At 45.5% G+C, this 144,179-nt stretch overlaps 2 protein-coding genes across 15 annotated transcripts; one reads left to right on the top strand and one right to left on the bottom strand.

Annotated features, from left to right (window-relative positions):
- Positions 1-24,314: 24,314 nt before the first annotated feature.
- Positions 24,315-89,776, top strand: CLSTN1 (calsyntenin 1). Of its 4 annotated transcripts, XM_050931406.1 has the most exons (19): positions 24,316-24,663; positions 45,808-45,930; positions 54,941-54,970; positions 56,127-56,322; positions 60,739-60,947; positions 62,115-62,264; positions 62,369-62,554; positions 65,339-65,587; positions 67,840-67,961; positions 69,068-69,230; positions 71,251-71,301; positions 72,691-72,848; positions 74,117-74,265; positions 75,625-75,851; positions 76,306-76,476; positions 76,670-76,815; positions 84,700-84,835; positions 85,859-86,043; positions 87,315-89,776. In XM_050931406.1, exons 1-19 carry the CDS (start codon positions 24,573-24,575, stop codon positions 87,501-87,503), a joined length of 2,931 nt encoding a protein of 976 aa, XP_050787363.1. In that variant the 5' UTR covers positions 24,316-24,572; the 3' UTR covers positions 87,504-89,776. The 4 variants fall into 4 exon arrangements, with proteins under 4 accessions (XP_050787365.1, XP_050787363.1, XP_050787364.1 ...); XM_050931408.1 differs by lacking the exon at positions 71,251-71,301 and having other exon boundaries at positions 24,315-24,663; XM_050931407.1 differs by lacking the exon at positions 54,941-54,970 and having other exon boundaries at positions 24,317-24,663.
- A 135-nt stretch (positions 89,777-89,911) lies between these two features.
- Positions 89,912-142,945, bottom strand: PIK3CD (phosphatidylinositol-4,5-bisphosphate 3-kinase catalytic subunit delta). 11 transcript variants are annotated; one of them, XM_050931397.1, is made up of 25 exons: positions 142,812-142,945; positions 135,702-135,817; positions 134,644-134,774; positions 126,548-126,711; positions 124,247-124,475; positions 123,583-123,890; positions 122,531-122,710; positions 121,577-121,726; positions 114,153-114,242; positions 111,736-111,957; positions 107,706-107,802; positions 107,088-107,218; positions 105,566-105,625; positions 105,065-105,232; positions 104,369-104,490; positions 104,064-104,207; positions 102,823-102,922; positions 100,014-100,192; positions 99,681-99,790; positions 98,902-98,980; positions 97,644-97,811; positions 96,660-96,810; positions 93,985-94,130; positions 92,603-92,735; positions 91,016-92,245 (listed from the first exon to the last, which is right to left on the bottom strand). In XM_050931397.1, exons 4-25 carry the CDS (start codon positions 126,686-126,688, stop codon positions 92,108-92,110), a joined length of 3,246 nt encoding a protein of 1,081 aa, XP_050787354.1. In that variant the 5' UTR covers positions 126,689-126,711; positions 134,644-134,774; positions 135,702-135,817; positions 142,812-142,945; the 3' UTR covers positions 91,016-92,107. The 11 variants fall into 11 exon arrangements, 10 of the variants coding, with proteins under 10 accessions (XP_050787354.1, XP_050787352.1, XP_050787350.1 ...); XM_050931395.1 differs by lacking the exon at positions 142,812-142,945 and adding an exon at positions 135,920-136,006; XR_007770760.1 differs by lacking the exons at positions 134,644-134,774; positions 135,702-135,817 and adding an exon at positions 89,912-89,976 and having other exon boundaries at positions 91,902-92,245.
- Positions 142,946-144,179: the final 1,234 nt, after the last annotated feature.

Here is a 144,179-nt window from a genome sequence, read left to right as displayed (position 1 = left end):
TCATCTGGGAGGACCCAGTCAGCTGGGCTCTATGTATATGCAGGAATCCCCTCAGATGGGTACAGTTGTAGGACTGAAGCTGACCTGTACACAGTCATCTTCAGCAACTACCCAACATTCTGCACAGTGATGGGGATGGTTTGGCTGAGGAATCTGGGACAAAATGTGGAGTGCTATTTAATGTTCAACCAAAGCAGACAGGACCTTGGTTCTTATGGAGCTCTGAGCTGAGTGACCCCAAGTATTACCCTGCATAGGTCTAATTTATCTGCTGCTGGAGGACAAAGGGCTGACTTAATCCTGTCGGGATTCAAATCTGTGCTTTCAGTGGGTCAACCTGGAACTTGACACTTAAGCCATTAAGCCATCACATCTGGCTGAGATGCAAACTCAACAATCCTCCTGAAAATGTACATGGTTTATGTGATTGAATTATTTTACATGCCCTTTGCATTACATCAATTAAATGCACAGTGCATTGGGTCAAATTAGGTTTTGATGTAACTGCTGCTCACTGGAATTATACCAGGACTGATTACATCCCTGTAATTGAAACTGCTCACGTATAGGCAGCAAAACAACTCTCCTTCCTGGACAGTTCCAATCACCTAGCATAAAAAAGCCAATGGTGAGCAAATACATGTCTAAAAACAATATCTTCGAAAGGTATGCTCTGAAGAAAACTCAGGAAGGTAAGGGAGACAGAAACGTATTCTCTGAATCTGGGCTTGCTGACCTGATAAACACTTTTGTCCATTGCACCATCTGGTTTTTGCGTCTTCCAGTTGCTGCAGAGGGGAATAGTTATATTTCAGTTTCCTGTAAGCAATTAGCTCTGACAGGCCCCTTGTCTTTGTCTTTCACAAACCACCCTCCATGCTGACCTTTCTTCCAGTCTCCCCCGAGAAGAAGACTGGCAGCATATGTTTTGGCAATAGGCAGGCCAGGACCAGTTCTGTGTCCTGTGGTTCTGCTATACATGCTTCTTTCCTGCTTTATTAGATTCAGTCTGCTAATATTACTTGCAGGAATGGAAGGGAGCCAGTTTTTTCCCATTTAAACTGACTGGTGATGTAGTAGCAGTTGTGCAGTTCATCAGCTAATGTGGAAGAAGAAAATACTATCCCTTTCAGAGGCTAATGCCCAGAAGCCCTGTCTTGTTTCACAAGCTGTTGTTTGAAGATTCAAATTGTGGTGGTATTGAAATAGTTATCCTAAAAGTTGTGGAAAGGAGTAGCACTGAGGATAAAGCATGAGTTGAACCAACTGTGCACCTGGAACCACAATAGGTGTGGATCAACTGACACCAACATAGCTCCTTCTCCTTGTATTTACTTCACATCAGCAGCAATCTGAGCTATCCCTGCTACTGATGCTCAGGGCACCAAGTCGGTCAGACCTCAATGAAGGTCCCTGCTCAAATGCTGTCAGGTCCAGCTGCGCATCCTTCCTGGATAAAAAACTGGGCTCCAAAGCTGGTCTTCAGCACTGGTCTAAAGATCAAAATCCTGATTCAGCTGACTGACTTTAAGCGTTGCACTTTTTAAAGAAAATATCCAAATATGCTGCAGAAAAAACACAAACCAAAATGTGGTTCTTTACATCAGTGTTTCTCCACCTTTTTGATACCAGGGACCGGCTTGCTGTTCAGGAGATCTCTGAGACTCCCCGAACTGATGAATGAGAAACACTGCTTTAAATCATCTGTTCAGGCTGCAGAATATGCACCTTCAGTTAGTTTTTTCTTTCATAATTTATAAATATGAGCTCATCATGGAAGCCTCTGGGAATAGTTACATAGTGAGAGATAAAAGCATACATCAAAAACAATCTATGGTCTACTGCGGGCAGTGCTGCTTAACAGGCTCCTTATTGTTACCCACTCCACCATGACTTTAAAAAACAATTTCCACCAAACCTAACTCACTTTCAGGCTAATACAGAAGTGAACAGATGAGCCATGTGCCCTTATTACAAAGGTAGAGGTGCTTCTCTATCTTCTTGCAAAATATTCTTGGTTTAATATCCTTGCACGTAGAGCACTGTATATTTAAAAAAAAAAAGCAGGCTGTAAACATCTCAGTGTGTTTGAAAATTAATCGCTGTCAGTTTAAGATCTATGTGGTCATTTAACAGCAGTCTCTAGGGTCATCCAATCAGGCTGCCAGTTTAATCAAAATAATAATTCTTCTTCGAGTGATTGCTCACATCCATTCCAGTTAGGTGTGCGCGCCGCGCGTGCACGTTCGTCGGAAACTTTTTACCCTAGCAACTCCAGTGGGCCGGCAGGTCGCCCCCTGGAGTGGCGCCGCCATGGCGCCCAATATATATCCCTGCCGGCCCACCCGCTCCTCAGTTCCTTCTTACCGCCGTGTCGGTCGTTGGAACTGTGGAGCGCGGCATAGCTGTCCTCCACGTCCCTAGCTCTCCTTGTTCTCTATCGTTATCTCTATCGTTATCTCTATTGTAGTTGTTAGTTAGATTGTTAAGTAGATAGTAGTAGTTAACTGATAAGTAGCTGTAAATAGTTTTTCGCCGGGGGCTTAGCCCTTCCCGGCACCCGGCACCGGGCTCATGCCTGGTTCGCCGGGCTTCAAGCAGTGTGCGGCCTGCAAGAAGCCTATGCCCACGAGCGACCCCCACGACGCGTGCCTGAAGTGCCTGGGGGAATCGCATAGATCCGACAAGTGCCGCATCTGCAAGGCTTTTAAGCCAAGGACTAAGAAGGAGAGGGATCAAAGGCTCCGGACTCTCCTCCTGGAGGCGGCACTTGACCCGGCGGCTTCGCAGGCCGTGATGTCGGCGCCGGCACCGGATCGCACCGGCACCGAGAAGACTCCCCGGCACCGACCTTCTCCGGCACCGGGGACAGAGCCTAGGCCGTCGAAGTCCACTACTCCGGCCAGGCACACCCGAGTGGAGCGCCCGGCCTCAGTATCGGCCGCGGCGCCGCCGGCACCGTCGACTCCGGGCCCGGCGGGTCCGTCGAGTCCGGTGCCGCCAAGCTCCCCCATGACATCTGGGGTTGAGATAGTGGTGCCATCTACACCAGAGGCCTTCGCCTCGGCACGGGACCTCATAGCCCTGACCGAGCCCACGCAGCTACCACCCCCGGTACCTCCGGTGCGGGTTGTGTCCAGAGGCAAGCCTATGATGTCGGCACCGTCCCGGGACTCTCGTTCTCGCTCCAGGTCCCGACGTCAAGGTCGCTCCAGATCCCGCCGCCGCTCGCAGTCCCGGCACCGCTCCCCTCAGCGGTACCGGTCGCACTCGCGGCACCGGTCGACACCGAGACGATCGCGGTCGGACTCCAGCCGCCGTTACCGGCACCGCGAGTCCAGGAGCCGATCCAGACGTTCGCCGCACCGGTCGACCTCCCGGCGCCGAGCTGGTGGCAGGTCCCGGTCCCGGTCGACCTCCCGGTACCGAACCGGTGGCAGGTCCCGATCCCGGCACCGAAGCGACGCCCGGTACCGATCCAGATCCCGGCACCGTGGCAGAACTCGGTCCCGCTCCCGGCACCGTTACGACTCCCGGCACCGGTCCCCGGCACCGAGACGATCGCCCGTGCCGGCCCGCGCGGACCGTTACCATCCAGGGTCCGCTCCGCCATGGCCCTCGAGGCAGCCGTCGGTGTCTTCGCTGGCGGACAGTGGCTACGCGCTGGGCACCGACCGGCAGGCGGCGCTGTTCAGCGAGCCTCCACAGCAGGACGCAGCCCCACAGCAATGGGGTTTCTGGACACCCTGGGCGTATCATCAGGCCCAGGGCCCCCAACAGCTCCCTGCTAGACCGCCGACTGCAGAGCGCAGGGCACCTGAGGCCTCGTTGTCTCGCCCCCCTCCCTCCCCGGATGGGGAGGAAGGATCCAAGCAACAGGACCCCACGTTGGCTCCTGAGGCAGAGGCGAGGGCCGAGGGAGACCCCCCTTTGGACACCCTCTTGCCAGGGGTCTCCTCATCTTCTTCCCCTGACGAAGCGGTGGCTGGGACCTCCTCCAACAGCCCCCCCCCGCTGGACCTCAGGGCGCACCAGGACCTCCTCCGGCGAGTAGCCCAAAACCTGAGTCTACAAGCCGAGGAGGTCTCGGAGGTGGAGGACCCTATTGTCACCATCCTCTCCGCAGACGCTCCCACCAGGGTCGCCCTGCCGTTCATACGGACCATCCAGGCCAACGCCAACACCATCTGGCAGTCTCCGGCCTCCATTCCTCCCACGGCGAAGGGCGTCGAGAGGAAGTACATGGCTCCTTCTAAGGGCTACGAGTACCTCCACGTACACCCGACTCCGTGTTCCCTGGTGGTCCAATCTGTCAATGATAAGGAGCGTCATGGCCAGGAGGCTCCAGCCCCCAAATCCAGGGAGGCTAGGCGGATGGACCTCCTCGGCCGTAAGGTGTACTCGGCGGGAGCGCTGCAACTCAGGGTCTCCAACCAACAGGCCCTGTTAAGTAGATATGCCTTTAACTCCTGGGTGGCAGCAGACAAATTCAAGGAGCTGTTGCCACAAGACGCTCGTCAGGAGTTTGCGGCCATCTTAGAGGAAGGCAAGAGGGTCGCACGCACGTCCTTGCAAGCCTCTCTGGACGCTGCGGATTCGGCTGCCCGTACCCTCGCGTCGGGTGTAACGATGCGTCGCCTCTCCTGGCTGCAGGTTTCCGGCCTTCCGCCGGAGCTCCAGCACACAATACAGGACCTTCCTTTTGAAGGCCAAGGGCTGTTTTCGGATAAGACAGACCCTAGACTAAAGAATCTAAAAGACAACCGCGTCATCATGAGGTCACTGGGGATGCACACTCCAGTGACGCAGCGCAGACCCTTCCGGCCGCAGCAACAGCAACAACAGCGAAGGCCGTATCTCCAGTTCCGCCAGCGGCAGGACCTTAACAGGCGCCGCGGCAGGAACGGAAGGCGCAGGCATTCGGGGAACCAGGGGGGCCAAAACCAAGGCTCCTCTAAGCCCCCGCCTGGTCCCAAGCCTTCATTTTGAAGGTGCGCCCGAGGGCGCAGTAACAGTTTCCCCATTGGATCCTTTCCCCCCGTTTTCCAACCGCCTTTCTTTTTTCCTCCCGGCCTGGTCCCTCATAACATCAGACCGCTGGGTTTTACGCACGGTGCAGTCGGGATACCGCCTGCAGTTTGTTTCATTTCCTCCTCCCCGCCCCCCTTCCTCGTCCCTCTTCAGGGACCCCTCTCACGAGCAATTCCTTCGGCAGGAGGTGCAGACGCTCCTCCGCAAAGGGGCTATAGAGGCGGTACCGGAGAACGAGAAAGGCAAGGGGTTTTATTCCCGCTACTTTCTGATCCCCAAGGCCAAGGGAGGCCTCAGGCCCATCCTCGACCTGCGAGAGCTCAACAAGTACCTGGTGAAGTTGAAGTTCCGCATGGTTTCCTTGGGGACCATTATCCCATCCCTGGATCCGGGAGACTGGTACGCCGCCCTCGACATGCAGGACGCGTATTTCCACATTGCTATCTGGCCACCCCACAGACGTTTCCTTCGCTTCCTTGTGGGGTCTCTGCATTACCAATTTGCAGTCCTCCCATTTGGTTTGTCCACGGCCCCGAGAGTGTTTACCAAATGCATGGCAGTTGTTGTGGCGCAGCTTCGGCGCAGTCGGATCCACGTGTTCCCGTATCTAGACGATTGGTTGATTCGGGGCACGTCGGAACAACAAGTCTGCAACCATGTCCGTGTGATCACCGACATGTTCGCCACCCTGGGCCTCTTGGTGAACACAGACAAGTCCACCCTGGCCCCCACACAAAGGGTGGAATTCATCGGGGCCGTCCTGGACGCCACTGTGGGCAGGGCCTTGCTGCCATTGCAGCGGTTCCAGGCCTTGTCGGCAATCGTGCAACGACTACAGACAGCCCCCCTGACGTCAGTGAGGACGTGTCTAACCCTGTTAGGCCACATGGCGGCCTGTACTTTCGTGACCAATTACGCTCGGCTCCGCATGAGGCCGCTCCAGTTGTGGCTCATCAGTCATTACAGGCCGACAAGACAGCCACTAGATATGTTAATCACGATCCCCCAGAGGGTCTTAGATTCTCTCGGTTGGTGGCTGGACCAGTCAGTATTGTGTGCGGGTCTCCCCTTCCACCCATCTCAGCCCTCGGTGTCCCTAACAACAGATGCCTCCGATCTCGGCTGGGGGGCCCACGCAGGGACCCTGAGGACGCAGGGCCTGTGGTCCCAGGAGGAGGTGGGGCTACACATCAACATGCGGGAGTTGAGAGCGGTCCGTCTTGCTTGTCAAACGTTCTGTCATCAGCTCCAGGGTCGTTGTGTCGCGGTGTTCACCGACAACACGACGACCATGTATTATATCAACAAGCAGGGCGGCACCAGATCCTCCTCCCTGTGCCACGAGGCGATACGACTCTGGGACTTTTGTGTAGCCCACTCCATTCACCTCATGGCTTCCTTCCTCCCCGGGGTACGGAACACGCTGGCGGATCGATTGAGCAGATCCTTCCTGTCACACGAGTGGTCCCTTCGCCCGGACGTCGCCCTCTCCATCTTCCGGAGGTGGGGTTATCCCCGGGTGGACCTCTTCGCGGCCAAGGGGAACAGGAAGTGCCAAGCGTTCTGCTCCTTTCAGGGCAGGGAACCCGGGTCGATAGCGGATGCCTTCCTCATCCAGTGGTCGACCCACCTGTACTATGCATTTCCCCCATTCCCGTTGGTCCACAGGGTCCTTCTGAAGGTGCGCAGGGACAGGGCTCATGTGATCATGGTAGCCCCGGCGTGGCCCAGACAGCACTGGTACCCCATGCTGCTGGACCTGGCCATAGCCGACCCAGTTCCCCTGCCCCTTCATCCGGACCTGATTACCCAGGAGCACGGGACCCTCTGTCACCCGGACCCGCAGTCGCTGCACCTAGCGGCATGGCTCCTGCGTGGCTGACTGGCTCTGAGCTGCGCTGTTCCACGCCGGTGAGGGAGGTGCTCTTGGGCAGCAGAAAGCCGTCTACAAGGGCGACATATTTGGCCAAATGGAAGCGATTCTCCTATTGGTGCGTAGAGAGAAATCTCCGCCCTATGGAAGTTTCAGTAGCCAACATCTTAGACTACATTTGGTCCCTCAAAGGGCAAGGTCTGGCCATATCGTCGTTACGAGTCCACCTAGCGGCTATCTCCACCTTTCACCCGGGTGCGGATGGTCACTCTGTTTTTTCCCACCCGACGGTGTCTAGATTCCTTAAGGGGCTGGAACGTTTATACCCTAACGTCCGTCCCCCTGCTCCAACCTGGGATCTTAACCTGGTGTTGTCCCGACTCATGGGGCCCCCCTTTGAGCCGTTAGCTACTTGCTCCCTGCTTTACCTCTCTTGGAAGACGGCCTTTCTAGTAGCTATCACCTCAGCTAGACGGGTGTCGGAACTCCGGGCTCTTGTGGTAGACCCCCCATATACGGTCTTCCACAAGGACAAGGTGCAGCTGAGACCACACCCTGCTTTTCTCCCCAAGGTGGTCTCAGCCTTCCACGTCAACCAAGAGATATTCCTCCCGGTTTTTTTCCCGAAACCTCACTCCTCAGGCAGGGAGCAGCAGCTCCACTCGCTTGATGTCCGTAGGGCTCTCGCGTTCTACGTGGAGAGGACCAAGCCCTTCCGCAAATCCCCCCAGCTTTTCGTGGCAGTAGCGGACCGCATGAAAGGGCTTCCTATCTCCTCCCAGAGGCTATCCTCTTGGGTAACGTCCTGCATCAGGACCTGCTATGACTTGGCCCACGTCCCTACGGGCCGTGTGACTGCGCATTCTACCAGGGCGCAGGCGTCGTCGCTGGCTTTCCTCGCCCGTGTGCCCATCCAGGAGATCTGTCGGGCAGCGACCTGGTCATCGGTCCACACCTTTGCTTCCCACTACGCCCTGGTCCAGCAGTCTAGAGAGGATGCGGCCTTCGGATCGGCTGTGCTCCATGCCGCGACTTCTCACTCCGACCCCACCGCCTAGGTATGGCTTGGGATTCACCTAACTGGAATGGATGTGAGCAATCACTCGAAGAAGAAAAGACGGTTACTCACCTTTGTAACTGTTGTTCTTCGAGATGTGTTGCTCACATCCATTCCACACCCGCCCTCCTTCCCCACTGTCGGAGTCGCCGGCAAGAAGGAACTGAGGAGCGGGTGGGCCGGCAGGGATATATATTGGGCGCCATGGCGGCGCCACTCCAGGGGGCGACCTGCCGGCCCACTGGAGTTGCTAGGGTAAAAAGTTTCCGACGAACGTGCACGCGCGGCGCGCACACCTAACTGGAATGGATGTGAGCAACACATCTCGAAGAACAACAGTTACAAAGGTGAGTAACCGTCTTTACTCTGAATTCCTAGAGACTCTTTCATCCTAGGATCTTAAAAGTGCTTTACAAGCGTTAGTTAATGACATCTCACAACATCCCTGTGGGATAGGCAAGTGGCATTATGTGGAGAGGATAAGTGAGGCATGGTGAGATGAAGTGACTTGACTAAGGTTACAGAGTGAATCAATGGAGGTGCCAGGAATAGAACACAGGAGCCCCTGCTCTAACCACTAGATACCACTACTTTTCCTTTATGCAGTCATAGACTGTGAGCTGTGGGGGACAGAAATTATGAAATTTTAAGCCCTGTTTGGGACTCCTTGGCATTACTGACAGACAGTATAATATAAGGTCGATATCTTTTCTATCCCTTTATCATAGCTAGCCATGGTCTGATAGAGTCAATGATTCAAATTAAAAAATATTCCAGATGGGGTTTTCTGGAAAAGGCAACGCACGCTCTTTCTTCATATTGATAGTTACCTGCTTGAGTTTCATTTCTCTTCTTCCTGAGGGGACTCATGGGTACTGCAATGCAATCAGCAAAACAAGAAGTCCCCAGTAAGGGATTGGAAATGCTCCTGGTTAAAGGCTATCTGCCAGTGTAAACGGTCCTGTCTCTTTACTGGCAAAGTCTATGCCACATCCTGTAAAATGCTGTGGCCACTGGGGAGGTGTGGTGACCTACACCTTGCAGGACTGGCCTTCTACTTCCACTACTCAAAAGCATCACAGCAGGACCCAGAGGATGTCTGGCATTTTTCTTGTTTGTTAGTTTTTTAATAATCTTGGAGTTTAGTGAGACTTTTTACTTTAATGCCGGTTGGTGCTAATGGTACAGCAGATGTGAAGTCACTAGTGCTTTCCCTCCTTTCTCCCTTGCTTTCTTGATTTTTATCTTCTGATGTAATTTCCTTTCCATAGATTCTCCACCCTTCTGTTCCCTGTTTCCCTTTTTTTTGATTTAAAAGCCATGGGGAAATGTTGCCCTTGGTCATCAGAGCTGTGTTGGGTTGTGGGGAGTGGCTAAGCCGAGGCTTCCTGAGTCCTTTTGCTTGTGCTCCTTAATGCTGAGCTCCTTACTATTGCTCAAAAAATCAACTTCTCTTCTGACTGTTTTCCCCTAAAAGGACCAGCATGTGCTCCTGCCAGTGCCTGCTTCTGGATGACAGAAGTTGTATCTAAGGGGGCTGGAGACGTGGCTTTGCCCCCATATCAGCTGGTCACCTACCCTCATGGGACCATACAGCGCCCCCTCGTGCATTCGTTACTACTCGATTTAGTACTTGATGCAGTACCAGGTTCCTATCCTGCCCTGTTTCTGCAGGGATGTGCTAAAGGGAGAAGCAATGGCCTAAATCCTCTTCCACCCACCCCAAACACATCCAGGTAAAGCACCTATGACAGGTGCTAATTGCAGGTCACCATCTCTCTTCCCCATCTTGAACTATCTTTACCTTGCATAGCAGGTGAAATCTGATAGTGTCACAGTATAAGGTGGTCACATGGTTGTAGGCATTTGGTTAAAAAAAAGAGAGCTCACTTCAGGAAAGAAAAGCAGAAGGTACCTTTGAGGCACACATTATACCAAGTTATCTACTTCACCTGCTGAAAGAAAGCTAAATACAATGTGACATTCTATTCTTTATATACCACTCTCCTTGCTGTGGTATCTGAGCACCTTCCAGCAATACAGTAAGTGACATGACTCATGGAATCTAGTATTTGCTGTGCGTCCTTTCACTACACAAAGCAGAAAAGAGAGTGAGGCTTTGTCTACGCTGGCACTTTTGTCGTTTAAAACTCTTGTTGCTAGGGGGTGTGAAAGAATGCTCCCCTGAATGACAAAAGTTTTAATGATGAAACGTGCCAGTGTGGACAGTGCTTCATTGGCAGAAGCCACACTCCTGGTGACAAAGCTACTGCCCCTCGTTGGAGGTGGTTGTATTTTGTCGGTGGGAGAGCTCTCTCCCGCAGACAAGGAGTGGCTACACTGTGCACCTTACAACGGCGTGGCTGCAGCGACTCGGCTGTGCCGTTGTAAGGTATGCAGCGTAGCCATAGCCTTACAGGGCTGGAATGAAGACTTGTGCACATGGTGAGCTCCCAGGCCTGGAATTTAAATTACTGCAGAGCTGTTCATCACTGTGTCTAGATAAAACACCAACAAGCTCCAAGACCTGTTTGTTTTGTGATAATCTACCCTGGTATAAACAACCCTTGTTGGTTCTTAGGTACGCTCCTGCAAGGTGACCAGCATCCTTGTTTCTCACTAACTGATGGGAGTTGGGAGCTCTTGATGCTTGGCAGGAGTGAGTCCTTAAATAGCTGCAGCATTCTTGGTATGGCCATGTGTGGCAGAACCAGCACAGTTCCCCTCCTCTAGCCACTGATCAAAATGCCAGACACACGGACAGAGGCTTATAATTTGGTTTCACATTAGAAGTCTGCTAGATAGACTGCAACCCAATGGGAGAGAGCCACCAGCTTTTATTATTGCTGAAGAAAATTTGTGGCACTTCTCAGTTATAGCTCTAACTCAGGGCTCTGTTGATTTCGTTGATTTCATTATTTTTATTATATAAATAATAAATCATGAGCCTTCTTATAGCTACTGAAAACAGCTTGTCTGAGTAAAATGCAAGTCTTCATGGTCTACTGAAGAGGGCGGGGGAGAGCATAATTGTGTTAATTACCAGAATACCAGACATGTAATTAATATGCCACAGGAACAAAGAGCAAATGCACTAATAGCGCATAATTGGACTTAAACTACACCCTTCGTAGAAGGGAACTCTCATGTTTAGGTTCCTTTTTGAATTAGTAATAAAGAATAAATTGACATCCATTTTCTTGAGCCTAAAAAGGAAGAACCTTGTTGCGGGGCAGGGCAGTGATATGGAGAATGCCTTTACATTCCAGCATGGCTCTTGGGGAGGGAGTTCTCATGCCATGGCTCTCCTCTCCCTGCTCCCATCCCCACCCCTGCACCCACGCAGGCAGACAGGCACAAAATGGAAAGTCTGTTGCACATAGATACTTTGTACCATGACAGTGAAGAATAAAAAGCATCAGCAGGTTGTATGATTTCAACAGTGATCCTGTGCTTTTCAGCTCTCTAGCGCCTACACCCACTGATCTCCAGAACTTTATTAGCTCTAATTAATTAAGCTTCACATCATACCCATGATACAGAGAAGTACTATCATCCTAATTTTAAGAAATAGGGAAGTTATGGCACAGAGAGAGTTTAAGGGCTCAGTCTTGTGCCCGTTGACCTCAGTGGGAACAGGCTCTAAGTCCCGCACTTCGAAGAGCTTCCAGTGACTTTGAATGATGGCTTCATACTTCATAGGGAATCTAGTTTAATTGTCACAGTGTAACATTCTGGGTTCCATTCCTGCCTTCCGTACAGATTTTCAGTGTGACCCTGGGCAAGTCACTTAACTTCTCTGTGCTGGTATCCCCAATATGTAAAACAGCAATAATATTAATTGTCTCTCTTACTCATTTATAATGCCCCTAAGAGCCATAATAGGTGTCTCTCTACTTCTGAAGGGTGTTGGGAGAAGGTTAATTCCATAATTATTGTAAAATGCCTGGAGGCTTTAGGATAAGAGGTGCTAATGAACTATAAAATATTATGATTATGTTGTGGAATATTCAGTCCACCCCTTTGTAAGGAAGGGGGCTTGTATTTCACCTTTGTTGTTTTCATGTTTCTGTTTGCATATTTTGGTATATGTTGGTATAACTGGGAAGGGAAATAAACAAGGCAGAAGAGGTTTGCAGGTGCTGCTAGCTTTTTGTGGAGAATGCTGGTTGTTTTTCTGTACTTTCCTTTCCCTGCCTTACTGAATTTTCCTCCTTTTTATTTTCTGATAAGTCAGTAGTTCAATGGCTTATTGAGAATTCTCTGAACGCTCTCAGAAATGTCAGGGGAGAAGATTTTCATCTTCAGATTGCCAAGGCCTTCATTTGCATCCCCTAAATCAATCCTCAGAGATGATCAAAGAGCACGCTGCAAAGTTTCAAATGGAGGGGGGGAAACAATCCTCTTCTTATTCCCTCCCCCAACATGTACAATCAAGATCCAAGGCTAAAAAAGAGTCTGTAAAAATTATCATCCAAAGGATCTGAAGACATTTTAATTTTCACAGCATCTTTTTGTTCACACAGTGCTGGAACAATGTGAATCATAGAAAGCAGGGAGGAAGACCTGTAAGTCATCTAGTCCATTTTCCACTTTAGCCAGTGTAGGGCTGCTCTCTACAATATAGTTTCTAGTGCTTTGTTGTTGGGTCCTGTTTTAAATGTCCCAAGAGATGGAGCTTCCACCGTTCCTTCGGGAGACTGTTGCACAGTTTTACAGATCTCAAACCATTGTCTGGAAACGATTCCTGTTGTTCACCCCACTTTTTGTTTTCTTACTTTCATCCCTGTTTATCTGCTCCTATTCTCATCCCCACCCACTATGGTGAAGTGGTTTCAGTCCTATTAAATACTGGAAGTCAATTTTAAATAAAATAATATCCTGGAGCATCTCCTGCAGATTTATCCAGTGGAAAAAAGAATAATGATGAGATGGGAATGGGCCAGCTCTTGAGAAGCAACAGACTGCAACTCCCACAACATTATGCAGCCATCTGTGAGACATGAACTGTGTTAACTTCCCAACAGATTCCCTCCACACTGGGATGCCTCCTCTCAAATGTAGCTCAAGAAGAGATATGGGTAAATGAGTTTCTGGTAGTGCGATTCCAATGGAATCTCACTGTCCAAGAGCCAGAGGGGATGGAGCCTGGAGCTTCTGTGGAGGCACATGGTTAGTTTTGTGCATCATCAAATCCTCCAAGATTCACCTGGATTTCATGGGGGAACCTGTGGGGTTTGAGCACCAAACCCTTTCCTCTACCACATGCTCTCAAATCCCCTACCCATGATGGAAGAATTCAAAGGAAGCTCAGTGAAGGAAGTTTCCTCCCTTCCCTGCATTTTCCTGCCAGAGGGATTAGTCATTGTCATTGTCATTAATTTACCATTAACAGCATAAACTTTACCTAGGGCCAGATTTAAACAATATGGAACCATTAGAAAGAGCACTGAGTGCGTAATAGAGATGGGAATAAGCCCTAGATCCAAACACCTCAAAGAATTCAGATCAGAGCCTCGCCTTCCCACCCTAGGGTTAGGGTTCCTATAGGTACGGGTCCCTGCCCTAGGGTTAGGGCATCTATGAGTAGGGGACTCGAGGTTAGGGTTAGGGTTTCTGTGGGTAAGGGTCCCTGCCCAAGGGTTAGGGCATCTATGAGTAGGGGACTCGAGGTTAGGGTTAGGGTTCCTATGGGTAGGGGTCCCTGCCCTAGGGTTCAGGTTCCCATAAGTAGGGCACGTGGTGCTAGGGTTAGGGTTCCTATGGGTAGTGGTCCCTGCCCTAGGGTTTGGGTTCCAATGGGTAGGGATCCCCGCCCTAGGGTTAGGGTTCCTCTGGATAGGTGTAACAAGGTGAGCATATTCCGCACTAGATAAGAAAGGGTTAACCCCACACTATGGCTGGCGGAAGTCTCATCCCTCAGACCATGCTGTGTGTGCTCCAACTGCTGCCTCAGTATAAAAGGGAGCAGCCCAGTTCATTCTAGTCTGACCATTGAGAAAGGAGGACACTTGGTGGAGGCACCAGTCCAGGAACTGCTTCAGTACCTGACTGCGGGAACCAGCGATCCCAAGGACCAGACTGGAGACTTGTTGCCTAGGGGTGGCCAACTGGAGTCAGAATACTGGGGAGCTACCTGCACTGAGAAACTCAGAGATCCCGACGGAGTATGGACCCTGGCTTCAGGAAACATGGTAGGAAGTGGCCCAGAGAGGTAATGTGACTGGTATCTTCCACCCGAGGAAGGTTGGTGTGTTGCTATAGCATCCCTGTTGACTGGGTAGTGACAACACTTGCCACTGACAGGGCCTTGGGCTGGGACCCAGTGGAGCAGGGAGGGCTTGGGTCCCCCTGCCCTAGCTGTCATCCCCCGGGTGGCAGACCCTGACTCCAGCCATTAGGCCCTGAAGCCCTGATCCTGAAGGCAGCCATATTGACTCTGGCCCTTAGGCTGTACTGACTTGCATCCAAGGACAGTCTGATAGACTGTAACCGCGGTGCCCCCTCACCCACGACCCACCCCAAAAGGGAAAGGGGTGTGTGCACACACCATGACAATAGGTAACTTGGGGCTTGGGTAAGGGTCCCTGCCCTAGGGTTAGGGTTCTTGTGGATAGGGGATTTGGAGCTAGAGTTAGGGGTGCTATGGGTAGGCCCCTCACTCGAGGGTTAGGGGACTGGTTGGTAGGGTTAGCGGTACTATGGGTAGAGAACTTGGGGCTCAAATTAGGATTCCTATGTGTAGGGGACATGGGGCAAGGGTTAGGGTTCTTATGCATAGGGGATGTGGGGCTGGGGTTAAGGTTCCTGTGGGTAAGGGACTTGGGGCTGGGCTATTATGGTTTGGGGTCTCCACCCTTAGGTTAGGGTTCCTGTGATTAGGGGATTTGGGGTGAGGGCTAGGGTTCCTATGAGTAGGAGATTTGTTGCTAAGGTTAGGGTTTCTATGGGTAGGAATCCCCACCCTAGAGTTAAGGGTCCTATGTGTAGGGGAATTGGGGCTAGGGTTAGGATAGCTATGGATAGGGCCCCCAACCTAGGGGAAGGTGACTTGGGGCTAGGGTAGGGGTAAGGTAGGATACCTATGGGTAGGGGAATTGCAATAGGGTTACGGTTCCTATGAGTAGGGGTTACACACCAGGTTTAGGGTTCCTATGGGTAGGTCTCCCTGCCTAGGGTTAGGGTTCCTCTGAATAGGTGATTTGGGGTTGGGGTTAGGGTTCTTATGGATATATTACATTGTTGTAGGGTTAGGAATCCCACTCTAGGGTTAGAGTTCCTATGGGTAGGGGACCTGTGGCTAGGGTTAGGATTCCAATTAGTATTAGAGGACTTGGGGCTAGGGTTAGGGTTCCCATGGGTAGGTCTCTGTGCCGTAAGCACCAACTCCATGGATTCTCCAGAGTGCCAGCACCCATTGAAAAAAATAGGTGGTGCTCAGCACCAAAAAGCCACCAGTTGGTGGCAGGAGTACACATAGAGCACACAGTGACTCCGGAAGGCACCCATCAGCAGAAACAAAAGTCAGTGCCTGTGCCCTGGTCCCTTTTTCTATAAGGGTCTCAGCGTAACCCCTGTAACTGAACACCACTTTGTTCTCTGAACATGTTCAAAACTGGTTCTGGCTTTGTGGATCAGGCTCATCCCTATTATAGACTGAGTTTGCTGGTCAAGAACCCTGTCTCTCCATGCATGATACACACCTCTCCTTGAAGTAAGAAGCAGCGAAGGGCATTAATTTTTACTCCTAGCCTTATCTTTTCGTTTCTGGCTGCTCAGCTCCATTCTGACAAGTGCAAGAAATATGTGTGCTCCTAGATCCTTGTAAACTGAGCATTAGTCATGCTGTGTGTTTCAAGGACACCAGTCCACTAGTTTTTCAGCTTTAACAGAAAACAGGTTCTGCCAAGAGGCCTTTGTCCCATTTTATCGGTTACTAGTAAAAACAAAATTGCATATTTATGGCGATGAAGAGGCAGGCCAAGGTGTCTGAGGAAGACTGGTGGGAAAGACTACGGAGCCTACATTAGTTCTGTATGGAGTTCCTATGAAAATAATAGCATCTTGAATTTGTATAAAGAATAGAGGGATCTCTTGCTCCATCAATTAAAGTCATAAAGCACACCAGCTGTTTAACAGCAAACAGTACTACCCAAGTTTTGGACAGGAACCAATTTCAATTTCACCCTGAAATTGCACGGTGAATTTAGGTTGGCAGAATGCAAGGCATTTGGTTAGGATTCCATCTTTAACAATCTTAGGAAAGTGCCCAGGGATCTTTGATGATTATGAAGGATTAGGACCTTATTTTTATGTCTCGTCCAAAACTGGCATTTCCAACACCACAACACTCTATCAGTGTTCTGGGATGTAGCGTCCCCAGTGCAGGAAAACACTTAAAAATGTTCTTAACTTTATACTTAAAATGTAATTGACTTTACTAACTCAGGGCCTTAATCAACCCTGACTGTGATGGAAGAATTTTAGTTACTGAGATACTGCAGCACTTACCTGTTCCTTGGAAATCTCTCAGCTCCATTCTGACCCAGCCCAACCTAGACTAATTAATGAGGGGTGGTCTACACTATGAGGGATCAATCTAAGTTAGGCAACTTCAGCTATGTGAATAACATAGCTGAAGTCAACGTACTTAAATCTACTTACAGCGGTGTCTTCTCCTTGCGCTTCTCGTTGAGTTGGAGTACCAGAGTTGATGCTAGAGCAATCGACGGTCGATTTATCACCCTGCTGGACCAATCACTACCCATCGATCCGGCTGGTAGTGTAGACAAGCCCTGAGATCTGGTTGTGCCATAGCACAAAGTGACAATTGCAGATGCATTCATTTTTTAAAAATTTAGGTAATTTGGGAAAACATCTCTATCTACATAAAGGCGCCCTGAAATATTCTCTCCGCAGTGTCTCACCTTCGTAGGTTTTGCAGGATCAGAACTATTTAGGTAAGTGCTGCAATATTTTTCCTTTTGATAAACTGTTTATGAGATGGCACTCACGTTGGAAAAGAGATGTTAGGAGCACATGTTTTAGTAGACCTCAAATTAAATAATTTACCATCGTACCTGGGATGGTAGTGTTATTTAATGTTGTTTTCACCATTTTAGGACACAGTACTAGCCATGTCATTCTGGATTATGCTTTTTGAATACTATTTTCTCTGCTGTATATAATAAGATCAGGTTGTTTACTGATTTAAATTTGAACAATGTATTCCTTTGCAGAGAGTACTGTCTTATATGTATATGCCAACTGTCCAGACTACTGTGAATTGTTTCCAAATACATGTACAGTTCCCACGCAGAATCAGTGCACAGTTCTGTTTCTGACATGGACTCCCAAGCATGGAAAATTTAGCAGATCTGTACCTTATCACACATGCATCTGTGGCTGTCTTTTAATTGCCCTGCAAACCTTTACTTGTGTGTGTGGTCCTTAATTATGCATTGAGTCAATAAGATTACTTGTGTGAGTAAGGATTTGTTGGGTCGGGCTCCTACTCACCACCCAAAAGAAAAATATACAGTGTACCACACACTCAGCTGGTGAAGCATTGACAGAATGTCAGGACTTAGCTGCACACTGCAACAGCTGGGGTAGAGGCTGCTATTGACATGATGTGCTATCTAGCATATGTTGGTGTCACACATCCTAGCAAGTGCCCTTTCCTAGCCCAGCTGGATTGCTACAAGGGGAATCCAAGCCTGTGTTGCTGTAGATCCCCGAGATGTTTCAAGCTGTTGGGCCCTGACTGGAATCCAGCCACGGACCCAATCTCCAAATCCCTAGGCACACTCTCCCAGCTCAGACCTTCTATCTAGCACCCCACTCTGAGTGTTGGAACCCACCATCCAGCTCCCTAGCCCCTCTGCATGCAGCACTGACCCTTCAGCTCCCTAGTACTTAAGCTCTCTCCTAGAACTCCACCCAAAAGGTGTGAAGCTTCTGGCAGGGCTGGCTCCAGCTTTTTTGCAGCACTAAGCAGCGAAGTGCAAAAAAAAAAAAAAAAAAAAAAAAGCCACAAGCAGCAGCACTTCAGCAGTGGCTCTACAGTGCTGCTTCATTCTTTAGTGGCAATTCGGTGGCAGATCCTTCCCTCCAAGAGGGAGTGAGGGGGACTTGCCTCCGAAGACCTGGATGTGCTGCCCCTTTCCATTGGCCGCCCCAAGCATCTGCTTCCTTTGCTGGTGCCTGGAGCCAGCCCTGGCTTCTGGTTTACAGTTTCTCTCTTTCAGGGCCAACGTGGTAGTTGTGAACACTTAAACACTAAGGGCAAGTCTACACTATAAAACTAAATCGACCTAAGTTACATCGACTTACAGTCACCCAAGTAATTATATTGCTTTTGCATTCTACACTATGCTTCTGGTTTTGATGGTGCGTATCCTCACCAGGAGCACTTGCACTGATTAAACTGTCAGTGTGGGGCATTGTGGGATGCCTTCTGAAAGGCAGCAGCAGTCATTGTAAGCCAAGGATTGGCAACCTTTCAGAAGTGCTGTGCCGAGTCTTCATTTATTCGCTCTAATTTAAGGTTTTGCGTGCCAGTAATACATGTTAACGTTTTTAGAAAGTCTCTTTCTATAAATCTATAATATGTAACTAAAGATTGTTTTATGTAAAGTAAATAAGGTTTTAAAAATGTTTAAGAAGCTTCATTTAAAATTAAATTAAAATGCAGAGCCCCCCAGACCAATGGCCAGGACCCAGGCAGTGTGAGAGCCACTGAAAATCAGCTCATGTGCCAACTTTGGCACGTGTGCCATAGGTTGCCTACCTCTGATGTAAGCAATGCAGCGTCTACACTGACACTGTGTCAACCTAACTACATCAACCTAAACGCTACGTCTCTCACAGAGGTGGAGTTATTAAATAGTCGTAGTGGGTGAGTTACATCACTGGGAGCGACATTTTAGTGTAAACGTTTTCAGTGTAGTGTAGTGCATTTCAGTGTAGACAATGCAAGCTGCCTTATGTCAACCGAACCTTGCAGTGTAGAGCAAGCCATACTGGTAGGCTTAGCACCGATTCTAGCACTGCTGCTCTTTGACAAAACACATATAGTACAGATCATACAGAAAACCATAATATATCCTAAACGCAATGTCCCTCGATAGCTCATCCTTCCCTTGGGAGATCATCTGTGTTCCATCAGGCACGCAGGGTTTTCTGCTCCCTTGCCTATCCTGCCCCTGCTGCCGCCTCCCTCATCTTAACCTGGTGTAAAATGGCTCCCTCCCCCATGTCCCTTCTATGTGTCCCTTTATAACTTTCTGCTGGGGAGTGAGGGTGACTTGCTGCTTTTGTAATTCTTTTGGTAACTTTCCACTGCTCCCAACCCCCGCTGTCCCCCTTCAGACAACAGGAGGAAGTAGCTTCCCCCAGATAGAGCAAATCCATTGTCCAAAGATATTTTACTTTGAATAGGCTATTGTTGACTGCCTTGTCACCCACCATTGTCTCTGGTCTGGCAAAGATGTGACACAACCTTGCTAACTCATGGTGGTTCCACATACATATAGGCTTTCCAAGACACGGTAATGTCATGATACAATTTCATAACCTCATCCACAACTCAGAAGTGGTACAGACAGAACCTCCAAATGGTCACAGTTAAACAGATTGTTAAATCAAGACATTTTTATGGGAGGCTTGAATAAGAAATGGAGATTGACTTTCTAGCTGCTGATAAAGCAAGTTGTCTGGGTCATCATCCAGCCCCCAAAATAGATAGCTGTGAAGTAAAGTGGTCACTTTGCCAATGGATGGTTACACAGCACAGTTAGAAGCAGCGCTGCACAACTGGCAAACAGGGAGCATAACACTGACTGTCTTCCCTCAGGGTATTATCATGTTGTTTCCTGCTCTTTTCAGAACATGGTGGTTCTAGAAAAGGTGTAATGTGTGGGTAGAATGAAGTGGGGTTTGCTCTTCTGGATGCAAATTAATTTGTTGGGTCTACTTTGGCTTGCTTTCTGATTTAAGACTCTTGGGTTTTTCAATCTTTCCATTTGCTGGTGAGCAACATGTCAGATTCAGTTGCCTTGAAGCTCTGGGTCCATCTCTAGTTGATGTTGTCACACCAGCAGTCTTTGATTGCCAAGTCAGACAGACATTAGTATCTATGCTGCTGTTTATACCTAAAATAAAATAATAAAAAATCCACCCTCTTGCTCTCCACTAAGGAAGTAATAATATCATGAATATATTTATACAAGCTGCCAAGCCCTACTTCTTTGTTATGAACTAACAAAATTCTGTTGTCAGGTAGTGATAGACTTGGCACATCTCTGAGATCATATTAAGCTCTCATAAAACTCTTTGAACAGTGCACACTTTGGCATTTCTCCAGCTGCTGAATAGCACCCTGGAAATTCAAAGAGCAATCTGAGTAGTGGAAGCTGTTCCCTCAGGATGGAGCCTCACAGAAAAAGATCCCAGAAAGGTTTAATTTTCCTTGAGTATCAGTTTGCATAGGAAATGATTGATTTGTAAGGTATTTTGTAAAGAAAGTGGGCCTACCCCGACATGCCCTGTGGGTGAGCCCAAGAGATGCTTATCACCCACAACTGCCACTGGCATTAAGGGAAGTTGTGGATGCTCAGCACCTCCCTGGATCAGGCTCCAGGGATTGGGAAAATAAATTTTTACTTACATTTTTGTAGACCATCTGTAATGCTCTCTGTCATCTTCTAATAGGACAATCTGTTTTAATAATAATATGGTTTATATCCATAGCACTTTAAATGTGAGCATCACACACTAGTTTACAAACACAAGTTTCAAATGACCCCTGTAAGGAAATATTATTATTATTACCATTTTACAGATTGGTCAGCTGAGGCACAGAAAGGTTAAGTAATTTGCTTTAAGAAAAAGCACATAGCAAATGATTGGCAGTGCTAGGAATAGCACCCAAGAATTCTATCTCAAAGTGTCCTACTCCAAGCACTAGACTCCCCAAGCTCCTCTTAATGATGCAGGACATTGGGTTTCTTCTTTCACTACTTCTCTGGTGTGCAGCAGGATACATGCTCACAAGATGTTGGCTCCATACTGAGGAAGCAGTCATATGTCAACATCATATAATATATAGCTGACAAATTAAAATAAGCATCCTGGAGGTGGGATGGATAGTTTAGGGGATTGATAATGCAAGAAAATCTTCACCTGCAGGTTCCAGTTTAAATCCAGCCCAGGATGCTAGAGAGTGAAAGTGGCCTCTGATGGCTCTTTGGTGGTCTATATGAAAAGAGTTGTTTGGTCTCTGTCCAATTCCCAGTTGTGAAGTGTCCATAAGAGTAAGACAAAACAGCACAATAATTGTCACTAATTGTCTTTTAGTAGACTAGACCAAGGACTGACTAGTGTGGTGAATAAATTATCCTCTTGCCTCTGGAAGGCTGGATGGGCCCTACATCTGGAGTTTGCTTTGCTGGTATATTGGTGGGGCGAAGTGGCAGGAGCTGTTACTGGGGCTGCCTATCATGCCAGCACTAAAGTCACATGATGAGTTTAAATATATATAAATAATATGGAAACAAAAACCATATCAGGGATGTCAAAACTATTTTATTTTTATTTCATTGTGGGAGTGAAATGGCTAATAGGTGCAAAACTGTCATCTCTTTGGCTTTTATGAAGCTCTATAAATCTGGGAAGGTAGGTTGGCTCTCTGATTTAATTTTTTGATCAAAGAGCAACAATAACAAAGGAAGCTGAGACAATCATCCTTCCACTGCTGAACGGGTTCTGTGCACCTGAATTATTCACATGCAGGCTGTGGCACCTTATAGACTAACAGACGTTTTGGAGCATGAGCTTTCGTGGGTGAAATACCCACTACATGCATCTGAGGAAGTGGGTATTCACCCACAAAAGCTCATGCTCCAAAACGTCTGTTAGTCTATAAGGTGCCACAGGATTCTTTGCTGCTTTTACAGATCCAGACTAACATGGCTACCCCTCTGATACTTCACATGCAGGCTGCTTCCATGTGAGGCACCTGCACATTTTCCCAGCTAGAACTAATAACTCTGTGTCCTAATAAAAAAGCATTAATGTACATAAAAAGGCTTCTCACTAATCTGAATGTCTGCATGCTTGTTAGGTACTCTGAAAACAGTTTAGCTACTCTGTGCAGAAATGTTTATACTACTCAATGATGAGAGAGGCATTTTGTGCCTCAGTTTCCCCATCTGTAAAATGGGGCTAATAATTCTCAAAGGGACACTGACTCAAAAGTCACCTGTAGACGTGATCCTACAAAGACTTACGCATGTACTTAAAGTTAAGCATATGGATAAATCTTTGCAGCATTGTGGCCTTAGATTACTTTAAAAAAACAAACCAACCCTCACCATATTTTTCTCTGTTTTTTTTCACGTTGTGCATTTAACAGTACTTTATGCAAGTCTCTTTTACCATTTTCCCTGATAGGCTACCAGACTACAATGTGATATTTGTGGGCAGACCTCTATGCCTATCATTGTCGAATCAGGCTCGAAGGGCTTGATCCTGCTCCCCTTGAAGTTAATGGAAAAACTTCCCGATTACAGGATCAGGGCCTCGAATCAATTCCAGACTTGCTGGAACTATCTTTGTAAACATTAACACGGGCGCAGGCAAATCTTTTATTAAAATGTAAAGGAATGTTTAGGAAGTCAGGTGATACTATTTAAAAGTTGATGTATCAGAAATTGGAATTTTTAAAAAGTAAATTTTTAAAAGAATGACTTAATAGTGTCCCACTATTGAGTCCTGATGTTTTAATTAGTTAATGTTTATAAAGTAACTCTAGATCTTCAGGTGGAAGGAGGTATACAAGAGCAAAATATTATTTTTGTATTAGCAAGATACAGAGCAATCTTGTAATACAGTTAATTTCAAGGGCAGGAATGCAAATAATTCTTTGGAGAAAATCATGACAAATTAACACCACAACAATAGAAACAGAGTACACAGTAACAGAAAGAAGACAACTATCCTACATCCTTTGGAGGGAAATCTAGGCTCCTGAAAATAATTGTTGCATTAGGCCAATTACACTGCAAACTGTCTCTTCTGTAAATCCTACCATCTTTTCTCAGTTCTTATGCAGGAACAATGTCCTTGATTTCAGCTAGGTTTCTGGTTGAGTAAAGACTGAAGGATTTGGTTTCTGGATGGATTTAATTGCATTGCAGTTTGTGAATCTTAATACTGTACAATACACGAAGGACAAAGCATTGCTAGTAATACAGCATTTTACATTCCTATTATTCATCCACCCGCTCCATGTGCACACATTAAATAATTAAGAGGGTGCCACTGTTTTAACTTCTCTGCCTCTTCATCTAGTAGAAAACCATGCAAGTGTGCAGTGGGATATGAAGTTTAATGCGACACAAAAGGAACTGAGCATCTGTACCTTCCCTCCCTGCATCCAAGTGAGTCTGCATTGCAGTGTAAAATGCATTGCAAAGCAACCTGAATAACGTATCAGCATTTAGCTCTGCCTTCCACTCCAGCCAACACAGACCACGGGACTATGCCTTGCAATGTTGTTTAATTTTATCCTAGTAGCGCCCACTATGTGGTACTTAACACAGTGCACAATTGATTGAGCATCATCATCTACATTCTGCTCCCTTTTCAATACAAGCGATGAGAGCTTGCAATGCAGTACAAAATGGATGGTTCATCAGCATCTTCCTCCCTCCCTCCTACCTACACAGAGCAAATCATGTGAGATGGCATTGCAATGTATGATGTTTAATACAATGCAAACGGGCAGGCACATGAGCACCAGCATGCTCCCACTCCCCCTCCAGTGGAAAAGGAATGGAGCCATCCCCACGCTGGAGGAGGAAGCACTGGACTCTGCAGCGAGAGAGCAGAGGCACAACCAGCCCTGGCTGAGACATGAGTCCAGAAAAGGAGAGGGCGGGGTAGTTTTGGTTTCTTCCAGGTAGAGAGTGAAAACAACCTTCTCCCCACCGAGATGAGATGGTTTTTCCCATCTGTCTACTGCCCCCGATGGTACTTTCCTTCCCTCAACCCCCCCCCCCGCCGCAACATTTCCCGCAGAAATATTATCCACCCCCCATGAGCTGGTTTCTCCCCTCCATAAATACCCCCCCAATAGCTTTTATTTCCCTCCTCCCTCTAATCCACCCCAAGAAATAAGGTTGTCCCCCCCCATAAATGGTTCTACCCTGTTGCCTCAGGTGAGTTCTCTCCTTTTGCACCCCTGCGAAGATTAAGTGGTTTGCTCCCCTCCTCCATAGGGCTGAGGTGGTTTCTCCCATCTCTTATATCCCATCTCTCTCCCTCCGAGTTGGTTTCTTCCCTGCTCCCCCTCCCCCGCCTGGTAACCGGTGCGGGAGAGAATGAGCCTAAGCATCAGCCGCCGCCATCTTAATCCGAGCTGCCGCTGGCGGAGCGCAGGGCTCTGAGGAAGGGAGCGGAGCTTCCTCAGCGCCCGTGATCCTCCGCCGCGCGGCGCGGGACACAGCCGGGCCCGCTGGGGGCGCCCCCTCCCCTGTCTCTTAGGGGTCAATTCCCCCCGTTCCTCGCCCGCCCGCCCACCCACTCTGAGCGGGGAGAGAGCGAGCGATGCTGCGCCCCGGGATGCTCTGTCCGCTCCTAACCCCCGTCTGGCTCCTGACCGCTGGGCTGCTTTGCGGCGGGCTCTGGGCTGCTAGAGGTGAGTGCGACCCGGTGCTGTGCGTGTATGTGGGGGAAAGGGATGGTAACCCCGCCGCACTGAACCCCTCTCTGGGAGACTGTGTGGGGGGGCGCTACCTTCTGCCCTCGTGACATCTCCCCGACCTCCGCGGGGCTCGAGCCCCCCCCAGTTCCCCCTGGCACCCCGCCTGTCCTTGCGGGGCTTGAGCCCCCCCCCGAGTTCCCCGTGGCACCCCGCCTGTCCTTGCGGGGCTTGAGCCCCCCCCCCAGTTCCCCGTGGCACCCCGCCTGTCCTTGCGGGGCTTGAGCCCCCCCCCAGTTCCCCGTGGCACCCCGCCTGTCCTCTGCGGGGCTCGAGCCCCCCCCCCCAGTTCCCCGTGGCACCCCGCCTGTCCTCTGCGGGGCTCGAGCCCCCCCCCAGTTCCCCGTGGCACCCCGCCTGTCCTCTGCGGGGCTCGAGCCCCCCCCCAGTTCCCCGTGGCACCCCGCCTGTCCTAGCGGGGCTTGAGCCCCCCCCAGTTCCCCGTGGCACCCCGCCTGTCCTAGCGGGGCTTGAGCCCCCCCCAGTTCCCCGTGGCACCCCGCCTGTCCTAGCGGGGCTTGAGCCCCCCCCAGTTCCCCGTGGCACCCCGCCTGTCAGCTGCGGGGCTCGAACCCCCCCCCGAACCCCCCTCCTAGTTCTCCGTGACACGCCGCCAGTCTTCTGCGGGGCTTGAACCCCCCCAGTTCTCCGTGACACCCCGCCTGTCCCCTGCAGGGCTTGACCGCCCAGTTCCTCTCCGAGGGTGTCTCGCTGCATCCCCCGTGACACCCCATCTGTAGACTTAACGCTATGGCACCCCAGCTGTCCTTTCTGGGAGGCCTGATCCCGCCTCGTTCCTTTTTTGGAGGGGGGGTTACTCCATTCACGATGACATCTCATGCATCCCATCTATAATCCCGATGGCATTTAACCCTCAGTGTCTCTCTTCGGTGGGGTCTAACTGCATTCTCCTGGTGGCACACAATTTACCGACTTATCTATGGGGTTTGACCCCCCCGTTCCTCTCCTTGAGGGGGGATCTAACCCGGTTTCCGCATGGTAATATCCCAGTTACCCTTCTCCCGGTAGGATTTAACTCTCTTATTTCATATGGGAATTAATTCTTTTACCTTGAGTAAACCTCCTATGCGGGAGCTGAGCTGGGGGCGGAGGCAATGTCTTTGGCTTCCTTCGTCCTCTGGGGGATGATGGGTACCGCTGGATGATAATGATGCCTCTCTCCAGGGTGCTGGGTTACTCCCTCTCCTCTGTGGGGCTGGGTTAGGGGTGCAGGAGGTACGGTGGGGAGTCATCCCCCATACAGCGTGTGGGAAACGTTATCCTAATCACATGGATCAAAGAGTGATGGAGGACAGAGTTGTCCTAGTGAGGGAGACTGCCCTACAGCCGGATCAGGGGATGATTTATCGTGTGTGTTGGTGGTTGGGAAAGTTTAACCCCCCCAAACTAGGGAGGGGAATTGCCACCCGCACTTCTCTTGAATGCTGAGCCAGGCGTGATGATAGGTTGTAGTGGTGGGTTATTCCCGGCAAGGGAGACTTGCTCACCTTAGGTTAGGCTGTTCGCTTCCTTCTGAGAGATGCAGCTTAAACAAAAGCCTGCTTGAGGCTCGGCTGCCCAGGTGTCCGGGAGTGGCTGGGGAGGCAATGTTTCTGCTAATGACTTTGTTTTAAGATGTATGTTGGTGGGAAGGAAAGGAATGTGTGAAGCATAATGGTTCTGACTCTGTTTTGGTTTGGTGGTTGCATTGATTGGCGACTGCAGCAAGAAAGGGGTGTGTGTGTTACATAATAGTCCCCCCCCACAACATCTTGGATTTTACATCCTGAATATTTTCTTCCTCCCGTTAAGCGTAGTTTGCTTTTAAATTAATAGAGGAATAGAGGTCGTAACTTGTTTCAAAGAAAGGCTAAACTTGTGAAATGTGATGAGACTAACTACCCGCCCAATCCTAGACTGGCTGCGTATTGTAAATACAGCCTCTCCCCTGGCTCTTAAAAGGCAGTGTGTGTGTGCAGTTTTAAAACCATGACCGTATTTTGGTTAGTGGAAGAGCTTTGATCGTTAACTGTGGATAGAAACGGGAAATCTAACACCTCATTTAGCCCCTCAGAATGTAACTGTCATGATTTCATAGAGAACACTATATTGTTCCTAAAGCAAACACATCATTGTATTACATCTTTTGCTGTAGACCCTTCTTAAACGTTAGCCTTTTAGATATTGATTGATCTTGCAAACTGAAACCATACGCATTGCAGGTCTGCCTTTGAACAGATTTCATTAGAGTACTGTATTGCAAACGATTCTTTACCGGAATGTAAACCTATGTATTCAAATGGCATATACGATTCTTTAATTGATCTTATGGTGGTATTTATGGACTTGAATTTTATAATTTTAAGGTGGAGCATCAAAAATGAGAATATTTGAAGAGATATTAAAATGCAAAGGAGTCTTGTAAATCACTTCTTGGGATGGAAATATTTTAATTGTTTAATCTGTAAAAATGTTTGCTTCTATAAATTCACTGAAGTGAAATGCAATCTCTTGCTGCATTTTCTTTTCATAGCATCTACTAGTATGTAATAGCATCAAAAATTTATAAGTAATTGAAAGTCTACAGAACTTTATATAGATAGTGGCTATGATTAAAAGTGCAGAAGCTCTTTTCAGGTACTCTGACAAGTTACTACTAGTCTATAGACCAAAATGTAACTATTTTATGCATGTAATATTTATGAAATCATCTCATAATCTCATTTTAACACTATGTATCTGCAGAACACGACTACTTGGTTACCTTGTTGAAGTAGATTCATAGACTCTAGGACTGGAAGGGACCTCGAGAGAGAGATATTTAAGAGTATCAGTAGAAGTATCAGAAGGAAGATTGGAATACGCTCCTACCTTTGTTCTATTTCTTTGAAAAGATGGCTGCAGAAACTTAATTTTCCATTTGCCTATTTTTATTTACTGTTGAGATTGCTGCAGAAGACTGTATATAATCTGCAGTTTCTTGTTAGAGCCCAGACTACTGTTATTTTCCAGCCTAAAGCTACTTTTACTGGAGTAGAATCTTGAGCTGCTAGGTTCTAAAGATTAGTTCTTAACTAACTTGTTACTGCGAATTATGGATTATGAGGCCTTGTTTGGTTCTGTACATCCACAGTTAGAGGCTGCTACACTTGGAACACTTTAATTACTATAGATAGTACATACTAGAATGTTTATCTGAAGATACAAAGTGTCTTTAAGTAAATTTATAGAAAGAATTATGTAACTAGGGAAAGCTAGCAAAGCTTTTCAGGGTGGTGTAATTTATAACATATTTAGCATTCTGTTACTATGCATAAAACTGAATAAATGCACTTAAATTCTTAGATTAAAAATACTGTCTCCTTATATATGCTACTAATACATTAACAGTTTAAAAAAGCAAACAGTGAAAATTGAATACTTCTATGTCATTCATCTTTGATAGTGAAATCAGACTAATCCATTTAATTGTTTTGGTTTTTTGGTAATTGGTTTCACTTTTCAGTCTTCCTAACACAATGCAAACACTACAGGAAAATGTCTTTGGGATGGGAAGCTGTTTCTCTTGTGGTAATTAAAATAAATAACTCCAAAATGACAAAACATGGGAACATTTCAAGTGGGGCTGGGGGCTGTGCGCGCGCACACGCACACACAAAAAAACCTAAGTTGTTATCTGAATTTGACCTGACTGTCTCCTTTTAATACTTTATTTGTGATTTCTTCCTAGTGTTTCTGTCCTTCAGAGAAACATATATAAGCTTAAATGGCAGTTTTCAGTTTTTGATTAATCAGTGCTTTCTGGTATTATAAAGAACTAGAATATAAATGTTGAAAGTACAAACGATGTAGTTTATTGTCCATAGTATAAAAAGCAATTTTTATGAAATTATTTCTTTAGTGTTTATCTTCTAATCCAGTTATGTTGGGCTAAGAATAAGTATAATACCAGAGTTGTTAAACCTTTTAACATCAATTGTTGGAAAAGTGTAGCTGTTAGCATTGAGACATACTCCTTAATGCTTTGCTTAAATACTTCACTCTGATAAATATAACTGAAAGGGAAATTGAAGTGCAAAAGGAAAGAGTGCTTTCTTTCTGTCTTTCTTTTAAATCAGAAAACAGTACATATAATGACTAGTTCTTCAGCAGTCATTTACTGACCAGGTAAAACATTAAGCTACCCCTACTTCACCTCAGGCCATAAGTTCTGTCTTTGCAATTTAAGAGGTTTCCTGTGTTCTTATGAATTTCTCAAACCTAACCACAAACAACTTTTTCACAACTACCATATGGTTTTCAAGATTGTTTATTCAAGACATTTCACAGGTCAGTCTTCTTGATACAGAGTGGTATATTTGGTTCCTGTTGTCACCTCAGAAAAGGCAGAGTTTCAGAATTTCCTAGAAGATGGCTAAATCCAAAAGGACTTCTTTGTACCCTCTTTAAAAAATAAAGTCCTTTATGGATCTAAAAGAAAAAATGTGAAGGAGAAATTTATAAGTTACTGATAGAAAAACCTTTCTTTTAATGCATGGATACTGTTGGGTAAGGTGTGGTATAATTGCCACCTTATAAGTTGGATGAGACAATGCTAAGTGGTTTTTCCACCCATAGTACAAATGAGATGATGTGCATCTGCAGGGATTAAAGTGGAAGAAAAATGATTTTGTTTAAACAAGTATGAGTTATTATGCCTATGTTTCCAGCAATGCACTACCTACTTTTTCTTCTCTCATAGAAATAGAGTGCAGGTCACATGTCTTTCCCCCTCCTTCCCCCTTACAGCCAATGAAGTAATTTGAGCCATAAATTACGCTGATAGAAATCTCTGGTGTTGTAGAAATAACCTTATTTTTAGTTACCTTGTAATAAATTGAATGTGACCATGTAAGCTTTCATTCTGCTTTCTGAACTATCAATGAAACACTCATTGTAAATGTCTTTGCACACTGCCTATGCTTATCTGTCTATCTGGTTTTTAACTATAGCAAAATCATAGGCTACAGACTCATTAACCTACATTTTTATTAACTTCATTTGTAATTTGTGTCAGTCTGTAGGGCTGTGCAAGAGACTTCTGAGGCCTGCTCTATACCTTAAACTTAGGTTGACCTAGGTACATCACACAGGGGTGTACAGAGCAATGTAGTTAAGCCAGCCTAACCCTCAGTGACAACACCATCAGGTTGATGGAAGAATTCTTCTGTTGACCTAGCTACCATCTCTGAGGGGTGGATCTACTACAGCAATGAAAAAATCCCAGCCTTAGCAGGTGTCCACACTGTGTTGCTACAGTGGCACAGTTGTAGTGCTGTAGCTATGCTGCTGTAGTGTCTATAATGTAGACATAGGCTAAGTTTGATTTCTAGTTCAGATCCCTTACTTCTGCCTGGGAGTGAGAAGCTGGAAATAATCTGATCTGGGTCTACCACATGACAATGCAGGTTGCCTTTAAACAAAAGTGTTTATCATGTTTTTACTGAGATTGTTATAAATTCATGGGGATAGAGTTTTTTTCCATTTTTCTTTTAGTTACATTGGAGAAGACATCTAGGGACGGTCAGTGTTCCCTTCAGGATTGTTTAAAAAAAATTGATGTAGATGAGACACCATGATGGATGGAAATACCTAAAATATTTTTGTGGACACACCTAAAAATATAGTTTCTCTCTTTTCTCTGGATGTATCTTGATTATTTTCACCACTCTTTTTTGGTTCTGCCTCTTGATTTTTATTTGGCATCGTCTTCTCATTTCTGGTTTCCTTTTCCCGTATGATGATGATTCAGAAATTGGACTTGGACAGTTTTGCTCTATTCTACCACCCATGGAAATGGGGCTCAGAAAATAGTGCCTCTTCATTTTATTGTAGACGTCCTCAAACTGGGGGGGTACATGCTCTAGGCAGCTGTGGTGGAATGTTTAGGGGGCACAGCTGAGGCCCAGGCCAGCCCCCATGGGGGGTGGGGAAGGAGTGCACCCCAGCTCCATTCCTGACCCTGGCCTTGGCTCTGCTCCTGACCCCAGCCCCAGCTGTGGGCCCGGGCTCGGCCCCTTGACCCCGTCCATGTCTCCCCCAACCCCAGAGCCATGGCCCAGCCCCCGGCCCTAGCTTCGGGGAGTGAGGAGGCACAGACAGGCTAAGGGAGGGCAAGAGGTAAAAAGTTTTACGGATACCTGTTGGCTCACTTGAACACTACGATGACTCCTGGGGATATGTGGAAAGGATTTTTATAATATATCAGTGACTTATTTTTCCTCCTGGAGTGCTCTGCCGTTTGAAGGCCTTATTTCTTGTTGAGAACATGTCTGGAAGAAAGCTGACATTACTAGCCAGTCAGACATCCCAAGCTTCTTGTAGCTTTGCAAGATATCAGTTGCTGAAATAGAAAGGGTTTGAAATTTTCTTGTCTTGTATGAAGAGATAATAACATGAACTTGTATTCATATGTATTTTAAAAGGCACCTGAGACTTGGACTCTTCAGCCTGAGCAGTAATGTATATGCTGGGTACAATGAAGGTGAGAGTACTTGTTAAGTCTTGCTGACAGAGCTACTTTCCTTCATCATAGGAATCCATTGCTCCCAAAATGGTTGAATCAAATATTGTGCTGCTTTGCTAATTCAAGCTTTTCAGCATCACAGTTTGCTGTTCTGTTGTGTGTTTAGTCTTGTTTAATTATAGCTGAGAAAATGACAAGCTGGAGTTGAAAGAATATACACAAGCTATTGTGGGAAGTTACTATATTTGCGCCTTGCTAAACTGTTTAAAAAGAGTCGTATCCTCAGTCATCTGGAATGAGTTCGTCTTTCTCCAAGTAAAGAAGCCTGTTTTTAGCCTTTGTTGATGGGTAAAATATCCATAGCAGTATCTGGGTAGGTAGGGTATGCTAACCTCTGAGTAGATTTGTTTCCTACTATGATTGCTTGCATATATGGGAGCTGGGCAGTTCCCAAATCAAAGTTTGTACTCAAGGAAGCAGTTCTCCATAACCAACAGAAAGGCGTGGCTGAATTAGATTTGTTTAAAATAATTTTGACAGACAATATTGATGTTAATAATTTTTTCTATTTTTTTTCAACTTTAAATTTTCACAGTTGCGGGAAATTATGGTGCGGAGTCATAACAATTATTTAATGACAGACATTGAGATTCAAAAACTTAAAGCATTATAATTGCTAAAACACAAACTATCAACATCCCATGTCAAAATATACAAAGTAAATATCTGTAAATCAAACTCTTAAGTGGAAAAGAAGCATTTTTGTACTTAGCCTGTCATTTCCATCCAGAATCAATATTATTTTTGTGGTTTGTTTTGTGTATGGTGAAATCAACACTTACCAGTAAAAAGAAAAAAATTCTATTCCTTCCAAGCCTGCCAATAGACAGCAAGGTTCATATATGAAGCTCAGTAATACCAAAAAATAAAATCTTACAATGGTTGTGCTTTTGGACATAGTAATGTAAATTATTTCAAATGAAAGTGAAATTATTATTCACCAATGCTGTCAAAATGTATAGTATTCATTTAGTTTGAAAAATAAAGCAATACAATAGACATTAAGTATTCTTAAATACCAAAACCAAGGAGAAGATCAAAATTAAATTTCATTGACCAGTGTTTGTGTGAGTTAAATTCAGTTGGCCATATCCGAATTCAGGGCTTGAAAAATCATTAGATACCTGCTGAATCACTTACTCATAGACTTTAGGGTCAGAAGGGACCAATACGATCATCTAGTCTGATCTCCTGCACAAAGCAGGCCACAGAACCTTACCCATCCACTTCTATAACAAACCCCTAACCTATGTCCGAGTTATTGAAGTCTTCAAATTGTGGTTTGAAGACCTCAAGCTGCAGAGAATCCACCAGCAAGTGACCCATGCCCCATGCTGCAGAGGAAGGCGAAAAACCTCCAGGGCTTCTGCCAGTCTGCCCCGGAGGATGATTACCTGTCCTGTTCATTCCCTCTGAAGCACTTGGCATTGGCCACTATTGGAAGACAGGATACTGGGCTAGATGGACCTTTGGTCTGACTTGTATGGCCATTCTTGTGTTCTTACCTATTAGCAGATAGATTTAAATGGTATTGAGGCCAACCCTAAATGCTCTTAAATTCCTAGCTTTCCAGACACACCCCACTGCTGGCAAGTGAAAAGGTGATGACTTTTTGGCGCAAGTGCTGAACATGACTTTGCTTGCTAATTTTGCACTTCTGCTGTTGCTTCGTAAAGCTGTGAGCAGCTGTTAAAGTGCCTGAACAGGGTTTGGAGCTCATGAGAATCATACTTTAGCTTGTAGTTAATGTTTAGATCACTGGTAGGCAACCTGCGGTCCATCAGGGTAATCTGATTTCGGGCCAGAAGACATTTTGCTGACATTGACCGTCCGCAGCACCACCCCCCGCAGCTCCCAGTGGCTGCGGTTATCTGTTCCCAGCTAATGGGAGCTGGGGGAAGCAGTGCCTGCTGGTGAAGGGGCTACAGGGATGTGCTGACTGCCGCTTCCCAGAGCTCCCATTGGCCAGGAACAGAGGGTGGTGTCTGTGGATGGTCAACGTCAACAAGATAGCCCTCAATCCAATTACTCTGCTGGGCCACAGGTTGCCCACCACTGGTTTAGATGGTTTTCCTTCTATTATAAGGAATGGAAACTTTCTGCAGAATGTAAGCTTTCAGTTAAAAGAAATGGCCACATCAGTTATTGAGAGAGCTACCCACGTGAGAGTGGATTTTTCAAACAGGATGATAATAATTATATTTTCTCTTTTCTAATATCTTTTATTAAAAGGCCTAAAAATTCATCCAATTTTTAGAAACATGAATTCATTCAAGTCTTTTAGCACCTTTGGGTCTAAAGAGTCATCACTCCCCTATTTTATAGATGGGGAAATAAGTGAGGCTATATGACTTGTCCATGGTGACATAGTAAATCTGTGGGAAAACTGGGAATCATACCCTTTGAGTCAGTCCTGTGCTTTAATGACAAGATCACTTCTTGTCTCCTAAATTATTATACACTTATTTGGTCTTCAAGTCTGTCCTCCAAGTTTGAGTAATGCAAGGCACTGACCAGGGGATATTGATAGAGGTCATTTTGGGTGGGGACGGGACCTCTATTCAGTTCAGCATGTTATAACCAGTCTGCTAAGTAACAACGGTAGATGTGAGCACTTTATGCCATAGTTGGGACCCTCCTTCCAGATGTCATGGTATCCTCTCACACTAAGGATACTTCTCTGGGGCAGGGAACTCCACTTATTAGGAAGAGACAGGTTATAGTGATGGGCAATTCGATTCTTACAAATATAGATAGTTGAATTTGTGATGATTGGGAGAACCACTAAATAAATTGTGTGCTGGGCACGAAGGTTGCGAACCTCTTGATCCATCTAGATGGACTTGTGCGCACTGCTGAGGAGGAATCGGTGGTTGTGGTACACGTAGGTACTAGTGACATAGGGAAAGGTAGGACAGAGGTTGTGGAAGCCAAATTTAGGCTGCTAGGTAAGAGATTGACTTCCAGGACCTCAATGGAAGCATTTTCTAAAGTGCTTCTAGTTCCACATTCAGGGCCAGTTAGACAAGCAGAACTGCAGGGTCTCATGAATGAAATGATGGTGTTGGGAGGAGAGATTTAGTTTTATTAGGAACTGGGAAGCCTTTTGGGAAAGGAGGAGCCGGTACAGGAAGGATGGGCTCCATCTAAACCAAAATGGAACCAGATTAGTAGCATGTAAAATGAAAAAGATTGTAGAGGAGTTCTTAAACTAAGAGCTTGGGGAAAGCTGACAGGTGTGGAGGAGCACACAGTTTGGACAGAGCTGTCCATTAAGGGAGGATTTATTAAGGGGGCTACTCTATATCCTAGCAAAGAAGAGAGGATTGAAGTTGATGAAGTGTACAGGTAGGAACTGAAGAGAAACAGTCAAATGAAAGAGGCCTATTAATTACATCACATGAAGGCATAAAGCTGAATATTGACAGATTTGACAAGTGCTTGTATACAAATGCTAGAAACCTAAATACTGAGATGGGTGAATTTGAGGTCTGGTATTAAATGAGGATATTGATATAATAGGCATCACAGAAACTTCATGGAACAATGATAATCAATGGGACATGAAAATACCAGGATACAAAATATATACAAATCGCAGAGTAGGTCATGCTAGCATGGGAGTAGCACTATATGTGAAAGAAAGCAAAGAATCAAATATAGCAACAATCTTAAATTAATCAAACCCTACCATAGAATCTCTATGATAGAAATTCCATGCTTGAATAATAAGAGAATAGCTGTAGGCATATACTACTAACCAGCTGACTAGGATGGTGATGGTGATTGTAAAATGTTCAGGAGATTAGAGAGGCTGCATAAATAGAAAACCCAATTATAATGGGGGAGTTCAACTCTCCCCATATTGACTGGGTATATGTCATCTCAGGATAGGTAGTGAGAGAAAATTTCTAAACTTCATTAATGACCACTTGTTGGAGAAGCTAGTCTTGTAACCCACAAAGAATAAAGCAGTTCTTGATTTAATCCTAAATGGAGTACGGCATCTAGTTGAAGAGGTGAACTGCTTGGTAATAGTGACCATAATGTAATTAAGTATAAATGTCCTTGTGGAAGTGAAGATACCAAAGAAACCCACCACAATGTATTTAACTTTAAAAAGGGGGAGCTACACAAAAATGAGGAAGCTAGTTAAATGGAAGTTTAAAGGATGAGTCACAAGGATGAAATGCCTGCAAGCTGTATGAAAACTGTTCAGAAACACGCTAATAGAGGCTCAAATTAAATGTACAACCCAAATAAAAACAAAAATGCCACCATGGTAGGGTGACCAGATGTCCTGATTTTATCGGGACTGTCTCAATATTTACTTGTTTGTCCCGCGTTCCAACTGAACATCAGTCGGGATGCGAATTGTCCTGATATTTTGCTCTCCAGCGCACAGGCGGAGGGGGCTCGCGCTGCCCTGACTCTGCCCCTCTCCCCCATTGGATCCCTCCCTAAATCCCTGCCCTGGCCCTGCCCCCTCAGCCCCGCCCCCTCACTGCCCTATTGGATCCCTCCCCAAATCCCCACCCTGGCCCCACCTCTTCTCCAAGCACACTGCATTCCTCCTCACCCCTCCCTCCCAGGCTTGTGCTAATCACCTGTATGGCAACGCAAGCGCTGGAGGGAGGGGGGAGAAGCAGGACGTGGCTGCCAGCTCAGGGGAGGTGGAGGCAGAGTGAAGACGAGCTGGTGCAGGGGGGTGGGGCGTGGAGCTGCAGGGGGGTGGTCAGCCCCCACCAATTTTTCCTGTGCTCTGGCAGCTCTTGGTGGTTTTTGCGTTTTTTGTTTTTTCCTCCACCGCCAGCTCTTGGGGATTTTTTTTGTTTTTGTTTGCTCTGCCAGCACCCCTCTCTCCCCTCTGCATCCTGATATTTCATGTCTCTCATATTATCTTATTATTATCTTTGAACTAGTAAATTCAAATTTGAGAAACTGATTAGATGCAGAGAAAACAGGGAACTAGTCTTCCTCTTTCAAGCAGTGAACAAGTAGGCAGCAGAGAGATTTCAGTTTCATAGGAAACATGCTGGGCTTAGTCAATTATACAGTTTTCTTAATTTTCCAGAATAGTTATTCACCTTAAGGTTATGGAGGTTTGGAAGCTGTCAGTATTCACGCTTTAGCTCAGGCTATGAACACATCCTCTCCAACTTTATATAGTCTCTGATAATAGAACTAGACCTAGTAGAGAATTGATGAAGTTGTCTAGTCCCTCTCCCAGTGCAGGCTTGTTATCTACAACTTCCTTACTTTCTGCACTTTTAATGTCTCCAGCAATGGGAATCGTGTTATTCCATTGTAAAACTGTTCCACAATCAAAGAGTAAATTCAAATCAAATTCCTCCCTGTGGGAAAGTTTTCTCAATTTTTCCTCAATTTTAGCCATAATTTTCATTTCATTACTTCATCCTGTTGCTTAAACCTATCCAAGGATTGCTTTAAAAATTGTCTGCAGCAGCCAGACTGTCAGGTATATGTACCTTTTGGTGAAGCTATCTGTATGAAGAGTTCTATAAAGCACTTATCTCAATAATTAATAGGCATTTCATTTCCATCATTATAATCTAGTTGCAGCGTTGCAAATGACACAACATTCAAGAGGAAGTAATACCTTAAGGAATGTCTTGTATTCAAGAATCTCGGAACTTTATGAGGACTGAAATAGGTATTGTTATACCAGATTGTGTGAAGGAGAGTAGAGGCACAGAAACTGTGAACTGCAACCAAAGTTCGATAGTAAGGCTATAGCACAACAAGGAATAGAATGTACACTTCAACGTGCAGACCATGCTTCTCTCTTTTACTCCGAAGTTTAGTGTGAATACATAGGTTCTGTAGGAGTGTATCCTTTACTGACTCAAAGGGAACTGGAGTCTAATCTGGTTGACTTTTCTGTTTCCTCAGTTCTATGATCCTTGTATATTTACTACATTAAAATCCACCTGGAGTCTTGCACATGAAAAGAAATTGTTTGAATGTAAAGATTATGCAGTTAATTTTCCTGAGAATATGAAAGTAGTAGAAGGCTTTAAAATTACAGCTCTCTCTCATTGTTTAACACTGTATCACAGCAAGCAAAACAAGTGTTTTGATCCAAGAGGAAGGCAGTGGGCTAACGTTGGGTGATATAATCAGCAAAACTTGAATCTCTTGACCTTCAGGGCAAGAATAGTCTATTTATTCAAACCATTGAGGAGAGTAGTGACATTTTCAGAGGAGTTCATTTACACTGACATTGGTCACCATTCTCTTGTAATGTGCTTATATTTCATGATGGATATATTTTTAAACTAAATAAAGACCCTTAAGGAAATAATTTGTCTGAATAGTTTGTCATTGTATTAGACACCTAATTGACTGAGCTTGTGAAGCTCAGTGATATTTAAATTAGGCAATAATAGTATATACTTTAAATAATAGTTCACTGATTTATTTCTCAAAGGAGTTGTTTTGACTTCTGTCTTCCTAACCTAGCTGTGAAGAATATTCCAGATGATGTGCTCTTGTTCAACAGCCGCACCTCAAGTATATCACTAAATGTTATTACACAAATTATCTGGAGGGCATGAAATGTTTTTCTTCACGCCTCCTAGTCCTAGCTAGGTAGGCTACATAAAGCTGCAGTATCCCAGCTGCCATGTCATATTTATAGAGACAAGATGCCCAAGGTGGGCGAGGTAATACCTTGTATTGGACCAGCTTGTGTTAGTGAGAGAGAGAGAAGCTTTTGAGTTTATGCAGAGCTCTTCTTTAGGTCTGGGAAACATACTCAGAGGGCCACTATTAAATACAAGGTGGATCAAATTGTTTAGCATAAATAGCTAACTAACATTTCAAGGAACTATTCCCTTATGCTAAACAATCTGTTTTACCTTCTATTAGACTGTGATACCCTGAGTACGTTTCTCAGACTTGCAGAAGAGCTTCGTGTAAGCTCAAAAGCTTGTTTCTCTCACCAGGAGAAGTTAGTCCAATAAAAGATATTACCTAACCCCCTTGTCTCTCTGATAGTCTGGGACTGACATGGCCACAACTCTGCGTACATCACATTTATGACAGGTTCGTTATCACTTCTCAGTGAAACAGTGCCTGCTATATTACGTTAATTTGCCCCACAACATGTTAGAAAAGACTTTCAATAGGAAAGAATGGGGCATCCACAATGACAAAGTAACATGTACAGACCTAATTGAACATGCATGAGCAGTTCTAAAAAAAGTCATTAGGATTAAGCTTTTTTTAAAGGGATGTGTGCTAAATGCATTGCTGATGTAAGCATAGCTCACTCAACACATTTACACCTCTGGTTGCCAGGACTTAATTTGGTACTCTTTTCTTAACCTTAACTACTATTAAAAAGTCAGGAAATCCTCAGTTGGGGTTCCCAAACCAATCTTAACACTCCCCTCCCTTGCACATATATATTAGGTTTTTGTTTTGTTTTTTTATCCTTTGGTGTTTCTGTAAGAAATAGCAGAAATTTCTGCCTATCGCTTGATCTGACAGGTCACACTCTTTATTGTAAACTGTTGCTATTAGAGAAGCAAAATGCCTAGAGGACCACACTTTCTCAAATTATCCTGAAGGACTATCTGTAGCCATATGAATTTACAGTAGCAGAAACTTGGGTGTTCCATTTTTCATTGCATGAGAAACTGGACATACTAGTCTACAGTGAGGGCATGTCTACAATACAGATGGTACAGTGGCACAGCTATGGCCGTGCAGTTGTTCCACTGTAACACCGTAGTGTAGATGTGTCTTACAATGACAGCATTTTTCCATTGATGTAGTTAATCGACCTCTGAGAAGGAGTAGCTAATTTGACAGAAGAGTTATTCCATCAACCTACCTCTGTCTTCACGGGGGCTTGGCTAACCTAACCACTGCACTTGATGTGAAATTTAAGTGTAGACTAGGCCTCAATGAATTTTTTAAAACCTGTGTTCACCAAAGCAGATAGCATATCAGGCATTGATTTTTTTCCCCACTCTCCTCCCATTGCTTAGTAGCTATTGCCATTAGACGGGTTAAGAATTTGACCAGTGCTTGGACTGACCTTGCAAAACAGAGCATGTTGCTGGCTGATGTGTGAATGTTAAAGGCTCTAACCTGACATTTAAAATTTCCTTTTATGTTACCAACATCAGGACAAAGGAGGTTGTTTAGCTACTGCTTTCTTAATTTTGTTGGAGTTTTATATATTTTTTTTAATTCCATCTTACTAGATAAACATGAGTGCTATTTTAAAGCAGTGTGGATAAAAATCAATGTTTTTATTTAAAAAAAGAATTGGATTTTTTTGATTTTTGTTTACACTTTTTCTTTTTAAAAATAAGCTTGTTAAGATTCCTTTTAGTAGTAAATCAACGTTTTAATGGTTATATCAACCAATGAGAATGCACCTTTCTTTAGAAAATAACTGAAGCACAAATGGAAAATCTGGTTAAATAATTTTAAATCAAGGCTTTCCACTTGGTGATTTAAATCAATACACCCTATTTTAACAATCACTAGCAGAGTTAAAGTAAAATTCAGTCTGCAGTCATTCGTGTGTCCAGGAAGATTCTCTTATTCAACTAGATTAAATGTGAGCTAGGTTATAATGTTGTCACATATTCATAATGGGATTTACAGCAGATTCCATCTGGGGCTGCTGAAGTTAGAATGAATATTGTATTTCAGAGAAACCAATGTAACTTATCCTGTTTATGTGACAGGAGACCAACAGCAGCTCGTGCATGTTGTGAATGTCAGAGCTAAAGTGGGCCGCTTCTGTTTTATTTTGAACTGAATATTTCAAGTGGCCTTTGGGAAAAGTTTTTAACCTTTTTTTGGACAGGCTTTTGGAATCTTCTAGTTTTCTGACAAATTAAAGGAAAATCAGACTGACAAAACCATTGTTTGATATCTAACAAACTGTCATTGGACCCCAGTAGTGTTCAGAGCATGTAATGCTATATAAACCAATTGTGATTTGTCAAAGTTGAAAAAGGTAACTACTTAAGCATTATATAAATACTTGATGTATAATGAAACCTATTTAGTAATGTATTGCACATAGGCAGTGTCCAGTACTTAGAAAATGCTGGCTTAAAGTTTTTTGGCAGTGCTGGAAGGGTCTGACTAACACACTTTTAGTTTGTAGAACTTCATATAAAAAAGATGTGGGAAAGGGTGCCATTATGAGACCATTCAGTAAATTACTAATTTCAGTTGTGGGTTGTGACTAAAAATCAGTGTCCAGGTATGGCCTAAACTTGGTACAGAGACAGAGTTATCTGCAGAAAGGAGTTGAGTGCTATCACCAAATCAAACAATTTTTTAAGAGAAGCATGTACTTTTGGTTGGGGAGAGATAGCTTTTACTGTTTGGTTCAGCCTCTACTGTACATGAATTCTGGAATCCTGCAACTTCAAAGCATAGGTGAAAAGTTGTCTCTTCTGTATTCTCACCTGGTTTAAAGTGTGAGATTCAGACTTGGGAACTGAACCTAGATCCCTTGTATGGCAGTCAGCCAAGATCACAATTGCAGCTAGTGTTTCTGCCAAGTAAGGATGCCTTAACATTTCAACTGAACATTTGTCAGAACTACTATTTTCTTTTCTAATATAAGGCAAACTAGTTTATTTATTCTTCAGAATAAAAACCAATGGCTTTGCTAATTAAAAAAACTCGTATTATAGCTAGGATTTACAGTTTTTAAAATAGAAATAAGTGAGCTTAAACATCTGGCTCAGGATATCCATTAGTCACATAATTGTTTGACTAATATATTGAAAGACAGGCTTGCTCTAGGGTCTGTTCTACACTTGAAAGTTTTGCTGGCACAGGTATGTCAGTTGAGTGTGATTATTTTGTTTTCTTCCTCCCACCCATGACGTAGCTGGGCTGGCAAAATATGGTTGATAAGGGCAAAATGAAAAATGTGAAATTGCAATTGTGTAAAAATTAGTGGACCACAAGTGTATATTTTATCATGGATGTCTGATAAATCATCCATCTTTGACATTCAACAAGAACATAATTCTGCTCATTTTAAATCTGCAGTGGTACACTTCAGCTTTTTGTAAGCACTTAAATTAGTGTGGTTAGTGTGTATTGTTTTGTTACTTGTAGCAAAAGGAAATGTGACGAGTTGACCTTCAGTTACACAAACTTGTCTGAAGCCTCAGGACAGCTGTAACAACTAGTCAGTTTTCCACATAAGACAAAGTAGGTTCAGTTCTTCTTTGAGTGCTTGTTCACATCAGTTCCAATCAGGTGTGCGTGCACTGTGTCTGTGGTTGTCGGAAAGTTTTTCCTTAGCAGCTCCTGTCGGGTTGGCTGTGGAGCCCCCTGGAGTGGCACTTAATATATGACCCTGCTGATCTGACCCCCTTTCAGTTCCTTCTTACCGTCCATAATGGCCGTTGGAACAGTGCTCACTTGCTCAGCAAGTGCTCCTTTAGCATTCTTCTATTAGTCATTACTGTTTCTAGTTAGTGTTGTAGTTTAATTTAGTATAGATAGTAGGTTGGGAGTGCAGTCTCTCCCCAATTCCTAATCCACCTCGGGCTCCGGGGTATGCCGCGAGCCCAAGGCTTTAAGCCTTGCAGAGCTAGTAATAAACCTATGCCCCTCAATTCCACTGATTGCTGGGGGTGTGGAGAGCAAATACTTTGTCACTTCCAAGGGCTATGATACTTATTCTCACACCCGCAGCCATGCTCTCTGGTCGTGTTGGCAGTTAGCACAGGAGGGTATCAGGGACAGCAAGGACGAGCCCCCAGATCTAAGGAGGCAAAAAGGATGGACCTATTCAGTAGAAAGATCTATGTCACTGGGGGCCTCCAGCTGAGGATAGCTAACGAGCAAGCTATCCTCAGTAGGTATAACTTCAATTCATGATCCTCCATGTTGAAGTTCAAGGAGCTGATCCCTGCAGACTCTATGGCTGAATTATCTGCCATCATAGAGGAAGGGAAGGGAGTAGCATGGATCTCTCTGCAGGTGACCCTAGACTTGGCGGATTCAGCCGCCTGTACCTCTCCTCAGGCATAGCCATGAGGAGAACATAATGGCTTCAAGAATTCAGACTACCCCCAGAAGTGGACCAAATCCTGCAGGACCTTCACTTTGAAGGTGCGGGGCTCTTTTTGGAGCAGACAAAGTCCAAGCTGTACAGCTTGAAAGACTCCAGAGCAACCCTGAAGTCACTGGGAATGCCTACACCAGCAACCCAATGCAAGCACTTTAAGCCCCAACTGCAACAACAATACTCATGTCCTCCTCGGCCAAATAAGGATTTTTATAGATGAAGAGGCAAGAACTGCATGTGGAAACCTTCCAACCCCCCTTCGGGCAAGGTCATAGCCAGTCTAAGCCTTCATCAGGCTCTAAACAGGCCTTCTGAAGATGTGCCCGAGACAGCGCATCCGAGGATGGCTACTCACCGCACCACCAGATCCTTACCCATGTTTTCTGAATTGTCTATCCGATTTCTACCATGTGAAGAACCCAGCAGTCCGATGTTATTTGGGAACAAGCATGGTAGAAATGGGATATTCTCTCCAATTCTGCTCCTCTCCTCCCTCCCAGCCCCCTTCCTTGTCCCTCTTCAGGGACACCTCTCATAAGCAATTCCTTATCCAGGAGGTGCAATCGCTACTTGCCATAGGGGCAGTGGATGAGGTTCCTCAGGAGCTATGGGGCAAGGGTTTCTACTCCCCGTTATTTCCTAATCCCCAAGGCAAAGGGTGTGGGGGGGAGTGTCTCAGACTCATTTTTAGACCTGTGAGGACTCAACCAGTTCATGGTAAAGTTCAAGTTCCTTATGGTCTCCCTGAGCACTATTATCCCTTCCCTGGACCCGGGAGACAGGTATGGCGCACTCGACATGAAAGCAAGTGTCTGGATTAAATCAATTACATGTTAAATGCCCCTCATACTTGCGGCTTTGTGCATTCATCATACAATCCCTTGATTACTGAATTCTTGTGTTTAAGTATTTAGACTTAACCATAGTTTGGTCTATAAATACACTGCATAAATGGGCTAAGAATCAGTTTTCAGACTGTCTTAAATTGAGAGGATTTTGTCTTAATCTTTAGGAAACTGTCAGAGCTGGGATAGAATTCTGTCCAGTTGTGTAATGTACACTGACTTCAGTTTGCAGGGTCTAGCATTGTGAATGTTGAGATACTATGTAGGCAAATGCATCTGACGAAGTGGGTATTCACCCACGATAGCTCATGCTCCAAAACGTCTGTTAGTCTATAAGGTGCCACAGGATTCTTTGCTGCTTTTACAGATCCAGACTAACACGGCTACCACTCTGATACTATCTAGGCAAAAGAGACCTGAAGGATAAAAATCTAAATATTTATCAGGTGTGAGGATTTATAGGTAAGATTCCCTGTTAAGTTTTAACAGGAGTTCTAAAGTCTGAACAAAAATGCCTTCCCCCTTCTCAGTCAGGGCTTTATTTCGTTGGTGTATGATGTAAGTTTTCCAGGCCTCCATAAGGTCCTCCAAGAAAAGCATTGCAGACAAGAACCTGGAATGTGTACTGTATAAATACGAAGAACCAAGTCCCTGCCTCTTTATTTTTGAGCAGGCTGTGAGAAACATCTTAGGCCTTCTTGAAACATGGAAAAAGCAAGAAAGGCACAAATCCATTTTCTTTCTGTGCAGGTCACTTTTGTCTGCATTTGATATACTTGTGTGCTTTAAACATGCATAAAAGAAAAGGAGTTGATAGTACTGTTGGTGGTGTGGACCTTGCATATTTGAGCGTTTGTTTCAGCAACACAGTCCTACTTGGGGATGGAATTAAAATTCTTTAAATAAATGTGTATCACTTGTTTCTGCATTATTTGTGCATATGTGTGAGTGAAGTTGAAACTCCCTTACTTTCTTTCCAAGTTGTGTAATAGATTGTTGAGAAGTTCATTAAAATAAAAAGGATGGAACTGTTTTTATCTAGGAATGACTTGTTTGGCCAGGAATGGCTTTAAAGAGGAAAAAAGCTACCCTACATGTCCACTGCTCTTTGAACGTAATTCTGGTAGATCAGAAACCACTATTATGGGTTACTGCTATGAATGATTTCAAAATTATGCAACACTAGAGGAACTTGTTTCATAATTTAGTTTGTTCTTATGCAGGTATACAGACTATATAGGACACAACTGTTTTCTGAGTATCTTCAACCAGTTAAGCCTAAACTTGAGTTCTGGTAAAGAAAAAGGCAGCATTTTTAGAACAGATACTTGAAATCACTAATTAATTGCCTGTCATATAATGACAAATACAGCTAGACCCACTTTCTCACATTGTTTTGGGAAAAATCTTTTACTAATGGGTGCATTATTTGCAGGTAGTAAGTTGTAATTGTTTCAGTTCATGAATCTATCTTGGTGTATATGCTTAAATCAGACATGGGGATTGCTCATAAAGTGCAGAGTTGAATAGTTCTGCCTTGCTTTTGAGGGGAGGAGGAGAGGAAAGACCTGTTGGTGATTGTACATATTAGGACCTTAATGGACCACTAAAACAAACTGCTACCTGTCAGCTTTGAAAAGTAATGGATTTCTTTAGAGTATCTGTTTATGTAATGGCTTGACTCTAGTACTTACCAGTTTTCAGAAGCATTGACATACTTAGATGTACATTTGCAGTGAGAATGTTGCTCTTGAAGTTTATGTGCAAGAACCTGCAGTTTCTTACAGCTGTGGTCTTGGTAGATTTTTCTGTCTCCTTGAACAATTAATAATAAAAAGGTGCTGTAAATACAAAGGTTAGGCATGTAATTGGTTATATGCTGAGCATTAAGTGGAGCAGTAGGAAGAACAGTGAGGTTGTATGGAAAATAAGCAGTCCTCTCATTTTATTCCTTAAACCTGCTCTTAAATTAACTTCTCTTAGCTTTAAATAAACTACTACTTGTAATTTTTCCGTAACTTTCATAAAAAGTGAATTTAGTACACACAAAATGTGCAAGATTGACAGGATTGTAGATAGAAGTAAAAAAACCAAAACCAAAACAGATGTTGCATTGGCAACAGTAGTCTCCATGAGTGGCCTTGAAAAACTGCCTTGAAAAAATTTGAGCCCTGGCACAGGCAATTCATATTCTTTGTTCTGATGATTGGTTAATAATGAAAAAATGAATTTTACTTGCCTGTCTAAAGCAACTCTCTTCATGAGTGACTAAACAGAACTTTGCAAAGCTGCTATAGAAAGAAATTGGTGAGCTGTTTGTACCAGGAAAGGTTCTTGCATATATATCAGTATACAAAAAGGAAGTATTTGCAGATGAAGGTATAGACAGAACTTTTTTTTAAGAACACTTTAGGAAAATGGAGGCATAAATGCATGCAACATTAAGAAATGAGATTTCTTTGTGCTAGTAATTTGCTGATTCAGAATCTGAAAATTCAAAGTGGGAAAACATTTTCAGTATTTTAATAACTTTTTAAATAAAAATTAACTTTGTTTCCTTAATCTTTTATTGTTCTTTATAGTTAACAAGCACAAGCCATGGATTGAAACGACGTATCATGGCATAGTTACAGAAAATGACAACACAGTACTTCTGGATCCCCCCTTGATAGCCCTGGATAAAGATGCACCTCTGCGGTTTGCAGGTACAGAATCTATCTTTGTTTTTCCGTTGATGTAAGTTCTTGTTTGTTGGAGATGCTGTGTTACTCAGCATTTTTTTTCTTCTAATGAACTGCAGTTTAAGAATGCTTCCTAAAGTTTTCCATAGAAAATGATGGTTCATGCTTCTGGGTTTGTGTTTAAAAGATACAGCTCTTCTAAACAAGAGGTTGTTGTGTCTTGCAGACTAGAAGTTTTGTACCTACACATTTCACTTCACTTGTAGCAATCTGTCTGGATGTTCCTTGTGTAGACTCTAACAGTCTTTTAAATACTTGTGTTCCAGATAAGTTTTTGCACCATTCAACACAGAAAACTTTCTGCAAAAGTCAGTTTTCTTATCATTCTGAAAGGACCTACCATTTATCTTTATGGTCTTCTAGGCTTTTGCTGGTTCTTAATTATGGACTGAGTTTGGTGAGGATATGATTAATTGCTACCAAGATTAATGTTGTGTTCCTTTTGTGCAATCTTTGGATTGAAGTTTTCTGCAGAAATCCAAACTGACTAGGGTCAGTTTATTCAGTAATTGTGGATGATCTTGAAAATGAACATCGTTTTCTACCTCTGTAGTCACTAAGTCTAATAGTTAGTGCTATCCATATGCTTCCTCTGTGTTAGCAGATGAGAAGATATCTTATTTATCTGTTCTTTCTATAGTAAAGTTAGTATTAAGGGAGTGTCTTAAGCATTAAGTATTAGGAGTGTCTTAAGCATTTTTTTTGTCCCAGTAATATAGCTTGTTAGCTGAGGATCCTTTAGCTTGAAGTATAATGTTAGAAATCTGATTGCCGAGCTGAGTAGCCTGGGAAGAATTCCCCATTCCTCTTGATAGGGAGACTGACTGTTCCTCTTAAGCCCTCTCAAGTGACCAATGAAAACACCTCATGGTCCTGTATGCAGAATGCCTTAGTTTCTGTATTGAAAGTGTGTGACTGTGTCGTATAAATAAGTATTTTGAAGATTGTTTGGCCTGTTCTTCCCATAGGGCAGAAAATATGTTCAGAAAATTGAGTTTTGCATCTTGCATACTGTTCTATTTATAAATTCATGGTATGCCTACATCTTGAATACTGCATGCAGATCTGGTCGCCTCATCTCAAAAAAGGTATCTTGGAATTGGAAAAGGTACAGAAAAGGGTGACAAAAATGATTAGGGCTATGGAACAGCTTCCATACAAGGAGACATTAATAAGACTCGGACTTTTCAGCTTGGAAAAGAGACAGCTGGGCGTGGGGGGAATATGGTAGAGGTCTATAAAATCCTAACTGGTGTGGAGAAGGTAAATAAGTGGTGTTAACTCCTTCTCATAACACAAGAACGAGGAGTCGTTCAATGAAATTAATAGGCATCCTGTTTAAAACAAACAAAAGGAAATATTTTGTTTGCATACACACAGTCATTCTGTGGAACTCTCTGCCAGAGAATGTTGTGAAGACCAAGACTATAACATCCAGTTCTTTTTTGAACCCTGAGTTCATAGAGGATAGATCCATCAATGGTTATTAGCCAGGATGAGCAGGGATGCCGAACTATGCTTTGAAGTGTCTCTAGCCTCTGTTTGCGAGAAGTGGGAATGAGCTACGGAGGGTGAATCACTTGATTGCCTGTTCTGTTCTTTTCCCTCTGAAGCACCTGGCATTGGTCACTCTGAGAAGACAGAATACTGGGCTAGATGGACCTTTGGTCTGACCCAATATGGCCGTTCTTATGTATAGTGCTTGCTTCTGGTAGCTAATCAAAAATTTGCATGGTGTCACTTTTATATCCCTTATAAATCCCATCAAGTTACTATGGCATTATGGTGGTACATAAAAGCCCCAATAGAGATGAAGACTCATTCCAGTAGGTGCCATACAGATACATAGTGACAGTCCCAGCACCAAAGAACTTGTAATATAAATAGACAAGAAAAATAAAAGGAGATATTGTTATATTCGTTTTACAGATAGGGAACTCTGAAGAACAGAGTAAGTGATTTGTCCTAGGTTGCGCAAGACATCTAGGAATTGGATCCACATCTCCTGGTCCACAAGCAGGTGCCTCAACAGCAAGACTATCCTCTTGCTACTGCGCTTCAAATGAACACGAAAGAAAGCAGTCTCTAAGCTATTGGAAAAAACGTTAGTTATTTGAAGATAGGCTGTGCTTTACTTTTCACATGGGAATAATGGCTTTCAGTTTTAGCAACAATTTCTTTCTAAAGACTGTTTAAAGATACAATAGCCAACAATGGGATAGAAATATCCCACGGATAGTCTCTTTGCTTGGGCTAGATATAAGAAGATTGTGTTTGAAGGACATTTGGCATTTTCAGGTCTCAGCCAGAATGAGATGTTTGTCTTCAGAAACTTTCTTGTATAAGTAAAATCTTAAAGAATCTAGAGTTCCTGTAAAATAATTGGAACTAGAAGCAATTCAACATTCTAGGCCTTATCAAGTTTAGGAATTTATTTTCTATTTGCAGCCTGGCAATAAAGACTGGAAATGATATGAAAATAAACTTACTGAATCATCAACCAGCTGAAATATTGAGTATTCTAATTGTGTCAAGTGTTATGAATGTACTGGTCACAACTCCCTAGCTAAAGCTGCACTTAAAGCAGGGATTTAACCTCTTTATGTATGAATAATAAAACATATTCTGCCAAATGTACAGCGCTTACTCTTTAAGTACAGAACTAATTTTACAAGAATTTACAAGGCAATACACAAATTTATTTGAGCTGACATTAATTTAAAACTCGGTCCTTTGACACAAGGTGCTAAGCTTCTTGGTCTCTTTTCCTTGTCATGAATCATCTTAACAAGATACTTTTCAAACTTTCTGTATAGCTAAAAGTAACTGAAATCTTACATATAGGCTAAATTGGAAGAAGTAGGCTGTAGCTGAGTTATAAATGACTATATCTAATTGTAGCTATGTAAACTACAGAGCGGATCAGGTCAACAGCTCAGGTAATTCCTAAGAGGAACTATAGTCACCCATCTTATACAGCTAATTTACATAAAATAATTGCATTGGTTGTAATAAATCCATGATAGGAAGACTAGATAAGTAGGGGGAAAATGTCTTTTAACAATCTGTTTAATCTGGGACCATAAAAACTTAAGTTTTTTAAATCATAATAATGTTATCACATGACTTTACAGGGAAGAATTAAGGTTCTTGGGTGTCTTAATGTCTTTGTATTTCTTAGGTATAACCCTCACCCTGAATTTCGTGAGTTTTGGAATGATTGGTTTAGAGAAAACTGCTGCATCATGTAGTGGTTCACACTTAACTTAATGATATTTACACTTAATCTTTAAAACTAAACTAAAATGTAGCTATCTTGGAGTTGGGAGACTTCTAATTTACCAGACCCTCCAACTGCTAACTTAGAAAGATACTCATCTGTAGCAAGAACAGACCTTATAAAGTTCTAACCATCTAATTATTGATCTCCTCACTTGAGTGCACCTGTCCTTTCTACTACAAGGGAAAAGAAAACCATGCACTGAGAGGATGACTCTCAGTAGGAGTATGTAGAGCAGTTACTAGCTTGCTTCCTCCCCAGTGATTCTTAACCATGGGAATTAGAATTCTATGTTGTTCTACAGATATGCACGCAGACTGTTAAACAAAAAAATAATCTAATAATGATATAGGAAGACAGGTCTTCAGTCCTATTGATTAGGAAAAGAGGATAGGACTTCTTTCTTATTATTCAGAAATATTTTAAATGCTTGCCTTAATAGTAAATTGACGCTGTTCAGTAGTTTGTGAAAGCAACAGTTTAGCTGTTCTGTATCTGCTGGGCCGTAAATGTCCTAGTACATTTAAGGTATAATTAAGCTTTAAGAAAACACTTACAGGATATGTTCAAATAGCATATCAGATTTGTAAAGGGGAGGTTCAAGATTAGAGCATCATGTTACTTTACCAAAAAAACTCTTGTGTAGTGGTAGCAGTAAAAAATATGTATGTAAACCTGCTTTATCTTAGCAAGTGCCTGTGACAATTGTTAAGTTGACTTAATTGTAAGTTTTAAATAAATGTTAATACTGTGACTTCCAAGAAAACTAAAATTAGCAGAGTCCAAAGGGCAACAGTCTCAAATTGGCTAAGATCCTAAACTTTATATGATGTACATAAACAAAATATAGAGGGCTTTCCTTTATGTATTCAGAGATGGTAGACGTGTATTTAAATTCATGATGAGAAATATATTATGAGAATTTAGAAAAGTATTTATCTAGCATTAAATAGGACAATACTCCAGTTTCATTTTGAAGAGTGAAGAGGTGGGTGTGGTGCTGAGTCAGCATAATGACCTGTTCTGGATAATATTTGGTGGTGACTTATGCATATCTTAGAAAATAGAATAGTATTGTCATTGTCCAGCATCATTTATGTGGGTGTTTAAGTGAGAAGCACTACTAGAACAGTGACAAAATGCTGTCACAGCAAAACAGAGCTTCATATTGTTTTATTCTGCTTTAAGTGGTAAAGACTTAAATTGGTTAGAAATGCAAAATTTGAGTCGCCTAAAAGAGTTGAAGTTTTAATAAACTGCCCTCGGTCAGAGAAATTTAAACCACTTCTTGAACTCTAATTTGGTTTAAAAATATTTAAACTGAGCTATTTTAAACACTCTGATCATCCTCCATGTTATCCATCCAAACCCGTTAATATGCTTTATAATGCATGGAACTGTGGGACAAGGAACCGCAGTATTTTATGATTCATTAATATTGCTTTGCTCATTTGAATTGCACTATGGATGGTTCCCAACATTATGGCTTAACTGTGATTACACATTCAAAGAAGCTCAGGTGTCTGAAGCTAAATGTGATTATCCAGATATTTGCTTCCAAGTTAATTTGAATGATTGGACATCTGGAATATAGCATATTTAAATAAAAGCAAGGATCTGAATGTGGTCCTACCAAATTGCCTTGTCTTGCTTTCTGATTTCAAAGTAGCCCCTGTGCAATCAATCTTGCTGATACACAATAGGATATCATGGGAATGCGTGGGAGAATGACTGACAAAGTTCTGCAGTGAACCCTGTGTGAAAGCACTTCTACACTACAAATCCAGCTGTTGGGAGAATATGGTCAAAGATGACTTTTTCCTGAAGGCTATGGACAATTACATTTTGCAATATAAATGAGATCAAACGATGTGTTTTAAAAATCATGCTAATGCCTTAAATTCTTAGCATACAAGCAAATTCTATCTACACTTCCATAAGGAACTATGCTTTATGGTGTTTTGTGGCACTGAGTCCCTCAAAACTGTTGAATTTCCAGTGTTGGACTTTAAATGGGTTTAAAGTAGCACTTTGTTTGAGATGAAATTAAGTGGAATTAAGATTCTTCATCACGATTATAATAGAGTTTTAAAAAGGTACTGTAGTTAACCACTCTTAAACAATGTTATTTAGCTTTCCCCATATTAATAAATATAAAGAGAGTTCAAAAATATTTTTGTGGGTGCTAGGAATCTTTGTGTTTGGAGAGTACATGTGTATGCAACTCTGAAAAATGCTCTTGTAGCATCTGTGTTCATTCTCTTAAAAAACAAAAAACTCTTCTGTTAGCCACTTCCTGGAGATGCATGTAACTCACATTTTCCAGTGGGTGGCTGCTGTTGGTTTTTCTCCACACTGAACTGCCAGCTCTTGTTTGTTTAGGGCAGGGAACTGTGCTGACGTCCTGTCTACAGCCTGCTAATGTGTAATGCAGCTGTCAGCTGGATAGTGGCTCTAAATAAAGGGTAGGTAGGGAAGATGAATGGCACAGTTTGTGTAAAGGGTGAGCTTCCAAATGACTTTCACACTTCAAAGTCGTAGTAACAGAATGATAGATGTCTGGAATTTGTTAGAACATATCATACTTTCCCTCTTCGGAAGACATTTTTTTTCTCTCTTTGGAAGGGAGCTGGAATGAGATGCTGACTCCAGTGTTTTAAGAAGAATTTAGACATCAAACTCTTTATGCCCTCTAGTTCTAATATTTTAAAAACTAATTTTCAGCAAAGTATTTTACATCAAAGTCCAGCATAATACCAGGAGAGCCTAAAAAAAAAAAAAATTACTCATCAGAGCATGCTGCAACAAAACGGTAAAAAGTTCCATGATAAAGAATGTCCTTAAGGAGACTGGATTATTTTATGTTTTCAGGCTACAGTAAAGTGGATAAATAATCTTGTTTATATTGAACTGTATCTAAGTTTTGCTTAGCTACAGAGATGAAAATGTATCAAATGATAAACTAATATTCAACTTGCTAATTGATTTGCATTCCCTTCTGGGTATGGCTGGGATGGAAACAGGTTTCACCTAACTCCAGAGTGAAAGCAGAGAGCTCTGACAAAAAGCATTGCTATATAAACTATATATATAATGTATAGCATGGTGCTTGTTCTTATTGGGTCGGCTTGATGCATTATGTGGAACTTAACTTTGCTGTGTCAAGATGAAGAAATTTACTAAAAAGAATTGTTTAATCATATGAAAGCTCTTGATGTACCAGGCTCCTCCTGATTTTTGCTGCATAATCTCTGTTATTAGTTGTACTGATTTAAGGTGCATATTATCCATGCTCCAGAATATTCATCTTCACATTGTCATGTCTGTCTTGAAATGTGCTCTGTAATAGTACCTTTAATTTGTTTTGGAGGGAGGAGAGGGAGCCTGCACGCTTGAAATATTTTGTGCTTTAGGGAATTTAAATGTTTTGTTTTCTCTCTTATGGTAAAGTCCATTTCGGAGGAAATAGCTGGTATTACCTGACAAGCTCTGCTCAAACTTGAAGCTGCATATGTCCTGTTAACAGCAATTTATCGTAACTAACAGTTCTTTATGGTCTTCAGCTTTTTGATGTATAAGTCCCTTTCTTTGTAATGTCAGAATTTTGTTTGTACCATAATGTTTTTTAAAATGGGCTTTTTATTAAAATAAGATCTCATTACAATGAAATGGAAAAGTTAAAATATTGGGTAGATTCTTGTTCTGATATATTGGGCTGTAGTATATCTTGAGCAGAGATTTTAATACCCTAGGGAGCATCTGGAGACACATGAGTATTTATCGGGAAGATTAGTTGTGGATTACTGTAGTGGATGGATGCCAAGGAATGTAGTGCTTGACCTGCCTAGTGGCAGAGGTTGACATTGGTGCTAGAGTTAGAGTTCAGTTCACCAAGAATTGAACTGCTTTTTAAATTTAATTTTATTTTTTTAAAATACAACTGTCACATTAACACACTTCAGTACATTAACCCCAACACTCACTATTGGGCTTTCTGCCATATCATGTCCCTACAATTATGTAGGCTTCTGTAATCTTAATGCCTTGCTCAAAATGCTTGACTCTCTAGGTGGGGTGGGGTTTGCTCAGTATTTAACAGCTTGCAATTGTTCTATAATTTTCATTATTCTGTAGCTTTAGCCAGGAATTCAAGCAGCGTACAGGTTTTTGAATAATCATGTGATTAAAAATACCTTATAATTCAGGATTATACTCATATGCTATGTCCCTGGAATAGTTTATATGGAAGCCTAGGAGATCATATAAGGAGCTGATTATAAACCTGTGGGTTTACTTTAAATGGAGTCTTCAGGGATAACTTGATAAGAGGTGGTTTCAGAAACTAGCTCCTTTTATAATAAAAAGTGAGACATTCTGCAGTAATTTCCCCTTTATCCTGTAGGATATGCATGCTTTAGTATTGAACCAATATTTTTGTCTTGTACTTATAAACATAGAATTTTTCTGTTTTGGTGCATAGATAATCCCTTTTCAGAGCCAATATTTAGAAGTTTACTAGTTGCACAATTACGTATTACTAAAATAAATGAGAATTAACACTGGTTCCACTTGACTTGCATATTAAGAGTCAGCTTTGCTGTAACTGTATTTCAGATCAAAGATGTTAATAGTCATAAAAGTGGAATGTTCAACAGTGTGAAACAAGTGCAAATTCATAGTTTAATAACACTATAATTTCTGTTTGGATAAAGCATACTGTCAGCTGTGTCCAGTAATCACGTGTTCAGACTCAAGTAGTTAAGCATCTGGGTGTGGCTGGGTAAGAGGAGTGGAAATTATTCCTTGTTCATTAAGTCTGGAAAATATGCTTGAGGGTATGAAGAAATGGGGAGAGGAAAAAAAAAGTTGTTCACAAGTTAAAGTTTTTATGTTCAGTAAGCTGCTTAAGTTTAACATGTTCATTTCAAATAATGAATTAAAGAAATAGTGTGAAGCTAAATTTGACATTGAACTTAAAGTTTGTAAACACAAGTTATTATAGAACCTATACCGATAGAAATGTTTTCAGGACGCATAAAAATCCAGTGGCAATGAAGAAATCTTTGCTGTCTGCCACCCCATACATTGCATCATTTAGTATGAAAACCTGGTGATGAAACTGATGAATATGTGCATTGTTCAAACTGTGAGAAATGTAAACTGTAAATAAACTTCATTAATGGTGAAATGTAAATTAGATTTTTTAAAAAAATTTGGAAACCTGAAGTGGGGATGACAATCTTAAGTAAAATTTTAAAAACTCAAAAAAATCCCTATTCAAGATGTATTCCTTAAATAGAGAGACTAGTAGACACTAAGTTCAGTGAGAATTAAACTTGATGGGTACTTCTGCAAAAACACAGACGTTCACTAAGTATCTACCTGTTTAACACACAAATATCCAGTTTTATCACCAATACCCAATAAGGGAATATGAAACTTGTTTTTACAACCTGAAGGCAAGTATTAATTTAACCTACGAATTTCACAGTGTATGATAAACTGAAGGCTGAGGTTAAATCACATTAGTGAATGAGGCTCTAGATTTGTAACAGTTAAGACCACTGGAATTCGTTCATACAGTTTTGTCCAAAGCTTTTCTGTGTAATGTGTGCATCTTTGACTTTTTCCTTATTTGCTCCCTCTTGAGTCTTTCCTGTATTACTGACTTGGGTTTATCTTTTCTCCCTTTAGAGAGTTTTGAGGTGACAGTCACCAAAGAAGGTGATAAAGGGTTCTTTCTATCCCTTTTATGAATATTAACCCACTAACTTTGGTTATAAAATGGGGAATCAGCACCTAAACAGAAGATCCTGTCATGCTCTTTTACCCCCGTTTTTTTCTATTTTAAAATATATTGATATAAATTGTTATATAGCCAAACCCTTGGTTAGAAATATCTTTAAATCAGACATCCATTTGAACTATTTGGGATTATATTTAGGATATATGAACACTGCAGTTAAGCTTTGGTTAAAAAATAGTACTTTGACTGGTAGCTTACATTTTTGGGGCATCTTAGGTTTCTCCCATCCATTTTGAGAAGTAATATAATTGCCAAAACATAGACACAACCTGCAATACACTTTTTCCTCACTATACGATTACATAGTAATCGTAAATCTTATTTATAATCCAGTTTGTAAATAGTTTTAGGTATAAGTGATTTACTTTGTAGGTTTCTTTTTCAGGTCTGTTAGAAAGAGAAGTCTGACTAGAAAGAAATATCTAGTAAACTCCTCTACATGAAATAACGATCAAGATTAATGTAATTGGTATATTAGTAGACAGCGTTGAAATGGATGCCTGAAAAGTTGGTATTTCTACCTTTCTCATTCAGTAGTTTATTTTGATTCCCTAATTTTAGCCAGGTACATTGCACAGGAAGACTTTTGTCCATTTGATCTGTTGACAGAATGTCTGTAATTATGGTGCTGAACCTATACCTGAAGCTTCTTCACCTCTCAACTTGTAAATGTGCATTTTAACCTTCTGCTTTGGTCAAAGTAAACAAGCTGCCCAGCTATTCCCAGTAGCTTGGCATAGAAGATTTTACCAGTGGCCTTGGCTGTATGCTCTCATAAGATCTACTCTTACCCTAGAGCTATCTCAAGTACTCCTGTGAAATGCCTGTCTACGTTTCTCTTTTGTATTTCCTGCATGAATGGATGCAAAGTAAACAAGTTGCTTGGAAGGCAAACGTATGCTTTTTTTTTTTTACTAAAGTTCCCAGAACTCACCCATTTTAAGGCACAGTGCTCTTGCTTTGTCCACAGACCCTCACAAATCCCTGGCTGCAAAATACCGAGTCATTTACATTTGAAAATGTGTGGAGAAGTTTTTGATTGAAATGCTAACCTGTGCTGCTTTGAATCTCTAGGTGAGATTTGTGGATTTAAAATTCATGGGCAAAATATCCCCTTTGATGCTGTGGTAGTGGATAAATCCACTGGTGAGGGAATAATACGCTCAAAAGAGAAACTTGATTGTGAACTACAGAAGGACTACACATTCACCATCCAGGCCTATGACTGTGGAAAGGGACCAGATGGAACTAATGCAAAAAAATCCCACAAGTAAGTAAATCTGTGGGTGGCTGAGGGGAAGTTCAGTTTAAGTAGTCTTCTGAGTGATGTGGCCTATAGGCTGTATATTTGAAATGAATGTAAATCAGGTGATTCTGAAGGCTTAAAAACTATATTAACACAAGCAGGTCAAAGCAAAAATGAGAACTGCTTTGAAATTGCTACACCTGCATTCTAGGGTGTAGGGACTTACTTGTCCTTTGACATATTGACACCTCCGGAAGTTCCGCAGGAAACTAGTGTGCTAAATTAGGCAGCAGAAATACTGAGGGAAGCAGATAAAATCCCATGAGGTCAAGGACCTCAGAGGGAAACCTGAGCCAAAAGAGTAGTCCAAAGAAAATCTCTCCAATAGGTGTTAGTGCTGGGGAGCGGTAAAGGAACACATGCTTCTATAATTTCCAAGCAGCCTGAACAGAAAATCAAGATTCCTCTCGTTCTAGAGGAAAAGGAAATAACCACATAGTAACATCTGCTTCCAAAAACCACTCAAAAATAATACAGCACTTTGGAAGAAACATGTGTACAGCATGTGGCAGACTACTGGTAGTGCTCAGGAAAGAAAGTCATAAACAAGATGAGGATTGGGTCAGGAGTAGGCAGCATTACTTTCCTAGCTATATACCTTACCTAAGGTAAAGGGGATACAAGCATGGGAAGCCTTTATGTACGGAAAGTTGCTTTAGGAAAAGTGGTATTTAGGTAAACAAAGTATTTGATAATACAACCAACTACTGAAGAAATACTCAAAAAGGAAAGATTACAAACCACTTCAGAGACTGGGTGGAATTCTATCCTCTGTACAGTGTGCCTTCATGAGACTCCCCTGGCACAGCAGCTGTTCACTTTGTAGTAGAATTTGCAATTTCCAGCCACTTTTCCCTGTTGCTGCAGGAGATGGACCAAACGCATAATGTAAATGCCAATTCCCACCAAAAGGAACATTGGCTAGATACAAAAGGGCAGACAAGCAGAGGGTATAGCTACACTTGAAATTTCAAAGCGCTGCCGCGGCAGCGCTTTGAAATGTGAGTGTGGTCGGAGCGCCAGCGCTGGGAGAGAGCTCTCCTAGCGCTGCACGTAAACCACATCCCTTACCGGGTGTAGCTTGCAGCGCTGGGAGCTGTGCTCCCAGCACTGCGGCACTGATTACACTAAGGCTTTACAGCGCTGTATCTTGCAGCGCTCAGGGGGGTGTTTTTTCACACCCCGAGCGCGAAAGTTGTAGCTCTGTAAAGTGCCAGTGTAGCCAAGGCCAGAGTCAACAGTTTAGAGCAAGCCCAGTGCATGGGTAAGAAAGCAACAGCCCTGGGATACTTGCTTCCTCAAGCATCAATTAATGACTGCCTAACACCCTCCCCTCATGTCAAAAACTGCACTTCCACTTTGTGGGTGGCTAGGCTCTTAGGCCTTGGCTACACTCACACTTTACAGCGCTGCAACTGGGGTGTGAAAAAACACCCCCCTGAGCGCTGCAAGATACAGCGCTGTAAAGCGTCAGTGTAATCAGGGCAGCAGCGCTGGGAGCGCGGCTCCCAGCGCTGCACGCTACACCCGTAAGGGATGTGGTTTACATGCAGCGCTGGGAGACCTCTCTCCCAGCGCTGCCGCTCTGACTACACTCACACTTCAAAGCGCTGCCGCGGCAGCGCTCTGAAATTCCAAATGTAGCCATACCCTTAGTCATCAGCTCTGTATTGCTCGTTCTCTTGGTGTTGAATTATGTTACTCTAACACAAATTATTGAGAATGTTCTATCCTGAATCTCCTTAACTGATGTGTGCCAATGAAGTTACATTTTCATCAGCAGGAAGAAACTATCCTGCATTAAAGAAAATGTAAATGTCTAGTGCAGAGGTCGGCAACCTTTCAGAAGCAGTGTGCCGAGTCTTCATTCATTTACTCTAATTTAAGGTTTCGCGTGCCAGTAATACAGTTTAGCATCCTTAAAATGTCTCTTTCTATAAGTCTATAATATATAACTAAACTACTGTTGTATGTAAAGTAAATAAGGTTTTTAAAATGTTTAAGAAGCTTCATTTAAAATTAAATAAAATGCAGAGCCCCCCCGGACCAGTGGCCAGGACCCAGGCAGTGTGAGTGCCACTGAAAATCAGCTCGTTATCCGCCTTCAGCACCCATGCCATAGGTTGCCTACTCCTGGGTCTCTTTGCACTGCATTTATTGGCCATATTGGCTAAAGTAAGCCCCCCTCTATTTAAAAAAAAACAAAACAAACTAAAAAAAACCCCTGTAAGTAAGCTTTAGAAATATTTTACTTCTGGAGGAGGGATGCATTAATAAAATGTTTCCCTATAGTATTTTTACATTCATGACACTTGTTCCATCATTCACACTTTGGTCTTTTGTTGTTCTCTTCATTGACATATTTTTCCATTCTGTATTTACACATATACTATGACAAGTGCAAGAGGAAAGGCACTGTGGTCCCAGGTTTTCTGGGATTACTTGGCTCATCATAAAATATTTTAGGTGGGTTTTCTGCTACTTTTATATTCTCTGACCTTTCACTTCTACCTCCAAAAAATGAGCTAATTGTGTTTTAGCTGACTTATACGACTTGGTGTATTCTTATTGAAACAAAACTAGTCTAATGTTCTTGATAGAGCCAGTAGTCTGAAGCCTGACTTCTAATTGTCATGGTATATTTATTTGTTTTCCATAACAAATTGTTAATTAAAACATAAAAATTAAGTGTAGTATAAGCTTAATATCTGGTGGTGCATGATCGGAAGGGATGGTACTGTGTTTAAGCACAAAATTAATAATCAGATATTAAGGTTTTATTCCCAGTTTGCCACAGATTTTAGTTTTTATAACCTTTCTTTGTCTCAGTTTTCCTCTGTAAAATGACAATAACTTACTTATTGAACAGGGGTGAATTCTGGGGGAATTCTGCACCACTGCACGTGTGCAGAATTTGTGTCCCTCGCAGATGTCTTTTGCTTCCCCGTAGAAAAATGACTTTCTGATGGGGAAGCAAAAGGAAGTCACAAAAGCGGTCATGTGACTCTCTCCAGCAGTATGTTTCAGGTGCCCGGGGCAGCCCACAGAGAGGTAGGTCACTGTGGGGAAGGGGGCAGGACTGGGGAAGACCCAGCTAGTTGGTGGCTCCTACCCTGCACCGGGCTCAGCTGTTAGTCCAGGCTGGGTGGGGGAGGATGGGACTTCCTCTGCCTCTGCATGGTATCCAAGGCTGTGTCAGACCCACCCCCAGATTTCTCCCCAGGCTGTAGGAAGCTCTGCAGCCTCCTTTCCCCCTCCCCTGCCATTGCTCTTCAGCTGCAGGGGGAGGGATCACTGTACAGGGAACTGCTCTGCCATCTGCCCATCAGCTGTGCATCCAGACTCCCTCATACCCAGACCTTCCCGACGAGCCCCACTCCCCCTGCTTCTGGACCACCCCAACAAGCCACCCATCCTCAGATCCCCAGCGTACTGAGCTCCAGCTAGCTATGTTTGGATCCCCACTTCACTGAGCCTCACTCCCCCAGCATTTGGACCCCATCACTGAGCCTCCCACACACACCCAGCCCCCCTGCTGAGCTCTGTCATCCCCCACACCCAGACACCCGTCCTGCTGAGCCCCAACTACCTTCACATGGACCCCCCCCGTAGAGTCCAGTTGCACCCAGAAGCCCAAAATGATCCCCTGTGCACCCAGATCCCGCATTGAGCTGCCTGCACCCAGATTGCCCCACACAGAACCCTCTCAACCTACCCCTGGATCCCCCCACACACACACTAAGCGCATCCACACTTGGATCCTGCCTTGCTGAGCCTACTTGCCTACACCTGGTGCACCTGGCAGAGATGGGCAGGGTCCTGGGGTATTTCTGGGGCAGGCCCAGTCCTTGCACTGTGTCAGGGTTGAGTGAAGCCTCACCACTGAGTCTGTGTCCTGGGGGGAAGCTGCACAGTGATCTCCCACCTCTGTGCAGCCACTGGTCTGTGCTACCCAATACTATGCTAGAGTCTCCATGTTTGACAATACAATTTGCAGAATTTTGGAGAATTTTAAAAGATTGTGCATAGAGGTTTTTTTATTTTTTGGTGCAGAATTTTAATTTTTTTTATGCAGGAATACCCTCAGGAGTAACTTATTTGTGTGTAAAGAACTTTGAGATCCTCTGATGGAAGGTGCTATGGAAGTAAAAAATATTCTTCTTCTTCTGGGAAAGGAACAATGTATCCTGCCTTAGCAGAGGGGTGGAGTTGAGCTCATGAGTCTCTTCCACCACTGGCTACTATTCTTCTCTGAGCCTAAATTTTGGTGGGGAGCTTAATCTGTAAAATGTGGTTCTATTCCTGTGTTGTTGAATGGCAGCTCTGTAACATTCTGATTTCACCCAGTGTTAAAAGCTGACTATTGTGTCTCCTCTCCAGAGCAATAGTACATATACAGGTGAATGATGTTAATGAGTATGCTCCAGTGTTTAAAGAAAAGTCCTACAAAGCAACAGTTATTGAGGGGAAGAGGTATGACAACATCCTGAAAGTAGACGCTGTGGATGCAGATTGTTCTCCCCAGTTCAGCCAGATATGCACCTATGAAATTGTAACTCCAGATGTTCCCTTTGCTATTGACAAAGATGGTAAGAACCAACGAGGGGGGAGAAATTATTCTAATTTGGTACTTTAGAATAATGTTTCAAATGTGGTCAATGTCAAAATAAAATTAGTGCTTCAGAGTATTCTATTACAAACGTAAATCCCTCCATTTGATAATCTAGTTCTACAGTGTAACTGAGCAGACACGGTTTTTTGAGCATTTTGGATTCCTGTTTGACTGTGTATAATATAAAGTAAGTTGTCTTTCACTGATAGGTGAAATAGCAAGATTGGTACTAACATACATAGCTTCCACAAGTCTACCTTCAGTGCTGCACTCAAACAACAGTGACTTCAAGCATGTTTCCTGCTTCTGAAATTGTGTTTTGTAGGAGAGTGGTGTGTGTGTGTGGTGCCCCCCCAACATCTTAGAACCCAGGGACCAAAGAGAGAGCGGTTTCTAAGGCATTTGCTGTTTTGGTCAGAAAGGACAGTCTTTTTCAAACCTCTGTAGCTTTTACAAATATCATGTTTAATTGTGGGCATTATTGAAGAAGCTGGTGCCAAGTTTGGATCTTATGGGATCTTAACCGTGAAGTACTGAGCCTATGGTCTGTTGCTGTTTTGTCTTTTTAAAAATAGCAATGTAGATATACCATGTTCTAAAGCAGTTGTTAAGATGTTTTTCTTTCTATAGCTGTTCTTCTGTTTTTAGGATTGGTTTTACAAATAAACTTTATAAAGCTTGAAAAGCAAACACCACGTAAAACCTTATTTAAGACACTCAAGAGAGGGCTTGAGAGGTTACACTATGGAGTGGAGGATGCTGGGGTCAATGAAAAGTACTAATTTAACTTGCCCCCTGAACTGTGTAGACCACACAACGTTACAGTTCTCGCTCCTTATCTGCAGACAGTTAAATCTTTTAATAGAACCAGATTTACACTAACATAATGAGCTGTAAAAAGACAGTGCTAAGACTGCATCTACTTCTGTATTTATTTGTATTAATCTTCTGAGTTTAATCTTAAAGGATTGGGTTTGCTGTTTAGGGTATTACACCCACATAAATTGATGGAGGGGTTAATTAAAGCTTAATTACATGTGACTATCCAAGTCTTAGCACCTGGAGGGAAAAAAGTATACTTAATGAAGCTGAGTCTGAAAGATGAACGTATATTCACTGTTAATTGGCTCTCCATTATTGCCAGGTTATATAAAAAACACAGAAAAGTTAATCTATGGCAAGGAGCGTCAATATAAGCTTACAGTGACTGCATATGACTGTGGGAAGAAAAGAGCTGCTGAGGATGTATTGGTGAAGATTAGCATTAAGCCTACATGCAAGCCTGCCTGGCAAGGTTAGTTCAATCTCCTCCTTTCACCAGCTGCTATTACTTTACTGCAGTTAAACACTGGTAAACACCAGAGATCTCTAATCTTATTTCTTTGTGTGAATATACAGGCTGGAGCAAAAGAATAGAATATGAGCCTGGGACTGGTTCTTTGGCTCTATTTCCCAATATACATTTGGAGACCTGTGATGAACCCATAACTTCAATACAAGCAACCGTTGAACTAGAGACTACTCATATTGGGAAAGGTTGTGACAGAGATACTTACTCTGAGAAATCCCTTCACAGACTCTGTGGTAAGAATGCATTGATTGGTTTGAAATTGAGTAACATTCTTCCTTTGAATATAATCTTTTCACAAGTCAGAATACGGAATATCAAACAAATGGGCACACTTAATAACATGCCAGAACAAAAGTTGCCCCAAAATCTTGTCTAGCAGACCGTATATACTTAGTGAGCCTGACTGAACTTGATGTTTTCAAATAACTATCTCATCGGAGGAAAAAGAATCATTGTGTAGTCCCCTTCTAACCTCCCTGTTCTCCTATTTTGGGCAGTAATTTCTCACTGGTGGTACATACTCCAGAATTGAATGGCTGGGTGTGTGTGGATGGGCATCGTTATTGAAAACTGCCTATTTTTTCGAGATGCAGGATGAATGTGGTAGGTGTCTTTTCAGAGGCCATGATGAAGAGATGGATTATAAAGTGGAGAAAATGTGGCCTGGAATGAAGGACTTCATTTAAACCAGCTAAATCTATGTTTTGTTGCATAGGGGCTAGAGGACCCTTTTGCATTCACCTATTCAGTGATTAGTAGGATTAAAATTCATGAGCCCCTCTGATGCAAAATGAAAGGATGGAAATTATGGGCCAGTCTGTCAGTGATGCTCAGTACCTTCCATTCTAGTTGGAGTCACCCAAGAGCTGTGGGTGGGTTAGCACCTTTGGAAGTCTGGCCAGATGCTTACAATTGCTTGTGTTGCCAAACCATCTTTTTATTGGGTGTGACAAGGAAATTGCACTTCTCTTCCCAAAATGTTAACTGAGGCTATGTCTACATTAGTTTGTCTACAAAAGCTATGCTGCTTTAATTAAACCACTGTTGCATGTCCGCGCTATGCTGCTTGTCATCAGAGCGCAGTCATACTAGCAGCTCTTGCATTGACACAAAGAGTAGTTTACTGTGGATAGCTATCCCACTGTGCAACTGGCTGCAGTGTACTTTGGGAAGGGTTTGCAATGCCTCATGGGGCAGGTATAGCATCACATGATGCAGATTTCTCAATCCCATCTTCCATGGGCATCCAACTAGATTTCCGCTGAAAAGTGGCTGACAGTGTAGGGGGAGAGTATGTGTGTGGGAGTGACAGAAACTAGAATGTGTTGCGGGAGTGTGTATATGAGAGAGACTGTGTGTGTTGGAGGAGAGTGAGTATGTCAGCATGCTGTCTCTTTAAGTTCAGACAGTGGCTGGAAGCAACCAGTCCTGAGGCAGGGAGAGGATGATGTTCCTCTATCCCCATTAATCACCACCTCCCTCCCTGGCTCTGCACCGCAGTTGTCCTCGCTCCCTCCTCTTTCCAGCAGCAGCCTGTCTGCAGCTGTGTTCCTGTTCCCCGGGGAAAGCAGGATTTTGGGTTAATGATTTGCTGTTTTGCTGCCACATGCTCAGCGGTCAGCAGGGGCGACTCTAGCTTTTTTGCCCCCCAAGCACGGCAGGCAGGCCGCCTTCAGTGGCGTGCCTGTGGGAGGTCTGCCGGTCCCGTGGCTTCGGCGTACCTGCTGCTGAATTGCCACCCGCGGGACCAGCGGACCTCCCGCAGGTGCGCCGCCAAAGGCAGCTTGCCTGCCGCCCTCACCGCGACTGGCAGGCACACCCCCGCGGCTTGCCGCCCCAGGCACACGCTTGGAGTGCTGGTGCCTGGAGCCGCCACTGGCTGTCAGAACTTCCTAGAGATTTGAAAAGGGAGGGGCGCATGCCTGCATAGCTGTACGCAGTGCAGCGGAGTTCGAAACAGTGAGCAGAGCAGTCCTGGTGGGCATTGTAGGACAGTGGGGGAGGCTAGTTATGGCGACATAATGAATGGCAGCGTCTACACCAATGCTTTGTAGCTTTAACTTTGCTGCAGAAAGCTCTATGTCCCTTGTCAAGGTGGTTTTGTTTTGCCAACAAAAGTAGAATTCTAATATTTAGACCTGTTTTGTCGGCAAAAGCTGCCTTTTGCTGACAAAACTGTGTAGCGTAGACAAGGCTTAAACTTATTCTCCATCCTTTATCATCTCTCCTCTTTAGACTATTCTCTTTATGATGGTGTAAGTTTTACATGAGCAATTCTGCTTACTTAAGGGCTGAACTTGACTCATATGTAGGTTTTAGCTGGATATGTGTGTGCAGCAGTTCTTTTATTTGCTGAAACTTTAACCAGTGACATCCATATTTGGTGAACTTGACTTAATATTTTGGCAGTTCCTGAGCTGCTGGCAGTATTAGTCAATGCTGAAGTCTGCTGTGCTTCACTATGACATCAGTTACCCTGGATTTGGAGTGCTGAGTAAACAGAATGCTGAGCTTCTTTTTTAGGAAGTAGATATTTTCCATGATTAAACAGCAATTCCATTGACTGATTTGGGCTCCAAAGGGAATCTCATCCAGCCCTCTTTAACCTGAAGAAGTAAAGATCTCAAGACTGGTAGAGAGTTATAACAGGAGAAAAGTGGTGTCAGCCTCATGATTCAGGAAGTAAAATGCCATTCATGTGTGATATTATGGCTCATAGCGTAAACAGCGACAAGGAGTCTCTAGGTAGGCAAAGCCTAGAAAGCAAACATTGTTTGCTAGATTGGATGCCTACCAAGAGGTTAAATGGCTGGAACAAGTAATTCAGAGCTGGTAGGCCTGACAATGTTTAACTACATTGCAATTAAATTTAAAATTGCTTGGTGCATGACACTAATACAGGGTCCTTACAGCTAATGCGGAAAGATTAGCAATCCAAACAAACTAACAAACAATTTGGTTTGACACCAATTCTTAGTTTCCTTCTGGGTGTTTTTAGGAATCTACTTTTATTGTAGGTGTTTCCTCTGGCACAGCTGAGCTGCTTCCCCCTCCAAGTAGCACTGCTAACTGGACAGTAGGACTCCCTACCGATAATGGCCATGACAGTGACCAAGTCTTTGAATTTAATGGCACTCAAGCTGTGAAGATTCCAGATGGCGTCGTCACAGTCAGTCTAAAAGAGCCCTTTATGATTTCGGTGTGGATGAGGCATGGGCCTGGTACCAAGGAGAAGGAGACAATACTCTGCAATTCAGACAAGACAGGTTTGTAAATACTTCAATTATAAACAGTCTCTCTTTGGTTTTGGTGATATATTTGTTGCAGGTCACTCAAGGCTCTGAAGCTGTCTTCTAGATTAGATTCACTTTGGAAGCAACAAGCTACACTGAAAAACTCACTTTTATTCTGGAGTAATGCCCAGGTAGGGAGTTATATTGGCATAGCTAGAACAGTATAATTTATACAGCTATAGTACTGCTGATCAATTTTCCTGTGTAGACAAGCCCTTAGAATATTTAGTTTCAGTTAGATAAAGGGAACTTGATATCCAGTTTCCTTTTTATACCGTAGAGATTTTAGGCATTGTGATATACCAATTGATCTGGCAACACAATCTGTTTAGATTGTGTTATTTGAGAGACTCTCATTCTTGTTACCTCATGATAATCATGAGGGTATATGCAGTAGGTTTAGAAATATGGATCCTCACCTCTTTTTAAAAAAAAAAAAAAAAAAAGAAAAGAAAGATTGAATGTGCAATATTTGCTTCTAGGGGAAAATAGCTCTGTTCCTCTCCCTTCACCCCTTCCATGATGAAGCTACTTTTATCCTTTGAGTAGTTTCTGTGAATCATAGAATATCAGGGTTGGAAGGGACCTCAGGAAGTCATCTAGTCCAACCCCCTGCTCAAAGCAGGACCAATCCCCAGACAGAGATTTTTGCCCCAGATCCCTAAATGGCCCCATCAAGGATTGAACTCACAACCCTGGGTTTATCCGACCAATGCTCAAATCGGATGCTTTAAACACCATCATTTTAAAGATGGTATTTGTGATGCGTTCTGTCACCTTATGCGCTGAATTTACCTCTGAGCCCGTTTTCCCTGCCAGCTTGGGACTTCAGAACCCTGCCTTGTTGAGCCAGACATGCTGGCTTGCTGCAACACAGACCCAAGTCTGGTCCATGCCCCCATAACTGCAGACTTTAACCAAAAACTACTCAGCAGATCACCTGTCTCCAGCACCCAGGCATCCAGTTCCCAATGAGATCAAAACCCCAGATAAATTTGTTTTACTCTGTATAAAGCTTGTACAGGGTAAACTCACGAATTGTCCTCTCTCTATAACACTGATAGAGTGTCACAGCTGCTTGGTTCCCCACGCATTAATCATTTACTCTGGGTTTATCAATAAACAGAAGTGATTTTATTAAGTATAAAAAGTAGGATTTAAGTGGTTCCAAGTAATTATAACAGACAGAACAAAGTAAGTTACCAGGCAAAATAAAACAAAACACACAAGTCTAAGCCTAATACATTAAGAAACTGATTACAGGTAAATCTCACCTTCAGAGATGTTCCAATAGGTTTCTTTCACGGAAAGAAGATTCCTTCCTAGTCTGGGCCCAATCCTTTCCCCTGGTACAGTTCTTGTTAGTTTCCGCATGCATCTTCGGTGAAAAGCAGAGGCTTTCACATGAGTGGGACCCCCTTTGTTGTGTTCCACTCTCTTTTATATCTTTGGCACAAGGTGGGAATCTTTTGTTTCTCTGGGTTCACACACCTCCTTCTAGATGGAAAAGTACCAGATTTAAGATGGATTTCAGTATCAGGTGATGTGTTCACATGTCCTGTGAGACCCCCTCCATTCTTCCGGGGCTGGTCCGCACATATACAGGAAGGCTTGGGTTTCAGTCCCCTTTTCCCAGGGTAATGTAGTAATTTTTATGTCAGAAGGCAGTCACGGTGCAATGAAGTTTGAGAAACCCTGGTTTAGATTGTTAATTCTTTAGGGCATGGACCATGTGTGCTTAATATCCGCATAAAGCATCTTTCCTGCCTATAGTGTTATATACACGCTAAATAGTGTTAATTAGCAGCAATACATGCTGTTTAATTGGTAACAGAAGATTCTTCACTACCCACAATTTGAATTTTGTTCGATTTTTCTCCTATTGGTAGGCTTACCCCTGTGATACTTTAGTCCTAGTCCTTGGTTGGGAAGGACATGTCTTATTAGCTATGGTGTTATCAGTATTACTGTTGGATTGTTTAGGAATGGGTGACCTAAAACTGCTTCCATGGGCACTTCTTTTCCCTTGAAACTATAGCACGCTTGATTTCTTTTAAATCTGTCTTGTGCTCTTATTACTGTCCTGTAGGACGGTATTAATAGCACATTTATATATCAGTCATGTAGTTTAGGGTTATGTGAATTCTGGACTATAATTTCCAGTTCTAGAGTTTTAGGGCACAGGGCAGTGGGAAAGAGTAACATTAATGTAACCTTTTGTGCAGATATGAACCGGCACCACTACTCTCTTTATGTACACAATTGCCGACTTGTTTTCCTCTTCCGCCAAGATCCTTCAGAGGGAAAAACTTACAAACCTGCTGAATTCCACTGGAAATTGAACCAGGTGAGTATGAAAGGGTACTTGTTAAAAAATTTACAATTTAAGTATACATAGGAGCCTAAAACAGCCTGATAGTTTTAATAGTAAATTAAGTCTTTGTGGAAATCCAAACACCTCATTCCACAGTTTATTAAAATAAACTGAACTGTGTTTTACAGTTCTAAGTTTCAGGGCCATATTCTGCTATCTTTATTCACATAGAGTCAAATCTTGCTTCTTTAGCGTTCCTACAGAAGTCAATGGGGATTAGTTACGGAATACAGTTCAACTCAATATGAGTAAGGGTGGTAGAAACTGGCTTTAAGTGAGTAAATTAAGTGTTTAAACGTTAGGAACCAGATTTGGTAGAACCTGTCTCCATAGAACACAATACAAAATGAATTACCATTCTACTTGCAAGTATTTCCATGTGTTTACAGCAATTAAGTACTTGTGAGCATATGACTTTTGTTGTAGGTCAAATAATGTAATAAGGTAACAGATAAACTTTTCTTTAATCCTTTTGCACACTAGAAGAAAAATTTTCCTGACACCATGTGCATTGTTGGTGTTACATGAGCAAACTGACTAATTGGTAGCACTCATGATCAGGAAGACTACTATTAGATAATTTAATTTTTTTTATTGGACCAATAAATCTGAGCAAAATAAGTACATTTTATGTGGCTAATAGCTCTCATATAGAGGTTCCTTTAACTGCTTCCAGCGAATGTTGGGGATCTGTTTGTTTGCTGCCAGTTATTTAAGCAGTAAGATGCATCTGAATTTCTGATGGTGGAATGTAACCACCCAATTAATAACATTCTAGCATTCTTCACATACTGGCATATGCTGCTGTGATTATAAAATGGCCTTGTGCATATGTATAGGGAGTTGGCAGCATTCCCATAATTGCAAAAAGCTTCCACTATTAAAGATCTCTAATTTTGGTTTGGGAATTTTGTTTTCCTGGAAGTTGCCATATTTATATACTATTAAACAAATACTTCAGCAGAACTGGATGAAAATCTTGTCAAATAGTGTTTTAGTATGGCAATGTACTAAATGTACTCCGGTGACTGCTTTGGTGGAACTCTGTTTTTAAACATTACCTGTCGTTCTCTTCCCAGGTGTGTGACAAAGAATGGCATCATTATGTCCTCAGTATTGAATTTCCAACAGTGACACTCTATGTAGATGGAGTTTCATATGATCCTTTCCCAGTGACCGAGGATTACCCACTACATCCTTCCAAGATAGAAACTCAGCTGGTAGTTGGAGCATGTTGGCAAGGTAACAATTAATTTGTCATGTCCATGAATGGTTGGTTTTCTTCAGGGCAATGGAAGATTGCTTTTTACATCTCCTACAGATGTTTTCTCTGTCCCACTATCCCATATTTCTTCTTTAATTTAGTCACTTTTTCTGGAGTGCCGTTGTACTCATCACCCATAGGTGGATATGAAATACCAAACTACATCTAGAAATGCCTGGCAGGGTTCCACTTAAGAAGTGATTTCTGTAATAATTATGGGAATACAGTCAGTTTTATTTTTGGTAATACTAACAAAAGTACATTTTATTCTTAAGATTACTAGGGAGAATCTTTGCTTTCTAACCTAATTTGAAACAGACTTTAGAAAAACCAAGCTCTCATTTTTGGCCATGTTTCCATATGAGGATTTAATTAAGTAACAGTGTTTTCTCTTGAGGATTTTGCCACTTGTGGTTATAAAAAGAAAAAATAGCAGCAGTTTATTATATGCAAACTAAGCTTTAAATTGTGGTTCTCTACAGGCTGCTTAATGCTGATTCACAGCCTATAATACTGGTGGCACTTATTCATCAAAAGCTTGAGAAAATGAGGCAGGTGTCATCTGAACATGGAGCATTGGAAGTAGATTACCAAGGCACTGCAGTGGACTGTTCAGTTCAGTGCATTTTCCTTATTGATCAGATTACGTACAAGTTGGAAAACTGCTGATCTAGCTAGAAAATCTTGACCTAATAGAACAATACTTTTTTAGTAGAACAAATATATTAGATCATAGATATTTTACTATAGGTCTGCAAGCTTATATCAAACTGTTGTATCTGCATACAGTACACAGAACGTTCATAGAGCATGCAATAAGGAGGTGCCTGTCCTTTCTCTGAGATTTGAGGCCTTAGAAAGATAAAATGACAGTCCAGGGGTTAGAATAAGCATTATATATTGTGAGGGGCCCATTACCTTTTTAATACTTGCTAATTTGCAAAATTCATTAATTTGTAACCAGTCTCCCAATCGTTAGCAAGGTTCTAGTTCACTTCATTTATTGCTGTATAGATGGCTTTCAGATTATCCCTTTTGTTTTGCGATAATGCAGCAGCAAGTGGAGCGGTGACTAGGTTCCAGAGAGCTGAAGTGTGCTGGGGAAACCAGAACTATGCCAGCTAAATGTCTGGAATGCTCCAAGGCTTCAATATAGGCTCTTGTATCCTAACACAAGCCCAGTCATTTTTACCTGTAAATTCCTTTGGCCTCCACAGGGAGGTTCCCTTCAGTGATGTGCATTAGCACCACTATATAATCCTTTCATTCCTTCCTGCTTCTATCCTGGCCATTGCCAGTAATTGACTTGAAATGGGGATGCTAAAACTTTGGGGTCACGGACTTGTGGGTCTGTCAGGAAATTCTATTGAAAACCTTATTTTAAAAGGATTATAACTCAAAGAAGAATTTATGCCAAGAGTGAAACTAATGCTTAAGGTCTTGACCTGAGAGCAATATTGTTTGCTTTACCAAACTTTAAATAAATTGATTTATATATAAAGAAGACTTTAGAACTTTTTCCTCCTTAAAGTTATGCTTTCTAAATCCTCTTTAATGTTTTTATTCTCCCTCTCTTTTAAAAAACCTGCCATTTCAAAAATTGCCCAATTAATATATGCAGTATTATTAATTTGGTCTGAATTATTAGTCAGTAATGGCTTCTTTTTATCTGTCCATAATACTTTTTTTCTTAGGAGATCTGTTAACAGACTTTAATCTCCCCATCATACCTGTGAAGATGGGAATATGAAGTATTCTAGCTGCTGGGTTTGGCAATGGTTTATATAAGAAAATCCAACTCTGTCTCCAAGGCTGAAACTGATTAAATTCATATCAGTTGTGAAGAGCTGGTTGGGATATAAGCAGAATATGCTTGGTGAAAGGGGGTGTGTGAGTGTGAGTGACAGAGAGAGAGAGTGATAACAAAGGTTACTTACAAGTCCCTCATTGCTTGGTCCCTTCCCCATTGTCCCTATTCTTTGTCTTGCTTTTCTACAGAATATACAGGAAATGAAAATGACAATGAAACTGTGCCTGAGACATCTGCAGGTTGCTGGAATATTTTCCATTACTTTTTAATTTCATTTTTAAGCCAAGACATTGCTTCATCTCACATATAGCATGAAATGCAGGCATTGCGTTTTGGCCATTGATGCCCCCTACATAATCTGCTTCTGGGCTGTTTCTTCATTGTACTATTATTTCCAGTGCTTCATCTCCTGATTTTATTTTTATTGCATATAAGTGCACATCCATGTACAAACTTGAAACCATTGTGATTGCAGTGAAGTGGTGTAATATGAGCCATTAATGCGAAGTATTAGCTACACTTTTTTCATCCAGTCTTATTCAAATATCATTGCATAGATCTCATATGTAACCTAAAGGACAGTGTGTCTGGATACCCACTAGGAATTACTCACTTGACCAGAAGTCTGTAAAAACGCCAGTTGGAGCCAACAGAAATAAATACCAGCTTTTCTGCCCGTTTGGCTGACATTGCAATGTTTTATTTTTCTCCGTAGTTTCAGCAGTTCTCTGGGTTTCATGTCTTGGTTTGAGATTTAATTTACTACATATTTCTAAGAGAATACATTTAGCTACTTACTGTTCCTGTAAGATCTGGAACTGCCTTGAATGCCATAGAAGTACATACATGAAAAGATTTCTGATAGCTTTACTTTTAACTTGGCAAACAAAAGCACAACAGGATCCAAGGGCTGGAAGTTGGAGCTAGAGAAATTCAGGCTGGAAGTGAGGTGCAACATTTTTTAAATGAGGGAAACTATTGGAACCACTTACTGAGGACTGCAGTGGATTTTTCTATCACTTGGATGTCTTTCTGAAACTGCACTCCAGCTCAATCAATGATGAACTTGAAATAACTGTTACTAAGTGAAATTTTGTGCTCTATGTCAGACAGACTGGATCATCATAACCATCCCTTCCGGTTTAAAATGTATGCAGCACTTCAGGTTCTTGGTTTGGCATAAATTGTACTTTGTTGCACTTTCTCCTATCCTGATAGGCGTCTCCTCGTTTTCTAGAGTTAATGACAAATGGGAGATATAATTTCAGCACTAGGGTTAAAGTCTCATCAAAGAGCTCATAAGCTCTATCTTTGATCGTGTTTAAGTCCACCACCTCGCTGTATAGGCAAAAGTAACATTTGTGATGGAAACACTAGCCTCCGCTTCACAGTTCAGGATGGCCATACATGTCTGTTTTGAGGGCCATATGCATGATGAACTGTTTAATTCTTTCATTGTGCTTGAACATGATCACAAGTTTAACACCTGGAATGGATATAAACTAACCTGCATGTGAATTCATCATGGTAAAATAAAGCACAATTGATGATAAAAAGAAAAGGTCTAAGGTCTATAAAGGTGTGTTTTGTTTTTGTTTTTTTCTTTTTTTCCCCTCTTCTTTATAAAGGTGGCGAACTCCACATGGCTCAGTTTTTCCGAGGCAATCTGGCTGGATTAATGATCCGGTCTGGTAAACTGGAGAACAAGAAGGTGATAGACTGCCTCTATACCTGCAAGGAAGGATTAGATTTGCAAATTGCTGATGGCATTGGCAAAGGCATGAAGGTAAATTTGCATATGGATGAAGTGAAATGCACATGCTGTGATTTACTAAGGGTTTGTCTGTACTAGAAATGCTACAGCTCTGCAGCATCACGGCTGTAGTATAGAAGGGTTCTTCTGTGGTGTAGTAAATCCACCTCTCCGAAAGGTTTGGTCACCAGGTCAATGGAAGAATTCGTCTGTTGACCTAGCACTGTCTACATTGGGGCTTAGGTTCACTTAACAACATTGCTCTGGACTGTGAATTTTTCATACCTCCCGAGTGACGTATCTAGGTCAACCTAACTTTCTGGTGTAGATTAGCCCTAAGACAGCAAGTACTTGACCTGGTAAAGATTTGCCAATATAGCTATATTGTAGATGCAGCTTATAAAAGCAAGAGTGTTTTTCCCCAGTATATCTTATACCAGTTCCTCAAATGAAATAAGCTATACCGCGTAAAGCATTTTTGTGTCAGCACAGCTGCTTTTCACTAAGGCCATGGCTACACTGGCATTTTACAGCGCTGCAACTTTCACGCTAAGGGGTGTGAAAAAGACACCCCCCTGAGCGCTGCAAGATACAGCGCTGTAAAGCCTCAGTGTAAACAGTGCAGCAGCGCTGGGAACGCGGCTCCCAGCGCTGCAAGCTACACCCGTAGAGGATGTGGAGTACGCGCAGCGCTGGGAGAGCCCTCTCCCAGCACTGGTGCTGCAACCACACTCGAAACTTCAAAGTTTCAAGCTTTGAAGTGCAAGTGTAGCCATACCCTGAGACTGTTAGTGGTGTAGAGATGCAGTTTAAAAAAAATCACAGCCCTAGTGATATAACTAAACCAGCAAAAGTTTCTAGTGTAGGCTTGGCCTTCAGTGGCCTTTGAGAATGCAAATAGGTGCATAAGCACTTTACATTTATGGAGCCTAACAAAACAACTTAACATAATAGGTCTCATTTATGAGTAGGTATTTTATTTCAATAGCAAGGCTAAGTTTTACTGACTTGCTAGTTGTATCTCTTTCAGATGACTAGAGTGTCAACATTGTGCCAAATTCCTGGAATTTTTCTTGGATAATGAAATACTGTAAATGCTGACTTAAACTTTTAGGCTAATTGGGGAAGTTAAACTGAGTTGTAAAGCCAGTGAATGATTTGTTCTGCTTTGAATACAAATGCTAATTATCTCCATGCTTAATAGTTTAAGCAGTGCTGAGCTTTTTGGTTTAATTATTCTAGCACATTGGTACTTGGATCTCTTTTTTTCATTTTTCTTCTGCTCTTTGGAATGGTTTCAGATTAATGTGAATCCCAGCCAGTCAACATTGACCTTGGAAGGGGATGATATTGACAGGTTTGACAAAGCCATGCAGCACGTTTCCTACCTGAATTCCCGCCAGTTCCCAACACCTGGAATCCGGAGGCTCAAAATCACCAGCAATGTCAAGTATGTCCTAGTGCAGAAAAATGCATCTATACATAAGGATATAGGGGGCTTGGAGAAATAAACTAAAACAAAATTCTTTAGTGCAGTGGTCACTAATGCAGACCTTTACTTTTGAAGGCTCTGATCATGAGCCCTGAGGTGAAAGGGAATCTTCCCAATGATTTCAGTGGGCTTTGAATCAGCCCTTAGAGTTACCAATACCAAATTTGTTCTGTTACATAAAAATCCTGATCTGTTTCTTGGGACTGTTGATTAGATATCAGTGGGTATTGTAAAATTTTTGGGGGATCTGATCCAGGGATCAATAAATGTTGTTCTAGATGTAAAGTAAAATATTTTATGCTGATTATGGCCAAAGTGTTCAAATTTAAGTGCCTAAATCTGCATCTAGGCACCTGAACAAGTGGTCTGACCTTAAAAAAAACAAAACAAAAAAACTGTTTTGGATGTATTCTGTCATTCTTCAGGACTTTCTGGGGTGACAAGAATGCATAATATCTATAGGCCATTGATTCAGCTAGTGGCTGTCTATAAGCTCTGTATGAGACGGTTTGTTAAAAGGAATGTTATGCTGTTTGGACACTTAAACAGAGCTCTTGTCAGAGCTGGCATTGTTGCTTTTACAGTAGTTCATGTGATGTTTCTCATTGGGTGTGCATTTTCCTGGCTTCTTACCCAAGTTTTGGGTTTGAACGTACTCAGTATCCCAAAATAAAACTTGGAATGCTCTGGTTTAAAAGATCTCCTGGTTTTGCATCAGAAGCATATGGAACTGTGAATTAGGAACCATTATGTAGTTAGGTATTTAAATCCATCTATATTTTCATGAAACAAAAAAGCATCATTTGGCCACTTGAATGACCAGAGTTGTCTGGGCCATGTTTGTAGGCATGTGACCCATCATTTCCAGTCTTATTTATATTTTTACTCTATTTGAGGTTAGTTATTTCCTTCATGTCCGGTTTGATTTTATTTTTCCTAGTTGGGCAGTCTTTGTTGTGATCATTGCAAGTGTGCACTGTGAGGACTTATCCAGTATTGCAGTCTTACCTATTGGCATAATCTGTGGATATTAGTCATAGCCCAGAAAATGGGGCAAAATGTTCTCCGTGAGCAAAAATTCATTTTAACATTGTTCCCTTTTGAGGGAGTGATAGTGGTGATCTGCATTGCCAACACAGTTGTGGGATGTATTATAGGACCCTTGGGTCTGAAACAGAGCTTATTTATATGGGATTTAATTAAATGGTTGAAATGTTTTTCGTATTGTAACTATTTAATTGCCACTGCGATGCATAACTGCATCTCCTGTAAGCCTGTTTTTCACAGTTAAACAAACAACCTGTGTATCTTATGTAGGTGTTTCAATGAAGAAGCCTGCATTGCCATTCCCTTTGTGGATGGTTATATAATGGTCTTGCAGCCTGAGGAACCCAAGATCAGCTTGAGTGGCATCAATCATTTTGCCCGTTCTGCTTCAGAGTTTGAGAGTCCAGAGGGAGTTTCTCTCTTCCCTGAGCTTCGCATAATCAGCACCATCACTCGGGAGGTGGAACCAGAGGGAGATGGGGATGAGGATCCTACAGGTAACAAACTTGATTATTAACCTGGTTGTGGAATCTGTCCCCCTCCCTGAAGTTCTCTGCAGTGGGGGGCGGCCCTCCCTGTGTGGCTATCCCTACTGTAGCACAGAATGGAGGTGGTAGGTGTCAAATTCTTCATGATACTATCTTTTTGATGTAGCAGGAAGAGAGTGGGTAAGCAGGGCTGGGTGAGGGGGTGGGTATGCTGTTTTTCCCCTGGGCCTGCAGAACTTCAATCAGAAGTGAGAACAGTCTTAGACTGTTTCTTCTCCACGAGTGAGAATGCTTTTTGGGTGTGGTTTCTTAAATGAGAAATCAGTCTCAACCTAGATCATTCTTCATGGCCAAATCATTGTACACAGAAGGGAAGAATTATAGCTGCTTATGACACTACAGTTCCTTCCACTTTGCCATTGGTCTTTCTGCTTATTTCTTTGGCCTCCATGTCCTCCTTCAGTCCAAGAATCTTTGGTATCAGAGGAGATCATGCACAACTTGGATACATGTGAGGTCACAGTGCTAGGAGAGGAGCTAAATCAGGAGCAGGAAGGCCTGGAGGTTGACATGACACAGTTACAGCAGAAGGGCATTGAGATGAGCAGCTCCAACCTTGGCATGACCATCACAGGTAAGGGGTTGCCACCTTTTGACCTTGTTCTGGGAAGGGTTTGAGGCAAATGAGAACAGGAACTGTGTATTTGTGTGCTTACTAAGCAAAACATTTGTTAAATGAATGAAAACTTTTTTTCTTCTTCTCCCACCCCAAAACCCCCAAACAGTTTATAGTTCTGACAAGTAGCTGTTTTTTTTAATCCTCCTAGGTGTTGATACTATGGCCAGCTATGAGGAGGTTTTGCACTTGATACGCTACAGAAACTGGCACACTGTCTCTCTGTTTGACCGAAAGTTCAAGTTGGTCTGCTCTGAGCTTAATGGTCGCTATGTCAGCAATGAATTTGAAGTGGAGGTATGTGAGCTAATGTCATCCCTTTGAAAGTTGTCAGAGCCTGCAGAGATGGAAGTTAATGCTTCAAGAAATTGGTCAGTAACTGGTTTGGATCTCTGCCTTCTAAATATTATGTCATCAGAGCAGACTAGGGTGTGTTAGTCTGTTTTAATGGGTTGTCAATCCCAAAGTTGCCGTCACTGATTCCAATTGTGAGTGATGCACAGACCAGATCATATGGAGTTGGGACCTATGTATATCCTAGTATATGGAATGCGGTTAAGGGGAGTGAGTGGGGAAGAGGCTGGATGGAGAGGTGGGACACTAGAAAATGGACCTTTGGGAACAGTGCTGCAGTGGCCTTAAGGAAATGGACTTGAGAAGTCTTTTCCAACTCTAATTTCTGTGATTCTGTAAATGATTCTATTTTTTTCTTGCAATGGGGCTTACTAATGTCTTGCTTGCATGACACAGAGATTACCAGGAAGACTAATCCTGAGTGACAGGAGGAACTACTTGAAATTAAAATGATTATTGCGCTGCATGTTTACACTGAGAAGGAAGGGAATAATATAGCTAAAACTACACAGTATCTATAGAAGAATATGAATTAATGAGTCCTGCTGTTGATGTGAACATCAAGGTTAACTAACCTCCCTGTAAATATACACCAAAATTCATCAGTAGGTCCTCTGAGTGATGATGAATCTTGATATTTGCTGCAATATGAAGTTATTGTTGCCTATCTGTACATCTTTCTATTGTAAACTTGAATTTCATAGGCTGATTTTTAAAAGGGCAGCTTATGCGAGGATGGTGAATTTTAAGTCTGACTTGCCAGTATTTGATAACCATCCCCCACTTCCCTTTCCCCATTGAGGAACAGAAATTGCATGTATGGCTAACATGGCTGTGCTTCCTGAGGAAGTACTGTCAACTTTGATCCAGGATCTCTACAATTTAGCAAACTGGCAATGCTTCCTTGTCATTCACTACATTTCCCCTCTTCCTATTGTGCAGCTGGCCATGCACCACGTCTGTCTAGTCCCTACCTCCCATTACAGAGGAGGATACACTTAGCAGTGCCTTGGTGGAGAGGAAGGGGAAGCTCACCAAAACCTAAAATGTGCTAAACTTGTAGCTGAGCCTAACTTAATGAACCAGCTCATCAGAACCTCTGTTAAACTTTAAAAAAAATGGTCTCTGGAGTTCCAAAGAACCTGAGCCTCCGTTTTGTCTGTGACCTGCTGTTTACCCATTGCTGTTAACTGAAGGTGATCCTACACAGCAGCATCAAAATAACAAAAGATGTGGATGGAAAAACAGCTTAGTTTTATTTCAGTAAAAGTCTGTGTGGTCACTTATTTCAGAATGAAAGTGGCGAACATCAATTTAGCTGCAGGTTGGTAACAAATTTACTTCCTTTTTTATTCTGAAATAAGGATGTCCACATACAGACGTACACCACGATCACCAAATCAGATTCAGGAAACCTAAGTATGTGTAGACCAGCCCTAACACATCAGGAAAAGACGGTTACTTACCTTTGTAACTGTTGTTCTTCGAGATGTGTTGCTCATATCCATTCCAGTTAGGTGTGCGCGCCGCGCGTGCACATTCGTCGGAAAACTTTTACCCTAGCAACTCGGTGGGCCGGCAGGTCGCCCCCTAGAGTGGCGCCATCATGGCGCTTGATATATATCCCTGCCGGCCCACACGCTCCTCAGTTCCTTCTTGCCGGCTACTCCGACAGTGGGGAAGGAGGGCGGGTGTGGAATGGATATGAGCAACACATCTCGAAGAACAACAGTTACAAAGGTAAGTAACCGTCTTTTCTTCTTCGAGTGATTGCTCATATCCATTCCAGTTAGGTGAATCCCAAGCCTTACGTAGGCGGTGGGGTCGGAGTGAAATGTGGCAGAATGAAAACTGCTGAGTCAGAGGCTACAGCATCTCTTGACTGTTGAACCAGGGCATACTGCGAAGCAAAGGTATGGACTGAGGACCAATGGTGCTGCGCGACAGATCTCGTGGGTAGGAACACGAGCCAGCAAGGCGGCAGATGAAGCCTGAGCCCTGGTAAACTGCACGATGATGTGGCTTGGGGAAAATATGAGCCAAATCATAACAAGTTCGGAAGTCTGCCATCACCCGAGATGTGATCCTCTGAGAGGAAAACAAGCAAGCCCTCCCTTTGGCCCGCTACCGTGACAGAGCTGGGGCACCTTACGAAATGGTTCTGGCAGCGCAATATAAATGCGAGCACTCCACAGATGTCCCAGGAGTGCAATGGTTGTGCCCATTGTGTTGAGCTGTGGGTAACATGAAAGGCCGAAACCATCTTAGGGAGGAAAGCCGGGTGCGGTCATAACTGCACCTTGTCTTTGTGAAACCTAGTGTACGGCGGAACCCTCGTAAGAGCTCTAAGCTCGGAGACCCGTCTGGCCGATGTAACAGCTACGAGGAAAGTTTGTCCTCCAAGACGGGTATATCAGAGGGCCAGTCGTGAACGGCTCGACTGGGGGAGACATAAGTCTGATTAAAACTAGGTTGAGGTCCCAGGTTGGGGCTGGCGGCGCACCCGAGGGTGCAAGCTCTCCAAGCCCTTGAGGGATCTCGAACCCATAGAGCGTGAGAACACGGAACGTCCACCTTAGCCTGGCTGGAAGGTAGAGATGGTTGCTGAGTGTATCCTCAGCGATGATACCGCCAGGACCTGCCGCTGAAGGCCAGAGGTAGGCCAAATAGAGGGGGTCGAGACCTCAGCAAGAGCAAGATCGAGCGTATTGCACCTGTAGAAGAAGCGCTTCCACCTGGCCCGGTACGTTGACCAGGTGGAAGGCTTCCTGTCACCCCGGCTCAGTTACGCAGCGGCCACACCGTGAGGCGAAGAGGCTGCAGGCCCGAGTGACGAAGCCTGTTGTTGCCCTGAGTGATGAGGTCTGGGTGGGGTGGCAGGGTAATTGGGTCTGTTATTGACAGGCCGAGCAACGTGGTATATCAGTGCTGCCTGGACCACTCTGGAGTGATCATGATGATGCGCGCTCTGCCCCTGCGGAGTTTGAGCAGGACCTAATGAACCAGTGGGAACAGTGGGAAGGCATAATGGAGTTGGCCTTTCCACGGCATCAGGAATGCGCCCAAGACCGATCCTGAGGAGAGACCTTGGAAGGAGCAGAACATCTGGCATTTTCTGCTCTCTCGGTGAGCGAACAGGTCTATGTGAGGAAACATCTCCGCTTCTGGACAGCAGAACGCCTCACATGGGGCAGAGTGATCACTCGTAAGACAGGAAAGACCTGCTGAGTCCAAGCGCCAAGACGTTCCGAACGCCTGGGAGAAAGGACGTCACCAGGTCCATCGAGTAGGCCATGCAAAAGTCCCGGAAATGGATGGCCTCCTGACAAAAAAGGGGGGGGGGGAGGGCCATGTCCTTTCCTGGATACTTATGAAGCACATGGCCGCTGTGTTGGCTGTAAACACCGAGATACAACGGCCTCGCAGCTGCCGCTGGAACCCCTGGTACGCCAGGCGGACTACTCTCATTTTTGGGGCATTGATGTGGAATGCCAGCTCCCGAGAAGACCAAAGGCCTTAAGCTCGGAGGTGACCGTGGGCACTTGAGCAGAGAGATGACGCGTCCGTCGTCAGGGGCAGTGAGGGCTGGGGCGGAGGAAACCGCCTCCCTGCCCACACCAGGGAGGGAGTTAGCCACCACTCTAGGGAGCCTAAGGTGCTCGAGGGAACGGTGACTACCACGACCATTGGCTCCCTGTCCGGGTAGTACGCCGAGGTGAGTCAGACTTGGAAAGGACGGAGGCGGAGCTTGGCATGTTTGGTTACCAACTTGCGGGCAACCATGGACCCAGGAGACTGAGACAAGTACGAGCCGAGGTCGTTGGGAAAGCCTGCAGACCTCAGATGATTGTTGCCATCGCCTAAAACCGCAGTTGTGATAAGCAGGCTCCGGCTAGGTAGGAGACCAAGATAGCTCCTAGGAAGTCCAACCTCTGCGTGGGAACCAGAGTGGATTGCTCTATAGTAATCATCAGGCCTTGACCTGTGAATAAGACCGTGACGATGCCCACGCGCTGAGTGGTTTGTGTCTCAGAGTCTCCTCGGATAAGCGAATCGTCCAGATACGGAAAAACGCATATCCGACATCAGCGAAGGTAGGCGGCGACTATGGCCGTAAACCAGAAGTACTGACAGTCAGCTAGAAAGCGGAGGTATCTCCTGTGCGGAGGGAAGATGGCGTAGCGAAAGTACGCGTCCTTCATATCCAGGGCGGCATAGTAGCCCCCAGGAGGCAAGGATGGAATAATGGTTCCCAGGGATACCGTGCAGAACTTCAACCTTATCCTAAACCGGTTGAGTCCGTGCAGGACTAGGAAGGTCTGAGACCTGCGTTCGAGTGGGGGACTAGGGCATAACGGGAGTAAAACCCCTTGCCCCTTTCGTCCATCGGCGTCTGCACCTCTTGTACGAGGAATTGCTCGTGAGAGGGGTCCCTGAACGGGGACAGGGCTGGAACAAATTAGAGGTGGTATCTATGTTCCACCGTGCGCAGGATCCAGCGATCTGAAATTAACTAGGGCCACGCCAGGAGAAAGCGGGATTGGGATCCCGGTCTGTGACTGGTACACCGCCCTCAGGCGCACCTTGGAAGGTTCGTCTTTTGTCCCAGTGGTAATTGCAAGGGACCTTGACCTGGGCTCTTTAGGGGTCCTGACGTTCGTCTGCGACTGCCTTGGCCTCGCCGTTTGCCAAAGTCCTGTCTCTGGCTAGGCACAGAGTATGGCGGGTGGGGCAGAAAGGCCTGCGTTTGGTCGCTGGCAAATGCATGCTGAGAGAGCGCATTAGGACCCTATTGTCCATTAGGCTTGGCAGCCTGGGGCTGTCTTTGCCGCGAAAGGCCTTTACCACAAAGGGTAAATCCTGAATGGCATACTGCAGCTCCGGCCGGAGGTTTAAAACCTGGAGCCATGAGATGCACCTCATGGCGACACCAAAGGCCAGAGTCCTGGCTGCAGAGTCTGCTGCATCGAACGAGGCCTGGAGGGATGCTCTGGGTACCTTTTTCTTTTCCCCCGTCCTTCAAGACGGCAGCGAACTCTTGGCCGGTTTCGGGGCTGGCGCCCGCTGGCCATCATATCAGAATCGTGGTCCTGAGCATAAGATCTGCGCATGTGGGATGACACGCATGCGTGTCCGGATGGCCATGGAGGTACTAAAAGAAGGCACAGGCAGAGTCTCTGACTCTATCGGACCTTGCCCAACTCGGCACCGGGAACCGGCACCGGGATGCGTACCGGTACCTGGAACGAGATCCAGACCCGCAACCAGAATGGTGCCTGGAGGTCGACCGAGATCTCGAGGCTCGGGGAGAGGCTACAGGAGTCAAGGTACCTGTCGCGGTGCCGGGAGTCGGAACGGTGCCGATAGCGGGTCGGCGAATGGGATACCGACCGGTGCAGCGAGTGCGACTAGTACCGATGAGGAAAACAGCACCGGGACTGCAAGTGGTGTCGGGCGTGCCGACAGGATCTGGAGTGTCTGCGGGACCGTGATCATGAACGGTGCCGCTCTGCTGTGCTGACAGAGGATGGTCACATGAAGAGACTGTATTACCCGCACCGGCGGTGCCGGGGTCAGGCAGCATCGACTCTGTCATGGCAATGAGATCCCTCGCCGTTAGTAATGCCTCCAGCATGGAGGGAACAGCAGGCTCAACCACAGTGCATACTGGGGAGCTGTCAGGCACCGGATTCGAAGGCCCTCATGGGACCGGGATCGACGGTACCAAGGTCGTCAGAGCTTCGGTGGGCGTCGGTGCCGGGCGATCCGAGTTTGATGAGCTGTGTGGCTGCGGTGCCGTCGGCACGGAAGCAGCAGGAGCAATAAGCTCAACCACGGCGCACGCCGGGGAGCCGACAGGCACCGGATTCCACGGCCCTTGTGGGACTGGAATCGACGGTGCCGACGTTGTCGGTGCCTCAGAGGTGTCGGTGCCGGGCAATCCGACTTAGACGAGCTGGCTGCGGCGCCGTTGGCACGGAAGCAGCAGGAGCATTAGCTCAACCACGGCGCGTGCCGGGGAGCCGTCAGGCACCGGATTCTACGGCCTTTATGGGACCGGGATCGACGGTGCCGACGTCGTCGGTGTCCCAGCAAGTGTCGGTGCGGGGCGATCCGACTGAGACGAGCTCTCTGGCTGCGGTGCCGTTGGCACGGAAGCAGCAGGAGCAGTAGCTCAACCACGGCGCGTGCCGGGGAGCCGTCAGGCACCGGATTCTACGGCCCTTGTGGGACCGGGATCGACGGTGCCGATGTCGTCGGTGCCGCAGCAGGTGCTGGTGCCAGGCGATCCGACTAGACGAGCTCTCTGGCTGCGGTGCCGTTGGCACGGAAGCAGCAGGAGCAGAAGCTCAACCACGGCGCGTGCCGGGGAGCCGTCAGGCACCGGATTCTACGGCCCTTGTGGGACCGGGATCGACGGTGCCGACGTCGTCGGTGCCGCAGCAGGTGTTGGTGCCAGGCGATCCGACTTAGACGAGCTCTCTGGCTGCGGTGCCGATGGCACGGAAGCAGCAGGAGCAGTAGCTCAACCACGGCGCGTGCCGGGGAGCCGTCAGGCACCGGATTCTTCGGCCCTTGTGCGACCGGGATCGACGGTGCCGACGTCGTTGGTGCCTCAGCAGGTGTCGGTGCCGGGCGATCCGACTTAGACGAGCTCTCTGGCTGCGGTGCAGTCGGTACGGAAGCAGCAGGAGCAGTAAGCTCTACCACGGCGCGTGCCGGGGAGCTGTTAGGCACCGGATTCAATGGCCCTGGGGGACTGGAATCGACGGTGCCGATGTCATCGGTGCCTCTGCAGGTGTCGGTGCCGGGCCATCCGACTTAGGCGAGCTCTCTGGCTGCGATGCAGGTGGCACGGAAGCAGCAGGAGCAGGGGGCTCTACCACGGCGCGTGCCGGGGAGCCGTCAGGCACCAGCAGGAATTGTAGGCTCTCTCAACCTCGGAGGAAGGGAGCGGTGCCGAGTCGACTTCGGTGCCGGCGACGGCCGGTGCCGAAAGGCCTTGGCAGTACCGGCGGAGTCCGGTGCCGAGGAGGCGCTTCTGCCAGCCGCTTGATCATCGCTCGGCGCCCAAGGTGGAGGGGTAAGTGAAAGTCCCGCTCCTTTTTGTTCTTGGCTTAAAAGCCTTGCAAATGGGGTACTTAGCTGTCAAGTGATTCCCTGAGGCACTTCAAACAGGAGTCGTGTGGATCTCCCTTCGGCATCGGCTTCTGGCAGGCCGAGCCCATTTTAAAACCCGGTGAGCCGTGCATGGGCTCCGGCACCGGGTTCATGGAAGGGGCTACTTCCTGAACCCCGCTAACAATTATCAATCTAACTATGTTAGCAGAGAAAAAACGTATAACTATACAAATATATATATAAAAGAATTATAACTGTATAACTATATACGAGAACTACGAGTAGCTAGGGAAGTGGAGGTCAGCTAAGCCGCGCTCCACTGTTCCAACGACCGACACGGGCGGTAAGAAGGAACTGAGGAGCGGGTGGGCCGGCAGGGATATATATCAAGCGCCATGATGGCGCCACTCTAGGGGGCGACCTGCCGGCCCACCGAGTTGCTAGGGTAAAAGTTTTCCGACGAATGTGCACGCGCGGCACGCACACCTAACTGGAATGGATATGAGCAATCACTCGAAGAAGAACTGCTGCTTGAGATGAGTACTGAGATATAAAATTGGGCCTGTGACAGAGCAGTGATGGCTGGTTTTGTGTTTTGAGGGAGGTAGATACTGACACACAGGAGCTGAATCCCATGTACTTGAACCAAGTGCCTAAACAAACTGCTTTATTTCCCTGAATTATCTTTCCCTTTTTTGTTTTCAGGTGAACGTTATCCATACAGCTAACCCAGTTGAACATGCAAATCATATAGCTATGCAACCACAGTTTGTTCATCCAGTGCATCATACATTTGTTGACCTCTCTGGTCACAACCTAGCTAATCCCCACCCCTTTTCAGGTAAGGACTCTTAGTCACTTAACTCCAGTTGATTTTTTTTTTCTTTTTTTAACTGGGGGCCAGACTAGATGGCTTCTTGTTCCAGAGGGTTGGAGTTTCTTGGGGTGCCTTTCCAGAGACAGCCAGCAAATTAAACTAGTAATGTACACAGCTATTAACTTTAATGCTGTCTAAAATACAAAGTCCTATTCTGTTCTCCACTTGGGAGGGACAGCCTGCTAGAGATCTAGAAAATGCCAGTCTAATGACAGAAACAAAGTCCAGGCCTTCCTGACTTGGTAATTTTGGGATACAGAGTACTGCAGTGGGTGCTGTATAAGGACCTAGATGAAAGGGGTCTGAGGAACTGGGAGTGGATTTCTCATGAACGGTGTGACCTTTTATTCTGTTGAGGAAATCTGCTATTCCTCCACTGTTTTAATTTGGTATGAATTGTTCCAGTGGTGCATGTGGGAGGAAAGCAATAGGTTTGAAGAAGGAGCCTTCATAGTAAGTTTTTAAGTGATGGCTGATCTTCTTTCAGATTCAGGCAAAGTCCTCATAGTCCTTGTTTGACTCATTTCAGTATCTCTATAAAAGCACCAGTTGAGCATAATAAGCCTGATTCTGTTCTGCCAATGCAGGTTGGTTCTAGCCCTGTAAGTACTGGTATGCCTCTGGCTCCTGAACAGATGCTGCCAACCCTAGTGAAACTGCATTTATTTTGTGAACATTCATTCATCAGACTAGATTGCTAGCACCAAACTCTTCTCACTTCCTACCTGAGCAAGCTGTGAATCCAGCCCACTGGACTCTGCCACCAATAAAGAAACATACTAGTTTAGCAGTTTGACCAGAGGACAGAGCCAGGAACTTCTAAGTTTTTTTTTTTTTGTCCTTGCTTTCCTACTGGCTTATTCTGGGATTGTGGATAAATTTTTTCCTCAGTTTTACTCATCTGTAATATGGGGTTAATATTTGGAAAAACCTGTAAGTACTGTGAATTAGTATGATTATTCTTAAACTCCCTTTTTCTTGTCACAGTTGTTCCAAGTACTGCTACTATTGTCATTGTTGTGTGTGTCAGTTTCCTGGTTTTCATGATTATTCTGGGTGTGTTCCGAATCCGAGCTGCGCATCAGAGAACAATGCATGACCAGGATACTGGAAAGGAAAATGAGATGGATTGGGATGACTCGGCCTTGACCATTACTGTGAATCCTATGGAGGTAAGGCTTGCGTCCCACAGTATGTTTACATTGCAATTGAAGGAGTTATTTTATTACTGGTGGGCATATCCAGGCTAGCTTTAAGCTAGCAAGCACATGTAACAGTAGCAGCGTAGATGTGGTCGCAAAGGCTTCAGCACAGCCTAGTAATCCGAACAAAAAGCCTGCTGGGGATATTGGTATGTAACTCTGTTGCTAGTGTGTGCTGAAGCCTGTACCACCATGTCCACACTACTACTGTTACGTGTGCTAGCTATATTAAAACTAGCCTGGGTGTGCCCACAAGTGATAATCACACCTTCTCTTGCAGTGTAGACAGAACCCCTTAGTCCTTTTCTACAAATACTGCTTTCAATCTGTCCAATATGCATGACTGTCAAAGCAGGATAGATCTGGAAATGGGTACTGGCACAAGAAGTTTAATGAATGCCCCAGGAAAATTTGAATCCATTTCTCAGAAAGAGAACATAAAAACGGCCATATTGGGTCAGACCAAAGGTCCATCTAGTCCAGTATCCTGACCTCCAACAGCTTCTGGCAGACAGAGGCTAGGGACACCATCCATGGCCATCCTGGCTAATAGCCGTTGATGGACCCTATCCTCCATGAATTTATCTGGTTTTTTTTTGAACCCTGTTATAGTCTTGGCCTTCATACCATCCTCTGGCAAAGAGTTCCACAGGTTGACTGTGCATTGTGTGAGGAGCAGCCATGTTTTTTATTATCTGTTTTGGGATGTGGCTTGATGGCTATAAACTGCTCAAAAAGTACCTGTGTGTTATGCCAGGCTGTAAATAAAGGTATAACACTGGCTCCTTCAGTATATTCCTTACAATAAACCCCCACCACATCAGCTTTTTCCATTAAATTATTCTTGCTGTCCAACTGGTTTGATGCAGTTAGTTTTTGGATCAGGATCATTTCTACTTCAGTTAACTTCTGATACTTTAATATTTAAAAAAAAAAAAGGGAGGGTGGGGGAGCAGGGACACTTTAAACCACTAATGCTGCTACTGTGTTCACACCAAAGGATTCTATTTCAATAGTACCCTCTTTAAAGGCTGGATGACCTTTGGGAATGTATTTATACTAAAGAGTGACAAGACTGTCTGGTAACTTTCTGAAATCACAGAACTACTTCAGAGCCACTTTACTTTTGCTAATAGCCAGCTGAGTGTTGAGCATCCACAACTCCCAATGCATGTAGCATATAAAGAGATGGGCGCATGTAGGCAGCTAGAAAAATCAATGGCTAATTTTGTGTCTGACAGACATATGAGGACCAGCACAGCAGTGAGGAGGAGGAAGAGGAAGAAGAAAGCGAAGATGGAGAGGAAGATGATATCACTAGTGCAGAGTCTGAAAGCAGTGAGGAAGAGGAAGGGGAGCAGGAAGAGGACCAACAGAATGTTAACAGACAGCAACAGCTGGAATGGGATGACTCTACACTCAGCTATTGATTCCAGCTGTTCCCTTTATGTGTTTGTTTCTGCTCTAGAAGACTTCACTGTAATCCTCTCCATTGTTCCCAAGGATCCATGGTGTAAAAAAATTATTTTGGCCAATAGAGCCAGCCAACCACCCATCCCAATATTTGTGTTACATTGGCTAGTTCCTAATGCTGTCTCTAGAACTGTAGTTAGCACCTTTCCTCCCTCACCCATCCCTCAGTGACTGGATTTTTTACACTATGTGAGGAACCACCTTGCACTTTTTTTTCTTCGTGTCATCTCAGCTAAGTAAATGACTCTGCAGATGTGTAACCATTGCACGTGAGTTTCTGGACACTTTTTTTTTTCCCCCCCGTGAAACAACTTTGGCTTGATTCATCTTATTTCTGAAAGATGCAAAAGTCACTTGTTGACAAAGGGTAAAGTTGCTTATTTCGGCTTGGTGAATTTTTTTCCCCAAACTAGTGCATGTGTAAAGTGGCAGAATGAGGTTAATATGTAGAAGATTGACTTTTTCTGACTATTTTGTAAATATATTGAATTATGTCATTTGTGGTAGTGAAAACAGGGACTGGGGTTTAAAACACGCTAAGGTAAAAATCATGAAGCATGAAATATTACAAGTTGCATAACTATTGCAGTGGGAGCACAGGCACAGTTCTCTAGTGTAGATGTACTAATAATGCAGTGTCATTGGCCACAACTGCTGTGTTCACTCAAGCCCTGCTGTTTTTCTCCTCCCCACTTTGTTTTTATGGAGAGAAAAGACAAGCTTGCAACTGTAAAGGTTTTTTAGAATTTCTGCAGAGGTTCAACTGCACTGCCTAGTACAGTTTGTCTTGATCCTTCGCTTATTTCAGTGTCAGGATTACTAAATTTGAGAGAGAGAAACACTGCCTGGATATAGAGCAAGTAGGTTTGCTATTGATATTCTGAGTGTTCTCACCAGAGCCTCTGTTAATTGGAGTGGGGCTGGTTGTAGTCCAAGGCTGCTTGCTGGTCACATGGCTGGCAGGGCAAATTATTCAGTTGTCTGTAATAATGGTAACTGAAGCTGAAAAGCCTGAGACCTGTGTACACCTGGGCTACCAGTCTAGAGAAGGATTTTATTTTTTGGATTGTGAACTTTTCTAATTTAGGGCATGGGTGGGCATAGTTGGCATCATTTCTATTCAACACAGTCCTTAGTCCCTGTAGCTCCTCGTATAGTAATCTAGACTGTTGGTGTATTTAAACCTTTTGTTTACACTTAGTAAATCTGTTTTCCTGCTGATGAAATTATGGCATATATTATCCAACCAGAGTAAATCGATCGAGTTAAGATTATTGTTCCAAGATGTGGCAGGCTGATTGTCTGATCAAAGACCTCTAACTTGGAAGTGCAAAGGACTACTTCAAGGTACGAAAAGTAAGTTATGACCCCATGGTGGTGAGTGCTAGATTTTTCGTAAGGCAGGTCTTGTTCTCTGTTTAAGGCTTTTGATCCTATTCAGAGCTTTGTCTTATGCAGATCTGCTTATTCAATTTGACCTTTTGGAGGTGGGTTAAAAGGTAACTTGATTTGCTTGCAATGTGAAATTAGAACTCCATTCACTCATTATGGTAGCAGAGTTCCAGATTTTGATATTGTATGTAATCTGTTTACTGTTGGCTCAACTGCCATACCAGTAGTGGGAAATGTTGAATAGTTTCCAGTTGTTCCTTGAGCAGGTATAAAGGTGGGGGGGAGAAAGGCAGAGGGTGTGAACAGCTGAAGGAAAAATAGACCCAGCTATTTCTATGTGTTTTCAGAGCAGACCGATTCTTACCTACTACACACCTTGCCTCCCAGTGTGTGAAACAGGACCTAGGTGTGGGTTTATCTGGGGTAAAGCTTGACTCTGGAGTGCCTTTTACAATAATGGACCTGAAAGCAGGGGAGAGAACCCACGCAATCTTACTGTTTTTTAATGTAAAATTTTAGATTTCTAAAATGGGGATATGGGTTTGACTACTTTTATGTGGTAACATAACTGCTAGTTTTAAGTAAACTGGGGAACTTTTGACTTATGTCTGACAGTTGTCCTGTGTTAATGTCAACGTGTAGAAGACTTATTCTTCCATATACTGTAGCTGCTGTATTTTAGACTAAAACTGATCATGATTGAATGCTAATGCTGAAAGGCTGTAAACTTTCTGATGCAGTTTGTAGCCAGTGTGGATGTAACTTTTCAGATCTGTATATTGGTAATAAGTCAGTTTGAAAAGTCTAAGCTACAATAAATTTCTGGTTCTAAAATCTGCTTTCCGAATGGTACAAAGTTTGAGTCAAGTGATAACAGACTATCCATGTTTTAAATGGTTTGCCTGTAGTGGCTACACTATCCCAGTTTGACTTTAATGCCTAAGGTGAGGGAATAATTTTCCCAGGACTAGTGTACAACTTAAACATTTTATTTTTAAACTTACCAAAAATGCACCTAAAATCACAGATTGAAAGTAACTGAAAAAAATCAAACATTATGTAAACATTCTTTGTTGCAGAACCCTGAAATGGCTTAGAAAAATAAATTCATTTTTTTCAGCGGGCACATACACAATAAGAAATCATGAATACCTCTAAATAAATAAATAAAGTAAAATGTTATTTTATCACCTTAAAAAGAATGTTATTTACAAACAATGGTAATCTTCATTTTTCACTCATTTGGAACAGGCTGAAACTATTTATTATGTTAGAGACAATGTTTGCTTTATCTTTGCTATACAAGATGGTGTTAACAATGTTGTAGTTATTCCACTACTGACCTTAAGTGGAGGACTAAATTTATTTTTATAGATAAGGAGAATTCTGCAAGACTGCTATGACCCCACTGAAGACAGGTTAGGCAATCAGTACATTACTGCCTGCTTGTTGGGTGTGGTGTACACCTGCTATCTATTGCACTCTTAAACAAAATAGATGCAACTAACATGTGCTGCTTCATACCCTTCCAAAACTAGAGCAGGGTCTGAGCTAGTGTAAACAAAAATGCTTCAACATATTGTATCATAGCATAAACTGAAGGTGCAACTTTCCAGGCTCTCGCCACTGCCATCACCCTGTATATTGACAGTGCATCTTCTGCCTTCAGTGTGTGAGGTGGCACCACACTTCTCGCCTTTGTCAACAAGCCAGGCTAGTTAACAGTGACCAGCTAAAGGCAGATCCATGATGATGCTTCCCAACTACTGAGTACAGGAAGTCCTCACTTACTTAACATAGTCATCCTGGTTAACATTGAAACAAAGTCACTGATCAATTAGAAGGGAGCATTTCACAAATTGAAATGAGCATGTTCCCTTCTAATGTCCTTTGGCAGTGGCCTATTTTGGCCACTGCTTGCAGGAAGTGCAGCTAGCTGGTGGGTGGTTGGAATGAGGGTGGAGCAGCAGCCCCCCTATCAGTGTGCTGCTCCCAGAGCCTCCTGCTTGCTGGACAGGGGGAGGGGGCTAATGTCAGGGTGCTGCTTTCCCCTCCCCCATGCTCGGTGGAAGACGTGGTGAGCAGGGGGGACACACAGCAGAGGGAAGGAGCTTCTAAGCAGTAGCTGTTATCTCAGGTTTCAGCAAGCTGATGTAATTAATAAGGCAGGGTACTTGAGCCTGAGGTTAGCTACTTCAAGGGGCAATGCACATTTTTTTCTCACCCACAGGGTGTGTGTGTCTGTCTACAAGGCAGCAGGAAAGGAGGGAAGGTAGAGGGTTAATCCTTGAGGGCTCAGTCAAGTGCTAGTTCATTTCGCACTAAGGCATATCCCACCCTCTGACTCCTCCACCTCAACCAAGCTTCACAATCATCACCACTGTGTACCAGTATTAAATTGGTGGAAAAAAAATACTCTGGAACTTAACCCCCTCATTTACATTAATTCTTATGGGGAAATTGGATTCACTTAATATTTTGCTTAAAGTTGCATTTTTCAGAAACACAACTACAACATTAAGTGAGGAGTTCCTGTAGTTATATATATTACAGCTTGGTAGCATTATCTTCTGACTGTCTCAAAACAGGTATACCATCTTGTGATGCTTTATTAAAATACATCACTGAAAAGGGTAGGGGTTAAGCTGGTGAAATCCTCAACTAGAAAAAGTATTGCCCAGCAGTACCTTCTAACTGTGATTGGGTAGAGAGGGACTGAAGTTATTAGATGCACCAACATACTATTTTCTCTGCATTGTTCACTGCTAGTGCTAATCTAGTCTGGCTTTAAAAAGTTGATATGCTACTGGCCAAATTACAGCCCCTTTGAGCACGGCTCCACATCCCTAAAACTGAGCAGTGGGTGAGGAATGTACTTAAGTAGCACAACTGCCTCACCTCTACCCTTAAATGAGGGACTGCATACTTAAGAACTTACAGTTGCAAGTTTCACATAAACCTACCTTTCAGTGTATACATTAATCTTATTGCCTCATGCCGTCCCTCTTCTGCCCTAGAGATCTAGAATGGGATGATGTAGACTCTTCTCAAAAACTTGAGGGGCAGGTTTTTGATCTTCAACATGGCAATGTTCAGCAGTCTTTATACAACTGGCTCATGGCCACTGCTATTACATTCTCCTAGCCTGTGCGTGGTCCAGGCGCTCTAATTACTGTCTGTTATCTTTGGATACGTTGTGTGCCAACCAGTTCACTTTGGTTTTCCAGCTCTCTCGAAGGGCTTCATTAAATTTTAGTCTGAAGTGCTTCAGTGCCTCCTCATCTGTTTTTCCTAAAGCTAGAGAATCCTGAAGGAAAGAGGCAGAAATTAGTGTGTAGCACCTCCCACTGATTGAAACAAAATGACTAAGTTTCCTAGCCTACATTGTTTGAGAATCTCATTAAAAAAAAAACACAAAACCTCTAATAGTCCCAGCTCCTAGAATTATTTGTTTGAGAAATTCTAAATAGTATGAGCACGGACCAGCAGCATGAGGTGGAGAATCAAGTAGCAGCTGGAGGTGGACATTTGACAGCTGGCTCCTGCATGCTGGAATACCTACTCATTGCTTTTAAACTGCAGCAGAGAATGCTCCTTTCACGTTTCAACTCCCCCTCCTTAACCTCTTACCTTTAGTCCTACCCTCTCCCACCTCCTGCCTCACCTTGAGATACTGAATGTCTTTAGAGCAGCTGAGTTCTGGCAGGCCAGCAGCTTTCATCAGTGCAAACAAATGCAGGAAGAGAAGACCATGGCACCTCAGGATCATGTAGGCTTTTTCACAGTAATCCCTGAATCTGTGCAGGAAGAGAAGGTGCAAAACAGAAGTGAGACAAGCAGCCCAACTAAAGCAAGACTACAGCCACGATAGCATGAAAACAGCCCTGTTAAAGCTTCACCTCCTCTGTGTTGAACACACACAAGGTGTTCCAACAGCTGGGCAAATGTTTTATGACTAGCCCATGCTACCAATTGTTACTCAAAGAATATGCTTTAGCAAGAGCCGAAAAAAACTAAGGGCAGTGGCTCATTGGCCCCTGCCCCAAATCCAGACCTGAGTGTGTCTCACATACAAACTGTTTCTGTTTAGTCTCTGTCCATACCCCCATAGAGTGAGACCAATTCTTATGACATGAGCACTTGATCCTAGAGCACCCGCAGAGGAAAGCCAGCTCTCTGCTGTGCCCTAATCTTCTAAATGCATTAGCTTAAAACTAACCACTCATACCAATGGACAATCCCCAAGGGTTCGTCAGTTCAAGTAAGAGCTAAGTGTTAGCCTGGGTCATTTTGAACTCAAGGACTTTCTCTCACCCTAAATTTAAACTGCTTGTGTGGTTGGAAGAGGAAGTGTTGTAGCAGAACAGATGCAAAAACCTGCAGCCATAGCTCCACTGCTAGGATGATCAATACCTCACACACCACACCTTTCATGGACCTCACACAACATGTGGTGTATGTCACCCAGTGCACTAAATGATCCAGCAACAATTTATATGGGTGAAACCAGACCATCACTACACTCTGAAACGAACTCACCCTGAATAATGATAAAAGACAAAAACACCATGTTACCCGAGGGTGAACACTAGCAGGCCTCATCCTCAAAGGAAACCTGCCCAACACCTTCAAAAGATGAACGGGGAGCTTAAATTTGCTAGAGACTAAAAATCATGGACGAAAGAGAGAAACTGGATTTACAATTTATACCTGTCCCCGCTTTCTCCCTCATGACTGTAGAAGTGGTAACAGGCCACTTCACACTGAATGGTCCCTTGAAACTTGTTAACTAGTTATGCTAAACAATCCAATCTGCTTTGTATGTAGCTGTGACACTGAGCACATTTTTCAGTCCTGAAGAAGAGCTCTGTGTAAGTTCAAAAGCTCGTGTCTCTCTCACCAAATTACCTCACCCACCTTGTTGCACACTAACAGTTTTGGATACAGAGCATTTGCAGGCAACTGTTTGATGAAGTGATTGCTACAAACTGACACATCCACCCCAAAACATTTTGCAAAAGCCTGAGTAAGATCAGTGGCTCTCACCTTTCAAACTTCTCACTGTTGTTAGTTTTTCCTTGCTGGATCACATGCACAAAGTCATAGGTTAAGATAAAAGGAACCCGTTCTCTGTTAATACCAAATTTGGTTTTGAAGTTCCCCAAGAAGTGGCCAAAATCAATATGAAACAGCTGGAATTAAGAAAAAAGAATTATTAGTGGGATGTGTCTGCTTAAACTCTCTTGCACTTCTCAGTGTGAGAACGTGCTTTATATCTCCAAGTGAAATTAAAAAAACTACTCAAAATTATAAAGCCCCTATGGCTGCCTGGCATCTGTACTCTACTCTGGATTCTATTCTAAAGCGATCAGACAGTCTCATGGGAAACACTAGACCACCTTTCCCATCTCAGTCCATGGATAACAGGGGGAAGTACTTACTTTATAGGACACAAGTGTTACCAATAATGCATCCATGCATAAGTAAGTTAAGTGCTGGCTGGGTCAGGAAGGATTTGTACCCCTGCAGCACTTGATACACATGGGGGACTTTTGTGTCCTCCTAAAGCTTCAGGAAATAGCTCATTGCCAGAGGCAGGATAGCGAACTAGATGGGCCAATAATTCACTCCAGAAGGGCAATTCTGATTCCTACATTATGGCGGGATGTCTGATGCCCTGTTGGAGACAGCTGCAAAACTACACTCTGGAAGTGGGTTTTTTAGGTGAGTACAGGTTTTTCATGACCAGGTTGCAAGGCTGCTCTAAACCCTGAAATAAACAAATCTATGCTGCTGTTCAAAGGATTCCAGCACCCTCTAGTGGCAAAACGTAGATTGTCACAAGCCCTGCAGAATTTATATCCCTGAGCCTTGCAGATTCCCAAGCCTTCATGTCATTTCTGTCAAGCAGAAAGAAACCCTCAGCAGCAGCTCTCCAGAGCTTTCTTGAGTCCCATAGATGCAGAGTGCGAAGTTAGCCTCTTTGCTGCTGCATTCACAGAGCAAAGGTATCTCTAGGTTTTTATAAGGTCTTTCATCACAGCAATAGCTGTGCTTGTTTCCAGGCCAGCACTTGTCCCACTGCAGGGATCTAAAACAGCATGAGAAAGGTGAAGCAGGGATGTAGGGGGCGCTACATGAAGAAAGTGCAGACAGAGCCACTTATCTTCCACAGCTCAGCAGCTGATAGCTTGCTCACCGACATCAGATAGCCATTCAAACAGGATTATAGCACTGTAGCAGGGTGGTTACCACTCCTGCCCTGCAGGGCTTGAAACAGCCCAGGAGAGGGCTGGGGCTGGGGCAAGGAGCAAAGCCCTAGCTCATTGGGGGAAATGGCTGCAGCTGGGGCCACACTCCAAACAGACTATCTGGGCCTTATAAGGCCAGGGCAGCCAGAAGCTCAGGACTCTCTCTCTGCTGGTAGAGAGAGAAGGGCCTGGCTGCTAGGGAGCTGAGCAAGGTACTGGGAGTGGAGTGGAGTGGAGCGGAGCGGGGCTGGGGGGGAAGGCTAGAGGAGCTGGGGAGCTCCAGCCTGGAAAACCCCCAGGCTGCAGGCCTAAGACCAGTACCAGGGCTGCAGAGGGGTAGCCCAGCTATTGAGGCCGCAGATCCAGCCCAGCCTTGCCTGTGATGAGTGGTGTATACTGCAGTCTGCCCCAGAGAGTGTGGCTAGATGGGGACTGGCAGTAGCCTTACACTGAGGCAAGGTGGGGTTTCCCTGGGTGGGGTACTGCCACAGGGGCAGCAACCCAGAGAAAGGGGCACTGGAGTCCTGAGACGGACATGAGGGCCAGTGGTAAGGTGGATCACCAACCTGCAGGGGGCGCTCCCGGACACTGGAAGAGCTAATTCCCATGGATGACCAGCAGGAGGCGCCACAGGGGTGAGTCCACTTCCTTCCAAGCACCTAGCAATCTACTGGGCCTCTTTCTAGTTCATTTCCCATAAGCCAGTACATGGCTGTTTCCTATGGCTTTGGCTCATTGCAAACCAGACTGAACAAGAGATGGCGCTTCCATGCCTTCCCACAAGACAGTCCCCAGTCTAATGTGTCCTGTTGGCAAAAGGGGTTTCCCCTTCCTAGCTTTGCCTGCAGCTTCTGGAATAATGGAAGTGAAGGATGCAATATAAGCTTCAAGATGAGATCTGAAACCCACGGTCATTAAAAATCCCAGGGAAGTGAAATTTCAGCACAGTTAACTACATTCTTTGGGACCTCAGCTTTCATTAAAGGCTCTAGTCTTTGTAACAGCAAAGTAAAGTTTCAAAATGGGAAGCCAGCATAAGTGATCTCTGCCTGAGTCTGCAGACAGCCTCAAACAACAGCTGTGAAGTGTGACTTGCACCCTAGTAATTATGAAGTGGGTGTTAACACTAGTTAATAAATACTGACATTTCAACTGTGCTGAACTATTTCACTGCTGATCAAGGCATGCAAAAAAGAAGGGCAAATATATTCTGAAGCTATGTAATCGCTTGAGAGTCAAGTCTTGTTTTGGCCACACAAATGGGCAGAGAGAATTTTTCCATTCTCTACTATTAGGGTGGAAGGTCTGGGGCCTTTATCGGGGGCTCAGCAGTTCCCACACTATCTGGTCCGAAAATAGCCAAGAAACCAGCTGGGATGTTTCTGTTCCCCTCTGAGTGGCCTGCACACACTATGGCCAAAGAGACAAACAGCAGCAATGAGATCTCCAGTACTAGCGAACGCTCCATACCTGGCCAGTTTCCCGGATCATGATGTTGTCGCTGTGCCGGTCCCCTATGCCCAGCACATACGTTGCCACACAGTACCCAGCACAGGAAAGAGTGAACTCCTCTATGGCTTGTTCTAGTGCTTCACTGCAAGGGACAGAAACGAAGATGAGTCTAAACCCAAACAGATGATGTACTTTGAATACAAATACTTTACCCTAGGGCTCCTCGCTCTCATACCCCATTCTCCATGTCACCTGCTGAACCCAGTGTGACACGTACACAAACTACCAATCCTGTGTTTTCTGTAAGGTCCTTCACCGGAGACTCTTCTTGTCCCTCCTCCATGAGAGAAGGGTGGACGGGACTCCTGCTCAGTCTTAACCAAATCAGTTGGCTTCACAGGACTGTGGAGACTGAACAACCTCACTCATCCCTAATGGTTCCTGCAGGTCTGGGACAGGCGGGGTGGATTCGGGGAGGAGGGAAGCACTGTTACTGCCCATCACTGATAGAGAACTCGAGCCTGCAGGGCCATCCATCTGGCCCTCTCATTTATATCCCTTTAGTATCATCAGGCTTCTACAAAACAGGGAAGATGCAGGCCCTTATCCCTTAGTGCATCAAGAGCCTGATCGAACTAGCAGTGAGCATCCATGACTCCCAGTAAAGCTGTGGATGCTGAGCTCAACACCTCTCAGCCCCCCAGGCTTGGGGTGAACCTGAAAAAAGCCTCTTGTATCCCAAGGGAGCGGTGAGCTTTGTCCTGCCCTGGAACATTTCCAAGACCCAGCTGGACACATGGGATGCTTGCTGGTATATCGGGCAAGGACACAGGCACAAGAATGAAGCTATAGCCCAGGGATGCAGCATGCACTCCTCATTGTTCCTGGATGGCTTGGAAAACAGAAGGAACCGAAGAGGGGAGGTGACAATAGGGCATAGCAACAGAATTTGTCTCCAGCTGGAAGGAAGCCTGAAGCTGCAGTGAGCACAGTCTCACCTACCCTGGGTTCTTGGATTTTAGCCAGTTCAGCAGCGCATCCTTGTTGAAAGCTGCAGTGGCTGCCATGTTGCTTTTGTTCAGTTGGATGTTGGCAATGGTGTCCGAGTGCAGGACGACTTCGATCAGCCCCGTCTTGTCGCCTGTGGAGAGGCAGCCATAAGGGGTCATCCTGCAGAGATGAGAGAAACACTTTCCACTGAGACCTCACACACATTGGCTTGGCTTTTCTCTGGGATTCCCCCTCCTCCCCTTTACAAAGGGGATTTGCTCTGTGTGTGTGTGTGTATGTGTGTTTCACCGAAATTTCACATACAGCAACCGGGGACCTCTGCAAATCCCAAGAGTAACTCAGCCAGCAACAAGCATCAGTGTACAAAGGTGCCAAGCGCCTCGACTTCCAATGACTCCCAAGTGAGCTGAGGGCAGGTTGCAGCTTGGAGGACTGGGCACACAGAAGAAAGAGGTGCTCACCTGGAGGCCCGAGTTAAACAAATATTTTGCCCTTGTCTAGCACCTTTACTCTGAGGCTCTTTAAGCATGTTACAGACATCCACTAAGCCTGGTCATAACCCTTCTGGGAGGCCGGTCAGTTTCATTACACATGCCCCGCCCCCCCAAATTTTAAAGACAGGCAAGGGCAAAGGGAGGTACAAAGAAGCAGTGTGACTTGCCCAAGGCTTCACAGCGACTCAGTGGCAGAGCTTCGAATAAAGCCGAGGCAGCCCAACTTTCTGTGCCCTACTCTAACCACTACTCGTGCCGCTGAATTTCAGGGCCGATAACAGCAATAGTGATGGAAATAGGCCCATCTCTATTAACAACAACTGGAAACTTCACTCACCATCTTCAGTGGGGGGCAGTGGTGATGGGACACCGAGCTGGAAGAGTTCCCCTTTGGTTCTTGGGGTAAGTAGGAGGGGAGCAGGAGCTGCAGTTATTCTGCCCCCTCCATCCGCCCTCCCTCTCATTAGCCCCCTAAATAGGGCTAGCAGCTGGTCTCGTGTAAGAGCAACCCACTGGTTCCCTCTAGGGGCAGCTGTGACACAATCCTCCCATGTCCGCCGTGATTTCAGCTGCATTTTCCCTCACCCAATCATACCTCTGCTCTTATCTCCCCCTGAAACAACCCGCTCCCCACAGACTCAGACTTTGGCTCTGTCTTTCCCTGGTAGGGCAATACAGGACGACTGACAAAGCGAATCAGTCGAAATGCAAACTACCACGGGCATAGCACAAGTGACTCAGCGCTAATGACTCACCTCAGGTCCAAACCCTCCTGCTTCCACAGTACGTCCATCAGCTGGATCATCTGCAGAGTCAGCATGTCCTGACGGAGATCTAGTCAGACGTTACAGATGAAGACAGAGTTCTATTTCTCCCATTTTCCCTTCCTGCTCTCTTGAGAGCATATGCACATGGAAGATGCGTTTGCCATATTTCTCACTTTCTATAGCTGACCACTACGGGGCACCTGCATGCAGCAGAGTTTCCCCACTGTCACCGCAGTTGGACCTGGCAGTGTTAGATGCCTTCCCTCTCCCCGGAGCGGGACAGGTTTGTCTACTGCATTTCATTTTGCTGGTGGCTCTGTTCCCAGGGCTGTCTGGGGCATTTCAGAAAGCCTCTCTCTGAACAGAGGTATAGCTGAAATCAATGAGCCAAAATGCACTGTGGCAGGACCCCTTGCTACAGCGACTCCTACTGGCAGAGGCTGGGATAGGAATACCTGAAAGCTCTTCCAGGCCCAGCACTCCTTCCCCATTCCCAGTAGTGGCTCCTGCACAGCTCCAGCCCCATTCTTTACAACGACTGGGGCTACAAGGAGGTCTGAATGTCAGAGCTGTGCCTGATGACTGTTTAGATAAGAGCCTGCTAGGTCTCCATTGGAAATCCTGATGTCAAAGCCTCAGTCTCCTCACCTAACAATGATACACAGTTCAGAGTCCAAGCCCCAGCCCCAGCCCATTTACTGCACGGGAATGTTTTATATCCATTAATGCCCCCTGGAGATCAGAGGTACAAAACTTGCAGGACTTACCATCTCCATTTTTGAAAATGATGCCCACTCCCCTTCCACCTGCTTCTTCATTATTAAACACAATCCACAACGGTTTCATCTTGGAGTCCATAAAAGTGCACTGATCCACACTAGAGAAAAGGAAGAAACCTTTCATCAGTCAGGGTCTTTTCCCACTCAGACATGGGGAATGGAGCCTCATATGCAAAACCAGCTGCAAATGCTCCTAACAGACAAGAGGCTAGCACAGGCGGGAGCTGGAGATCAGGAAAGCCAGTGATCTAGGCTATTCCACCGAACAGTAATGAAAAAACCACATGGCAGTTAAGGGCACGGAGCACCAATTCTCCTTACCAAACTTCAGCAAGAATAATGGTGGGGTTCAGGGGGCACTGGAGATTGGAAAGTGCCTCGAGATAGGTCTCCTGCTTCATGCACACATGCATCATCTCCTTGGCTTGTGGTTTGGTGGCCTTCTGAGAGCTCACTTTAATGAAGTCATTCAAGGCTTTCATTTTATTAAGTGCTTCCCCCTGACACAGACAGAGGAAAAAAAATTAAAGCGAGAAACCCTGCTTATAGGGCCACATGGGAAAGTATGGCTGGCTTCATTCTCGTCTCCCCCTAGTGAACACTGGCTACACACAGCATGTTTGGCCGTGGCTGCCCGAGGGAAGTACAGAACTTGGATAGCAGGGATGTTGGCAAAGCAGCATAGGGACTCAGTCCTGAAATTGAGGGTCGGTGTGCAGGCCCAATAAGAGAGGGCTGTGGGTTAGGTGAGAAGAGCACTGGCAGCGCTGCGTAGGGGTCCCAGGACTGGAACAACACACATGGTGTGGATCATGATTGATTGATGTGCATTGGCTAGTTCTGCTGACAATCCTATGGGTCCTTCCCTTTCCTAATCTCTCTCTTCCTCTTTATCTAAGGTACTTCCATGGCCCATCACCATAGTACCTGAGCACCTCACAGTCTTTAGCGTATTGATCCTCACCACAGCCCCGGAGGGATGGCAGTGCTATTATCCCCATGTTACAGATGGGAAACTGAGGCACAACAAGGACTAAGTGGCTTGCCCGAGGTCACTTGAATCCAGGTCTCCCAAGTCCTAGGCTCATGCCCTCCTTCCTCTTTTGTGAGCACTAACACTTCATCCAGAATTTAAATAAACAAACAAACAATCCTGTGTTCACCATGAACTGAACAATGCAGCTTCATCAGAGCACCAGCCAAGAGGGCAGTGCCCCATTGCCCTCTGCTGAGGGGAAGTTACCAAATCCACTGTGTGGGGAGGGAGAATTTAACATGTCTTTATTCTGCAGTATAACTGATGGCATCCGGTTGTGCACAAGCACCTCTCAGGAGCTAAAGTTTATGCTGTGTGTCATCAGAGAGGTGATTTGCAATCACATCTTGGATTTGGCCTATGATCTGACTATCACAGTCACATGCCTACTCCTGGAACAGCTGTGTCCAACAGTCACAGAGAATGCTTTGCACTTTTACAGCCCATCAGCCAATGGCTGAAACCCAGATTTGTAAAGTGCTTAAATAATCCCCACCTGGGGAAAGAGAAGTGCAGAAAGTCACGGCACTAAATCAGACAGTGAGTCAACAGCAGAACTAGGAACCGACACAGGAGATCTGACTCAGTCCCCACTAGTGAACATTGCATTGCACTGCCCTGCTGGTCTGCAAAGAGTCCTATCCATTCTGGAACAACCAGCTGGAAGGAGGGCAGCTTCACTTCTAAACCTCGTGGACTGTGTGTGTGTGGTGGGAAGGGACGTGAGCAAAACTGAACATGGAGGGGAACTCTGGGTCTAACACCCCATAAAAAAAAAGAATTATCACTGTCAGTCTGATGTTATCAGTTACAGAGACTAAGTCCCTTGGGGCAGGGAGCATCCTTTTGTTCAGTGTCTGCACCGTGCCTAATACAATGGACTCCAGGCTGGGGACTTATCAGTTGGAAGCAACAGAGAAGGAGAAAGACCTGGATGTATTTGTTGATCACAGGATGACTATGAGCCAGAGAGCTACCAGTGTGATGCAGCTGCGAAAAAGGCTAATGCAGTCCTCACACACATCAGGTGAGATATTTCCAGTGGAAACAGGAAAGTGTTAGTACCATTATACAAGGCACTGGTGAGACCTCATCTGGAATACTGTGTGCAATTCTGGTCTCCCATGTTTAAGAAAGATTCATTCAAACTGGAACCAGTGCAGAGAAGGACTACTAGGATTATCTGAGGAATGGAAAACCTACCTGAGAAGAGAAGAGAAAGAGCTTGGCTTGTTTAGCCTAACCGAACAAAGGCTGAGGGGAGATATGATCGCTCTTTATAAATATATCAGAGGGATAAATACCAGGGAGGGAGATTTGTTATTTAAGTTAAGCACCAATGTTGGCACAAGAACAAATGGATATATACAACAAGTTTAGGCTTGAAATTAGACAAAGGTTTCCAACCATCAGAGGAGTGAAGCTCTGGAACAGCCTCCCAAGGGGAGCACTAGGGGCAAAACATCTAACTAACTGCAAGACTGAACTTGATAAGTTTATGAAGGGGATGGTATGGTGGGGCTGCCTATGATGGCATATAGCTGATCTGCGACTGCTAGCAGCAAATATCTCCAGCGGCCGGTGATGGGACATTGGATGAGGAGGGCTCTGAATTACTAAAGAAAACTGTTTCCCAGGTGTCTGGCTGGTGGGTCTTGCCCACATGCTCAGGATCTAACTGATCACCATATTTGGGGTCAGGAAGGAATTTCCCCCAAGGTGAGATTAGCAGAGACCCTGTGGTTTTTCGCCTTCCTCTGCAGCATGGGGCACACGTCACTTGCAGATTTAAAATAATGTGAATGGTGGATTCTCTGTAAGGTGAAGTCTTTAAATCATGATCTGGGACTTCAGTAACTCAGCCAGAGGTTAGGAGCCTATGTCAGGAGCAGGTGAGGTTCTGTGGACTGCAGTGTGCAGGAAGGCAGATGAGATGATCACGACGGTCCCTTCTGGCCTTAAAGTCTATGAGTCTGAGTCTGTGACTAAGGCTCCGAGGCACTACAACAATACAAATAAATCTTCCAACACTAACAGACAACATGCGGCTGTGAGCAAGGGACAGTCAGCCTTCTGCCTGAGAGCAGCCCTTACCTGCTTCATTAGAACTTTCATATGGTAGTTGCTGCCTCTGCAATAGGCCTCCAAAATCAGGCCAAACCTGAGGGCGACTGCAGGGACGTGCATCTCTGACCTATAGAAAGAGGGAGATTAAAGCTAACCTGACTCTCTGCAGCTAGTGACTAGTTCTCTTGTTCACACCAGCACAGGAAAAATATTATTAATGGCTCCGTTTAGATTCCTTTTATATAATGGGGGGCGGGGAGAACAGAAGGTTCTAAAGAAAACTTCATTGCCTGAAGCCACGAGCCTTCTTACTGGATGACTAACTTGTTAAGCATTCCTTTCGGAGAACCACCTCAGTGTTCTGGCCTGGAGGAGCCTGAATCCACATTTTCAGAGACTGCTGATCCCCGGGTACCCAGCCTGAGACATCTTAAAGGAGCCCAATTTTCAGAAAGTGCTGAGCACCTGCCTTCTGAAAAGCAGGCCCCTGTAGGGCACCCAGTGGAAGCATCCCCCAGTCACCAAATTTGGGCACACACTGAGATGTGTCTAAGGCTTCATGGAGAGAGGAGGAGGGAAAGCGTGCCCTGAAAATGCAACTTTTACATCAGGATCACCAACGTAAATTACAGGTGCAAGCTAAACTGATACAAGTCAGAGTTAACCTGATAAAAGTGTGTCTCCACACACAAGGTTTAACTAAGTCAGTGCACCATCATACCCCTTGTTAAACTAGTGCAACTTTGGGTGTGGATCAGGCCTGGTCTGTCCCAGAATGTTTAGAATCTCAGCAATCTGGAGTCTAAAAATATATCACCGTCTTGCTTCTTCGATTCCAGGGTGAGTTTGCCACGCTGGCAGTTAGAAATAACATGTGAAACTGTCAAAAGCACCTAAATTGACCTAGAAGCCTGAGTCTCCTGGGAAATCAACGTGTCTTAAGCTCCCAAGTCACTAAGGTACTTTTGAAAACTGTACTCAACATCTTTTTACTTGTCAAATGAGTCTCATTTGATATGGAATCAGCAAGAGAAGAAATGCCATGTTTACAGTCACATTCAGAACTGCACTCCTGGAAGTCTGACAACCATAAAATACTTCACTGAAAGAGACTGGGTAAGAATGATCAATAGCCTTTCAATACGTGTATTGAACCAAGTCTCTCTCTTTCTCTCTCATATACACACAATCCTGTGCAATCAGGATTTCAGTAAATGCTGGTTTTACATGGTTACCCAAGCAGAGTCTGAAATAAGGTCGCTCTTTACCTGAGATGCCAAAACAGAAAGTGTCCTATTTTGCGATTGGCTAAAGCTCTGTCCAGTAGGAACTTGGTTAATTCACAGTCTAAGTAGGATTCATACTTGAGCACCTGGACAAGCTGCAGCAGATACTGGAACAATTCGTCATCTCTGGGGAAGGAAAAGAAAGATCAAAGACAACATCACCTTGGCTGCATCAATTGTACTTACGTGTACAGAAGAGACTCAAGCATTTGCCCATAATCCTCCTCTGCCACCCTACAGCCAATCAGAAAGCTTCTCCACAGCTTCCCCCCATGGTGTGTACTTACGTCAGCTTTTTTAATGAGTTGATTGTGAAGGAACCAACATAGCGATCAGGGAAGCTAAAATCCAGCAGCTCCAGGGCATTCAGGACAGGCAGCTCCGGCCAGGACCGGAGCAGGGAGATCATCTGCAGGGGCGAGAACGAGGTGTGAAACAAGGACTCAGAAAGGAAGCGGAGACCATGGAGGGGGTCAGCATCTAAGCCATCGGGAGAGGCTGATGCAAGGAGCCAGGCCTTGAGCCTAGAACACTTTACTACCTGACAAGGTTGCATTTATTTTGGCCTCGGCAGCTGAGTATGCTCTTGGGGGGCAAGGATAGTTTTCATCTGTCTCTTGTTTAGCGCCCAGAGACTGCAAAGCCCACAACACAGCAGAACTTTGACTCTATCAGAGATGGTTCAAGGGAGTTCACAGGGGATAAGGTCTTATTGTACCCAACGGAACCGGGAGCCAGCTCCCCAAGTCCTAACCCAAAAGCCCTACAGCGTATACTGCCTGCACCGTAACAGAATCCACAAGCTCTGAGACCTCAGGACCTGAAGGGGCTGGGGACGCCCCGATGTGCCTGTGCACAGACCAAAGGCCGATGGAAAAGGGAAGACAAAAGCAGCCACGCACTGTCCCCTGCTTTTGGGGTCCCCAGACTCTGTAATCTGGGCTGGCTGCTTGACCCATGGTCCTCACCCACCCCAGCCTCACCTGGGCAACATCCTCATGTTTGTTCCACTTGGTGATGATGAGGAGCTTTGCCAAGGCCTCTGGGTACTGGTCCCGGATCTCGTACCTCATCTTCCACACCAGGTCCTTCTCATGCTCATAGAGTTCGGTGTGGCTCCTTCGCTCCAGGATCTCCCTCAGCTGCTGCTTCTGCTCAGAGGAACGTATGGGGTTCAGTCTGAATCTGAAATGGCCTGGCAGCTCTCTCTGTTCCCTGGGAGATGCTGCAAGGCTGGGCCCCAGGGGGAGCTATTAGGGTGCACAACACAAGTGGGGAAAGGAGCCAGGATGGACACTGGACACAGCTTGTGGGGCCCCTCTCCGAGGAAAGCCAGGCCCATGCAGAGCTGAGGGCAGCTGGCTGAGGATGGAGTAGGGGGCAGGTCTCCCAGAAAAAGCACTAAAGGAGACCCATGTGTGCAGTTCCCTAGGGAGCGCCTGTCAGACCTGACAGAAGTTGGCTGGATGATGCCAGACACTTGCCTCCTCTGGATCCTCTGGTGCGGCACGGGTGTACTCTCCGTTCCTCCCCAACTCCAACAGCTGCAATACGAGTACAGGCTAAGTGAAGTGTCTGCCTTCATCTTCTTCACAGCCCACCTGCCCTTTATGCCCACCAGGAAGCCCACTCTTCAGCTACTCTTCATGAGAGCCCAGAGAGTGTCCAAGCCCTCCAGAGCAGAATCATGCCCTGCTGACAGTTCAGCAGCAGGAGAGTCAGTAGTGACCAGCCATGCAGTTCTGCTGTCACCACCAGGGGTCACTGCACCCAGCAGGAATAAGAAGGTAGAGAAATGGGAAGAGGGCAGCAATCATGCAAGCCAAGAGTTCAAGTCCCTCTGGGAGAATGGCGCGCCAGTCAATGATCGCAGAGGTGAGACACAGCCGCGCTCAGTGATGTCCAAGATAACACAAACCATTCCCTCCAGAGCAACAACAGAGTGATGGATTCTTGGAAGTGCTCTGGCCAAGCAGATAGTTTTGTACAAGCTGCCACGGGTGGTGACACACTCGGTTATGGACGTGTCTGCACGGAACTATCCGCCTCTTCCAGCAAAAACAGAATTCCCGCTTCCTTTTCTGGAATGGATACAGCCTCTCCTGGAGCGGTTTCCATTCCAGATGTCTGGCCAGTGGAAATGAGCAATAGATGTAGCTTTCTCATACCATATTTTCAGTTATCAGTGAGTGCTGGCCAGCTGGGAGCTCTCTTACAGCACTCATTTTCCGTTATATCTCTCTTCCCGCCTTTCCACAAACCTCATGCCAAGACACAAGCTTTTTCAGAAACCTGCCCTTCTGTAAACACTGCAGAATTCTGGGCCCTTCACTCTTGACCTGCAACTGCCCATCTGCAATTTTACTCTCGTTTGGAATCAGGCAGTTTTGCATTAACAAGCTTCCACTAGTGATCGGGAAACTCTTCCTTTTTAAACAAAGCCAATTCAGATAATCTGAGGTCGTTAACAGAGGAAGCCCAAAGTTCTGACCCAGCTGAAACACAGGCAGAGCTCCCTTTCCACCACAGCTTGCCAAGTTCGTAAATCTGTCTGCAGACAAATGCTCATAGAATAGAATCATAGAAGATTAGGGTTGGAAGAGACCTCAGGAGGTCATCTAGTCTAACCCCCTGCTCAAAACAGGACCAACACCAACTATATTATCCCAGCCACGGCTTAGTCAAGCCGGGCCTTAAAAACATTTTTAAAGATGGAGATTCCATCATCTCTCTAGGTAACCCATTCCAGTACTTCACCACCCTCCTAGTGCTTCACCACCTCTCTACGGAGAGCAGATTTTCTGGGCCTTACATGGGACTGACAGGCTGGACCCACCCCAGTGTGTGTTGCGATAAGAACAAAGCTTTCAATTAGTCCTTGGCGGCCTTTATTAACCAGCTACTTACACCCAGCCCTTCTATGCTGCTCTATGGGACACTTAGAACTTTGTGTTCTATAGGCCAGGAAGCAAGGTGATCCATCCAGAGAGATGCCCTGCCCTTTACCTGCTCGAAGGATGGGTAGTACACAGGATGGGGTGTGACGCTGGGGAAGCAGATGACCAGGGCTGCTGCGCTCTCTGTGTTGGGGTTGCTCTGGACTGTGCCCATGGGGTTCAACAGCTCCCCTTTCTCATCTGAAAAAGTAAAAAGATCCTCAGGCTGGATTCCCAAAGCTCAGTGAAGGGAGGTGGGAGGGCAGCATGAGACTCGGCAGCATGGCTCAGCAGACAGGGCACTGGACTGGGACTCAGGAGACCCGAGTTCTAGTCTCATCTCCGACACTGATCTGCTGTCTAGCATAGGGCATCTCTCCTCAGTTCCCTGTGCCCCGTTTCCCCTCCCAGCCTGCTGTGTCCTGTCTCTCTAGCTCGTGAGCAACTCTGGGTAGAGTCTGTCTCTCATGACATGTGCACTCAGTGCACAGCACAATGGGCCCTAATCAGGGTGGGGCTTCTAGGTGCTACTGTAACACAGACTTATCAACAGTCATACCAGCTGGCAGAAGGTGTGTCAGTAAAATACAAGAACTCTTGCTCCTTCTGTGCTGCTAAAAGGAGATGCAGCTCTTGCCCATCCTGTGCTCCCTCCCCACCCCGCTGGAGGAGACCACAGCTGTGGTACCTGGAAATGATGACCACATGTGCAGGCAGCACTCTCCTGTTTTCAACTGGTCCTTGTAGTCAAAGAGCATGACATTCACCCAGGCTATTGGACAGTCCTGCAAGGGGAACAGGGAGATTGAACCAGGTGTGGTGCCAGGAGCCGGCTGATGGGAAGAGGAGGGTTAGCATGGGAGCAAGGGCAAAACAGGCCCTCCAAAATGTCAAGAAATAATCCCTCCCCCCAACAGCCCTCAGAATCTCCACATCAAGCCCCTGGAGCAGGTAAACATACATCCAACAATATATAGTACCCATTGCACCCAGCCCTGGGGTGGAACCAGCAGCTTTTCAGCTGCATGTACAACATTACGCTTCAGTTTAGAGCAAGAAGAGCACTTGAAACTGCAGGGGAGGGATTTAAGAAGGCAGCACATAGTTACTGGAGTTGGAATTTGGCCACACAGATGAGACTGAAATGCCTACACTTGTGGGAAGTCCCATGAAATCTTGATCACACGTGGCAAGGACTTCTGAGTAGGGGTTATCTCGCAGCACAGCTCCTCCTAGCACTACCCTGAAGCACTGGTTCAGTGCAGACTTAGAAGGGAGAGCACCACCACCACCTCTTTCTGTGGGTTTTCTCTGGAGGTCTACCATCCAAACACTGACCATGTACAACCCTGCATGGCTTGAGAGATCTGCCAGGATCACAGCACAAGATGGCATTAATAGACTCGCTAACAGCTTTAGAGAGACAAGGTGGTGGAGGTAATATCTTGTACCGAACCAACTTCTGTTGGTGAGAGACACCAGCTTTTGATCCTGCACAGAGTTCAGGTTTGAAGAAGAGCTCTGTGTAAGCTCGAAAGTTTGTCTCTCTCAACAGCAGAAGTTGGTCCAGTACAAGATATGACCTCACCCACATTGTCTCGCTAATATCCTGGGACCGACACGACTACAACAACACTGCATTGTTAACAGCTTTGTCTTTTTCATGGTGTAGCGTAGCACAGCACTTGGGGGACAATATTTGGTTACCTACACACCTGGAGAATCCCTGGGTTTCCAACAAGGCCTTCCAACCCTAACTCTGTAGTGTTCTCTTACCATTACACTTGGCTACTTTGTGTATTTCTACAGCTCCCTCTAAGCCACTTTAATACAGGGACCAGTTCGGTAAGTATGGATTCAGAAATCAGGATGTGCAGATAAAGCCAGGTATATCTGAACAAGAGGAAGACAGGCATGGTGGTTGTTGTTTAATAAAGGGGGAGGGATGGATTGCTGATCCTTTAGTATAACGATTAGCACTTTCCACCCATAGATCTCAAAGCACTTTACAAAAGGTTGCAAAGTATAAATAACCTCCTTTTACCGATGGGGAAATCGGCACAGAGATGGTGGCAGAACAAAATAAAACCCATCTCGCCGTCTGGTGCTCTGCCCATTAGACTACACTGCCTTCTTGAAATTCCACTGGTGAGCTGAGTTTGTTTGTACTCAATTCTTCAACAAAACAGTTTGGTCAATACGGCAGAACCAGCATTGAGCAAGACTTGTCAGAAGCCACCATGGTCTAAGAGCAAACTAACATGGAAACTGATCTCCCAAAAGGGTGACTGGGCACAGACCTCAGATGAAATTATCAGCACAGCCAGAAAGGGAAATTTCAGTACAAATGTGTGCGTCCACGCAAATGGGGCATCTATCAGATTTAAAAAGGAGCCATGATAAGCCCTTTACATCCTCCCACTGACACTTTCTAAAGAAAACACTAAGGCTTCTCTAGAAGTCCTGGCAAAGAGATTTTTAATTCATGGGAAAGGCAGGGAAGTCAGCTGTTTTCCCAGAATAATAAACATGAATCACTTCTGACTGACCTCTGACAGTCTCCAGCCCCATTGTTGATTTAGTCAGACTCTGGGTAGCTTCAGCATGATCACCTTTGCAACATTAGCTTCTAGTCCACAATGAGAAGCCAAACAACAAAAGTCCCTATCAAAACACATGGTGGAGGCGGCCAAAGCACGATACTTCGTGGATAAGGTCCAGAAAGCAATGACTCAACATCGTCTGTGTAAGGGCAGAAATAGCTTTGGCATGACTCAAAGAGGAAAGAGAGCAAATCAGAAAAACACTAGTCATCCGACTGATTCCTGTAAGCATGCAGGTTCGCCTCTTTTCTTGGTAGTAAGTGATTTAACCTCACCTTCTTGCTTCTGGACAGGCCAGAGAGACCAACAGCGCTCTCCAGCTAGTTCATGCACTGCATCTCAGAACAGTTACAATGCTATTAGCAAACAAGAGGCTGACCAGGGACCGTGCTAAACAATGGGAAAGGTCGTGGTACAAGGCTGGGAGTTTCAAAAGAATTTAAAGAAATTGGGCATACAATTCCCACTGAATTTCAGTGATGGTCTAGATATTACTTAGTCCTGCCAGGACTGCAGGGGACTGGACTAGATGACCTCTCAAGATCCCTTCCACTCCTACGCTTCTATGAAATTTGGGCCCCTAACGGACTGCAGCATTTGAATGATTCAGGTTTTATTTGTACTGTGGTAGCACTCAGAGGCCTCAGTCAGGGATCGGGGCTCCACTGTGCTAGCCATTGGTTCCCACACTTACAAACCAGTCTCTTCTTCGAAGTGCTTTAGTCTCAGGCCTCCATGCAAATGGGACCCCTGCACGGAGTCCTGTTAACATCAATCCATTGTGCCCACAAGGAGCCCCATCAATGCCAACATGGCTCTGTGCAAGCACAAGGATCCCATTTGCAGGGAGGCACTTGCAGGACTGGGGCATCAGGAAGACTTTATAATCAAACAAAATCAACCCTCTGCTTTTCCGTCCTTTTGCGAAGGCGGCCTGGTGAACTCTACATACCTCTGGTTCTCAGCTTCGAGACTGTGCCTATGTTTTCGTGGAAGTTGAAAACTTTTGTACAGAATCGAAGCATTTGCGTAGAAACAAAAAAGTGTTTCTTGCCCTTTGGGGGTTAAGAAAACTTTCCAAAGGGAAAGAGCTGGAGGGATAAGTTTACTAACTAGATAGTACCAGGGAATGTGCAATTCCTGGGTGCAGAGAATATGTTTTTGGATATATAATATCATGAATTAAAATGATCACATTTCTGTGCACTGGCTGTAAATGCTGCATTTGGCCTCATGTGGGACAACAGACTTTACCCTGGGTCTTCTCACTTGGGGCTGAAATAGCATCATGCATCCTTGAATACAGGAGACAGGATTCTGAGAGATGGGGATCACAGGAGGGTTGTTTTGGGGTGCAGGAGACGAAGGTGAGAAAACAAAAAGAGCTCGCGAAGTGAATTTGAGCACCACGGGCCTTCCCTTCTGTTGCTTGCACCAAACAGCCTCCTCTGAACGTGTCTGTGCGTCCCTCCTTGTCCAGCCCATTTCAACACAACTTTTCTGCTCCCTGTTTATGCCTCTTGTTCTCTCTGCCGCTTGGCAGTAAAGTAGCTCTGCACAGGGTTTGTTCTCACTCCCCCTGGGCCGTAAACTAGTTCCTTACAGAGTCTGTTCTCTTCCTCCACTCCCTTTGTGGTCAACTAGCTATGCACAGGGTTTGCACGAAAGACATTACTACAGAGAAGCGTCATCACAGAATGAGGTGTAACCTCAGCTACAAATGAGGAAGCCCTGGAATGCAGAGAAAGGGAAATGAACACAAATCATTCCCCTTTCTTTGCAGTTAAATATAGAGTAAATATGAATATTAACTATGAATTTCCTCTTCCCTCCCTCCCCCGAGGGGTTACAATGAGGTTACAGCTCCATAGTAATGGCAGCCACTCCCCAATTTCCTGCTCCCCTTGGAGCAGTTACAATGGGACAGCCCATCGAACCGGTAGCCATTCCTGACTTCCCAACCTCCTTGGAGCAGTTGCAATGGGACAGCCCATCATGGAAGCAGCTTTTCTACGGGCTGAAGTTCTCTCTTTGAAATGCAAAGTCCTACGGGTTTAACTCAATGCTGCTTCTGCTGCCACACACAGCTGGTAAGACTGGCCCGGCCTCACTTACCGCTTTCTTGGATTTTTTCTTGGTGGATCGTGCCTTCTTGGCCTTCTCGATAACAGCGTAGAGGGCGAAGCAGAGCCGCGCCATGCGGGGCAAGTCGCAGATGCTAATGTCAAAATCCAGCCTCTGTTTCCACACTGGCTCCGAACACACATTCACCTCGGCGCTTGACACCATCTTGCAGAGCATCTCGTTGCCATGGTAAAGGCCTGCCTGCACCACCAACTGAGAAACAAGAGTGCACTGGGATCACAATGGCCTGAGCTCTTTGCTTCGGGGGTGTGGTTAAAACAAGGCCAGGACTCCTGGGTGCTATTCCCATCTCTTGCCACGGTCTCTCTGCGAGCCCTTGGACAAGTCCCTTAACTTCTCTGTGTGTCAGCATACTGATCTATACAGTTAATATGATCTCTTCCTACCTCACATGTGGGTTGTCAGATTTAATTAACGATTGCAAAGTGCTCATTTAATCCACTATTAAGCTTGTACTACACATCCCTTTCTGTGCTCAATCAAGTCTGTTACAGGCTTGGCTACTGAGCCTGACTATTTAGCTGTAGGCACTCATGTCTCTCTCTCTCTGGAGGTCACCAGATCAATTCCCAGTCTGTTGGATAAGATGGCTGCTATCACCCTTCCTAGAAAGCACATTCTGCCCACATATATGTGATGTTTGGAAACCCTGGAGGTGTAAATTCAGTGCTATCAGAACAGCAGCCCTGAAGAATTAAATCCTGTTACTCCTAGGACAGGTACCACATGGGCAACAGTGGTACAAGCTGTCCTTTGCCAGTACGCCTTACCCAGGACCCAGAGAGACTCCTCTCTAGAGAAATTTAGGCTGATATTTTCTCAGGAGCACTGAAATTCAGTGGGAGTTGGGCACTTAATTGCCTTAGGCTGGAATTTTCAGAAGCGCCTGGGTAATTTAGAAGCACAATTCCCAGTGCAAGTCAACAGGGAATTGTGCTCCTAAATCACTTAGACACTTCTGACAAGCCCTCCCTTGAATCTCCACACTCCGGTGAGTCATTGGCCTTTCTGCTGAGCCTGCCAACACGGATGTCAATTGCTGCTATTGTTTTTTTTTCTGGTGGGGACATGCTGGGTAAAGTTTTCAAAAGGGCCAAGTGACTTAGGAGCATACTTCCCATTTTCAAGTGACTTCAGCGTTTAAAAGCCTGCTTCTGAAAATGGGATTTAGGCCTATGGAAAGTGTACCCCTCGTCACAAGATATGATTGCCTTGAGTGAGACCCAGGCAAGTGAGGTACTCTCTCTTATTGGAACAACTTCTGTTGGTGAGAGAGAGAGAAGCTTTTGAGCCACTTAGAGCTTTCCTTCTGGGACTGACAAAGCTACAACTATACCACATACATGACTGAGACCAAGTCACTCATTTCACACCAGCCCCCAAAGAACTGCCAGCTGGGAATGACGTTGGAATTGTTTTTATACCAAAGATACAAAAATATTATAAATTAAAATCCAACAGCAGTAAAACCAATTGGTGGAAACACTGAACGAATCTTAACTGCTGAAAGGCTAGACAGGCCCAGATGAGGAAACTGAACCATGCCCCGTAGGGAAAGCAACCAACAAGAAATGGACATGGGCTTATGCCAAGGGAGAAGCAAGTTAATAGCACTGGGGAGGATGTGAAACTCTATTTCTGGCATTTGCAAGTCTCCATATGGCTAAATGCATCAGCCCTCACTTCTCCTCTCTCCTGCCTGGACCCTATCATAGACCAGGAAAGAGACCTCTTCCTAGCCTGTGCCATCCCTCCTGCTGCACGTTCATCCAGGCACTAGAAATCACCTCTAGTCAGGATCCCCTGCACACTCTGGGAGACCCTTTCAGTGAGGCAAGAGCCTTATGAGAACCACCACATCTATATCTGACATTCAGGTACCATTCTCTGCCTCCTTTATCCTCATTTGCCAAATCTCAGAGGTCCCACTCCATTCGTTGCCTGCCTCATTTTGGTAGCAAGTCCTCTGCTTCCTAGGGCCTATTCTCTCTCCATTCCCCTACTGCTCCCCTATGCTGAGGCCACCTCTCCGTTCCTCTGCCCTCACCCCCCTCACACAGACCCAGTTCTTCCTCCTTCATTGGTCTCCAGCACTTCTGCATCTCCGTTGAGGTGAGGTCACCGCAGATGAGTAAGTAGGCTCTGTACTCAGAAACTCTTGCAGCTCAGACTTCTAAGAATGTGCCACTCGCTCAGTGAGCTGCTGGCTAACAAGTTCCCTTCTCCTTCCTGTTGTGAAGCTTTGTAGAAGTTGCCCTAAAGCTGAATGAAGGACGATGCAGCAAGGAGTCATGTGATCTCAGGCCATTGATCCCTGCTGACTTTCACACAAGTGGTAAGCAACCAGATGCAAAAAACCAAACAACCCACACCCAGCCTGCACCTACCTTCATCCTCTCATCTGCATTCACTTTACTGCCTTGCACCAGTTCAATGTAAAAAGGCTGATTAAGGGACCAGAGAGACTCGTGAGTTGGCTAGAAAGGGCAGAGAGAATCGAACTTAAGTTAGCACATGGACCAGAACGAAGACCAACCTGCAGTCTCTGGGGCAAGGAGACAGGCTGGTGCCCCCCAGCAGCAGAGCTCCTCATCGCCACTTGGTCCCCTGGAATGTATTGTACCCACCTTAGAGATAGGGAAACTGATCCAGGACCAAATTCAGCGAGAGTAAGTGGGTGGATCTCCCACTGTAACAGTAATACCTAGCACGTCTATAGTACTCCTCAGCAAAGGTCTTTATGGAGATGTTCAGTATCATTTTCCCCATTGGGAACTGGGGCACAAGAAGGTGAACTGAGTAACCTGGCTGGTTAGAGGCTGAGCCAGGAGTAGAACTCAGTTCTCCTGCACCACAGTCCAGAGCAACACAGCAGCCAGTGGACGCTGCTCATGCCAGGGCTGAATCTGGCTCAGAGAAATAAAGGAATTAATCCAAAGCCAGAGAGACAGTCAGGGTGAGAGCTGGGATCAGAGTGCTGGAGTTCCTGGCTCCCTGACTTGTGCTCAGACTATTAACCCTGGAAATAGGGATAGAGAGGTGCCCCCAGGACTGGCATAGGGAGTCACTCTCATTTTGACCTCAGGATCTCCAATGGGAAAGAGGAGGTTACCTACTGTAACTAGAAGTTCTTTGAGATGTGGTAGCCCTATTTGTATTCCAAACGTGGGCACACATGCGTGCCGTGCGCCTGAGTCCACAAGGTTTTCTTAGCAATGTCCATTGACCCACACGTGCGTCCTGCATCCCCTCATGCTCACAGCCAAGTGTATAATAGGTCGTATGGATCAACACCTCTCCCATATCCCTCTTAACACTGAGTAGTCCAGTCTGCATCACAGCAGCTGGAGGGCGGGTATTGGAATACAGATAAGGGCCACACATCTCGAAGAATCTCCAGTTACAAGTAAGTAACCTCCTCCTCTTCTTCCAGTGATGGTCCCTATATGGATTCCAAACACAGGTGAGTAGTGAGCAACGATCAGCGTGGAGATGGGTGCAAGAACATGAGAGGAAGTGCAGTCCGCAGTACAACATCGCTAACAACAGCGTCCGCAGCCGCCACTTGGGTGACGGAGTTGTGGGACATGAACATGTGGACAGAGTACCAGGTTGCTGCACGACAGATGTCTTGCCAGGAGACGTCTGCTAAGCAGGCTTGTGTAGAGTGCGCTGTGACTCCATCTGTTGGATAGCGTTGTAGCATTCGTGGATGTACCCAGAGACCCATTTGGAAATTTGTACCGAGAAGAGGGCCTGGCCCTTAGATCAGTCAGCAATGGCTACAAACAGTTTTGGCCATGTGTGAGAGGCATTCGTCCTGTGAAGGTAGAATGCCAAGGCATGGCGGATGTGGAGGGAGTGCAGGACCCTGTCTGCGTGGGAGGCATGTGGTTTGGGGCAGAACACAGAGAGGTGAATACACTGATCTAGGTGGAACTCCAACACTACCTTTGGGAGGAATTTAGTGTGGCCATAAGGAAAATTTATCTGTGTGGAATATGGTGTAAGGGGGATGTGCCATCATGGCTGCCTGTTCACTGACCCCTCTAGCTGAGGTGATGGTGACCAAGAAAATGACCTTCATGGAGAGGTGAGAGAGGGTGCATGTTGCCAGCAGCTTGAAGGGTGGGCTCATGAGGGCAGAGAGAACAAGATTAAGGTCCCAAGGGGGTGGGGCTTGAGTACTGGCAGGAAGGCATTGAGTAAACCCTTCATGAAACCGACAGTGATAAGGCATATAAACACACAGCCGCTGTCCACCAGTGGGGAGGGGGGAGGAACTGAGCGCTGTCAAGTGGACTTGTATAGAACTGAGGGAAAGGCCTGACATTTTGAGATCAAGCAGGTAGTCGAGGATGATAGGTATAGATATTGCATTCACTGGGTGGCGATGGCAGTGAGCCCATAAGGTGAATCGTTGCCACTTAACTTAGTAGCAGGCCCTGGTGGATGTCTTCCTGCTTTGGTTAAGGATGTTTCACACCAGGTGGAGAAGCCCTAACTACCCTCGAACTCCTAATACCAGGCCATGAGGTGAAGGGGGCCTGGGTTTGGGTGCCGAACCCAGCACCAATCCTGTGTGAAGAGATTGGGAGTGTTGGGAGGTGGAGGGGTGTGTGGGTGGAGAGTTTGAGGTCGTCTGTGAATCAGAACTGGTGTGGCCAGAACAGGGCTACACATATTACGGTAGCTCAGTCCTGTTGGATCTTGTGGAAGGAAGGGAACAAGGGGAAAGATGTAGCAGAGGTCACCTATCCATGGGAGCAGAAGAGCATCACCCTGCAAATCCTCCCCTATGGCTCCCCTGGAACAATAAAGGGTTCATGAGTGGCAAAGAGGTCCCGCCTTGGGGTGCCCCATTGGTAGAAGAGGTATCAGAATGGAATGTCGTGTAACTCCCATTCGTGGGAGAAGTAGAGAGTCCTGCTGAGTGCATCTGCTAGGGTATTTTGGGTGCCTGGGAGGTATGTGGCTTGGAGCATCACGTGGTGTTTGATACAGCAGTTCTGAATGTGGACGGATGTGAAGCAGTGGGTGGGAGACCAGGCACCATCCTGCTGGTTTATGTACATGACCGTGGAGATGTTGTTGGAGAAAAATTGAATGTGGCAGGACCCAACAACAGGAAGAAATGCCTGGCATGCTGTAACGATGCTGGCTTTGGTGGGACACAACTGAGTATGTCAATTCAGGACAAATCGCTTAAAGCAGGGCAGTTACAGCCCAAGGCTGGGGTTTTTTCCACCTCTAAGGCAAACCAAACCAGACAGAGAGGACTTTGGTTTTACCCCACTGGCTAACCATAAGTCATACAAGCAATTCCCTTAGACACTCCAGTTTCTCTGTATCACCGCCAGTGCCACTCGTTATGGGGATGAATGGTTATGAAAACCAATACTTCAGTCAAAGAAAAAAAGGTTCTCCCGATCCCAAAGGACCAAGCTCCAGACTCAGGTCTATATACAAATTGGATCTTACCTACAAATCACGTTGTTGGCAATCCTTTAGAATCTAAAATTTAAAGGTTTATTCATAAAAGGAAAAAGATATAGATGAGAGCTAGAACTGGTTAAATGGAATCAATTACATACAGTAATAGCAAAGTTCTTGGTTCAGGCTTGTAGCACTAACAGAATAAACTGCAGGTTCAAATCAAGTCTCTGGAGTACATCCATAGCTGGGATAGGTCATTCAGTCCTTTGTTCAAAGCTTCAGTTTGTGGTAAAGTTCCTCCAGAGGCAAGAAACAGGACTGAAGACAAGATGGAGGACATGCAGCAGCCTTTTATAGTCTCTTGTCATGTGGTCTGTCTTTCTTTGTTCCAAAGACAAGCATTTGGGCACGTGTCAAGAAAAAACCTTAGAGTTCTGTCCATAGGCATGTCCCTGCATACCTTGCTGAGTCACAAGGTGTATAGGCCTTCTTTCGATGGATCATTTGTATAGCTGATGGTCCTTAATGGGCCATCAAGCAGGCTAGGCAGTGCTGACACCAAATTGTCTGGGATGTTACCCAGAAGCGTAGCACAAGTTTGAAATACAGACAGTATACAGCCAATACATATAACTTAAAATACAAAAGTGATACATGCATCCAGATGGCATAATTATAACCAGCACATCATAACCTTGTCTTCGATACCTTAGCTGACCTCTTTGTAAAAGATTTGGTGCCACTACAGGACTTTGGTTGCAACAATGATCTATATGGTCCCAGTTCATGTCAATGTCACACATGCAAAATGGACTTCCCTCAGTTCTGGCACATTTATATGAATCCTGGCCTCTCGTGGCATCCAGATCCCCTGTGCTGTGTGATGGTCCAGATGGGCTCCCCAACCTGCAAGGGAGGCGTCTGGTGTGACGGTGGCCTGCAGGGTGGGAGGGATGAAGGGGGTCCCAACCATGACCTTGGAAGAGTTGATCCACCACATGAAGGAGGCCAGAACTGTCTTGGGGACAATGACTCTGGTATCCAAATGGTCCTGGTTGGGTCTGTAGATAAGCCATAGCTGGAGGCGACGCATGCGCAGATGCGAGTGTAGCGCAATGGAGGTACAAGCTGCATACGTCCAAGGACAGACAGACACAATAGCAGACGCGCTTGTGATGCAGGTCTGCAATTATAGTCATCAGCACTGTGAAGCAGTTCGCCAGAAGGAAGGTTCGTGCCATGATGGAGTCGAACCGTGCCCCAGTAAAGTGAATTGGATGAGTGTCAGTGTGGAAGTAGGCATCCTTCATGTCATGAGCTGCGAACCAGGCCCCGTGGGGGGATAATCAGTGCCAGCGTCAATATACAGAATCTGGATTTTCTGATAAAGGTGTTTGGTAACCAAAGGTTGAGAATGGGGAGGTGCCCTTTGGGATGAGGAAGCAAGGAGAGTAGAAGCCTCATTCCGTGTAGGGAGATGGGACCAACTCTATGACTCCCTTCCCAAGAAGCGCATCTGCTTCCTGTTGGAGAAAGCATTGATGAGAAGGGTCCTCTAGAGGTGCCTAGGGGGATGGGGGCTGCTGCTGGGGAAAATAAAGAAATTCTACGGTTATCCGTGGTGGATGAGCTCCAGTAGCCAACGGTCCATGGTGATCTTGCCCCAGTTGTGGCTGAATAGGACAAAATGGCCTCAAAAGATGACATGGGGTGGCAACGGGGAAGGTTCGCAGGTCTTGATCGACGCATCAGAACTGGGACTTGGGCTGTTGGTGGGAGAGAGCTGAGGAGGGGGCCATGGCAGAGGTCGGGAAGCACTGCTGCTGAGACTGGTGTCTCCTGCATGGGGCTTCCTGTTGGCATTGGTAGGAGGCCTGGCAGGGCACATGCGGACGGGGACGGAACTGCAGTTGCTTCTTGCCTGCATCGTGGAGCTAGAGTATAGATCCCTAGGAATCGTCCCTAAGGGGGTCCATCTTGGAGTAAAACAGCTTGTCCTCATTAAAGGGGAGATCCTCGAATGTATTTGTATTGCTTGGAGGCCTACCTTGGTGACCAGGCATCCCTCATCCACCAGCACGTGAAACTGCTGCTGTTGGTCTGGTGCAGTGGGTTTTCAAATCTTTTGTATTGGTGACTCCTCTCACACAGCAAGACTGAGTGTGACATATACCCCCCCTTATAAATTAAAAAGGTGTGGGGAGATAATTTAATTTAACGGAGGCTCGGAGCGGTCAGCGACCCCCGTGTAACAGCTTGGGACCCCTTGAGGGGTCGCGACCCCCAGTTTGAGAATCCCTGGGCTGGTGGCAGTTTGTCCCCAAACTCTGGTAGCCCCGTATAGTTATTAAAATCATATTTGGCTAGCAGAGTGTGATAGTTTGCTGCAGCACTGCCAGGGAACACATCTTCCTCCCCAAGAGGTCCATGCGTTTCGCCGCCTGAACTGGAGGGGTTGATTTCTGTCTGTGCTGCAGGAGGATGACCTCATTAATAGATGGTCCCTGAGGCTAGAGAATGTCCAGAAGTGGGTGCTGCTGATCCTGAATCTCTTCCAGCAGTATTCCCAAGTCCTCTTCCACCAACTGGAGCAGGACCTGATACTGCCGGTGATCATCTGGCAGAGACAGGGAAGTAGGAATGAACAAGGAGGAAGTGGCCATGAGGACCGGAGGAGCCGGCAGTACTAGTTCAACATCCGCCTCTTCCTCTGTGTTCAATGGTGCCGATGGAGGAGCCTGGACAGAGTGACAGGATGTTTGGAAAGGCGGCTAGCAGTGGTGGTAGGTGTTCCAAGGTGCAGCCAAAGCGAAGGGGCCTGTGGGTGTAGTGTGCCCCATGGGTACCAGTACCAGACCCTCACTGCTGGATCATACACCAGTGGATAAGGCAGTTGGAGACGCAAACCCAAGCTGCGGTGTGACATGGGGGAGAACGAAGGCTCCACCTCCAAAAACTCCTCTGACTCCAAGGATGGTTCCAGCAGTGGAGGAACCAGTGAAATGGGCAAGCTGCAGTGTGACACCAGTGGGGGTCATTCCAGGAGCAGCAGGATTGGTTCATCCACTGGAGCGGGGACCTCATGGGCGAGGTGGGGGGCCGGAGAGGATCAAAGAGGATAGCACCAATTCCACAATGGAGAGGCGGGGCTCTGATCAGCCGGAAGTCCTACAAGTGCCTGTGGAAATGCTCACGGGGCCAGGTAGCGTCTCCAGCTTGTCCAAATGGCACAGAGGTGGCAGCGGGAAGGGTGGTTCAGGAGCTGGTGAGCACTCTGGATGGGCGGCTACTAGCGCGGCCATCTGTACAGCCAGACCCCATCTGCGCTGAGCTTTTCCCTCCCCCTGGGGAAGCTTGGGCGTCGGTGTGATTGTCTCTGCCCGTAACATCTCATCCAACTGGGCGCGTCTCAGTAGCAGTCCGGAGTGGGGACCAGCTTTTGTGCCCACGAGAGTGCTTCTTGCTCTGATGGCTGGGTTTGCCCTTCCCCTGGATCCAGGGCATGGGAAACAGTGGAAGGGGACGTGCACCGCCGGTGAAAGTCACTGTGTCAGCAGTTCCGATGGGCCCGGATCCACATGAGCAAGCTGCCTCATTGCTTCCTCCATGGAGGAACTTACAGAGGCGGAGCTCCCAAATTGCCCAGGTCCAGCGCAGGAAGGACTGACACAGGGAGCAAGGAGCCGTGACACAAGCCTCACCAAGGTGATAAAGACACCGCTGGTGCTCATTGCTCATGGAGAATGAATGCGGGCAGGAGACACTGTTTTTAAACCCCAGAATGTGGGCATAGTCCCCACATGGGGGGAGGGATAGTCCCCAAATGGGAATGACTAGTACTAACCAACGTACTACTAGCTCTGCAACTACTATAGACAAATGGAGAGAAACCACTGTCTTAGCAAAAACTAAGAGCACAAAGGAACAGGGCTGAGGCAGGCCATGCGGCAGTAAGAGAGCACTAGAGTGGTGTCGACCCACACAACCTATTATATCCTCGGCTGCAAGCATGAGGGGATGCATGACACACATGTGGGTTAGCGGACACTGCCAGGAAAACCTTTCAGACTCAGGCACATGGTGCGCATGCGCGCCCATGTTTGGAGGACATACAGGGACCATCATTTGAAGAAATAGAGGGTCTCTGTGCAGGTCCTTTATGTAACTGAGGGAGGGGGATCCCCAATTACCCCCTTTTGGCCTTGTTATGACCCCTGCATTAAGGGGCCAGGGTGTCACTCTGCCTGCGGGCAGTCACTTCCAAGTGGCACTAGCATCTCAATTTCATTGTGGAAAAGACAGAGAAGCAGCAAATGGGTGTGTCAGGCTGGTGGGAGCAGGGGGAGAAGGGTATCCGGTGTGCTCGCATGGTTACCTTTTTCTTGGGGAGCGGGGGAGGCTTGGAAACCATCTTCGGGGTGTGGGCGGTGCAGTTGGTCTGCTCGTCTCGCATAGCGATGATGGAGGAGAAGTGTACCATCGTCAGGTGGGGCATCAGACCATGGTGCAGGCAGCTGCGGATGTACTGGTGGGAGGAGAAGCAGGGAGAGAACAGAGTAATCATGGAAGAACAGACGACCTGGAAGCCACGAGGATGTGGAGAGGGTAGCGGTGGAGGTGAAGCAGGGCTGAGTCAGACAGGAGAGGAAGGGCTGGAAGTGACCCAGCAGCCACCAAAACTAGGTTCTCCTGCCAATTCCTTTCTAAACCTACATCTTTCCTAGGCACGAAGAACCCTAAAGACTAAAGTGCAGTTCCAAGAGTGAGTGAGTCCAGGTGCCCAAGCCCATCCCCCATACATGCACTGGGCTGCCTCGTTTTATGGTACGATGCTGGGAAGGATTCATTGCTCCAGACAGCAGAAAGCCCGCCTGTGTCACAGCAGAGGAGGGGGGATGCCGTTTGGGGGGCAGTGTTGCTTCCCAGTAGTGGGAGCCATTGTTCAACTCTGACGTTCAGCAGCTACACTCTGGCTGGGGAGAGGGGGATGGAGGGAATCACCCCTCAGAACCATAATCCCCCCTCACACACACAATGGGTTTAGCTCATTAGCACTCAACGCCAAAGGGACCAACAATCAAGTCAAACTTTCTCCACCCATGACCGAGCCCAGCCTTATGTTCTTTGTGGTGCCTGCTCATAGACTCCCCTCTAGAGGGCCACCCACTGGGGCAGCGTCCAGGTCACCGTTGTTAACCGGACAATGGACTGGGTCCCTTTAGGGTGTATTTCCAGCTCGACATAAGGAACATGAACGACAATAGCATGGAGCATCCTTTTCCTGCCTCCCAGAGAGAAAAGTGCCTGTACGCTTGGGAAAGAGACTCACCTGGAACTGGTACAGAGGGTAGTTCCCGTAGAGATATTCACATTTCCCTTTCACCTGCAGAGTATAATCCTCAGGGCTCTCCACTGTCTGGTGGCGGAAGACGGTAGCTTGCTTCTTGATGGCATAGCTCATTAACGTGACAGGGAATTCCTTGGGGGAGACTTGGAAGGTGAAGCTCTCCTGCAATCCCAACAAAACAGCACGTACAGTCAAATACCAGCTGAGAAGGGGCTGAAATCAGCATCGGGAGTCGCAGAGAGAGACCCATAGCCCCAGATGCCAGAGGGGATAGCTAGATTCCCCAAAAGGACCTAGGCGTGAAGAGAAGGCTATGGAGGCAGAGTGATTAGCCACATTAAAAAACAGGGATGGACAGAGTGAAGAGGGGCATGTCCAGTGGTGTGAGCACAGGACTGGGAGCCAGGAACTTCCCAAGTCCCATTTGAAGTTCTGCCACCTACTCCCTCTGCAGCATTCAGCACGTCATTTAAAACTTCCTGCCTCTACTTCCTCTGTCTGCACAAAAGGGGGACGATAATTGCTAATCAGGATGGCTGCCATGATGAATGCTTCGCAAGCACTACGTGTTATGGATGGTTCATTCAGACTGAGCGGGGGCCTCTTTGGAAATTTTGTTTAATGCCTGGACACAACATGCCAGGACTGTGGTTATCAGAGGGCAGCAGTAAGGAATGAGAAGTGATCAGGTGGTCCGTGGCAGAGAGAGCCTAATGCCTGGAAGCAGCATGCTGGGATCATGAGACAGCCTGACCTTTTTGTTTCAAAAGAAAAGGGGATTTGTTTCATCAGCTCAGAATTTTGAGAGAGGGTGAGGGCAAAGCTTGTTCAGGGAGGGGAGCATTTCCATCAATCAGCTGTTTGGTGGGGACGTGGCCGGCTTACACACAGTTCTTCCAAACATCTCAATCTCAAGGAGTCACAATAATTCCCAAACAGACAGAACCATGGCATACTCTCTCCCCCATAGCACCTGGTCCTACAGCTGGACGCAGAACTGAGTGTGCAAACCCTTTACACATAACAGATTTTACCCCGCCAGACTCAAACTTGACGTTGACGAAGATGTTCTTGTTGGGGATGCGAAGGGGGCCGGTCCTGGGACCTTTGGCCAAGGGCTCCAGTTGCAAGGGAAAGTTGTATTCCATCCAGGTCATCCAGCTCAGCTGCTGTCGCTTCACCGCCTTCTCTTCACAGAACTGTCGCATTTTTGCACGGAAGTCATTCACCTCCGGGTCGCGCACCGAGTCAAACTCATGCAAACCTGAGCGGGGTGTTAAAATAAAGAGAGATGATCCACATAGCAGTAGGGTCACTGGTCCTTGATAATCAGCTGCCGCTGCTGGGCGGGGAGATCGCAGCATCAAACAACATATGGTAGAAAAAGCCAAGTCTATAGCATTAGACTATGATGGCTACACAATTACACCAGTCCCTTCTAGGGGCTCTTGCTGGGACAGGCTGGGAGTAGACCAGAGGAGAGATCACCCCTTGCCTTTCATCAGTCCACAGGGACTCCTACTAGGACTGGCACAGCTGAGAGCTCCCCTAATTCAGTCAGTGCATCTGTGCTATTTCCTACACAGCAACCCTGGCTGAGAGAGGTTGAGCCTGGAGTAACCGAGCTCCCTCTGCTGCCAGCACACGTGCCCTACCCTGATTAAAGTAGCTCTTGCTGGCACTAAGGTGGGGTCTCACCTTTCCCAATAAGCAGGCTGATCTGGGAGTTAATCAGCTTCTTGACGCGGTCACCTTCACGAGCCACCAGTCGAAGGACAGGCAGGAAGGGCTGAATGTCGCAGAGGCGCCGCTGCTCATCCTCCAGCTCCTGCTGCTCGGCTGTCTGGTTGATACACGTGAAGACGTACGCTTCGGGGTCATTGAGCATGTGATACAACGGCTCATACTGTGCGTGACGCCAGACCACCTAGGACAAACCGACGGCAGGATGGAACCACTGATGTGCCGGCTGAACCATCACATCCCCTCCCTACTGCCCCACTCCATCCCCAGAATCCCCCAAGGCCATTACACACAGTTACAAACAACAGCAGGGACAGCTATTGATTGGGATCTTGCAGGGCCTTAACGAAAGCCCCTGGAGAAGAGCAACAGTCATTTGTAGGACACCTGAGAAATGCCATCCCTAGGAAATTCACAACTGCACATGCCTGCTTGCGCCCATGGGGAGAGACGCAATGCACTACAATGGGAGGCAGTGCTAACCCTTTTCACTACATCCCCAGGTCTCTAAGCATAGACGACATGAGTAGCTGTAACTATTACGGACCTGATTATTTCTCGATGACTGTGTGATCTCACAGAATCAACTGTGAGGACCCAATTTTCAGTTAGACTATAACCTGGCTTCCCTTTTTTGTGCATGCAATGAGCTGCACTCTCTCTCTCTAGGTATCTATAGTATCTGAGCACCTCACAATGCTTATTTGTGGATTTTTAGCCTTCCAACACCCCTGCCCAGTAGGGAGGCATTACCCCCATTATACAGATGCGGAGCTGAAGCACAAGTCACACATCTATGACAGAGCCAGGAATTGAAGCCAGGTCTCCTATACCCCAGTCCAGTCCAGTGCCTTCCCCACTAGACCATCCTTCCACCCCAGTGGATGTCAGTTAGACAGTTAACTAATTACCTGATTGTGACCACATAGCTGGTGACTTAACAACTAAAGCACATCTATTGTGCCCACAGTTTTCTGGCCTGAAAACTGCAGGCACAGAAAGAACTTCTAATAATCTGGCACCATACGTCTGTCTCTTGTGCTGTGTGAGTCATCTAAGCCAGGCTGCTACTGCAACGAGAATCTTTTCCACTCTGATTTTTGCTCAGTGAATTGAAAAGGTAATTTCATTTCCTCTACTCTTCTGTTCAGCATTTTATTCCTCAAAGGAAACACTGAAAACTTTTCTTTTTAACTAAAGTTCCCAATCACCATGACACAGCTTCTGCTGTGCAAAAAAATAAGGATATGTCTACAATGTAATAAAAGACCCACGACATGGCCGCAGCTGGCAAGAATCAGCTGACTTGGACTTGCAGGGCTAAAAATTGCAGTTTAGACATTTGGGCTTGGGCTGGACCCTGAAACCTTGCAAGAGGGGTGGGCCTCCGAGCCCAGGCTCCTGCCAGAATCCGAATATCTATGCTACTAGTTTTAGCCCTGCACCCCAAGCCCCATGACACCCAAGTCAATTCACCTGGGATCTGAGACTTGGTACCATGCAATTTTTTATTGCTATGGAGACGTACCCTAAAAGGGAAGTCACAGTAGAGAACAACTGCAGAACATGTGACTTCATCCAGAATTTGTATTCAGCTTCCCGGGGAGGATCTCTCTCGCTGGCCCACAGAAGACCATTGAGACTGAAAGGCTCAGGGTGGAGAGTGGCTGCTCTGGTGTGAGAGCGAGCAATAACGGAATATGGGAATCTTTCACCCCTCAGCTGCTGATTCAAATTTGGCCCATCAGTAGTTACTCAAAAACTATTACCATCTGACGGCTGATGTGAAATGAGTCAAGTTCCCAGTGGACTGATGCCTATCACAACTGGCACTGTAATTACATGCATCCAACGAAGCGGGTATTCACCCACGAAAACTCATGCTCCAATACATGTTAGTCTATAAGGTGCCACAGGACTCTTTGCTGCTTTTACAGATCCAGACTAACACGGCTACCCCTCTGATACTTGTAATTACCTTGTAGGTTGGCAACCTCAGCAGCAATGCCAAGGATTGACAAGGACTGTGGAGAGGGCATCCCAGAGGAGGGTCCCTCCAAGTCAGGAATGAGGCACTCTATTAGCACAGCATGGGAGAAGTCTGCATTGCTGCTGGGACATGGCTAAATGGCGTTGCGAATTCAACATCCTTCCCAAGCACTGAGCTCACTTAAGAAAACGCCCTGCACACTTGTAAAATCAATCCCAAAGGTGACTCTTTAGCCATGGGGTGAGGCCTGCAGTAAAGGCTGGTACCTGTTTGATAGTGCCCAAGCTGGCATTGCAGGATACAGAGAGATTCAGGTATATGCCTGTAGGCAGCAGGAAGTCCACTTGGATGGTTTGGTTTTCTTCCTTGGACCAGAATTCAACAGGGCAATAGATGCCCGGGGGCATCCTGCTCACTTCTTAGCTACAATCTGCAACAAAGGGAGAAAAAGGAGAATTATTTGTATTGCAGCAATTCCTAAAAGCCCCAGCAAGACCAAAGCTAAGCTCTGACAAGACCAGATTATTATCTCCATTTAATGGATGGGGAAACTGGGAATTCAATCCAGTCTCCAGAGTCCAAATCCAGTGCCTTAAAAAGAGACATCCTTGTTCAGGTCCACCCAGATGCTGCCATGGTTATAGTTCAAAGCATCTTCTACTTAGTCATTTAAGAATATGAAATACTTAGTGTTACAGCTGGGCAAAAAAAATTTAGTGAATGGTAAATGTGCCAAAAAATGAATTTTTCTGGGCATCAAAACTGTTTGCAACTTGGGATCAAATTCTGTGAACAGTTTTGGTCAAAAAAAACAAACAAACAAACAAACAAACACAAATACAAACCCCCACGATTACCTGATTTTTTTTTCCCCCAGAAATGTCATTTCTAGTGGACATTCTCTTGTGTTAGTCTAACTTTTTTGGTTTTGTTTTTTCCTTTGCATGTGTTTCAGTGACCAGACCCCAGAAGTCACAACTCCCAGCCTGACATGTTATTCCCTGGACCTCACTGTCTCAACCCCCACTTCTGTCTTCCAGAGCCGAGTTCCAGGTGTACAAGGAAGAGCTGGTGCGGGTCCAGATTATAAAATTTTTTAAGATTAAAAATTACTTTGTTTTTAAAAGAATAAGGGGGAATAAATGCACAGAATTAAAGATTATGTCATAGGATGAAACCTCCAGGAATACATCGAACCAAAACTGGTAACCCTACCTCACCTGGTTTCTTCTTTGGGGATATCTAATGCTGATCAGGAGAATTCATCAGTTTCCACCCATTTATCCAGCAGGAAACATCCACAAGAGAACATAGCTTGGATTAATTTACTCTGTTGATTACAGTCAGAAAAGCGTTGTTCCATTTGCAGATCTGTGCAGTGAGTCTGAAGGTGTTGGGTATAGTTCCTGATCGGCAGATGCCCACATCACATCAGGGGTGGCTCCAGTTAGCCCTTTAGGATACGTCTACACAGCAGCTGGCAGCATGCTTCCCAGCGCTTTTCAAGCTAACATGCTAAAAATAGCAGTGTGGCCACAACAGCAAAGGCAATGGCTCAGGCGAGCTATCCAAGTACCTACCCAGAGGGTCAGACAGGGTCGTACTGGCAGTCTCAGCCAAGAAACCAAGGCCTGACTGAGCCACAGGGCTGAACTCCCTTCTTGCTTGCAGAGGGGACTCCCTTCGCGTCAGGGTGAGGCAGGATGACTGTGCTGCATGAGGAGAGCTCACCCTATAGCTTCTCACGCTGTGGATAATCAAGGCTCTGCAGCTGCCAGAAGGGGGTCGTATTTGGGGCAGCGAGTTCTCTCCCCCTTTAATCTGAGAGGGGAACACTGGGTTGCAGGCTGCTGAGGCCAGGGAGGATCCCCAAAGCATCTAGTGAGCTGCTTGTAAGCCAGTCTTATGCTTAATGTGACAAGAGAAGCCCAGAATCTTATCTGCTAGTGCCTGGGAGCGCAACACTTCCCCATCAGCAATGAGGTAAGGATTCCCAGAAACACGAGCCATGTTTTATCTGTCCCGCTTCCTTAAAGCACATGCTGTATCACACTGGGACCGGATGCAGAGACCACAAGCAACCCATGTGTCTAAAAGAGGGAGGGAAGGAGCAGGGTTTGAGAGTTCAAGTCAGGCACAACAACAGAAATGATCCTGCTCTCCTATCCGCCCACTACCAGTGAGAGTAGCAAACTTCCAGGAGCCCCACCCGCAACCTTCACTTCCTCTATTAACCAACACGGTTCCAGTGCTCTCCGGGAGGGCGGCAGCGGGCAGGCAGGGGGTGACTCCTCAGCACAGCTAATCTGTATTTTACATCCCATGTGGCATCCTGGAGGTGTGGCTCAGTGATCCAGACAGCAGGTGTGAAATACTGTACCCAGACTCCCTAGCAGCACAGCAGGGCTAATTCAGTCCTTTGTCCTCCCAAGGAACATAAATCTAAGACCATACAATGAGTGATGCAGAGATTCCTCAGCCCAGGCCTTGAGTAACTCTGCCTGGACCATAACACCACCATAGTGCCCGGAGATGGTGAGTTAGGAGAAAGAATTCATGCGTCACTTGTGTCATCCCCACCCCCCCACCCCCGAGCATGCCACAGAAGGGTGATCCTCAGGCTGGGCCCTGGCTTGTGTCATGCTCACCTGTGGACATGAAGCACGACAACAGGACTTCCCTCTTCACGGAGCCACTCTGTGGCATGCAGTTTACTCAGAGCATGGCAGCAATACTTTGGGTCACCACCTTGAGCTACCCATATTATATGCCTCTTTACACAGGTTGCCTATAAAGCAGGGTAGGGTGGGATGGAGGATTGAAGTTGCTGATTTTGGCTTTGAAAGCTCTGGTAGGCCCTGGCTCTGTTCCAGACATTACCCGCTAAGTGTGCAGGCTTGTTTGGACCCTGCCACCAGAGATCCCATCTTATGCTCCTCCTGTAGCATAAGTGGTAGGGCTCTGAGCTGGAGACCGGACGGTTCAAGGCCTGCAAATCTTTGAAAACCACTAGGGACAGGTGTTAGCTTCTTGGCAGGTGCTCAGGTACTACAGTGATACAAGAACCAGAATTATTCTTTAAGGAACCCCGGCTTTAGCTGTGGTGTTCACAGTTCACTCACCCTTGAGGTTCTGCTCTCTCTCTTCCCCACTCTTTAAAATAAAAGCCCCCTCCCAGGCACTGTTTTAAACATGACCCATGTCCCTGCCTTGGTCATTCTTCCTCCCTACTTTTCCTTCTTTCCAACCCTGTAGCCACTCGCCCTGTCAACCTGTATTCATTTAAAATGTTACGGGGTTTATTTATTATTGTTTGATGACATTTGGCCAAGTTCTGAACCCCACCCTCCCAGCACCCTGAACACACTGACCATGGCATTTTGGTAAAAGGCCAGGAGCTGGGATGGGTGCCTTTGAGCCAGAATCCACCACTCCACCCCCTTGTGCAGTGTCCTCCCTGCCAGCCTGTCGCTTCACCCCACTCCAGGAGGGCTACACGACCGTCACAGTGTCTGATCTTTCATGCTGAGTGATCCCAGGGCACTTCACGGACCATGGAAAAATATTAGCAAGACCAGCCCACCGGGAAAGCTTCTTTTGCTTTCCTCATCTCCTACGCCCAGCCCTATGTCATCAGTCTCCCCCGCTGAACAACACCTGAGAGCCAAACCTGGCGCACATGCGATGAGGGCTGCAGGATGAGGCTATCTATGGCATTTACTTGTCTCCCATAATTTTATCTTTGTGTCTCACGATCATTAATGCATTTACCCTCACAGTACCCGGCAAGGGTGGAAAGTTCTATTATCCCCATGTCACAGACAGCAAGTAGGGGCACATAAAAGATTAAATAACTCCCTCAAGGTCAGTCAGAAAGTCGGTGGCAGAGCAGGGAACTAACTCTTGTCTCAGGCCCCAGGCTCATGCCCTAACCACTTAAACACTCTTCCACCCTGGGTGTGTATTTTAATTGTTTGTCATGTAGGGCCCTGACTGTAGCCCTTTCTGGGATATACACAGTTTTGTCACCACACCCATTTGCTCAAGTGGCAGAAAGACAAGTGCTATAGAAAAGCTGAGAGAGAAATAGGCACCAAAGGCTGCATCTCCTCCCTGCACAGAGCTCCCCAGAACCTTACAGAAGTAATAGTGTGTGTATAGGCCACAGACACACAGCACAGCAACGAAAATATACCACAAGCATCTCCCATTAGAACACAGCCCTAAGGAGGGGCCTCATCCTCCAGTGCTTCCTCATTCACTGTGGGAAAGAACCTCTTTCCTTGCCCATCTGTGCACAAAAGTCTCTTACCCTGGGGGCAGCATTTTAGCGCACACACACACACACACACACACACACACACACACACCCTGCATAGCTCCACATGTTTGCCTAATAAGAGCATCAGTGAGATGTCCTTTGAGGTAAGGTGACTATATGTCCCAAAGGGAAAACGGGACACCATGTGGGGCTAGCCCAAGCCCTCCCTGCACAGGGCTGACCCAAGCTGAGCACCCCAGCCCCGCTCCCCATGTAGGGCTGGCGTCGCTGCTCACTGGAGCCCAGACATTCCCCCCTGCAAGACTGGGGCTGGTGTCACTACTCGCTTGACAAATGCCCACTTTTGCCAAAAAAAGTCAGGACGGTCAGGACAGGGCTTAAAAAAGGGATTGTCCAGGGCTCTGCTTTGGCTGACTGGGCTTTTCAAGTCCTGCAGTAGCTGCCTCTTGGAAGGGGCTCTGTGCAATCTGCAGCACTAGAGGAGCTGCCCCTTTATGGGTGCTGCAGGCACGACTGGGTGTATAGCACTAGGATGAAGGGAAATGTATTTTGTATTCTCTTACGCCCTGAGATGGGCAGGGCCCCAGCAGACTGAGGGGCAAAGCTGCCCCGTCTTTACCACTTACCCTTCTGTAAGGAACAAGCCTGTCTGATGGGGACCAGAACTAAGGCTAGCAGGAGGATGTGTGGGAGAACCCATGCAGGGTAGGAGACAACCAGGTCGCTGCTGGATTCTTGAAAGTGACCTGCATGTCTGAGGAAGGTTTGGGCCATGACCACATCCTCTGCGCAGAGGTGCCAGTCACCCCGGCAGTCTTTAAGACAGACAAGTTCCTATGTGACAGAGATGACAAAGCTTGCACCTCCCAGCGGGCACGGAAGAAGAGGCATGACGCCGCCTCAGTTCCCTAACCTCTCCTAGAAGATCAGGCCTGCGAAAGACAACCAATTTTACAAGGCGATTAAGAAAAGCCCATCGCCACCGCGTGTTGATGGCTCCCAGAGCTTTCATCACAGTGTGCTGACCATGGGAACGGCCACACTGTGGAATAATTATATTAGAAATGTAACCCAATTGTGGGAGACTGGGTTGGTAATGAGATACTGAGCTTTCTTCCCATGGCTCCAGTCGCCAGTTCAAAACTAGCTCGGCAGCAACCAAGAGATGGCAACAACTAACGGTCGTTGCACAAGTTCCTTTGTAAAATGAATGGTGTGGGCTCAGACTAGTTCCTAGGGGACACGTCACCAAAGCGATCACTACTGGCCCTAACTGGCTGTCTTATGGCAGCCTCGTGGCCCGCTGTTCCACTTTGTAATTCCTAGGGGTCTTGTCTTCACTAGGGGTGCTCTTACTTGCAGTTAGCTAACACAACATGAAATCCTAGGGAAGACAAGGCAATCATAGTTTAAAACACAAGTTGGAAATGGAGGTTAAACCTTAAGCTCCCCCACAGCCTTCATCTCACCCTGCTAACCCACATGAAAGCTGCAAACTGCCCTGCCTTCACTAGGTTTCTACCTCGTGTTAATCACCATGAGATTAGAATGCTCCCTTCTTCTTAGTGCATTTGCACCACAAGGGCATGCCAGGGCAGGGTTGAAGTACATTGGTGAGACAATGTGGAAAATACCTGCACTGCACGGTAGTCCCTGAACTGGTATATTGGGGCAGCATTTGCAAAACTACATTATTTGTTGCCATGCTATACACATTAGTATGACATACGAATGGGGCTTCAGTCATGTACTATGAGTTCAGATCATGACCCAAGGACAGAGTCATCACATACAGAGCTCTTCTTTATGCAGCACATTACATAAAGAGACACTTCAAGTTATCTAGTCACTATTGAGCAAGCCAGCCCGTTGAAAAACAAAAAACCCATCTCCTCCTACAAAGCTTATCAACCACAGCTTCAGTGTGTTTACAACATGCAACCACTCTGGGGGTGAGAAGAAAAAAAAAAAAAGAGAGATCACAAACGGCACAGCATTACGCAAGCCTCCACGATGCTGCACCAGGCAGATGTGAATGCTCCGACGCCTACAAATTGACAGCAACATTGCTAATCCCACGATTGCAAAAATATCTTTCAAGTTTGTAAGAAGTGCCTGTTGCAGAGCTTATAGGTGATGCATGTAGAGTAGGGGACAGCAAGAAGTGACTTTCGTGTTAGGCACTGACGGGGGTGGGGAAGACGACCAAGGGAATTTATACCCAGACACACACACGCACACCCTTCCCCCATCCCCCAACTCTGATGAAAATAGACCAAAGTTCCTATTTTGGCTCCATTCTTGCAGTAAGTTCTGCACAGACAATCACTGTGGACTCGCCCACAACGAGCTCACTGCAAAATGATGGCCTTTGTGGCTACATTTGCCCGTTAAAGTTTTAAGTCATCTACGACCAATTAACCTGGCAAATGTATTTATTTATATCAAGTGAATTTCATGCTGCTGAAAGGTGCCAGAACAGCTTCCCTGGGGACTGAATTCATGCAAGCTTCCCTGGCATCATCCCAGCAAGTGCATCTATCCATACCTACAGGGCTGCATCTCGGCGCAAGAAACCCTTCCATTCTAGGCCTCTTTACTTAATCTTGTCAGCAAGGCAGGAAGGACTCTCTGTTCTCCTACCAAAAGTACTGACACCACCAACTCTTTTCACACAGGCCACTACTGAACAGCCATCAGATGGTGACTTACTGGATGCTGTCAGCCAGGGCAGTTCTTAGGATTTATGGGGCCCTACACAGCATAATTAAACTGGTGCCCTTATGCCCAATGGCAGCCCAGACTTGCAGACCGGGAGGGGAGAACGATGCATCAAAAGATACCGAGCCGCCCAGCCTGCCTCATGGTGGCAGAGAATCACAGTTCCCCGCAGACAACCCCATACTCTCTCCCTCAAGCAGAATGTGCGTCACTGACGCATTTGGCTCTGTGAATACAGCCCCTGCCTAAGGAGATGGCAGCATGCACTGGGTGTGCGGGAGCCGACCCGCTCTTACCTGCTGTCACAGGCAGTGGGTGAAGACTCCCCAGCCCACCTGTGGCCCCGCCCATATTCTACCCTGCTCTGCCCCAGGCCCCGCCCCCACTCTGCCCAGGCCCTGCCCTCTCACCACTGTCTCCCTTCTCTCTTCCCTCCCTGATCACCCCCTTCCAGTCAAATCCCTGAACTCAAATGAAGCAAATGACATTTGAAAAAAAAAAAACCCACTCTTCTGCAATTTCTTTCTAAAGAAAATGGAGCATGTTTTCCACTGCATGCCAGAAAGTGAAGATTGGACATGCAGAAGGTACCTAATTAAAAGCACTAAACTTGGGAATAAAAAATGTCAGTCACAGGTTTTCTGATATACCCTGAAATTTGTCAAGAGATTTATTTGCAAAAACTTTGCAGTTAGAGCAAGTCAGCTGTCCTGCTGAATACAACATTAATTATTATGGAATACATGATGCAGCTCTTCTCTGTTTTACATTTTCTTAATCAGTATTTCTAAGCTGGTTTTATATTTTAAATGTACTCTTAGGCCTTCATAAAGTACTCATTCCAGATTACTACATATTTAACTCACTGAAACAAAGACATTATTTTAAATTAATCAGTTACAGGGGCTTAGTGTATTCATAACAATGTTCACTGCTTTTAGAAAAACGGAACTCTAATTTACTTTGTGTGATCTCCATAACAATAGATGTTTATGAAATTTCACCAACTTTAAAAAATATGTATCCAAAGATTTTAGGCATAACAAAGGATTTTATATCTTACTAAGGTACTGATTTTGCTGGAGGGTTCTCTTAAAACTAGTTCATCAAATAGTCAGAAGTAAAGAAAGGGAAACTCTTTTGTCCTACTATCTGGCAGGAAAGGGGTGTTGTCCTTTTAAGGGCTCTCTTCAAGGATTTTTTAGAGATGTGATTTTATCATCATCTTCAGCAACACACTAATGAAATATGTTTAAAGCAAATTTTAAACTAAAGGTCCTGTAGACTAACATGCTCTGAGTAAATTACAGTGATGCACAACTGTTTTTGTCAGTAAATTCAGAAACTAACAGTACATACCTGGGGGTTGGCAAATGCCTGTTTCAATGTTGTGCTAATAGGGCTGGCAGGCTGGAGGCTCTCTCACTTTTAAGTTACTAGATCCCCTCCGGAGTAAGAGTCACCAGGCTGCAGTAGCTAGCCGTGGGAGCCTGCAGGAAGGGTCAGAACAGGGATAGGAAAAAGCAGAAGGTTGGACACTAAGACCCAGAGGTGCCCCACGCATCCTGGTATGCCTAAGGAGGGCCCTACGGTCAGCCTTGGACAGATATATGCCAGTGGCCTACTGCGGAAGTTGCTGCTTCAGTTCCCCCTTAGGAAGCCCCTGAGGAACCCAGCCCACATCGTTGTGGGAGCGTTAACACTAAAGACTTGCCCCTGGGCTACAAAGGGCATTCTCTTTTGGGAAAAGTAAGAACATTTATGCTCATCAAGTTTTGCTTATAGTGTACAATTTCTATTAAGTTATTTATGAAAGGCCCAGACCCTACGGTCCAGGGCTCAGCTGTGCCTAAAGCCATGTTTGTGCACCCCCAAATCCCTGGGACAACCAGGAGCTTGATTGACCCTCAACATAAATTAGAGCTACTACAGGGCTACTCTAACTTCTGTTACCATCCATCATTATTTTACTTCCTCTTAAGGTCTTTGGTGCCCTCTCCAGTATCTGGCCTAGAAACTAAACACAAAAGTTTATTTTACCAAAGTTAGTTTCTTATCCACACAAGTAAAACTCTCCTCCAAGCTCTCATCACCTAACATTTTTATTACTGCAACTTCTCTCTGGCTCTGACAAATGTCATCTTGCCCTGCTCATATCCATTCAGAATACTGCCACAAAGATGCTTTTCTTAGGCCATCACTTGGATCATATCACTCTCTTTGAATCCTTCCACTGGCTCCCCATCCTCCACCGCATCAAATATAAGCTGCTTGTCTTCCCTTTCAAGGTCCTTCACATTCAATCCCCACCCTACCTAACATCTCTCGTTTGCTATCAAACTGTTGATGCAACCCCCCGCCAACCTGCCCATGATGCCAGGCGCCATGGCCCACTTGTTACTTTTTCAAACAAGCACCTTTGTGGTTTCTCCCCTGCTGCCCCATATGCCTGGGAGGTGCTCTCAGTACGGATCTGCAATGCTTCGTAATTATCCACCTTCAAATCCTTCAACCCTCTCCTTTGCCATGATACCTAAAGGAAAAAAAAAACCAACAACAGCAACACTGACTGTTGGTGTGTAAAGACTACTGCCTATCATGATGATGAACACTGTCTCACTGTTCGTTTATGCACCCCCATCTATCTGTATTCATCCGTTGTCTCGTCTTGTACTTCAGTTGTATACTGCTTGGGGTAGGGTCTTTTTGTTGTGTTCATACAGTGACCAATTGGGTGCTGGTCCATGACTAGGTATTATGGTAATACAAATTAATAAATAATTAATAATAAGAATATTAAGTCAATGTTAATTTCTTCAAATCCTCATTTACATTTTCTACTCGATTTCAGTCTATTTGGCCAGCCATATTCTGAACCTTACTTTTACCTAAAATAAAATCAAGGAAAGGATTTCCACATCTTCTCCTGTCTGTCTAAACCAGCCTATAATTTATACATCAATCGTTTATATTCTGCTGGTTAATTCACTGCATTTCTTCACTAATAGCATTTGTCATCCTTTTGCTGTTTATATATAATCTTATCCACTATAATGTTTCTATAGTCAGTGCCTTTGATTTAAAGATCGAAGCACTTGACAATTAATCCCCTTTACTCACCTACTTCATTGGTTGGTTATTATCAAACACAAACTATTAAACTGAGGCAGAGGGGTCCAATTCAATTTGTCCAAGATGGTAGAACAAGAACTGAACCAGGAGTTCAGACCTACCAGTACTTTGTTCTGAACACTAGACAATGTTCCCTTCCTTGATAGAAGAGCTGATGCTATCCATTGCTTGCTCGTTATCTCCTAGTGTTAAAATATCAATGAGGAACATCAGTGTAGTGACCATGGAGCCTCATTAGAGACACCACATGAAGTGGATTTAATATTGCATTGACTGATGTCTCAGCCCTGCAGAGCAAACCTTTTGCTGAAGTCAAGGGGAATTTTATCTATGCAATGACCACAAGGTCAGGCTCCAAGCATTCACTTCTTCCCTTTGGTTTAATTCTGCTCTCTCTCATGCAGGAACTCTTGTCTCCAGAGACTGTACATTGCTCACACAAACACATACAGTCATTAGAGGCTCACAGGGAAAAGTAATGGGAAGCAGAGCTCTGCTAATGTAATCTGGACTGGAGCTAACCTTGTTTGTGCATATGGCTAATGGGGAAGGGGCTCTCAGCAAGGGGAAATAGAAAAGAAGTCCTTATGCATAACAGACTGCTCTACTAGGGCTTCCTGCTCCAGAAAAAATAGGAAGAAGAATATCAGACTGCTCCACCCTCACTTACACTAATAGACAAGCATGGGTGAAATACCAGATCCCTGAATCTAACCACAAGCACATGCGGGGGGGGGGGGGGGGGGGGGGCAGGGGGACGTGGAGCTCAGGTAAAAAATCATTTAGAAAAGGAAGTCTAAAGCCAAACACCATCCACCATCCTGGAAGTGACACACAATCAATGGATTTGAGAGAGGAGGCAGAGGGAAAAAGCTGGGAGAAGTTAAAAAGAACAGCAGAAGAAGAGTGAGGAAAATTAGCTGTCTAGAGCAGGGGTTCTCCCTGCAAATTTTTTGGTGGCCTCAGAGTGTGGCCACCAAATCTTGCTGGTGGCCACTATTACAATTTTCCGTAAAATTATTAATTTAGGAAAAACAAATAAATATGCACACATTCGTGTCCAAATCAGTTATTTATGTAGGGTTTTTATCTGCACACTCAATAATAATAATGTACAGTTGTCTCTATTCTTTACTGGACCTAAACAGAATAGAAACAAAAATAAGGTGTTTTGCATGTTCTTGCCTTTTTTGTTGTTGTTGGGTTTGTTTGTTTTTTGCTTTTTTAGTTGTGGTTTGGGTTTTTTAAGACTTGCTAGCTAGTAAGTCTGTTCCTGTGAAAAGTGATATTTGTATATTTTTTTAATATCACTTTTCACAGCAGCAGCCTTGTTATCTAGCTCTGAGGCAGTGATGAGTGATATTTACAAACATACACATACTACTTTCCACAGCAGACTCACTCAGCCCTGGCAAGCTAGGAGACAAATTAAGCCCTGGAAGGGGAGGGAGACAGCAGGAGCCAAGGGTGATGGGGTGGATGGGTGATAGGCTGAGGGCAGCAAGGGCTAGGGGTGATGAGCCCAGGGGCTGGGGAAATGGAGCCCGCCAATGCACAGTCAAAACCCAGAGCCCAAAGCCCCACAACTGGAGCTCGTGGCCAGAGCCTGCCACCTGCCACTCACCACCCCAGGCCTGAAACAAGACGCCTGAGCCTCACCACCCCAAGGAAAGTGGGGAACTCACACCAGCTGTCTGCTCCTCTGGTGCTTGTGGCTACAAAGTGGGGCAGGGCCCAACCCGTCCTTGCAGCCCAAGGGGAGGAACTGTCGCTTTGCCCCCATCCCCAATCACCGCCAGGAGGTTGTGGCTGCAAGAAAAGCCCCTGGTGGCCGCATGTGGCTGTGGTGGCTGCATTTGAGAAACACTGGTCTAGAGGGACCAAAGAGTCTTGTCTGGGTAGAAAGATTTTGGGTGTCACAACCTAATAGATGCATTCATAGTGAAGCGATCGAGTTCTCAGTGTTACTTGAGGAAGCATGTCTAGTGGAAACCAGTACAGTCCAGCAGTTAATGCAGGGGCTTAGGCAATCAAGACTCCTAGATTCTATTCCCAGCTCTGACACTAACTCTATGTGTGACAATGGGCAAATTATCTAACTCCTCTGCTTATCAGTTTCCCCAGAAGTTAAACAGAAATACCACAATCTACCTTACAGAGATGCTGCAAATCTTAAATATTTGTAAAGAGCATTGGGATCCTTTGATGAAAGGCACGACAGAAGTGGAAGGTGGTATTTACTGCTGCTCAACTGAGGTCAATTTGGAGTTTGGTGGAGCTGGTGATGAATTAAAGCACCTAATTAGAAAGAAGACATTTCTGAAATAAATGTTTCAGTCCCTGTATGGGCCATTGATAAAACCAGAAACCCAAATACCTCTCACTGGTGGAAAAAGAAAGAAGCTTCCACATATGTCTAACTATACCATGCATGAACCAACTTCCTCTGTTTTAGGCTCCCTCCCTCCCTAAACACACACACACACACACGAGAGATGTACACATATCACAGTTTTTAAAAGACCTTCTTCCTCATACCCCATCAAACCACATAATTCAAACTCCACAGCTAAGAACACAATAGGCAGCGTCTGCTGCCATTAACAACTGGGTGTTGGCAGCACACCCCTAGTACCCAATGACGTAAGGCTGGCTATGTTTGGCCAGCCACAAAAATAAGTGGGTAATTCCTGATAGCTGAAGACAGTCTGCTGAGAGATGAATTCTAAAGCTTCAGGAACAAGGAAGAACAGGCTAAAATCTTAACAGGACAAGTGCCTTCCACCTACTGGTGCAGAACAGGAATCTCAGTGCAGTGGGAGATTTAGGAGTGAGCCTCATTCAGCCCTCCTTCACCAAAAATGGTGCATCTCTGAGGATAGAAAGGGCTGCAAAATTGGCAGCAGGAGAGGGGAATGTGAAACGAAATTCTTAGGGCTCTGAAAGCAACAAAGCAATCCAGGTGTTAGAGGAAAACATTTCCCAAGCACCAAACTATAGCTCACCAGACTCTGAAAACTTGCTAAAGAAACAGTCTTGCCTGGAGAATAAGAGGATCTCCTTTCGGCACCAAAAATAACAAGGCTTTAGGGCATACAGCACATACTTTTACTAGATCCTCCATATGCCATAGCAATATTGGGAGTTAAGCACCTGTAAAGCTACAAAGCATTGGAACATAATGGACAATGAGGCCTTATAAGATGGAGAGATTAAACTGAGGTTTGACTCTGCTGAAAATAATTAGGCTGAATATCAGGAAAAAAACTGCCTGATGACAAGGTCACATCTATTGGCTTGTAGAATAGCCTCCTAAAGCAAGCAATAGAAGCCCTACTGCTTGAGAAGCTAAGGTTGAACCTAGCTGCCCATTACATGCCCAATTTTTAAACACCTCCAGTAATATTCCCCCAAAGATACTAAACCCCTGAAATGTCTTATATCTCATTCCAGGATAGAATTTTGGGGGCAAGTTTAGAAGAGAGTTTTATTTCCTATACTGGAAATGTCCCCCCGGACTAGAAAACCAGGATTTCTTAATAGCCTAGTAACCTGATCAAATTTGGGAAAGTCAAAGAAATAGCTTACAATAGTCGAATTACACAAGCACCTAAAGCCTCAACCAAGAGTGAGGCCCTGTAATACTAGGGACTATACAAAACATACAAGACGACACTGCCCCAAAAAAGCTTGCAAACTAATTACACGGCAAGATTAAGGCTGGGTGGGTTATGTAAATCAAGTTGAGGTAATAACGAGGATTTTATAGCAATGGGGAACTGTCTGCATCCCTTAAGTGTTTACTTCCAGACTTCTTAATAAGCAGCAAGGAGTCCTGTGGCACCTTATAGACTAACAGACGTTTTGGAGCATGAGCTTTCGTGGGTGAATACCCACTTCGTCGGATGCATGGATGCTACCTGTCCGATACTAGGCTTCTTAATGTTTGGGATTTCTTCTGAAGCTGTGGAATTTTTGTAAAGAAGATTTCTGCTGTTAGAAACCTCTTTAATCTAATGGACAACGTCACATCAAGATCCTATGGCTGGAAATTGAAGCTTGACAAATTCAAACTGGAAACAAGGCCCAAATTGTTATCAAGGAGGAACCATTGGAACAACTTACCAAGCAATGTGGTGAATTCTCCATCACTTGAAGTCTTTAAATCAAGACAGGATATCTTTCTGAAAGACACTCTCTAGTCTCACCACAAGTTATTGTGCTTCATGCATGAATTACCAAGTGAAAGTCTACGGAGGGACTAGATCATTACAATGTACCCTTTCTGGATTTAAAAATCTGTGAAATTTTGGGAGGGTGATGACTGGACACCACTGAAACACACTTTAATTTTAATTTGGAAATTTAAAATTAGATTGGATAAGACATTAGTAAATGCATAACAGGGACCAATCCTAAATGGGCGGGAGAGGGGGATTAAGGAGGGAACGGGTATGAAAGGACCTACTGGACCTTCTTCTCTAGATTGCACAAGTTTATGAACAGAAAAGAGCTGTAATGGTCTAGAGGAAGGAGCAGAAACAAGTCAGATGACATAAGAAATGGATCCAAAAACTCAACATTGGGAAGTGAAACACGTCTGGTCCTACTAGCCCTTTCCCTTCAAAGATGCTTGCCTTCCTTCCCCCCACCCCCACAAAAATAAAACTTTATAATGGTCTGCTCTCCAAAACGCTTGTTATAAAAAGCATTTTTCCTTTTTGCTGTTTTGTTTCTGAAGAGTATGATAAGCAAACTGTAACATAGGTTGTCTAGCAAATATTGTTCCTGGGTGTTAAAACAGTTTAACTTACCTAACTAGGATGTCTCTTTTAGGAGCAAATACTTACAAGTAAAACCACTAACCATTCAATCCAAACAAGACCAGTCTGAAAAAACCGTTGCAGTCAAAGTTGTTACACACAAAAGGACACAGTGCTTCAAGCTTGTTTTTACTCTTGCAATAAAAACATCTCACAATCTCTTATGCTGCTTTGGAAACAAACTCATCTCATTTCTTAATGTTACATATTAATATCAGAACACAAAAATGACTGAATTCACGCTGAGACGCACTCAAAGGAAGTAGGAGGATCTTAGTGGAGAATAGGTCATATCCTAGAAACAGAGCATTGCCCTGATACATTGGATACAATACATCATAATTAACATACTGGGATATAAAAAAATCACACAAGGCAAAAATATTAAATGGCTACTCCTAGGAGATGGAGGGAAGCATATTTTAAATCAGAGTCTGACCTGAATCATTTTTCGAGCTGTGTATAGCAAAGGCATCTTAACAATGAACACTTGATAGGCTTGTATGTTCTCTAGGCAGTGTTACTGCATTCTGGATGGAGTAACACCAGGTAAATCTCAAGCAGAAGTCCCCATAGAATGAAAAATAAATATTCATTTCGGGACAAAGAAAACTCGTATCTGGCATCAAGCAGCGAAGAGCAGGAGTACGTTCGTGCCTCAGAGGATGGGTCCAGACCACAGGAGCCGAGGGCGGCCCAGTGCTCTGGATTATGACTAAAGGAGGAAGCAGTGAGAGCGGCAGCGGGCCTGGCAGTTTTCCCCTTAAGGATGGAGAGAAGGGCCACGCACCAGGGCCAGCCTCGGCCCCGAGGAGCCTGGGCGGGGTGGGGAGGACAGCGAGGGGCAGCGCTGGGGTGCCGCAGAGAGGAGCCCGGGTCACGTTTTGCATCTGGAGGCTCGTTTCATGGGGTGTCTGGAGGGGAGCGCTCCCCTCCCGCAGGGATCTGGCTGTGTCCCCCCCCGGGCATTAGGGGGCTGCCCCTCCCCCGGGCAATAGGGGCCCCTTTCCCCCAGGGCATTGGGGGGCTGCCCCTCCCCCCGGGAAATAGGGGCCCCTTTCCCCCAGGGCATTGGGGGGCTGCCCCTCCCCCCGGGAAATAGGGGCCCCTTTCCCCCAGGGCATTGGGGGGCTGCCCCTCCCCCCGGGCAATAGGGGCCCCTTTCCCCCAGGGCATTGGGGGGCTGCCCCTCCCCCCGGGCAATAGGGGCCCCTTTCCCCCAGGGCACTGGGGGGGCTGCCCCTCCCCCACGGGCAATAGTGGCCCCTTTCCCCCAGGGCATTGGGGGGCTGCCCCTCCCCCCGGGCAATAGTGGCCCCTTTCCCCCAGGGCATTGGGGGGCTGCCCCTCCCCCCGGGCAATAAGGGCCCCTTTCCCCCAGGGCATTGGGGGGCTGCCCCTCCCCCCGGGCAATAGGGGCCCCTCTCCCCAGGGCATTGGGGGGCTGCCCCTCCCCCACGGGCAATAGGGGCCCCTTTCCCCCAGGGCATTGGGGGGGCTGCCCCTCCCCCCGGGCAATAGGGGCCCCTTTCCCCCAGGGCATTGGGGGGAGGGATCCCCATCTCCACTGACCTGACTCGGCCGGCTCCGTGCCCATTCCTGGCCGGGCTCCTGCTCTCCCCGCCCGGCATGAACCCGGTCCCCGAGACTTCGCTCGCTCGCAGCCGGGGTAGCGGCGCGGCTCCAGCCGCCGTCCCTGCCGGGGGAGGGGGGGCCGGGGGCGGGGCCCCAGCGCGCGGCTCCGCCCCCTCCCAGGGATAGGGCCGGGAGGGAGGGAGCAGCTGCAAAGTGCCCCGCTCGCGGTAAGGGCGTCAGGGGCCGTCTGCAAAGTCCCGGCCCCAAGCGGCAAGGACTCCCGCGCAAAGTCCCCAGCTGGCAGCTGGGAAGGGCGGCTGGGGCCCAGGTCCTGCAGCACCAAGTCAAGGGGCTGGGCAAACCTCGTGCCACCCCCTCTGCCCCAGGCCAGACCTGGCCCTCGAATTCCTGCCTGACCTATCACCCTGAAGAGCATCGCTAGCCGGACAGACTCTGACCTGGCAGGGAGAGGCCCCCAGCCTTCCACAATACTGATTGTCACAGTAGCCTTGTCAAACTCTACCTGCCTAGAGTTGTTACTATTGCAGCCTCCATAGGGAGCGGGGCCCTGGCCTGCCAGGTGCTCCTGCCAACCCAGAGTGAGGATTATCAATCACAGAATATCAGGGTTGGAAGGGACCTCAGGAGGTATCTACTCCAACCCCCTGCTCAAAGCTGGACCAGTCCCCAACTAAATCATCCCAGCCAGGGCTTTGTCAAGTTATCCCCCTACCTTTCAGTTAGCTTGCAGCCTCCATTAGAGTAAAATGCAACAAAGCGTGACAAACAACAGAAGGGAACCGGAGGAATTATTTTGAAAGTAAAACATTAATTTTTTCCATCATCATCATCATGATGATTGAAGGAGGAGGTTTTCTACCATGTACGTTTGCAAGTTTGTGCTAGAAATTGAGGGCAATGATTGGAGAGTACCTCTGACCCTTCCAAGGCCCAAATGTGAGACGCAGTGTAACAAAAACATCCAGAATCTCTCTCTCTCTCTCTCTCACATATACACGCACAAAATTATTCACAGAGCAAACAAGCTGATATAGGATTCATTCCTCTACTGAAAATAGCTTTCTGTAATCTCAATTACATGATTTATTTTTCCTAATGCAATTAATTTTCAAAATTAAAAGTGAGGGGACAAGAACTGTGTGTGGAAAGTAGGTAACTAAAACAGGTGCCATCCATCAAAATTAGATACATTTGAGAACTTTGACATGTACTGTAGCTACTGTTTCATAACAGCTCGTTGCATTTAGTCAGTGCCTTCTGTTCAAGGACCTCTACATATAAATTGAATTAATCAAGCCTCAGTACACCCTTGGGAGGTTGTCATTATCCCCATTTTATGGATAG

This window comes from Gopherus flavomarginatus, chromosome 21, assembly GCF_025201925.1.
Source record: "Gopherus flavomarginatus isolate rGopFla2 chromosome 21, rGopFla2.mat.asm, whole genome shotgun sequence".
Taxonomy (NCBI): domain Eukaryota; kingdom Metazoa; phylum Chordata; order Testudines; family Testudinidae; genus Gopherus; species Gopherus flavomarginatus.
This window is presented reverse-complemented; position numbering and strand designations above follow the sequence as displayed.

Bases quoted from the DNA above. Each gene is read 5' to 3' on its own strand.
- PIK3CD (XM_050931397.1), bottom strand. From the start codon at position 126,688: ATGCCCCCGGGCATCTATTGCCCTGTTGAATTCTGGTCCAAGGAAGAA. The intron at 121,727-122,530 runs GTGAGTCTCTTT...TCCTCCCACCAG, and splicing joins ACCCTCTGTACCAGTTCCAG to TACATCCGCAGCTGCCTGCA. The intron at 105,233-105,565 runs GCAAGTGTCTGG...TCCTCTGAGCAG, and splicing joins CACCAGAGGATCCAGAGGAG to AAGCAGCAGCTGAGGGAGAT.
- CLSTN1 (XM_050931406.1), top strand. From the start codon at position 24,573: ATGCTGCGCCCCGGGATGCTCTGTCCGCTCCTAACCCCCGTCTGGCTC. The intron at 62,265-62,368 runs GTTAGTTCAATC...GTGAATATACAG, and splicing joins ATGCAAGCCTGCCTGGCAAG to GCTGGAGCAAAAGAATAGAA. The intron at 71,302-72,690 runs GTTGCTGGAATA...TTCTTTATAAAG, and splicing joins TGTGCCTGAGACATCTGCAG to GTGGCGAACTCCACATGGCT.